Raw genomic sequence first — 137574 nt, 5'->3', positions numbered from 1 at the left:
CACGTTTGTTTTTTTTTTTCTCTTGGATTTCTTAAGCTTTCAGGGTCAATTTTGTCAAAGCACGACACACAATTATCCCGCCCACGCGCCCAAGCAACAAAACGTTCAGATGCAAAATGAGGCACTTCGAAAGTACACAACTGTTGATATAAAAGCAGCATTCTGTTGTTGTATTGCACAGACACACACACACGCACACGTGTCATATGATCTAACTCTTTGAATGGGTTCCAGTACACAGAGAAAGTAGAAGAATGAATTCACAAAACACCAAATGACATCAATTCGGCAGTCTGATGGAATTCTGATCATTTACTGCATTTCTTTCCATGTGTTCAAGACGGTCAGTACTTCATAGCACGCGTCTTTCTCCTTTTCTTCCTCCATGTATCGCCTTTCAAATCCTCACTCTACCTCTGATGCTTTCCTTATCAATCCAAATCAAACTGTTACACAATTTGCCCAACCTTTGCACCCAAAGAGCAAAACATCAGCCCATATTTGCACAACTACGAGCTCACTGTCGGCCTCGCACTTCTTGCAAAACACCAAACACACGTGTATACACTACACACAGAAATGTAGACGAGAAAAACACACAAAGTCGCTTCCTTGAAGGATAGTTTCTAGCATTCACAGAGCGATATGAAGTGTTTCATTCCATAAACTCAAGGAAGTTGTCACTAACTAATCAAGGCATGGATTACTGTATTCATTAAAGAAAAAGAGCTGGAGCAACAGCTATATGTTTATTGACAAAACAGCATGTTTAGAGCTTTCTGGAATGTTAAATTATCCCTGTGCAGATTCTGATCTGATCAGTGGCCTCCTCCATGGCTTGCATATTTGGACAAAGGTGCTGGAGATAGCGGAAGATACCGGACAGTAAATTGTGAATGTTGAGAAAAACCTGTGAAAAACACGAGAATGAGGGCAGCACTTAATGGACTCAAGTTGGCATAAGTTGGAACAATGTATATATATTAAGACCATGTCTGTTGTGAGTGATGTGGTTGTGGTGTATAAAGATCTTCAAGGATGTAAGTGAGGGATGCTGCTGTTGCAGAAGCTGGCGGCAGCTGAGAAACTATCGCTGCCAGAGGTGTTTAAATTACTAATGAGTAGTCATTAGAAGTTTATATCAGCCGGGTCCAAGTGTGACTGTTATCTGAGTGCTGCATGCCGTGCTCAGTCTCTCAGAAGGGGAAATAAAGACGCAATTCATTCTGATTTAAAGATTATAGAGGGATTTCTTCTTTGTGATCTGTATAGTGGCTGGGAAACAACGCCGTGTACGTCACCACGGTCAGCTAGGTTGGAGCGTGGATCAGAAATCTGCTTGTACATTCGCTTGCGTTAACAGCTCTAATTATTTGCTTTAGATATACAGACAATGCAGCTCAAAGAGCTTTGCAGCATGCAAAAACAAGGCACGATAAAAGCAATAAAAAAGGAGCATTGGAAACAGTAACCTCCCCATCCCCCAGCTCCAACTCTTATCCTAGCTCGAAGCTCCAAAGGATTTAGTTGTGAAATGGAAAAACAAAACAAGGGACTGAAGAACTGAGGAAACGCTGTCATGTTTACATCTGATGAATCTCATGGGTGTGCAGGGAGGAAACACTGGAGACTGATGAAAGAAAAGCAAAAATTGTTCACTTGTAAACTCCTAAACAGATACGAACGCAGTACAAACAAAAATTAAATCACATTATTGGAGATAGAATCAGTGAACCAGTTAATAAACCAATTCAATGGAAATTCATTTGTGAATAAGATACGATTAGAGACTAAAAGTACAGTAAGAAAAATGCATGTAAAACCAGCATAAATATACATAAATAACTTAAATGAATAGATAAAATCAATTCAAAGCAAGAGTGAAAAGGTGGATAAAAAACACTCCGCTGCCCTCAAGAGAAAGCTGTTCCACAGACATGGGCCATAATAAGAAAAAAAAATACCTTGCATTGCTTTTAATTCTTACTTTGGGGATCATTTAATGCTCCATCCAGAGAACCAGAGGACTCTGAAGGCATTGCAGGATCGAATAAAGGGGATAGATAGGCAGGACCATTGCAATTTTATAAACCGATAGACTCCATATGTCTGGCAAAAATATGGAAAAGCTTATTATGATTTCAAGAAATACCATCTTCCTATCCGTTGCTTACTTACCCATCTATTAATCTTTCCATAACAACACATATACAGTCACCGTAAACAGATAACAGATAATTACATTACTAGAACTATTCAGACCTATGAAGCATTAGCATTTGTTCTTCTCTGTTTTTTATTGTTATTTTGGTCTGTTTTGATCAATTATTCAATTTTTTTAAACCAATATATATACATACATATATATGTTAATGGGTAAAAATAGATAACATTTTATGTTTTTATGTGAATTATAGCACCTTCCACCAAGTGAAATTTTGATTTTTTTTCCAGGACTTCGATATGTAACGAATGTTGATATGTAAGGTATTCTAAATCGCTACAATGTTACTTTTACTCAAACGAAGGACCTAAATACTTCTTTCTCCGCTGATCAGGCGTTTGAAATTTGAAATGACTGCATCCGTGAACCAACTGATGAATCACAAGCACCAGTTCTGCATACAGGCCATGGCTTCGCTGTAGACCACTATGTGACTGTGGGCTGCAGTCTTTAAGGCTTAAAGCACTAAATGCTTCCAAACTAGTGGAAAGAAAATCAATTATAGAGCAAAAAAAGAATCAAATTCATGATGGGATTAATGGTTTTACAGCTTCATTAGTTGTGATTGTAATTCAGATTTTCATCGTTAAGCCGTTAGGGGCATTTTAACGCCTCTGTATTTTTATTTGTACACTCAAAGCTAACGACGTCTAATCTTTTAATTACAATTGCAACAGCAACAGTGAAGAGCCTCAGTTGAGTGACAATGACAGCAGCTTGTGTTTTCCATTAAAAATGTGGTATCAACCAATGGTGTTCACATCTGATGTGATGGATGATGTACTGCACATGCGATACAGAACGATATCACACAGACGCACTGTGGGAAGTCTTTAGCTGGAGGCAGATTCTGTGTAGAATCATGCTATCATCAGAGTGGGCCACAGCTTTTTTGCTTCAGAGCTGAAATTTTTACAAATATTGATTAAAGCAAATAAAGCGCCGGTGTCATTGAGCCTTTTTAGAAATGTAGCTGTCATGTGCTCGGTCCCTTACAAATTCCCAAACAAATATGTTGTCAATCATACTGAGCGTTGCCTGAGCCTCCAGAGTGCCTCAGATCTCTCATTTTGCTCTCTCGCACACAAACGCCGCTCAAAAAAGCAGTAAATACACAAAAATGAGCATCACCAAAGCAAACCTTTTTATTTTTGGGGTTTTAGAAGATGACAACAATCTCTGGAGTATAATTTGCATTTCCAATATTGTTCATTTCATGCACGTGAAACAGAAAGCACGGTCCTTTTCAGTCCCAAGGCATGATTAAAACTCATCTGCTCCTCATCAGGTCTTAGTACCCCACCTCATGAGTAAATAGCTTGTAGAACCACCTTATGCAGCCAACACTTGAAGAAAGTGATTCTCTTTATTAAATTATGTTATATTTGTAAATATATTTATGTATTCTGTCTCTCAGATTGCTTAAGAGGAATTTTGGCCCCTTCCAAATTTTGGCTTCTTGTGGTTTGCAGCATTCATTTCTGCACAGCTGAATTAAGGACTTTGATTGAGCCATTGCAGCACCTTGATTCTTTTCTTCTTCTGTCATTCTGTTGTAGGTTTGCCGCTGTGTTTGGGATCGTCGTTCAGTTTCAGTCTAGCTTTAGCTGTCAGACAGATGGCTTCTCATTTGACTTAGAATAAAGAATACTTTGGTACACAGAGAAGTTCTTCTGCAAGGTGTTGAGGTCCTGTGGCTTCAAAACAAGCCCGAATCATCAGCCCTCCATCATAGTGCTTGACAGTTGGTTTGAGGTGTTTGTGCTGATATGCTGTGTTTGGAGAAAAGAGTCTTTTTCTAATTGTACTGTCATGAACTTTAACCATTAACATGCTAAGTGCGGCCCGAAGAGTCTGAGATGTAGCTTCTGGATTATTTGCAGTTTCTACACATTGCACTGTCTGACCTTGGGGTGAACTCTCTTTGACGTCCACTTCTCGGAAGATTGTCAACCGTCTTCAGTGTTTTCTACTTGTGAATAATCTGAAAATAGTTTGGAAATGGCCTTATAACCCTTCTCAGGTTGATGGGCAGCAACAATTGCTTCTCGAAGATCATTGCTGATGTTTTTCCTCCTTGGTGTAGTGTTAAAACACACCTGAATGCTCCAGACCAGCCAACTGACAAAACTTCTGCTGCTCTCTTTTTTTCACATCACGCCATTTCCTGTTTTGGCAGTAGTTACACAGTCTGTCCATACTGGATTGAGACCTGAGAAACGTACTCCTCAGACTAGAATGTCGAACTTGGAAACAAAACAGATCTGAAAAAGGTAGTAGTCACTCCATTTTTTCCTTTGTATGTTTTCGACTTTGCCTCAGTGTGAATTCCTCTAAGACTGTTTATCACATTTCAAAACCAAAAGTTTAAATTGCAAAGTGTGTTCTTGGTGTATTTTTAGCTTTTCCTGTGCTTATTCAGTGAGAATTTCCACGTGGGCAGGCTGCATAGCCAACTACTAATTATGCATGTCTTTATCTCTCTTTTTAAATTCTCTCCCTCCCACGGCACTCCAACACACTTCACCACCCCCCACCCCCACCGGTCGCGTTGTGTCCCTCTCCTCTGCTGCCCTCGTTCAAAGCAGCAGTTTATTTCCATTTTTATCATTTCATCAACTCCCACAATGATAACATCAATGAATGCATTACCTTTTCAAAGAGACATGAAGGGAGCAAAAAGAAGTGAATTTTAACCCTCCCTCTGCTTCCCCATTCAGTGTCTCTCCACATATCAGATGTATGTCTCGCCTGGTTGAGCCAGGCATATGGAAATGGAGCCAAAGCAGATGGGAGGGAGTCCCACGGGCAGCCCAGTTGACTAATGAATAATGAACAATAGAGAGGAAACTGCTCTGTCGGATAAACAGAGGTGTGATGTTCAAGATAGGCCACTGTTCGGTCCTCGCTAAACATTAATCAATACTGATCCTGTGTCTGCCTCTGAATCGCCTAAACGCAGCATCAATTTGTTCCCACTCAGTCATCTATTAGCTTATCAAAAGCTCAGGGAGCGCATAATTTATGAGACATGCCTTGCTGGATTCAGATTGGGATCTGCCGATGCAGGAGATGCATGCGTCTGTCATTGCAATTCATTGAAAGAAGAGATGTATTATTCCCAGAGGCGACAATATACTCAAATTTGGATCCTGTCTGCGGTAATGGAAGCTACATATTCAAGAATTCACTGTTGCTGCTGATGGACTTTGAAGTTCTCTTCAGTATCTCTTTTTCTTGAATTTGTTTTGTAGTGGACATCCTGGTAAAAATGTGTTATTGCACACCCAGATAATGTAGTTTGGGTTCGAATAGTGCTCCTCTCTAGACCCTAATGCACCGAGGCGCTCTGCACTAGCTTCAAAGTTCCATCTTTCTGCATCTATTTGTAAAGGCAGTTGAAGTGTGAGTGTGTATTAGACTGAATTCCCAATAAAACTGAGCTCGAATCTGTTGAGGTGTCTAAACCTTTGGACGACACTCCTTTCTTTTACACACTCCAAGACAGCACATCAATCTTTACTGAAATGTTCACAGGATGTATTATCTTCAGATGAGCTTCAGATGAGGTCACGTTATTTTCTGCTTAACTTAGCGGCAAAAAATCTGACCACACTTTGACTTGCCACTGCACGTCACACATCTGCAGATACGCTCATTTGAAGAAGTGAGGAAAGACTTTGATCCTGAGCTGTGGCAAAGACTTCACTCGACTATTTCTTTACCAAGTTCCACCCAAAAACCAAAGTAGAACAGATCATGTTTGTCCCAAATGTCCAAAATGTATTAGTTTTACAGCAAGGGCCCAGAAATGTTTTAAAGACCAGTTTTCATGTGACGTGTTGCCAGGGACGTAGCACAAAATTCTGGGCCCTATATGTATAAACCACTTCGGTGGGGCCCCCATGCTGACTTGATCAATAGTTCTTGTGCATATTTTTCCCATGGTATAAGGCAAAGATACTAAATCCGATCTTAGTTTAACCTATAAGCGTAACAAAAAAGCATAATAAAAGTCAAATGGCCTGACTTCACCCATATGATAATTAGACTTATTCATCATTCATTATGGCCTTGAAGCTGGAAAATTCTCCTTCTCTCTTTCATTTGATTAATGTTTAACATGAAATGGAAAGGAATCCGTTGATGCTGAATATGATCGATCACTGGGGAAAGGGCAAAAATATCGATGCAAAGTTGTCCCTAAATGAAGCCTAACGTGTGCTGCCTTCACTCGGAGACAACTGCTGCTGACATCACGTCAATCTGTGTGTAAGTGTTAGCTCGGCTGTGCTGCTCACCTCTCTTCTCAAAGAAATGAGTTAAGAAGCTGTTCTGCTCCCTCATACACAATCTGCCTCATGCTCCACATACCACTTATAACACACCCCCCTCTCATCCAGCTGATCCGTTTAATGCTCGTGCTTGTTGCCACTGGCAGCATCCACCTGTAGGCTCCAAGGCCGACTGTACTTGTGACATGAAGGGTAATGAGAAGTGATTGAAAACTCTTAAAAGCGGGGGACTTGCTCTATGATGTGAGAATGAATACCTCTATGGAAATGCATGAAGTGTAATTTAAGTGAATTTAATAGCATAAATGCTTTAAGAGGACATGAGTGGATGCTTGTAACAGCGGAGGCCAGCATAACAGGAATTCAAGCTGTAGATTTGTCTGCAACAGTAATAGAACTTTTAATGGCAAATTAATGGCATTTCCATTCGATTTTTAGCGCAGAAAACTGAACAAGCTCGAGTTATATATTTTGCTTTAAAGAAACTTTGGGATTGAAAGGGTTCAAGTCGAACCAATACGCTGTCGTTCTCACATTGCAGGTCCAAAACTGTTTCTTCGTCATGATGGTTATGAATACACACCCCTCAACCACCACCACCACCAACTTGACACATTAACTGCCTTTTTCCTCAACTGGAAAAAGCGGCTCACTGCAGCAAATTCACACATTTACCTTTACCTTGTCACAAGGCATCGGGTCACAGCAGAGACAGAAACTGGCACCCACAGAAGAGAAAGGCTCGGTGGGCACACTGACTTGCCTCAGTTTGAGTGGAGTGGATGATATTGCTGCTGTTTTAGACGAACGTTTGGAAAAGTTTAAGTGTAGCCAAGAGAAGTGTGGCAGAAAATCGTCAGATATCGCCCCGTATGGGTCGGGGTGTTGGTTTTTGTAGCAACAAAAGGCACGAGTAGCAAGAGGCACGAGTTCAGCGGTGAGCCGGCAGATCAGGACTCGTCTTCATCACATCTGATTGTTCTTCCTCTCTGCCGAGCCTTTAAACACTGTGTCTGTTGGCTTGACCTAGATTTCAAGCCTGCAGTGCAATGCAAGTAATGGTTTGTGTGTGAAAGAGACTGAGAGAGCTCAGTGTATGGTTAACCATACACCTCTCCTTCCCCCCACATTCACACACGCAAACACACCTCTGTGTTTGTTTCAACTGCCTTTTCTCGAGCTGCGGAAAAAGGCAGCCGTATACATGAATGTCACGTCATGTTAATGAGTTTTATTGTGAATCAAAGTCATGTGCACAGTAGCAATCCTCATTATAGGGCCGGGTTTTGCATCTGCAGTGATCGACAACATTTCGACAACTTTCCTAAATATATTTCCAAGGCTGAAACGAATCTGTGTGTTTTTGTTCTTCATCATCAGTCATGATTTGATTACAGCCTAATGATTGATAATCGGGTAGTTGTAAGTCCTATGGACTGGTTGGGCTGGCTGTTATTGCACTTGGTGGAGGACCTGTATCATACTTAAAAAGGGGACAAAAACGATAGTTTCTATGGCGGTAGGGAATTGGTTCATTTTCACTGTCTGACACTGGAGCTTTGGCAGACTTCTAATCACTCCAACTTGAGCTTCCTGTGACGGGTTTTTTATTAAATTCTGAAAGTCTCCAGAAGCTGATTTTTAAAGGAGCTGCAGTACGCAATCAGGAAAAAGTCATTGAAATTCAGGTGGAATTCCCTCGACTTGGTTCGTTCTGCAAACATTGTCAACGCTGCAACTAAGTGTTATTTTCACTGATTAACTTGCTCGCAGTTCCTCGATTAATGCACCAGTTTTCATTATGATGTGCTCGAAATGAATATTTTCCCACCTTCAGTGCATGGCATTCGTGGGGGATGGTTAATGTGACGGATTTAAATTCAAATGAATGAATTGATTAGCAGATAACTTATTTGCCCCCACACTTGTTGCTAGTTGCTTGGCTTTTCAAACACATATTGAAACATCCTACAAATTTGTCCCTTTGCTTTCCCACAATGCATTATTACTGGTGCATTTTCTTCTACCCCCGTATGTGCAGCATCTGTAGCATGTTGTCTCTTCTCTCTAGCGTTTTCTTTCTTCACAAGTTTTTTTGCGGCCATGTCAAACGTGGCAAGACGTAGCGAGACGTTAAATGTCTTCGTCATTATTCAGTTTCTTGGAAAAAACGGAGCGGTTACATGTACCACTTTGTGAGACTTAGTTGGTTAGCGTGTGTGTAACTGAATGTGGCTTCATAACAGACCTTTGCAAATTAAATGAACAAAAATGGGACGTAGATTTATGTTGCAAAGCAGATTATACAGCACCGGGACATTCTCCTCTCAAATTTTAGGCTTCTGGTTTTGTTTACTGTTTTTTTGAGCGCGTCGGTCCGTCACTGATGGTCCAAATCCGCGGCAAAGCCGCCAAACGGTTCAACGGGTCAGCAGCACGTGTCGCTTTAATTCTGCAAAAAAACAAAAAACATATTCTGAGGAAGCTGCACCAGTTTTGTATCGTTTGACTTTTAGAGGTCGCTGCCGTAAGGACCATTTTGCAGAACGATTCTGCTTGATTGCCTACATTATATATGAAGACTCTGCTGCTAAGGTGGAGACACTCGGCCCCTTTTCTCACAGGATCTTTCCACTTTTACGTCTTCGTCATCATTCCCATGATTAGAGAGAAAAGTCTGCTGGCTATTGTATTAAAAACAAGCCAAATATACCCAGAAATAACAGTTTACTTTACAGTCACACTCAAATATTCTGGACATACTGCAGTCTGTATCTTATGAAGAACTTTTAACCACCTATAATTTGAATGTTTTTTTCCGAGTCTAGTCCAGTTTCTACAAACTGATCCACCTGTCGAAACACATAGCATCATTCTCTTTTCCAACCACCAGACTTCACGGCCCGCGATTTCCCTCCCCCTCACTCCTCCTCCACTTCTCGACCCCCCACCTCCCACCTCCCACCTCTTTCTCTCCGACACACCTACGGCACACTCTGGGTTAGAGTTTTACTGAGTTTTTGTGACCTGAAAGCAGACGAGGAGTCCCGCAGGGCGCAACCTTGGTTTATGTCGAGAGAGAAAACTTTGGCAGTTTTTGCGCGATCGCTCCACAGTAGTTTAGGTACATACTGTGATTTCCTACTTAACCAGAGTGACTGACAGCCCGCAGAGAAAGGGGGCGCAAATTTGTTCCATTCAGCTGTGGGTTTGAGATGTAGGAGGGTGGGGTGGGCGGTAGCCACACTTTTCCAGTAAAAACCAACGACATCATGTGATGAAGACCACATTACAGACCTCACTGCTCGCCGGTCATTGCTCTTTGCTTGTTGTGTCTTGTGTGTTTTTTGACTGACATTTTTACAGAAATGCCAGAAATTTGCTGACATCTTTCATGTTTAGTCTTCTGATGGATGTAGGATACGTGGAAGCACGTTAAACACAGCCTTAAACACAACCTCAAACCTATACCGAGGACGGGTTGTTAACCTGTTCAAGCTCGGGTAAAAATCAACTTTTTACACAACAGTTTACGCTCGTGAAATACACCGACTGCCTGACACTTGAGGGCGAGCAGGTTGCACGACTGGAGAAGTGTTAACATGATAAAAATCAGTGCGACAAAAGTAGACTGTAATTAAAAAGCCTTTAATTAGGAAACTGTTGTGCAAAGTAGTAAGTTGATATGTTGCTGCACAAAAGCTCTTCAACTTTTAACTTCATATGTAAGGAATTCATTTAGCCCTGACATAGAAATGTTGACACAGTTCCACAGAAAGTCTTGGACCTAATCGGTTTGTTTACAATTGATTCACTGTTTCTGCTTGACAGCATTTAAATGTTGCCTTGGTTTGCTTCTGTCGGGATGAAAGGATGGTAGATTTTTTTTCTACAGATGATTTAATGTGAAACTCACAACTTGAGCTGCTCCGGTGCAGATTAAACCAAACCAAACGTTTGGCTTTGCAGTAAACACAGTGAAGTGTTTATTGTTTGGTTTTCTCTTCTTTTTTTAAAAATAATTGTTTGTTGCTTTCTCCGACACTTCTTTTTCGGTGTTTTTCTAAAATTTTGGGGTGTTTTTGTTCTTTGATCTTTGTTTTCCTTGTATAGTCTGAAACGTTCGTTGTCTTTTGTGTTCTCTCTTTTGTTGGTGCATCTCCGAAGCTTTCATCTGTTTTCTTTTGTTTGTTTTGCAACGTTTTCTCAGATGTTTTCCACCCGTTTTCAGTTTTTGTTGTTGCCGATTTTTGCTTCTTTGTATTTTCTCGAATCTGGTTTGTTGATCTGTTTTTCTGTTCCCTTTTTTTTGTGTGTGTGTGGTTTTGTTGAAGAGTTTCGCGCCTCTGGGCCAAATTGCAAATCCTCAATCTATTGGATTCAGATTGACAGATTTTATGTGTATCTAAAGCAGGGATGAGCTTTGTTCTGCTATTCAGGCAACATGACTGACAGGAGATTTGATTTCCTATCAAGACTGTTGAAATGCACCATCTGCCAGCACCTTTAACTGAAACCATTAAAACCACAGAAGCTGAACATGAAACATAAACTCTCTGTCTGCTCTCATTCACAGCTTCCCTGTAACTCAAACGTCTCTTCACTCCTCGGCTGTCAGGAGTTAGTTTGTATTCACATACAACGGGGAGGGAGGAAGGGGGGGGGGGGGGGGGGATCATGCACAGCGGACGTTTGATACGAGGTTGCCTGGCAACAGTATAAGGCAGCAGCTTTTTCAGAATGACTCAATACAAAGTGTCGGAGTTGGGGGAGCGCTGTGTGCAGGAGAAAAGCTGTTAAATGATTTCAGCTGCAACACGCTCTTAATGTGAATTTTATGAAATTCTGCTGGTTGATGTTACACAGTAAACAGTCTTGTGCTGCATGCATGACTAACGGAGCATTAACCCCCCCCCCCCCCCCCCCCCAAAAAAAAGTGCCGCTACATGAAACAGCCATCATCAGCACATACTGCAGGGAGTAATTGCTTTCATTTTGCCTCGATGGACTGCTCTACCGAGAAAACACTTTACTAACAGCCCCTGCAGCTCAAATAGAGTTTTGACGGTGTTGTTTTATTAAACTAGATGACTTTTGCTCTTTAAAAAAGGATGGCTATGGTGTCATCAAAGTGTACTAAAATCTAACGGTATGCAGGAAATGTGCAAATTGTTTAGACCCTGTAGTGCCAAATTCTTCAAGCAGCCAGACTTTCTTGTTATCTTTCAGATTAGTCTCGAGCAACAGTCCTCCAGGCTTTGTGAAGGCCTTTCTAAGTTTTTATTATAACATTGGCTGCTTTTTCTGCTCATTATCAGTCTTTATCAGTCTGGGCCTCGTGTACCTGACCATCTTCAGTGGATTTTTTTCTTGGTTTGTTAAGCCACTTAACACTGACCTACGAATCATTCAAGAATAAAAAAACAGTGATGCGTCTGCACATGTCAGACAACTTCAAAGAACCAGTTTTCACAAAATCACGACGACACTTTTTAACGTTTGCTCTTTAGCTGGATCTATGAAAAATACGAAAGAACGACATAAAATGGTACTTTCGCACCAACAAGTCGGTTCCCTAAGAGCCATTAGCCGAGAACTTGAAATATCACGTATGGTGCCATGAGCACGGGTCTGGAACTGAGGAGACCAGCTGCTGTAGCCGTGAAAGTAAAATGAATTCCTGTGTCTTGCTGAAAGAAGCAGGACCCTCCCTGAAAAAGAGGTTGTCTGGCTGGCTCCAGAACTTATGTACATCAGTCATTCATTTGTTAATGGTGTCCTTCACATATGTGCACGTTATTCATGCCTTGTCCACTAATATACCTCCATACTCTTTCAGATGCTGGCCGTTGGGCCGGTTGGATAGCTGAAATGTCACATTTTCCCCATTCTTTTTTCAACATCTTTTTTTAATAGTTCTTTATTTAGAGGTGTGTGGTTGACACAAGCGGCCTTTCGTAGGAGAAGAATATAAAATTCCCATTATGTGATCTCTCAATAAACAGAACAGTTCCATCGTAAACTGAATATTTGATACTTTTTGGATTGGAAGCACACCGCACAGCCTTGTGACTTCCAGAATATACGACCGACTCGGTGACATTTTACAACCATTTTGGATCTGCGGTGTCACTTGCTCAATTCGGTTCCAGGAACCTTTCTGCACATCATCTTCTGTTCTTAAGAAAATTATGATGTAAATGATGCATACGTAAAGCCATGAACAGGGACCTAATACTGACTTGGTGTTGACTCAGGGATCTAATCCTATTTGTGGTCCTGTCTGAAATGTGAGACAGTGACACAGTTTTCCCCCAGCTGCTTATTTTTGCCAAAACCATCTCAGATGGATTTAGTGTAGCTATTATTAGAACTCTGTCAGTATAGAATCATCTGTGATGTGTCTGTAGCTTCAGAACTCTCACTGATCACTCCGTACCTGTCTGTGAGTGAACAAGCTTTTCTTTTTCCTTTCTTTTTTTTAAAAAATCGTGCTCCGTTTGCGTCTAATCTTGTTACATCGTTTACTTAACGGCCCATCTGCTCCGTCTCGAACTGGCTTTTGAGTGATGGGTTTAAACTTTAATTAGTTGAGGAATTGGACAGCTATCTGAGAACTTCTGTTGACATCTTCGGTATAAAAAGACCTCCGATTTCAAGGAAAAAAATAGAGTTAAATGCCAGTGTTCATTTACACATGTGTAGTTGTAACTCTTGGTGGGATTTTTGTTTTTTAAAAACTGTCTCATTTGGTGTTCGGTCGGCCCAAAGAAAGCTGAGACACAGACCCAGAGCATTGCCTCAATAATACAATCCCTACAGTCAAACACGGGGGTGGCAGTATCATTCCGGAAGTATGATTGTGAGACAAGTCAGGGCAGTGCCATCCCGACAGTCAATATGTTGAGCGACTCAGTGTAGCCCGACTACTGGGTCAGCTGACTTCTAATGGGAGTTTTTACCCCTGCCCCCCCAGATGGAAATGACCAACTACCAGTTTATCATTGAATGCGCCACACTGCACCATTACATAAGCAAACTTCAGGTAAGAGCAGCCCGTATAGGCAACAGTTTCGTGGATTGACGGGGTTTATTCGTGATGGTGGAATTGCCACCTGATAATTTTAAGATGTTGTAATAATCTGCCAGCTGACCGGTATATGGCAACACAAAGATTTCAATTGAATCTACTATGAAAGTTTGTGGATGATCTGCTGATACGTTTATTTCCTGTTTGACTGCGTAACCTTCACTCACAACGCCCTTCAACACATAACTTATCATGACACCGACACAGTGGTCAAACTGTAGATGAGGGGAAATATACGCACTAGAGAATAAATGTTCCTGTCAAAGTATTTTACGGACAGTTCGGTGTGCCGTAGTTTGAGACCGGCTTACCCACTGTGCTCGCGTGAGCTCTCAACTTTGATGCTGGATACTCTGCCGTATATTTAACTTAAAGGAGCAGTGTGTAATAATTTTGGGGATTTATTAACAGAAATGGAATGTAATACATCAAACTATGTCGTTAGTGCTATATAGTCACCCTATGAAACTAGTTGTTACGTTTTTATTACTTTAGATTTCGCCTTTTTTCATTTACATATACCAAGGGTGATCAGATGTCCTGCATTTTCATTACTTTTCACACATTCCGCATATTGTGTCGTTGTCCCGCATTGTTATTGACAGACTCCATTTTTGAAATGCGTTTTTTATAATCTGGCAAGTGAGGGCTGTCATCAGTGGGCGGGGCGGGTTGTCTGATCATGACAATCAAACGGGAACGTGGACGCAGGTTAAGGGCGTGCCCACCAACAAAAAACAATACAAATCAGACATGGTTGGATAGGGAGGAAAGCATGACTCGTACAGCTAAGAAAAGAAAATGCGACTACAACAAAGACTGGGAAACTATCTACCCCTGGGTGAAACCAGTGCAAGGTGGGTCTGGTAAAGTTAGAGAAAATACAGGAAAGCCATACCCTTATTAAAGTACTATAATTGAAAGAACAATTGTAGTCCTGTCTATTCTATTTAATTGTACACAGTCAGGTGTGTTAACTTTGGAGGCACTGTGAAATAGTATGAAAGCTCTATGCTTATTACGTTTTCTTACATAGAACTTGGGAAAGTTGCATTAGATATACGTTGTTATGTTTTTATTTGCAGTCTGTTATGTACTACTGAATCAACCAGATGGCAAAGCATGGTAATGTTACAAGGTAAGGGACAGAATAAAGAGGTTTATTGTTTTAAAGTTATTTTAGACCACCTCCATGCACTGGTATCCCACATTGTCCCACACAAACATAGTCTTTGTCCTACATCTGGTAAATTGGTAGGGTATATGGTCACCCTACATATACCGCGATCTGCTCAACACAAACGCTTACCCAGAAGGACACCACTTGCGTCGCCTAGAAGGGTGGCGCAAGCGTGATTCTCCACAACTTTGCAGACGATCAGCTGATCTGATTAAACAAACGTAACGTTTTCTCCGTGTCCCTGTTGAAAACTGTTGATTCACGTGAGTTTATGCACCAAAACTACTCAGTAGAGCTTTGTTAGCTGGACAGAAATTACTCAGCATTGTGTTAAGGAGATCAGCTGATTTCAATCAAAGTGTAATGTGATATTAAGAGGCTTTGAAGATAATGTCAGTCAGATACAATGCCTGCTAATGCTATCCCTCTATCAAACTAAATACAAATAGCCTTTAGCCTTACGTAGCTAATATTAGCTGTTATTACCACGCAGGTAGCCACCTGGGGTCCACAAAACACTAATATGATGCAGAACAACTAACAGTAACATTCACTGTAAGTTATCTTTTCACAGAATATCTAACCAAATGTAATCTATTTATAATTTATATCTCCAAAAGTAACCTCAGAACTTGAGAAGGTGGTTTCACTCGATGGAGAAGACATCGTGACACATTTGAGTGATGGATGTGTTGGGTAGTGTGCTGCACGCAGCGTCAGGCCACGTAGTTTTTCCGAAGCATGGAGTGTTGCATTCATCACAATCGGAAATGACAGAATCTAGCGAACAGCAGATAATTAGACAATGCTCCTTTCAACAAAAAAAAAGTACATTTGCATCGTAGCTCAGAGCTGTGGGAGTGGACTCGCTCAGGTAACCTCCAAAAACTAGTTGCCGTGAAAAGAGCTGTAAATTCCCAGTTTTGAAGGAAAGTCTTGTACCGTGTCTCTGAGTTATTTTTGACCAAAGCATATCAAAAAGATTTTGTTGTGACCTCAATAAAACTGTGTCGACTTTTGAAAAGAGGGCATGATATGCCTCCTCGAAAACCGAGTTTCCCCATTGTTAATGGTTTACATTTAATTATTTTTATTGGCGTGTGCCGTCACTGGCACGTTATCAGATTACAAAGAAAACTTAATCATACGTGACCCGTCAAACAACTTCCCAGGGCGTCTGGCAATGTTTCTGTCAAACAGGTTTTGGCACAACAACGGGTGTGACAAGATCTTCCCCGAACTGTACCAAGTAGAGCAGAAGAAGGCCCCGGAAATTAAACCCAACGTCCACCCAACGCACTGTAGATGCCAGGGCAGACTCACCACCAGGATGTTCTGGAAACATCCAAAAGAGAAATTAAGACAAAACTAAATAAAATAAATAAAAGTAAAATCATCAGTAAAAATCCAAATAAAATAAACTTTATCTTAAGTTTGTTTTATTGTCATTATTATATCAAAAATATTTGATCGACATTTCTAAGTCTTATTATTCATACATAAATTGAACAAATGAATGAATCCGAGTAAAAATATTTATAGAAATAAACTATATTGTTATTCATACTGTTCTTGTTTTACTTTCGTCTTTCTTGTCTCGGCTTTTCAGTTCGGGTCTTGTCCTGCTAATGTGCACTTTTCATGAATGCAGCCGATCCCATTTTTGTAGAAATCGTCTACGTCTACTAGTATACGCGGATGACAGATTCAGCTCGTCAGAGCAGAGTTTGATGATGAATTCTTTCATGGTCAGCATGTCCAAGGCTTTGTGGCACATGACCGAGGATGCATTCAATTACCCAGAGCATGGCATATCCCTATAAATAACCAGCATTGCCCACCTTCGTCAGAAACTGTGATGGTATCTTTGTGCTTATTTCCTTAATAACTGGGAGGATTTCTTCAGGGAGAATCTTCTGATGAAGCTTCCCAACACTCTCTGAGCTCGTTCTGCACTTCCATAAGGCACAGGTTCAGAATGCATTGCATCATGGCATTCATAAAGCTGTTATTGAATCTGTTGGAAAAACTCGCTGAAGAATGCAGCGCCAGTACCTTCTGCGTTGGGAATGCTTGAATGGTGGCTGCCCTGCTCCGGTGTCGTATGATCCAGGTATCCACAGGGGTTTCTTCTTCCCCATTATCGTGTAGAGGAAAAAATTTGTTCACATCAGGTCATTAGGTGGGTGGAGGGACTCCCCCTTAAAAAGAGATGACACAAACGCCACAGTAACGCAATTTCCTAAAATCCAGGTTTTCTGTTTGATTGTAGAGCATCGACTGTTGTGAAAGCCGGTGATTGTAAAATCTTTTGTGTTGTAATGCTGCATAGGCCATTTGTGTTCTCAGTATTTGCAGTTAGTAGTTGCGGCTGTGTCAGTTTGCCGTTTCACAGCTTAATAAAGCATGCGATTATTTGTTTGACAAAATAACTCCTGAAACTCTCAATAGCTCGGTATTCTCAATGCCTGAATGCTCTTTTTTGTTTAGTGTTGTATGGAAGGAACATTAGAGAGCAGCTTTTCCCCATCTGATGCCGTATAACAGATGATATGGTTGGGAATGGACCTCGAGAAAACATGCCTTGACACCAATCTTTTTAACACTAACACAATCATGTCAATTTTTTTTTCTTTCCCAGTGCTTTTAGATGAAGATTTTAAAATATATATTTTTAACTTCAAGCTTATGTTTTCAACAACTTCTTTATTCATTTTGACTGACCTAAATATTTTCCATTTCTCTTTTTTTTAAGCAGTTTATCAGGTAGCGCTCGCATCCTACATCTGTCTCAGTGTATGGATGCAAATATTAGTCGAGCTCCTTCAGCCTTTGTGGCATCTGCAGAAGTAGTTCCTTGAGTGCATTTACACTGGGGTTGTAAATCAATGAGGCATCGCTTTAACTGCAGCCGCTAGGATAGAAATACTTGTCTTTGGTGCGTTGCGTATGCAGAGATTGAAATTAATGAATCGAGCTAACCCAGGCGTTTAGGCTTTCATTTCTAAGTGAAGGCGGTAAAAGCACCAACGGAGTGTTTGATTGTTCTAAAAGAGCAGCAGACAGGAGGAGGAGGAGGAGGGGTGCGATTCCTCTTTAAGCTGACTTTTTGCAACACTGTGTTAACCACAGTGAAGTCTGACTTCCTACATCTCACCGTGCACGAGGGAGCATCTGTTAACCCCTTTACCCGAAGCTTCAGGGAGAAAATGAACACCTATTGTTGCGCGTGAGTGAGCGGGTCAGGGAATAAGTTGCAAAACATAATTCAAATCCAAATTAAAATTATTTCTCAAAATTGAGGGGGGAAAAAAATCCAGTAATCCAGCCAGTTATATCCCCAAAAACGTGACTGCTGGACATAAACGTGTTGCGAGTTCATCATTTGCTGTCGATATCCCAAGTTTTCAGTAATAGCTCAAAGAAGATCACCCACTTGGCGTTGATATACTATCTTATATACGTCATCTGTGATATATTTGAAGCATTTGTAGCAGGCCGCTGGGGATAAAGAGCCCAAAGGTGCAATTTAAGACACCACTGGTTCATCCCTTGAGTTGGGGGCCTTTTCCCTCCCTAAATACCTCTGTTAATGAGTGAAAATGATGTAGACGCCGATGTCTTCAGAGAGTCATATCCAAATGCTGCAAGTCCGCTGATGAAAATACAGGCGGAAAACTAGATAAAGATAAATAAAAAATATTAATAATAAAAAAAAAAATCAATAGAAATTTATTTTTTTCTTCACTTTATCAAAAATATCTGCAACACAATTGCATAGATGGACACACACACACACAAAAAAGCTTAGGTGATTGTTTCACGTGACAGTAACAATGAGAAGAGACCACTATTTTTTTTCTCTTATATACCCATGAAAGAAAGAAAAGAGGTGGAAATTGATGGTTCCCGTTTTCATTTCATTAGAAAAAGACTTTAAATTGACACTTAGAGTCCCCCCCCCCCCCACATCCAAATAAAGGGCAGCAATAAATACTCCAAATATATTAATTCTTGGTTTGTTAAATACTTTTTGAATATGTTTTCAGAACCAATTGTGTCACACGAAAAGGGGGGGAAACCTTCTCACGATTAATAGTTGCCCAATTTGAACTGCGATGTCCCTCGATGGCGAAAATTTAAAAAGTAGGAAAATAACAACTGTCTCTTCTCAAAAGAACATCTTCACAGATGAGTAAAGCAAAGCACACAGATCCGCTGAGGCAGACAGCGGGGTCATCTGGTAGTTTTTTTTGTCGAGGGGGGGAGTTACTGCATAAGATCTTCATACGGAGAGTATCCCAGAAATGTATCCTTCAAATTGTCAAAGGGAAAAAAAATACCCTCCTGTTGTCACCCCGGTTTTGTGCTTTTTCCAGTACGGCTGTTCTGAAAAACATCAGTCCTTGTTCGAGTTTGGAAATCCACAAAATAGTTTTTCCACGAGGAGGCGGCTAATCCATCTTCTTCCACTTGTGCGCGAACACAACATTCCTTCTGACTTGGGGGGGTGGGGTTTGCCGGACGACTTGCTGTAGAGGCTTTTTTTTTCCTCAGTTGGCGTACTGTTTATAAAAGGCAACCTTGACGCGCTCGATCTGGTGACACAGTTTGATGGCGGGTCCGAGCTTCAGGTCCATGCACTCCTGGACTGTGGGCAGAGTCAGCAGCAGCAGGGCCTGACCGTCGATGTCCTGCACAGCAACAACAAACACACACACATTGAAAGAGCTGCACAAATTCTGTTACATTCAGCCTGGAGGAGGCTGTTGGTCGCGAGAACTTTTTGTGTTAAAACTTCATTTTCCAACCCAACATTCACTTATATTTGTTAGTTTTATATCGCAACAAAGCCGAAAAATAGGTGTGACCATAACTATCGAGGATGGAATTTATTTCTTCAGAACAGTTGAGGTGATATTAGCTGAAGACTCCCAAATGACTTGTGGGAGAGAATTGTTTTTATTTTATTTTTTTTAGTTTGGGAGTGAAATTAAGGCGTTTCAGAGCCAGTGGCGGCGTCGCACTGTGAGGCACAAACTGCCTTATTTTCATGTGAGGGGAGTGAATAGTTTCTATTTCTATTCTGCTCAGGAATAAAGGACAGAAGTCTCTGCACAGCAAGCAAAGACAGGAGCTGTTCAAATTCTCCAGATGCTAAGGAACAGAGCTTGAGTGCTTCCTGAATGACACCCTTTAGGACAGGAGACGATTCTCTGTGAAAGAAGAAGAGATGCATCTGTCCCATACCTGCTCCCGGAAGATGTTGGCCAGTGACGCGCAATCAGTCGAGTTGATAAACTGGACGACTTCGTCGACGCTCCATTCCAACGGGTTTCTGTCCAAAACCAGCTGACCCTCCTCCTCCTCCACCTGAACACACACGTTAAAGGCACACCAACAATGAATAAAAACAGATCCACAAAATTATCTTTAGTTAATCGCTGGGCTATTGTAATATTAAGTTGGATTTGTGCCTCATCTCTGATCTGTTTCTAGGAGAAGAAGCTCAAGATGGAACGCTACAAATCACTACCACCAACAAGATGCTAAAGCTGAACAGCTGCCATTTATCAGTCCATTGATCTATTCTCTCAGGTCAGCAGACGGGGCACATGCAGCGAGTGAGGACCAAGGCCTCTCAGTTTCACCTGCACGTCTTGTCCTTTGGGTGGCTGGTACTTATTGTTGTTCTGGCTGTAGACCGACAGCGAGCGGGTCGACCTTCTGCGGCCCCCCGGAGCCTCCTGGGTGTCCATGGAGTGCCCGGCGCTGACGGCCCGGCGCAGCGTCGCGGCTCTGCGAGGACGGCTGCTGCTGGTCACCTCCACCGACGAGGTGTCTGTGTGGTCCTCGCGAGGTTCCGAACTGGTGCCCTCGCTGCCCGACTGCAACGCCATGTCTTCATCGTCCTCTCCCTCGTCGCTGTTCTGCAGAAAGGGAAAAACACTTAGATTCTGCTCACCTGTTCAAATCTGTAACTAGTAGTCCACTTTTCTTTTTTTCTTGTATTCACGTTAATTCCATCAGCAACCAGTTTAAAAGGAGCTTTTATGAATGTTCATGTGATAAACTGTAAAACGCTTATGTGCGTTAGATTTGTATTTGTGTGTTTAGGGTTAAAGATCACCTCTGTGAAGCTGTTTTTTTTTTATTTGGTCGACAGAAAATGAATTACAATAGTTTAATAGTTGATCGATGATGGTTTTTCAGCTAAAATCCTCACATATTTCCTTGTGTCAGCCTCCACAATTGCTGTTTTTTTTTTATCTGAAAAATGTCTGAAAATCATTGTGGACATCAAAAGAAACATTTTTACTGTATCTATTTGACACTGTAAATTATATCACCCTACTATCGGTGCTCTCTGAGATGGCACATCTCCTGTTTGACTCACACTTTACTCTGTGCTCTTTCCAGTTCTCACAGCAAGGACAAACATCCATCTGCATTGGAGTGCCCCACAGCTTGTTACTGGGACCCCGCACATTCTTGGGGCCCCTAATCCCGCTCGTACAGCTTCTCAAAACTGACCCCACTGTTTATGTCTCTCTGACATATCCACATGGAGGGAGGCCATATCTGACTCAGTATGTCACCCAGCTCTTGCCTCAAGCCATGGTTATCTACCGCCATATCTTCCGCAGAGCCCCCAACGAATGGTCCAGAATGTGATTTGATGTGATGCCGTGTTTGGCGTACGATCAGCTACTCACTGACATCCCCTGGCTACTAATGGCTACATAATCACATTAAAGTCATTAATGCTGTCTGCAAAGTGCCTTCAGTGCCTCAGCCCACTCATCTTTTCCAAGAAAACCTCCTGTTCCGACACCTCTAACACACCTAACTCAAACTTCTCCATCTGCACTCAGACCAGGGTTTATTAGTGCAATGATGCTTGAATGTATGCCTTATCTGGATAAAAGCATCTGCTAAATGACTCAATGTAAATGTAATGTCAACAGGGAAAATAACTATCAGTTAAGTTGATTATAAAGTTGAATTCTAATTGACAAATTAGGTGATCAAAACCAGCCGTTTGACTGTGCCGGCATCTGAGTAAACTAATCAGAGCCTTTCCGACCAAGTACAAATTTACCCCCCCCATCATGAAAATCAAAGGTAAAGACAAGCAAACATTCTGTAACATCAACTGTGACCGGACTCAGCCGGATGCAAGACTATTTTTAGGTGTGGCTGCGTCTCATGTCTCCGTATATGCATCGCTACACCTCTGCAATTCCTTCCTGAGAAGCTCCAGTTCCTCCTGCTGTTGTCATATTTGGGGTCGAGCTTGTTTACATTCAAACACTCGGTTATGACTACACACGGTCACAAGAGCAGCAGTGTGGAGGACACCCGTTATGAAAGAAGTGTTATCTAACCTGCGGGGAGCCAGCAGGAGTGTAGTCGACCGCTGACGAGCGCCTTTTCTTCTGCACAAAGATAGCTTTCCTTTTCTTCCTGCGGCGCGTCGGCTTGGCCAGCTCCCCCTCTGCTGTCTCCTCGCCTCCTGGAGACTTGAGTAGCTTCCTCCTCTTCCCATAGTAATAGGCTGCGGACGCACAGCAGATGTTAAAAAAAACAACAATGCACCAAAAACAAAACTTAGCCACTTATCAGAGGCAATTATACACTGTGCATCATCACAGGGTTTGATTTGAGTTGTCTTCATAGCTGTGGTGTAGGGAGGGATACGTATAATTACAGAGACTCACTGTATTTGGTTTTTGTTTGTACGGAGCAGTTCTTTGGGCACTTGTCGGTGACGAGGACAGGGCTTAAGAGGTTCTGGCAGCACTGCAGCTTCGCACACACCTTACGGCAGAAATCTGGGATTTGGTCAGCCAGACGGACTATCCTGATGGTGGAGCGATAGGTTTTCCCTTTATATCTGAGGAGAAAGGAATGACAGAGAGAGAAGGGAGGGGTGTCATGACATTGTCAGTCAGTGATTACACTTTCATTTATGAGGACAATGGGTAATTAGATTATCTGTAATCCATGAAAGCACCGGGCAATGAATGATGATTGCCTGCGCAGTAACGACACAAAGTGGGCTGCTTTACACGAGCAGGCACGATTTCACACCGTCTAGTTGATGAAAGCGATCCTGGAGAGTGGAGCGAGGCACAGGGTCATCCCTGCAATAACCCACCTAATAGCTAAGGTTGTTTGCGAGTTGTACCTGCCCCGTCTGCCGAACCCCTCCATGAGCTTCAATCTAATCAAGAGGAGCAGACAGAGATGCTCTTGGCTACCCAACAGCGTGTGGAGTGACTGATGGCAGATGTGTCAGGATTCAAGCACTCGCACAAGCCTGAAGAAGAATTAATTTTCCAGGAGGAAATCAACACTTCGTTAGTTTGTAATCATGAACGGAATGTGATCCATTTGGTCTTCTTTTTTTTTGAAAAACGCATTTTGAAAAACGCACCCGTGTTGCTTGTGTGAGGTGATAACGGCTGAAGCAATAACAGTTATGAAAAAGCGTCAGTCTACATGGAAACTAACTCGACTAACGACGCCCTTCTAAGCCCTTTGCATTCTGGTAAAACCGTCACAGGACACCTCCTCATAGTATACCCAAATTAAATTGATCTATTCTCAGAAATCTCATTCTAAATGCCTGAATATGGTCTTCTTTTGGAAAGCAAACGCTCTAAATTTTGCTTTTTCCTCTCAGTCAGAACCATCAGAGAATCTTTATTCGCCAGCTTGTTTGACCTTTAGATTTAAGCGATCGAAACGCACTACGAGAAAATTTATGGCACTTTCAAGGGAGCCGTCTGGGGGTTGGTTTGGTGTCTTGCCGAAGGGCACCTCGACCATATCTGAGAATGGAGATGTCTGCAAACACTAAAAGAAAATAATAATTTGTAAACAGACGCACAGTCCGATGCATCAGCGGTAATCATAGTTTAACCTCAGAAACTTGATGACTAACAATCCCCAAAAACACTAGAACTGGATTGTCGGGACCGTTGCCAGTGGGGGAAAAAAAGACTGACTCAGTGAATTACGAGGAGGACTTAAAGGTGAGATGCCTCAGTTTTTTTTAGTTTGACTTGCAGTCGCTGTGTAGAAGACACAAGGTTGTTGGAAAAGCCAGCGCCGTAATATTCTGGAGCACAACCTGAGTTAGGGAGCAGAAAGTCTTGGCACTGGCCAGCATCGGACCCTCTGTCAGGTAAGGGGTCCAGACCTGAATCCCATCAAGAATCTCTGGAGAGAACTAAAGACAAGAGTGATGGCATGGAAGCCTTCAAACCTCAGAGAGCTGGAGGTACCTGCGGAAAAGCCTTCCAAAATTCCAGTGGAAACACACAGAAACGTGTTGGAGATCATATCGGTAGCTGTACATGTGCATAGATGCTTTGCCACTGAAAACGAATAATTCCATATTGTCACTGAAATAAGTGGGGGAGGGAGAGAGAATTTGTTGAAATATTTGCCTTTATAGTCAGGCACAGCATGTTGGTCACATGTTAATGTCATTTGCAGCCAGAATAAGCCAAATGATCACATAAAAATTCACAATAAATTTAAATGTTGTATTTTGGGCTTAACTGTACATACCTGCTAAGTCCATATGTAGCTTTAAATCTTACTGCTGACTGTATTAATAATTCTTTCAAAGGCCTCTTCCAAATATATTCAAGGATAAAGTGAAAAAACATGAAACTCAAACCGAATGTAACAGTTTAATAAAACCAACTGGCTCCATCAGTTATGGAGCAGCTAACGTGGATTTAATCAGTTTTTAAATGCAAGTTTTTTTCACCAACGAATCAATCCAATAACATCAGCCGCGTCAAGTTCACACCATCCAGGTGAAACATCTCATTTTGTTCGAACATCAGTGCGAAACTCAGATATTTATATTAAGTTTGGAACGATTTACAACAGAAAAGCAGCAAAATCGCTGCACGCAAGGAGCCGCAAGTACGCTGGAGACAGAAGTAGACCGACAGGAGTTAAGCCAACTACAATGACAATGAGGGTGTGTTAGCGTAGATGGGTGAATGCTGCACTTTGGGTAGTGGATGGCCCAAAAAAAAATCAAACACTCAGATGTGATCACCACCCACAGGTGAGTGACTCGTACATCCGACTGCCCGATTCTTTTTCTTTTCTGCCAGACAAAAAAAAAGGGGGGCCGGTTTATGATTTATGATTAAAACATGCAGCCTGGAGCTGTGGAATAATTTGGCTCCGTGCAGCCAAGCAGCGGATGGAAATGCAGACCGTACACAAACCTCAGTGAACGTGTTGTTCACCTAAGGTTATATGTTATCATAAAATAACACAAAAATAATTCTGTGGAGGGCAGCGGAACATGAAGGGGAGGAAAAAACATTAGTATCATCTAAGAGGCCGACTGAAGGGAAAGATGAGAGTTTGTGATTCTACAGTTCGGAGTTTTTATTCTTTTTTTTTTAGAAAAATAAGCAAAAAATACTTGTGGACTGTGTGAAAATGAGAGAAAATGTGCCCATGTGTTGCTCCTACTTGGCTTTGAGGGTCTCCTCTTGGCAGTCCCAGCTCTGATCCTCCAGCTCCTGCAGCTCCTTCAGGACTCGCCCAGGCTTGTAGGCGGCATTGATCAGCATGCTGAGGAGCTGGAGGCAGAACAAAATATCTTTTAAAAACAAAACAAAAAAAACCTTCCGGATCAAGTCTGAAGGAAAGAATCGCAGTTTGTGTGCGCAGCCACAGAGGCACAAAGATCACAAACTGTGGACAAAAGTGTGTGCATGCACAAATGCCGTCTCTGGAGAAATTAAGCATCTGTTTTGCTGAGCAGCAGTGAAGGTGTATCTGTGTAAACACATTTGACTGACAGCTCCTCACATTAAAATGAAGGCACTGCTGAGAAACTGCAGGTGGTTAACAAGACATTGCTGTCTCACCCTCTGTCTTTCACCTCCCCTCTCTCTCTTTGAAAGTGTGTAACTCTCTGATTAACTCTGCTCCCCCCCTCCTCCGTTGACATCAGCCCACCTCTTTGAGGACCAGCGTGCATTTGCCAGGCCCGACGGACTGCGGCAGCTCTGCGATGCGTCCCTTGTTGAGGTAGGGACCCGAGAAACAGCGGTGGTTGACAAAAATCTTGGAGCAGCAGTATCTTCCATTGACAGAGGAAAGGACAGCACCTGGAAAGTTAAGCCGCACAGAATTGATTATTTTACATGTGAAATTGGCATCCGTCAGTCACCTTCAAAAATGTAGACATACAAAACAATTAGAAGAAAAAGCAAGCCCTGGGTACTTAGTTTTCTCTTTAAGAATAAAGTCAAATGTTTTGGCTCTTTAGGATCAAGTAAAAATACCAGAATAATGAGAACGTATGCCAAATTTCTGGCCTAAAATGGTATGGATTATCTCTGTTTTATAACTGAGGCTCCTTCTCTTTTGATCCAAAGCAAGTTCAGGATCAATGCCCCCCCCACAAACAAACACTCATGAAAATGATAACAGGTCACTACAGACACCACTTTCACCATTTAAGAATTCACCAGAACTGCGCAGTTGGTGGTTTCGTCAGCTTTACTGGAAGTTTAGGCAACTAACCCACTCATTTCCAAACCAGTTGAACCGGCTGGATATTTCCCATGTGACATGACCGCTCTAACTTTATCAGACTATGGTGCAGGCATGCGAGACATCAGCTTTTCTCTGAGTGCGCATTAATGTCTAGAATTTCACATTTTTATATTGGGGTCAAGCTTGTTTACATTCAAACACTCGGTATTTAGTATATCTTTCATTCTCATGTTCCATTATGTGAGCAGCCGTTTCACCACAGAGGCGAATGCAGAGTCAAACTGGGCCGCGAGCGCATCCTGTCCATGTGACGCCCCCCCCTGGACTGAGCGTTGCTGCTCTCCGCCCTTCCTGCAGCCCCCCCAAGAGGAACCACCAGCACCTGGAACTTCACTGCCAGGGGTGAATAGTAATTAGGTAAGGCGATGAATATACATGAGCGAGTGGGTGGTTTTTAAACAGGGAGTTTGGAAAAGAGGACAAGGGTCTCCTGGAAACAACCCCCCACCCCCCACCTCTATTTTTGTGCTGAAACATGCGCGTTGTTTACATACTGATCTGCCCCAAACTAAACACTGCATGTGGGATTTTGGTCTGATTTAATCTTCTCTGCTCACCAAAAAAGGTAAGAGTTTGGCAGCTGGCCGCACCTTACATTCCTTAATATTTCTCCATTCTTTGGATAAACCATTAAGCGTCATCATCCAGCTTAGTTTCCTTTATTTCGCCTTTAATGTCACACTTGAGGACTGGGCAGCAGCGGAACCAGAAAGTCTGACAAAACATCACCCAAGCCATTATTTAACCAGTTATTCACGTTTAGAAAGTGAGAATGACAGTATATCTAAAATCTGTTGGCTGCGTTGTAAAAACGGCACCAGAAGAAAGCTAAAGTACCTGCTTAGGGCAGTTAGAGACTGCAGCGGTTGCTCCAGCATGTAATTACAGGATACTGCCAAAACTTTCTGTTTAACATTGTTGAAAAAAAAAAAAGAAAAGAAAAAAAAAAGCAACGTATTTGTTTCCTTTATAGCTCCATTCAGAAAAAAATGAAAGAAAACAAGCGTGGAAGCGGGGCTGGTAGAGCCCGGCGGCAATTAACTTTTACAACAAGGAAACGTTTAATCCATTAGTGACGGTGCGGATAACAATTTCCAGTGCGACAGCATTCAAGAAGCACACGACAAAGAAACGTCTCATATGAAGTGTAACAATACAAGTATATAACAATATACTTATATTGTTCGGTTGAATGTTGTCTGCACAATCTAAAAGATTCTACTTTGATTCACAGAAAAAAAAAGGGAAGTACAGGGACCTTTAGTTGTTGGTGAGAATCTTCTCACAACAAAATGCTTGTACAGCTACAGTAATGACTTAACTCTGAATGTTACTTCTTATCCTGGTAATTAGTTCAGATTGTTTTTCCAACTCACAACTCTCTCTCTCAGATTCTAACGGACGCATCATGTTTGCCAATCAACGACTCATTAATAATAAAAAAAAAAGAGTAAACCCTGAACATGAATGGTTTCATATAAACATGTCTGCCAAGACTTAGAGTGTGTGTATAGAAAGAAAATTGCTGTTATTTGGACTGACTGACTGATTTGACCCTTAAATGTTGTATTATTTATATAATTCATGATAAATAATCCACCTTTTTGAATTCCATACATGTAGAATTTAGTAGGAAACATAATGTAGCATTCAGAATCACATCGTTATTTGTGCTAAATTATGTCCAAATAAAAACTGCTGCATTTTTTTTTTACTTTTAATTTGAGTTCTCCCTACAAATGAGACGCCGGGGGTCTTCTTCCTTGGAGTGCACAAAGTCTGGAAATAGTCAAAGCTGCACTGGGACTCATCACGATGCTTAATCACAGTTCATGCTGCAGGCTGGCATGCTCTGACTATTAGCCTGCAGACACAAATCTGTGCTCAACACCCGTTTTCGGGATGTTTACTCCCCCCCATTTGCACATTTGTTTTCCAGCTCTTTTGTTTTTTAAAATTCCATTTCCTGCTTTCAAATAAGGGAGACGGGGTTATCTGAATGCATGAGACAAAGGCATCAGCACTGCTTTAAAGTTTGAATATGCGAATTGGGAATAAAATTAAAAAACACTCAAGTCCCCTGATATGAATAAAGTGCTATATTTCATAGGTCTATCAATTTGTTTACTGGCATATTTCCTCATTTCAAGACATATCTATTTGTTCAAGTATCCATTTATCTAATGCTGACATGCAGTGGCATTCTATATTAATACCAGTGAGGGTCAGCCCACCCAGGAAATTGCCAGCTTGCACCTCATACTACAAGTATTATTTCTAGATTAGCACGTCCTGACAAAAGGCTCTACATTCAGCACATGGGCACATAGAGCTCAAGAAAAACAAAAGAAAAAAACGGGAATTTATGAGGGACATGCCCAGACAATTAATTAAACACTCAGCTCTGCAACGCAAAGCTTTGTGGTTTCCTTTATGGGGCTTATGCACAGGCCTCTGCAGTGGATGAGGAACTTGAAGCACCAACTATTAACAGACCATCACAAAGTCATGATGTGGTGTGTGAGCGAAGGAGTATCTGAAGAACGGGGTTTCCCCCCCTCAACTCTCATTACAGCAGCTCATTAACATTAATAACTAGGCGTTTGATTACCTGGATCCATGGCGACGGGCTGGCAGTGGCTCACAGGGGTCGTCTCCAGCGGCTGGGACGGAGCCAACCTGCAGGAAAGCACCATCAATCCAGTCAGAATAATCAGGAAAATTATCCGACTGATCTAATCAAACAGGAAACAATAGAGGAACCAGAGTAACCAAATGTTGGCTCAGGCAGTCGATCAGTCTACACAATAGCTACCGCAGCTTCAGAAAGATTTAGAAGCAGGTGTGTTAGAGAGCGACAGGGGGACAAAGTGGAAGAGGGGAGGGGGGGAATGTGGGTGTATTGATGAGAAGGAATTAGTGGTTAGATGAGAGAGGAGACAAAGTGCTGCTGAAGACCTCATATTTCTCCTGCTCTCTGACCGACATTCACCCTCATACTCTTGAGGCTTCCCTTGCCAGCAAACAGCGCATCGGGTCATTTATCAGCAAAAATCAATCAGTGCCTCGGGAATGTAATTTCTGCCCTAAAAAGCCACAGTTTCAATTAATGGCTTTGAGTGACAGAGAGGTAAGTGTGTGTGTGTGTGTTTACTCAAAGGTAAACAGGCTGAAAACAAAAAGACGGGAAAAAAAACTGACTCTGACTACACTGAAATGAAACGGGTGAAAGCTGGAGATGACAAATGCTGCCATTTTTTTTTTCCACCTTCAGTCTCCGTTCAAGTTTGATTTTCCAAGACTTTTTAATTTTGTCGCATCTTGGAGTTTACCCATCAGAAGTCTTGACTTTCAAACGCCAAACTCAAGTTTTTGTGCCCCATAAGGAACATCTACAATAAAAGCAAAGCTCTGAAATGATGGTTTTAACGTTCGTTTATGCCGTTTATTTCCATTTAAAAATATAAATGAATAAATATTCACCTTCATCAAGGTCAGGTTTTAAAGTTGATGCAATTATGAAGTAATTTTTTATAGATTTAGATCCTCTTGTCATCCATTTCTAAGGACAAGTGCTCAGTTTTAATCTACTTGCTTTATACGACACGAACACTGCCATAAAGCTGGTTTATGGTTTAAAAAGCTCTGAACTCTTGATTATTTCGCAACTGGTTATCTCCATTTTTTAAAATCTTTTTAATTAATTTAGTTGCTAAAAGAGCGACACTTGAGGTCTACACGGACAAAGGTGCAAACGGAAATATTCTTACAGTTCTAGTAACACTTTACTGACTTGTTGAACATTTTTTATTGACTTGGTTATTCACGAGAGAAGCTTAAGCTCGTAGTATTGTATTGAAAAGTCAGTTTTCCTGAGTAGAAATGTTAAGACCTGGTTTTGTCAGCACCCATTACAACAAAAGTCATTAATTGAGTCTTAAATTTGATATATATCCACTATCCAAACCAAATGTCTTCCTCTTTCAATGAAGTGGCTGATAAAAGTGTTGTCAGTGTAACCGAGATGACAAATTAACTTCCTTCTCACTGTTCTCTGAAAATGTTTTAATATAAATTTGGAAACGTTATGAGTCAATCATCTACAATCATTTATAGCCCATTTGTTCTGTTTTTGTATTTTATACAGTTATGTGAAGAAAAAAAAGAGCATCCTCTTTCAGTTCTGAGGTTTTCCGTAACAGCACATAAAATATTCTTGAACATTCTTCTTAAATGAGCTAAATGCAACTTCAGATGAACACCACATTACACATTATCTATACTGTGTTATAACTGGGGAAAAACTACAACAAAATGTAGAAGCAGTCCGTTAAAAATAGCCTAAGTAAACTTCATGATTCTGCAGCTTGTGGAACCACTTTTAGCAGCAATAATGTGAAGTAATCATTTGAGTGTCTCAGCTGTACTTGCTCACTTCTTTTTCTAATTGTGCTGTCACAAACTTTAACGTTTAACAAGCTAACTGAGGCCTGAAGAGTCTGAGGGTTAGTTCTTTAGGCTCTTTTATGCTTTTTGAAGTTTCTCTGAGCGTTGCACGGTCTGGCCTTGGGGTGAACGTTCTGAGACGTCCACACCTGGGAAGATTGTCACCTGTCTTGAATCTTTCCCACTTGTGGAGAATCTTCCTCACTGTAAAATGATGGACTCCAAATAGTTTGGAAATGGTTTTATAATCCTTCACCAGATTGATGGGCAGCAACCAGGCCATGGAGCCTGGAGCCTGGAGCCCGGTTCTCTTATATATTTTCTTCTAAGTGTTTAAACCATTGCTTCTTTAAGATCAGTGTTGACCTCTTTTCCCTCTTGGCATTGCTTCGACGCACCTGAATACTCCGGAAAACACTAAAACCTCTGCTTTTATAGAGGTGCTCACACTTGCTGATGATCAGTTAATCAAGTGTGTTTGCTTAGCAGCACCTGGCTGCTATTTAGCCTCTTAAGTCCTCTAGATATGTACTTAACTTTTGCAGTTTTTTGCTCAATAAATAACGACACAATGTGATAAATCACATGTTGTTCACCTAAGGTTATATTTACTTAATTTTAAGACCAGGTAAGGACCAGAGGATTTTTTGACACTTGAGAACTTAATTTGGACACACTGTTCAATATCCACATACATTTCTATCAGTTTAAGTCGCACCAGTCAAACTCCACCTGCTGAAAGGTTTTTCGTTTGTTTCTCTTACTGTTTTTCTGGCTGGACAACTGCTATCTTCTTCTGCTTCTGGCCTGCAGATGTAAAAATTAAAGAGTTGCTGCATTAGGTGGGTATTCCCTGGGATATAATGTGCAGGTTTGTTCGTGTTTTTGTGAGCGTACGTACAGACGGGCTTCAGTGGAGGGGTGAGAGGGTAAGAGTTGGCCTCACACCAGCCGACAGGGAAGATGTCCATGGATTCAACGTCCACGATGAACTCCGACAGGGGCTTCGCCACACCTGGAGACAGGCAGAGAGGGGAGGAGAAGAGACTTTTTTTGTTTTCACATTCAGTCTGAGACCAAGCAGGAGCTCAGTGACACTTAATCCACACACATACATACACACAAAAGCCTGTACCTTCCAGTCGGAGCCACAGCAGGCGTCCTCTGACCTGTGTGATCTGAGCCACACACACCTCCGCCGGCCGGTGAGGATTCACCGCCTCCAACCACATGTCCTTGGCAAAGGTTCGACACTGCCATGTCTGAACACACAGAATAAAAAGAACAGGAGAGAGAATGAGTCAGAGTTTACTTTAAATTCAGGACAGTGATCCAACCTGAGATGACCTAAAGTCGGGCTCAGTTTACAACACAGCAAAACTGTTTTAACCCTTATTTTCCCATTAACAGGAAAGAGAAATAATATCTTGGCGGGCGGCACAACATCCGTTTGAAACTGAAAAAAACAACCCAACATTTCAGAAGATACAAGCTTAGTTTTATCAGTGTTGCTGGTGTTCTCCCTAAATTGTATCAATATGACAACATGCACTGACTGACATTAAACTATGTCAGAAAATGGACATTTGATTGTGATTTAGATAAAAAGAATAAGCAAGTGGAGACACGTGCTGTTGCATGGCTTTCTGCTGCCACGGAAAGTATAGTCTTTGATGGCATTGACCTTTTCAGCAGGATAATGTGCCCTGCCACACTGCAAAAAGGATTTAAGAACACAGAGTTTGAGGCGTTGACTTTCAAATTTTCCAGCTCTCAGTCCAAGCGAGCATCTGTGGGTCTAATGAAAGCTCCACTTCGCAATCTGCAGGTTTTAAAAAAAGTCTTCTGCTGACCGCTTGGTGCCAGATACCACAGGATACCATCGGAGGTCTGGCGGACTTCACCCCTCAATGGGTTCAGGGCTGTTTCGGCAACAAAAAGGGGACCCAACTCAATATAAGGATGGTGGCTATTAATGTTCAGGCTGATTGGTGCATATAATTACACCACAACTTACCTTTGGGATTAATAAAGTATTATTCTAGTCTAGTCTATTTATGTCTAGTCTATTCATGTTGCTGCAGAGCTGTTGACTCACTTTGATCCTATGTCTGTCTTTCTGTTCTCTGTTTCACGAGTTGGCGTAAGCATTGCCCTAATAATAAACATGTATATATCAAAGAATACAAAATTTAAAAAAATAAAAATAAAAAGAATATGTAGTCAATCCATTCTTACATCAGGAAAGCAGGCGTCAGGAGCTGCTTCAGTCCCGCTCTGCTTCAGGTAGTCGGCCCAGTCAAAGTCCTGACCCTCATAGCCCGGAGGCCTCTCCAGAGTCGCGCCGTTTTTCAGACACCACTGGACGGGCAGGATGCCGGGCGAGTTGGCGTGACACACTACGGACCGTGGCTTGGCATCGACGGAGAGATCGTCTAACTTTACCTGGAAGTAGACCTCATTGTAAACCTGGAGGGGGAACAGAAGTGTAACGTTATTCTAATGCGACACTATAAACAACCTCAAACCTAAGCGCCTGAATCTGAATCTATTTTCTTATTATTGAAGAGGCACCTGTTTGGGCCTGGAGAGAACAAACGTAGCTTTGGAGGTGCATCATGTGACATCAGCAACATTAATACTTAAGTTCACTCCTTAAAGATTAGTACAGAAGTAAACATGGGCCAAATGTTTTTATTTTTCCATTTCTTCCCTGTTTTTCCGAAATGTCACATCTTTTGAAACACTAATCAGCTGGAATGGAATATCAATAACTTTGATTCTTTGTTTTGAACTGGAAGCTAAATCATTAACACTAAATATTGACTTTTGGCAGCTTTATCTTTATGTAGGATCTTTATGTCACATGGTGACTTGTTTGTCTTTTCATTAACTCAGATGACCTTTACAAATAATCAAAAGTCAATAACAGTTTACAGGCATGAGGCACAGTCATTAAACAACAACAAAAGACATTTATGTCAGGAAATAGGAAATTACAGACAAAATAAAAGTCGCCTTTGATGATGGTTCGTGGACTGAATGAATAATTTAATTGTTCCCAAGACCTGAATTAACCTGTAAATGATTGTTTTACTGTTTGTTTTTTGTTAATAGAAGCTGAAAAGGTTCAAGAAGTTATCATATTTGACAGTCATTAAACTTATTAAGATGCTGCCAGGAAGTGGTGGTAAGAAAGTACTCAACGAGAGACATCTGACGCGTTTGGTTAGGCTTGTGGAAAAAAAAAAAACACCACACATGACAGTGGAAGAGCGTTGGGCTGACCTGCAGTGGTGGTTCAGACTTTACTGTTTGCACACAAACCCAAAGTCTCATGTTTGCAAAAAACCTTTAAGAGATGAGTGACATTTGCCCGGGGATAACGCTTCATGGACTGAGGAAACCAAAGTAGAGCTCTGATGCACTGCACTTCCACAGTTTGTTTAGAGTTGACACAATGGAGCCCAAAAGAAAAAAAAAAAAAGTACACCATGCTTAAAAATGGAGGCCCTTGTTGCCTCTGGTACTGTCGGCACTGAATGCGTCGGAGGAATAATAAAAATCAGAAGATTACAAAGTCATTTTAGTGCTGCCCAGAATCAGAGAGCGAGCGTTTAAGGTGAAAGTCTTGGGTCTCGGCATGACAATGGCGCCCAGCACACATCTGACACGACGAAAGAATGATTGAAAAGAAGAAAACGGACTGCATTCAGACTGGCCAGACAGAAATGCAGATGAAAGAGCTGAAATCTGCCCTGGCTAAAGAAAGGACTCATGCAAGAGCTCCAAAATGTAGCAACAGAGCAATGCCAGACACGATCAACACCCTTCTAGATGTTTACAATGAACTAGAAGTATAAATACTCTGCAACTAAACGTTAGTGAGGGGTGCCAGGTCTTCTTATTTTACTATATGAAAGCCTTTTGTTGTCGTTTAGCTGCTCAGAAGTGGCCAACTTGATCTTTTTATTCAAACAAGATAATAAGATATTCAAAATTCTCCCCTTAAAATTCAGGGATGTTAATAATTATGAGCAGCATCTCATCTCAACCTATTATTCATTGCTGGGACACACGTGATACAATACCACAAAAACTTCCCTGAAACGTTGCAAGTGAATTCCATTTACTGAAGGCCATTTAAAGAAGGCCACCTTCCTTGACAAAAAACACGTTAAGAATCCAGTGCCGCTGTATCAACGGCACTGGACTGAAGAATGCTCGGGGGAGGGGCCTGCTCAATGCTTATTCATTTTACTGTTTATCAGACTTGTGTGACTCACCTTGGTGACAGAAACGGGGCAGATCTGAAGCCGCTCCCATTGAGAAACCATCTCCAGCTTCATTCCCGTCTTGAAGGAGTGCTTAGGTAGGTCCACGTGGTCCTGACACAGTAAAGTCAAGAGTTTTAGACAAATGTGCTCCACTTTTTAATCATGCACATGCCTGCAAGACCATGTAGGTCACTGCAAACCCTGCTGTTGACAGCATAACAAAAGAAGCAATCAGTGCTCATAAGGTCAAATTAAATGTTCTTCATATACATAGAAATGTTTTTATTAATGAAGGTTGGAGCTGGGAGATTCACATGTTTGCATGTAGTGCAAGAGACATCTTTTACGTTTACAAGTTTGTGCAGTCGCTTTGTTTTGCCTGCTTCGCATGCCGAAGGTCCAATTCAGGTCAAACTGACTGGAAAGATTTATCTTCCTTTAGGACACGGGTGTTTGATTAGTTTCACTTCACCAGCGAGTACATAATCAGTTTATTTGGTTTTACTCTGAATTAGAATAAACTTTCTCTTTTGGCCTGTTTTTTTCCTGTCATGGATGATCTTGTGTTGCATCCATAAATCTTTACAGAACTCGTCTAACTTGCTGCTGTTTACCTTGCTGTTCCAGTGCTTTTGTTGACGGGACATTTATGGGTCGCTTCTTTTGTGATTTTGATTAACACTCATGTTTTAGTTTATGCTCCTTCTACTTGTGCAGAGCCCCATGAAAACACACAATTATCAGATCAACGGCGTCTCCAGTTGCTTAGTTTCTGTCTAGACGTAAGGAAGCTCGACCCAGAGTAGAAATCAGTCAAGTTTTGGACACATTTAGCTACACTGTAGCTGTAGTTAGAATCATAAAACAGGAAGGATAAGAATTTCAGTCGGGTCCTGGCTATGTGTTGATGTGAAGGATCAGAAGGCAGAATTCTCAAACAGGAATGAAAATAACAGATCTGTACAGATAAATACATCAACTAATCTCTTCCAAGTCAGAGATAATTGGCAGAAATGTTTGACATGCCGGGACTCACCTTGAACACCTCAAGCGGCAGTGGACTGCTCTGTCCGTCGAGTTGAGTGTCCTCCAGAGCCTGCTGCCAGTCAGCGGCGCCCTTCAGAGACCTGAGATCTGAACGGAGACATCGTGATGTGGGAAATGATCTTTCCATCGTTCCATAATAATTTTTTGTGACTCGTACATTTGAAATAAACTGTAATCAGCCTGTAAATTCCAGGCGACACCTTAATTCTATTTAAATGTGCAAAATAAACACAAACTACATGTTGTTGAATATCATAAGATACTTAATCCTGGTATGATGCAGTGGAAACAGACAAAGAAGCAACATCATTTCACATCTGATCTTTTTCTCTGATAATGCGTCTCGTTTTTTTTTTGTTGTTGTTGTTATTCGACTGTGGTGCTACGAATGAATGCAGCCGTGCGTGACTGTTGTGCACAAGGAAGGCTACTCTGACATTATTGGAGGACCTCGCTAATGCAACTTTAAAAAAAAAAAAAAAAGCATCTGTATACTGATTGTTCTGATTGTCTGGCACGAGATGACTCATGCGCTGCTTTAGGTTTCTAAAGGCTGTTTAAGAAACCATCCAACATACCATCTGTGTCTCCCTCCTAAACATCTCCAAGCACGGCTGTGTACTGTAAAGACCACTCTTCAGCTCACCGCTGCCCTTTACAAGCTGATGCACATTTTTCCTCTTATATGTCATCCAATTATTCTTTTTTTTTAACCTCTGTGTGGTTCTTCTTTGCCGTTTTGCTTTTGTTGTTGTGTGTTTTTAGCTGTGGTGCAAACAATGCAAATCACTAAGAGGAGAAGTGGTCTCATTTCTCACAGATTTGCCCTTTAGAACATTTCATAGATAATGACTAATTTGTTTTCTCAGTCTTCCATGACTTCCAGTGTACATATTTTGGGAGAATCATAGTCCTTCCTTCTCATTACGGCAGTATCTGACCAGCAGCAAATGAAAAGATGTGAATGTGAGTTGATTCTCACCTGTTGGTGGCTCTAAGGCAAGGCGGTTTTCCAGGGCCCAGCCGAGGGGCCGGAGCCTGACATTCAGGTAGAATAGCCAGCTGTCCTGGGCCTGGTGGTCCTCAGAGAGGCCAGCATAACGCAAACGGAGTCTCCCTCCAACGTTCTGGATGACTCGGACAGGCCAGTAAAGGAAAGGGTCCGAAACATCCTGGAGCTCCAAGATCGAGCCCTCAACAATCAGATCCACCGTGTTCTTACCTCTCAGAGGCTGAGGAGCAGACAGAAGGAGCTTTTAGGTATTCTGAAATCTCTTGGGACACAGCAGAGATGTTAAGAAAGATTATCTTAATGGGTTATAGATTTAGACTTGTTTGCATTACAGTTCTAATTAGAGCAAGCTGCTATACAGTCTGAAAACAGCTGTTTCTATTTGTTTAGTTCGAGGTTGTTCAAAGAGAAACACAAGCAGGATAGTGAGACCGTTCAAAGGAATGCCGTGATATGAAATTAGACTCAGCTTAGACTCAGTTTGTTTTCAGTGCTAATCGAGACATTTCTCAAACAAAGCCAATTATCACCACAATACTTCGTTCACACTCACAGAGTGGCTTATTTTGCTTGCACTTGGTGTCCTCTGACTCTTTCGTAGCCATTGCTTTATGTTCTTTTTGTTATCCGTTTTTGCACTTGAAAACAAATTCCTTTTTTAAATTCTGGAAAATGCACGCCGCCGCTCTCATATCTTTGTTGTTTCCAGCACAAGGCTACAGACGGCGGCTGTCTCCAGCTAACTTTGACCTTCGTACGCAAATCCCTGTTGCAGAAAGGTTTAAGCGGCAGCCGTGAACCTCTTTGTGAATCCCAAAATGTATCCATCAGACAGTGACTTCAACTTATTGGTGTATTGGCATCTTACTGTGTTCCAAAAGGACATATTACACATCGGGCTTCTTTTCAAACAGGAAGAGAAACAAAACGGCCAAAATGAGATTTTTTAAAAAGTCATGTAAATGATTACACATAAAATGATCTCAGAGAGACACTGAAAGGTCATATGGGAAGACAAAAGAAAAAAAAGGGGAAAAAACCAACCCTGAAGAGATTTTTTTCATTAAAAAAATGACCCTGAAAAGAAAGTAACATTTTTGAGACAAAACAGCCAAAATAAGATGCAATATATCAGATCATAACCAAACCATAATCATACAAAAATGACTAAAATAAGACAAAAAAACGCTACGAGACTAAATATTACAGCAAACAGGCGCAGGATGCTGCAGATGGGTTTAAAACAACCAAAAGGGCTTAAAAATGTGACACAAAAACAACCACTGAGGGACATTCGATGATCAGAAATGTGACACACAAACGAATGGCGTCTGCAGGGTTCGTCTTTGCCTCTCTTTCAGTGTGGGTGTCTTGGAGGCCTTTTCCCCACATCTCTACCCAGGGGCCCTTTGTGTCATAATCCGTCCACGCTCCAAACATGTGCCACCATTGAAAATCAGGCAACTCTTTGTACTCTGCGGCATCATACCAGGCAGCTGCAGCTAAACTGTGATTTTGCAGCCAGCAGATCTTTTTTATTTGCCTGAAAATGTAACAACAACAACAAATAAGTGCAGTGAAATGCCCCTCACCCCCTCTAGCAGGTTGGCTGGTGCTGTTCTGGAGCCCGTCAGGTCCTGAATGAGGAACTCCGTCCAGTCGCTGTATTTCTCTTTGATGGCTTTAAAGAGAAAAAAAAAAGAAAAAAGAAAAGCAAAACAAGGGTGAAAAACATGCAGACAAGAGGCAGCATTATTTTACAGAGTTAGATGTGGCCCTCTTTTTGGTGAAAACTGGGAAAGCAGATAAAGCTCCAATGGCTCCGACTGACCTTGACAAAAAATGGTCTGATTTAGATGTGAGATCAGACTGTTTTAGGTTTTCACAGGCAAGGACAAAGTAGGAAAATGCCTATCTGACAGGCTTTTGCAGAGGTAACCACCTTAAAATTAACAGTGTAAAAATACGTGAAACGGCTGCTAAATTTAGCCGACCACGCAACGTTTTTGTGTTGTGTCTTTTTTTTTTTTGGGAGTCGAGTTGACCACTGCTCTGCAGGAAACAAATCTCACCCAGAAATTCAGCCATCAGAGGTTACTCACAAGTTCACCAGTTGAAAATGACTGCCGAGGCTGAGGTCACCTGAGGTCGTGTGTATCCCCTGCATGAAAGCTACCGTCTCCAGTAGGGGTCTTGCCTAAAGAACCCCCACCCTATCTGCTTACCTGTAAGTCGCTTTGGATAAAAGCGTCTGCTAAATGCATAAACATAAACATAACATAAAAACCAACCAAGTGGCGCAAAAGGCAGGAAAAAAATTAAACAACTGTAGACGGTGCTTAAGAATATTTATGGAAATCACCCTGACAGAGAGAGAGCTGCAGGAACTGAACTGAAACTTTTCCCCCGGATAGCGAGCGTAGCATTAAGGGCGCTCTTTAGTTTCAGTTTCTGTGGATCAAATGAAAACCAGATGTAATAAACATTGATTCAGCGACCTGAGATAACGGGAAACTGTGTAACTCGGGGAAGTAGTAAACTCCTAAAACAAAAGCAGTGGAGCACAATACTTTGAACCCATGGAAGCCAAATGAAGCTTATCAGCTTATTTTACAAGATAACACTGCTCTCTAGACATCTTTTAAATAGCGCAGCAATCTACAGTAAAAGAGTGAGAGTTTGAGGTTTCAGATGTTTCAGTTTAGTTAGACGAATAAAGGTTTGACAGCTCTGACCAAAAAAAAAAAAAAAAAGTTTTGTTTTTTTAAAGGCGGTCTTAGGAGGTTTATGAGGAGTGGGTTTCCTCTGCTCGATGACTTTGGAGGCTGCATCACACAGACAAATGGGTCCACCACAAAAATATCCTCAAGGGACGAGCCAAAGAACAGAAACGCATCTTTGCACAATGCGGGTCGTTTGGAGAAATAGAACGAAAACTGGGGCTGTGTTTCGTTGAACTAGGTGTACCCACTAAACAGGATCCGTGTCTGAGACGGTGTTCTCACATGTTCCTGAACACAGATCTTTTGGGGAAACCCCTTACAGGCTGAAGATGTATGTAGACAAGAAAAAAACTAAATTGAGAAACGTGCAAACGATGACACCTGACATCTGTACGCGTTATCAGTTACTCTACGTCCCTCTGATTTCTGATTGGTCACCCCTGACCAACCAACCCTCTGCTTCCTGATTACGCAGACATGTGGATGCAAAGTGTGACAAATTCACACAGGTTTAAAAAAGAAAAAGAAAAAGATAAACAACCCACATGGGTGTGGTCTAATCAGTTAATACCTGTAAGTTTACGATGGGCATGCACTCTGCAACCCTTGCATTTCCTTCTCCCTCGCTGTCTGTTACGGAAGAATTATTTTAAGCAGTCCTCGCCACAGATGGCCTTGTTTCAGCAAACCGCGTGCTTCTCTTGCTTTTTCTTACAGAGACAAATGATGTTTTTGGGTTGAATGGGATCTAAAAAAAATCTTTCAGTCTGCTCCAAAGCGAGAAAAAGTGGAGATTAAATATCATGAGAAAATAAACAGAACTGTGACACATTCATATCCATGATGCCAAACTAGAAACAATGACGATCTTAGGTCAGATTTACACATGGTGATTGTTAGCATGTCATCTGTCGAGCAAAGACGTTGACTCGTGTCAAACCTAAGTGACGCAAATAAGCATTTAAGCCTTGGAATCTTCCTCATGAACAGCTTGACCCATCTAGACACTTGAAAGCATGCATACAGCCTTAGTTTTGACCTTGAAAATCTTTAAAAACAGCATTTCACAGCCACACGCCAAACTTTTGAACGAGCAGAAGTGGGTTATTGTCGTCACACAATACTTGCGCTTTGCTATGCAGAGACACAGCTCTGCGCTCTACAAACTCAACCTGCATGCCGAGCTTATGTGCAACAAATATTCTGCTATGGTTAACCTTGCAGGGACCAACATTTTGTCCCCACATGAGAGGTGAATCCCCTCATTTTTACCACATATACAGATTAATTTCTTTACTGCATGCACATAGAGACACACAGAAATACCAGTTGGACCAGAACTCATAGCCATGTAAAAAACACCAAAAAGAAAACAAGTTCCAGCTATTTTACAGTGGGACGTCTGGTTTTCTATGCTTCCTGTTTCTGAATGTGCAGCAGCGTTACGTAACATTTGCTTTATTTGATTTTAACTCCTGACTATCTGCTTCCTTTTCCATCCTTCTCCCTTGTTCCTCAAAATCCAGAGCTGACCTCCAAAGGAATTTGAGGAAAACCCTCGTGTTTTACCTATCGGTGGTGATGGCACAGACAGACACTCGGAGTCACTGAAAGTTTTACAAATGAGTCACAGTTGCAGAATGACTACAAGGCTCAGTGAGAACTGATATTCCCTGCATTACTGATTAGCATCAAGCTGAAGTGAAAGAGAAATACAGCCTATGCCCTGAGGCACTGCTGATAATGAAAACAAGTCCCGAATTCAGGTTGTGTGGTGTCGAGAAACAATACAGCACAACAAAAACATTTTGTAGCTTTATCTGGTTTGCTAATGAAGAGGGGGTGTGGATTTACATGGTGAAGAGGGCTCAGCAATCTTTGAGCATGGATGATGTGTTTATCGGGCTCTTAGTTGTGTTGTTTGCATTAGCAACAACAGACTTGAATGGAATAAATCAGGTGGGTGGTTTATGCAAAAAGAAGTCTTCAAATGAACAGTTTATACAGTATTTATACAGGTTATTCAACCTCAGGAAAAAAAGTGGAGTTTCAGTTTCAGAGTATTTGAACACACAAGATATTGTCCATCAACAGAGAAATGTTCTATTCTGCAGCAAATCTACTTACAGTTTGCCGTTTTGAGTGAATTCCTGTTCACTTTAAGTGCTCCAGTTCATGTGTATGTTTGGCAACACCAACCTACGCACAAATCAACATACTTCAAAACAGATTGCTTGAATATAGTTTATTTCCAACCCGATGCCAAACATGGGGCCTCCCCCTTTAACAGTAGTTGGCTAATAGGTTTCCATTTTTCCTTAGGAATGCTCGTAAGGAGAAGTCGTATCTACCACTGACTGCATGGAAAAGATGAACATAACACAGGTCTAACATGTGAAGTAGATGTCGAACACTTTGAGCGTTCTTATGCAAGCTCTTTGTGTTGTTAAAGCATGTTACAGCGTTTTGCTTCCACTTAGGGGCCTCAACAATCTGTGCCCGGGGCTGCTCCTGCATGTGCCGACACTGTTGTTGGTCCTTTAGCTTTGCTCTGCTGTGGAAAAGACAGAAGTAGATAAAGATCTGCTTTGTGATTTAGTGAAACTAAGAGTTAAGATAACGAGGATTGTCCACTTTGGCACTTCATCTTTTTTATAATGAATGTTGACGGCTCCTTCTGGCTCAAGCTAACTTTCAGTTAATCAGCTGAGAGCAACGCAGACAAATACGTCCACGCAAGAATAAATGGGCCCGAAGTGACTTAAACCTGCAGCTCCTCTGGGTGCAAAAAGAAACCTGATCATAACAAAGACTATCAGATAAAAACTATTTCTCAATTGATCTGTGACCTCAGTAAACCTCAGTAGTTTCCTTAAGGGTTTATGGTCTCCATCTCTAGTTTTCACACTTTTAGCACAGCATGATGATTTGTCTTAATGCTTTAAAGTAAAGTAGAAGCAGGGTAAACTGTAGGGACCTTGTAATGGACACGTTTCAGCCATAAGGGTGTAAAAGTAGATTTAAAGGAGTTCTTTGTCAGATGCAGCCTTGACCAGGAAGTACATTAGATACATTAGTTTTGGTAGAATTTTACTGCTCGAGTCCTTTTTTATGTATTTATACAGAATTGATGGTAAACAATATCTACTATCTTGGCTCACTTGCTAAAAGGAAATAAAATAATCATGAACCCGAAAGCAGTGGTTTTTAGGAGTGGATGTCTTTTTGTATAATCTGAGGGGAGCTCAGTGGCCTTAAAATCTCCCCAAATGAATAATAGCCTTGAACTGTTTGTCCTTTTCGGTTAGTTTCAGACAGGATTTGTGTAGTGTTGGTGCAGAACCAGAAAACCGCAGCGTTAAGAGTTGAAATCAACCTGTGGTGTTTGGCTCTGCAACTAAATCCATAACGGCGAGGTCAGGAGACGCTTATCGAATAGCTGTCAGTTCAGCTTTAACGGTTGCAAGTTGGTGCCATTGAATCATGTCAGAAGAAGTGGCACAATAGGGCGTAAAATGACGTGCGAATAGAGCAGAAAACATGACGTTTCCGTCGGTTTCATTCTGCTGTTTTTAGACGAAACTTTATTGTCATTGCACCTGCCACGCATGCAGGAGAGTGTAAGCAGTAACTGTAGAATAAATCTATTATACTGCGTCATGGTAAATATTCTAAAGATTACGCAGGATTATCGCAGTCAGCTCAAATATGTTTACATTTGAAAATCTTCAGTGTGCAGGCGGTTGCGACACTTGCTCTCTGACACAAAGAACTGTATCTCCCTGAAGAAGTGCACTTTTTCATATATCCGTCTTAGTTTGTTTTTTTTTCACAGATATTTATCTTAGTGTAGTTTCTTCTCATTTTTCTCTTTTCGTCTTTGCTGTGGTCAATGCGTACTGGAAGGGTAGCGTCGTGATGTTATCATCACAGCGAGAGGCTGTGTCTGTTGAGATGAAGAAAAAGAAAACAAACGTCACCGTTCGCACAGACGTTCAAATATTCTCACAAGCATCCTCTGTAAAAAGGGAAGACGGAACCTAATAGAATCTCATGTATGGCTTTGTAATCCTTCCCAGTTTGGGATGAATAAAATACTTCTATTATTATCTATTTATGGCTTCACCAGTCTGAATAAACTTTCAAACTTCCATTTTAAATGAGCCCTCGAAACTCTCCGACCTTTAAATGAGAGCCGTGTTGTACGCCGTGCATTTACAGACGCCGAAAGCTGAATCTCCCCTCAGTTTTTCCTCATTAAACAGTGTTGTTCTGCAGAAAAAAAGTTGCGTTTCATTGACAAAGTGCTTCCAGTCACAGTTTCCAGGTTTTTTTTTGGTTGCATGTACAAGTGTGTTACTGGAGAATCCTTTTTAAATGAAAGACTACAGTAAATAAGATCAACAACATAACTGACAGTTAGCTCTACAGAGGCTCAGGATTTTAAATACATAATTGACTAAGGAAGCCAAATCAATATATCCTCTCGTGGCTCAGGACTCCAGAGATTCTGCTTGAATCATATCAACAACGGTGTCATTTTCTGGCAAATAAATCAATGTGTCAGTACCAGGGGAGCAGTTTTCCTATGACAGTAACATGAACAGTGGGCACAGATATGCGTGGCCAGACATTCCCTTTATGCAGGTTTGATAACAGCATTTTTTTCCCCCGAGCCATCACCTCCACCATTTTTACAGAACCTGCCCAGATTAGCCACGAAGATGAAGCTACAGAAGCTAAAACATGCAAACTTACACCTCCTTCACCCCTCTCTCACCTCCTCCCTCCTTCTCCCTCCCCCATCGTTCACTTTCACTCTACTGTAGTGGTCTATGTTTTAAATAATTATTCATTTTCCTTCATTTACATCCCGAAGGCGGCAGACATGCAGAGGTGAAAGCTTGACTTTCACAGAACAATAAGAGCATAATTAACCTTGACAGGGGAGATCCTCAAAAACACACTTCTCCTCCCCCAAACCAGCACATTATCCCACAACCAACCCCCCTTCCAGAGGCCCAGGTGCCTGAAGTCTCCAAGCAACTAACTAGTATGAAAAATAAATATGAATGCATACAGTATGTATGAAGCATGATATTTGCATCTCCTCTGTAAACAAACTCGTCTCAGCGCACAAGGCATTATTTAAAGGCTTTACTTTAGATAATCAGTCCTATAATTAATGAAGAAAAATCAACCCAGTGTTTTAAGCTGCGATCACAGCAGTGCAACAGATTTTAATCAGACTTAATGGGAGCAAATTATGCTCAATTCTCCCTCTGTCCCATCCAGTCATTATTCGCTGGCATGGAGACGAGCAGCCCTGAATGCACAGCGAGCCAAGCCAATTCAGACGTACTTCCATTTCAATTGACGGGCTTCCAAATAGGCCACGAGCATAATGATTGCAGCGTGCGGGCACATGTAAAAAGCCACACGGAGCAATTTGTGCTTTTATTGAGAGATATATTGCTGTTATGTTTGGCTGGAAAGTTTCAGACGCTATACTGTTAACATTTTTAATGCACCGTTCATGACAGGGCAAGGGATATTAAACCAATTTGTGTAAAAATGAATTACTCCAGCTATGCGTTAGCGGCAAGTGCTGAAGAGGCCCACACGAGGAGGGCACCTACAGCAGAGATCTGCGTGTGCGTTTTTCCTGCTTTCCAATCGTGAAAAACTCCTCTAATTGCTTATGAAAACTACAGTTTAAAAAAGGCAAAACAAACACATCTTTAATAGAGAGTCGTAACCTTTGTGAGGCTATGCAAATGTGGAGGGAACCTGCTGTTTCCAGGCTCGGTGAAATGTGAGCCGTCTGCCTTTGTTTTACATGATATTTGTGTGTCTGCTGGGCTGTAATATAAGGTTAAAGACCCTTTCAGATTCAAGATGGGTAATTTTGTCCTCCTATTGACCAGTTTCCTCTTTTTTTTTTTCTTTTTTAAAAGGACACACTGCACATCATGCTGAGATATGTCACATTTTCAGCCAGTGACTCGCAGACTTCTTTAAGGGAATCACCATGTTGACGCAAATATATTTCTGTCTATCAAACTGTGTTATCTTTGGCATTTCTCATAGATGCAACTAAAGAAATTGGAACAAAAGCAGTGCCTTTGTGACAGGCTGCCAGTAACAAAGTGCCCAAGGACACAATTTAAATGTATTCTTTGTTCAGTTATGTGTGGATGCAACACTGGTTCATCCCTTGAGTTATGCGTCTTTTCTATGTTCGAATGATTCATGGGTCGGTGTTAAGTGGCTTAACAAACAATCCTTTGAAAATGGTCAAGTACAAGGGCAGGGCTGAAAATGAGTGTAACAGCAACCCATTGTCCAAAGGAAAACTTGGAAAGACCTTCGGAAAGCCTCTGGAACTGTTGCTCAAGATCGCTTCTTTTTTTGGAAGCAAAATATAAAGAAATGAGGGATGACTCAACACTTTTGCACAGTGCTGCACATGAGAAGATGAATTTGATTGGAGGAGATTGACTGCAGGGAACAATGCTGGGAAGCCAGTGACGCAGCCCTCCAGTTGTCTGCTTCTAGAGAAGGCAACTGACACGACTCGCATCCAAGCAGCTTTCCACACTTCTAACTAACTGTTGGGGGGTTATTTAGACTCCACCGGGGTCATTCACTCTTCAAACCGGAAAATAAAACCCCCGAAAAAACCCTGAAACTAAGTTTCTTGTCATAAGATTCGTGTTAAGTAGGAAGAAGCATTAATTTATCGAGTCCTACCCATAGTTACCCTAACATGAACCAATGGGTACAACTCTCAGAGATCCTCTCTTTTAACTTATTTCAAAGGACAAAATTTAAACCAAATCCATATCGAGTGCACCTTGTGTTTTGATGATTAATCAGTTGTTTTTTTCCCTCTCGTTCTAGAAGATTCACAGCCCTACATTTGTCTGATCATTTTGGGGTTTTGCAATTATACATATATTATATATATGCAAAATATACAAATTTATATACAAAGTATACATATTTTTGACCATTATCTTTCTAAATTGCTGGTGAGCATTTGTTACCAGTTTCAGACACTTGATTTGTCTAATAATGAACCAGGTTGCAAAAAACGACTCCAGGGTAATACTACAACTGACTCCTCCGGTAAATCATCTACTAAACTCAAAGGAAAATTCTTGCTGCCAAAGCATACATTTTCCTTCAGGCGTAATATTGTTAAAGCGACACAAACAAACCAACTGAGACCCCTGCATTTCTTTTATTTCTTGTTGCCACGATGCAATCCTCTACCTGAACGCAGCCGAACACACGCAGGCACACACAAACAAGGAGCCAGAGAAGTCTGTCTCGGGGTGTAATCTCCAGCAGGCTCTGGCAGGAAGCAGTGTGGTGAATTCACTATGCAAATGATCTCTGTCAGGAGTTGTTCAGCGAGAAGCTACCTCACCACATGACCAAACTTGTGATTGTAGCCTGAAAACGCTCCTTGCAAGCGTGGATCAGTGTACCCTAAATACATGCGAGACACGAAAACATGCACATGCACACATGCTCATGAGCAACATGGGGCATCGCAGTCAGCTCCACCTCACCTGCAGAGACCTGATTTCTCTTCAAAACTCTGTTTTCCCTTGAAACTGCTTTTTAATAAAAGCAGTTTTCAACCAAAACCTGTACATTTGTCATTTAGGACGACATAGCACACAACTTATCCCCTGCTGATATTCGCATTGCAGCAGAGGGAATGGGTCATTACAGGCGAGGTGTGGGGGGGGAGATAAGTCTACCCAGCTTTTAAACCTTCTTTCAGATTACTTTTTAATTCTAAAAATCATGCAAGAGAACCGCTTGCAGGCGTGCAGACCTTTGTGCTGCTTTTGCACACAGGCACACCGATTGATTCAGCTGCCGACTTGAGCACAAAAGCTTCGCTGAACGTCAGCGGGGGAGCGTCTGAATTGGAGGAGAGGTGTGCGTGTGGGTGAGTTTCACGAGTGCGTGAGAGCAAGTGTGACGAGGGATTTAGGTGTGTTTGTTGTATTATATGCTCTGTCCAATGGAAACAATCAAATCTACCAATCTGCGTTCAGTTTTTTTAAGCAAAACCGTTTGCAGAGTGATTTACGACAGCGAGGGGAAAATTTGAAAACCCCTGCGTCATGTGGAACAGCGTGAAAAAGCAGACAATCAGGAGGAGTCATTATGAAACACTGAAGATGGGACAATGGGGAAAAAAATAAAAATCACAGCTCACTTTTGAATCTGCTCCGATAGCTCGAGTTGAAAGTAAAAAGGTAATTTATTCTTTAGCAACGACGCTTTTAAATGGTCTCTGAAAACACGCTAATCACTTCTAATAAAACTATGCAACAGTTGCTGGTTTAGATTTCTCAAGTGTGAAAAGGTGGGTATTATTTGTGTGCATGCCTAATTCAACAAAATATCTGCTTCCATCTGAATCACTGAATATGTCTACAAAGCACAGCTGTAGGGGTCCAATGGATCGAGGGGGGCAGAAAGGGAAAATAGTGATTGTTACCATTAAATGGAAGTTCTATTACATAAACACAAACAACACAAAATATTAAAAAGACAAGCGATCAAGAGAGACCAAAAAAAATCTAGAAAAAGAGAGGAAAAATATCTACAAGAAGACCCCAAAATGGCATAAAAAAAAATGACAAAAAGGGAAAAAGAACCAAAGATATGCAACTATAAAGAGATAAAAAATGTTCACAAAGGAGACACAAAATGAACAAATCCACACGGTGCGCTAAGCCAACCAAGTAAAAAGATTTTAAGAAGCTGCAAAAGACCACAGAAGAGATTCAAAAGTGATTTGAAAGATAAGAAATCGACTAAAACCAGTTGCAACCCAACCAGTTGTTGTCATTTTGATAGTTGGAACCTGGGGGCAATCTGCTCTTTTAATGGTAACCGAGGGGCCCGCTTCATGACTGAGTGAGAAGAAAAAAAAATCTGAAGTTCATATTAGCAGCCATACACCAGCCTTAATCTGACAGAAACTGCTACCACGGCAACCGATACGGTTGTTGTCCGACCAAACCAGCGATCTAAATATGGAAGCCCACACGTCGAGATAATGAGATTCCCATCCAGATCAATCAATCAATCACATACTCGAGATCAGACTGTTAATACAAAGTACTTCCAAAGGTGTTCATAAAGAACTAAGATGCTTTAAAACAACAGATAGAGACCTAACATTTGACCTTCTATACAAACTTTCCTTTTGATTTCCAGCTATATCACAAACCAGAAAGACACACCAACAGCCTCACGTGCATATAAACAAAACTGTACACGTCACAAAAAGTAGCTTTAAAGGAAAATCTAACAGATTTTCAACCTCGGCCTTATTTTTCAATCTTTCAGGGTTCTTAAGTCCAATATCAAGCAGGTTCTGCAGCAGAACAATGGCTCAGCATCCGATGAGAGTCGGTAATGTCGCAGGCGTTTAAAGCCTCGCAATCCTTTTTGGTCGTGTTCTTATTGATATTTGAAAGTATCACATATTTTCTTCAGCTGCAGAGTTAGAAAGCTTTCATTTACACAAATCGTTTTTCCATCTCAAAAAAAAAAAAAGAGACTATACGAGGGCAGTTAATTGATAAGCTAAGAAATTTAGCGCAGAAAAATGAAGAAACGACTTGTTGCTAAAGCCTTCCTTTGATGAAACCGACTCGCGATAAGAGAGTGTAGACACCAAGGAACTGATCTAACACCAGCAGTTAGCACCGCCTCAAAAAGTTCAGACTGGTGACACATATTGAGTGTATCTCCCAAAACACATCTTTTAACCACACGTGGACTAATGACCTTTTAATGACGAAACTTTGCCTGTTACACATGAGAGGATGCCTCTTTATCAGAGCATTGCGTTTCTCTCTCCGAGTTGCCTCATTTTGCACCGGTTATCGTAAGAGCACAGCTTGGTCTCAGCAGGCACTAACAGCAGTGTGTGTGTGTGTGCGTGCGTGTGTGTTATCGCTCCGCTAAGACACACTCACTCAGCTAGAAAGGAGCCACATGCAAGAAAGAGGCAAGGCATGTCAACTGAGCTGTGAGGTCACTCCCCGCGGGGAGGTGAAAAGAGGAAGAGGAGGAGGAAGCACACTGTACATGCAGCTCTGAGGCCTAACAGTCGAAACAGTGTTGATTTCATGTTAGCCACTAGTGAGCTGGGCAGGCGAGTTAGTCAGAGGCACTATTAGAGCAGCTTACCTTTTCTTAGGTAAATGTTATCTGAGAAATGAAGAAAAACAAAAAGGAAACAAATAAAACAGGTTACTGAAACACAGGTGTAAGCAGTTATGAACACACACACACACAGACACTCATTTCGCTCCGATATTTCAGCTACGCACACACATTTACACACCCGAATGTGTACACTCTGATGCAAATCCTTGAAATGAATCCACAAAGAACACAAATTGACAGTTTATAGCAGAGGCCCTCTTTGGAGACGTCTCCATTACACGATTTCTGCCTCGGGTTGCATCATTAAACACGCAGCGATGTCAGCTGTCCATCACTTTTTTTTGGTGGTGGTGGGGTGTTCTGAAATCTAAACCTCCCAAGAGTCAGACACCGCTAACTGCAGCTGATATCAGTGGGCGGATTTGTGTATTTTTACAGACTTTAAGACATTTTTAAGAAAGTTTTTCCTCTTAATCAACTTCAGCTTCTGTTAGTTTGCTCACTTTATGCCGAGATGCACACGTGATGGAGGGATAAAACATGGCTTCGCCATCAAGTGGTTTCTCAAGTGAAAAATGCATCGATTCCCTGATTTGTCTCCACAGACGGCAGCGGCTCCTCAGAATTTTTGAGGGAAAAAAAAAGAAAAGAAAAGTTCTTTATGACGAAAACACGGCATTGTGCTGCTCCATACCGAGTTTTTTTGCTCAGGTTATCAGCAGCTCGCACAGCCGATAATCAGAACTAATTTACTGCTTTTGGACAGAAATTTGGTTCATTTTCTGTCATCACAGAAAAAAGCCTCCTCTTCCTTTTTGACCAGTCAAACTAACTCGACTCTGTAAGCAGTCCTCATGTCTGACTTCCTCTCGGCCTCATCTGCTCTGTGTGGATTGAGAAACTTCTGTCATACAACTGAATATAAACAGTTTTAGTCCTGAAACCATAAAAGGAAGACAGATGCATAAGCATTCTTTTCCTCAAACTGCATATGAATGGAAAACCTCAGTGATCTCAAACTATACGCATGTACACTAACCTGATTTCCACTCCCATTTTTAGCCGGGAAAGGGTACGAAACTAATTAGTCAATTCTCCTCAAAAAGGAAGTTTTACCGGGCGTGAAACAGAGCCAGTCAGTACAGTAGAATAAAGTTGAATCCGTTTTATTTGGTGATCTCGGTTCTTTTATCGCGAACGGGACAAAAGCTTCAGGATGAAGTTATCTGATGTAAAATTCTGACACCTTTTCTTCAAATGCTCTTAAAAAAAAATGCATATGCTCGGTGTGATGACGAGGTTAAGGTGTACACATTCTTCCCTAAGGAAAGATGTTCGCATCGATTATGCACCTGAGCCCGCCGGCGTGTATTTTTTTTAAAGAGGCTTTAGAGACTCTTCTGAAGTGATTTCACGGAAGCTGGAACAGGTCAGGTGGATGAAGGTCTTATCCTGCTCAGCAGGGGCCGCGGTTGAGTTTCTCTCAGCTTCATTCAGAGTTTTAGAGGTCTAAAGACTGTGTTTCTTTGGTCAAATATTGAATAATGTTTGGACAAAACAGTTGTGAGCTGCTTAAATACAGCTATGACTAATCTATAACGCCGTAGTTAGTGCAAACTGATATTTCAGGGGGAAACATTTTAATGTTTTTAAGACATCCTATTCTTCCGATTAGTTGATTTAGATATTTGATTAATAACAAAAACACTTCAAAATGTTATCCTTTGCTAGATATCCTGAGGGTGGGACTGCTGCTGTCAGCCACGATGAGCATTTTTTCTTAGTGTGCTCTGTCAAATGAACAAAAACTGGGACAACAGCCGACATTGATTGATAATGAAATAATTGCTAATCGCAACCTTTTTCAGTCATTTTGGTTTGGTGAAAAACACCAAATGAAAAGCATTTTCACTGCAGTATGGAGACCAGATTCAATCTTTTGTTGTCTTTTCGACAGATATTAACTGCAGAGATGTGAATAAAGATGAAAAACAAAGCGGCCTACAAAAGACAAAGGAGGAAGCTGTTAAAAAAAAAGGCTGGTGCTGAGTGAAAAGGACAAATGGAGCTGGCGTGAGGGCGAGGACACCCGAGTCAGGCAGAAACGTATCCAGGTCGTCTCCACAACGACGGAGGCGCGAGCTATCCATCAGCGGGGAAGGGTCGCGGAAAAAAATAAATGGTCGGAACGAGCCTGGGAGGGCGTGTTGCAGGTGGAAATATCTGCTGTGAAAGGATGTGCTGAGAAGCTGAAGCTGAGGCTGTGTTTTCGGAGTGGCTGCGGGGAGAAGTGAAAGATGCTCTCAGAGATCACCAATGAACATTTTAGAAAATAGGTGACCTCGTTTAGCCTCCACGGTGTGATCGTGAGGCTGTATTCGACTGACATTTTCAAAAGAACGACCCGAATGAGCCAGAAGCGCAACAATCACTCATCTAAAAGTCTCTGTAAGGGTTAACTTTCCCAGCAGATATTTCTGTGCTTCAGTTAGATTTTCAGCCTCATCTTTATGTATTTTTTCCACCGATTTAAAGCCAGTTCCCAGAGCCTTAAATCAAGGATGTTTGAGTTGTTCATCACCCATTGTGACCCAAAATACTTTAATATACATCTTGAAAATTGCTGCGGGGTGGGTCTTGCTTTAGGCTCGATGACTGAAAGCTTCATCAGGTTAGAACCATTCAAGTAGCTTTCAAATCGAAGTATTGAATTTTCTACATTTTTGCATAAATAGGATAAATCAGATTTCTTACAATCATGATGAAAAACAAATCAAAAGAGCCTGATTAATCAGAGGAGATCAAATAAAAGTGCTTGGTCACATATTTATGGAGGAAAACGATCCAAATTACACATCTTTGAGGAGAAATAGTATCGCTCAGCCATGTACTGTAGTGGATGCTGATTTTGAAATGATTTAATCATTATACTAATATTTCTGGGATACTTCTGTCTCACATCAGGCAGATTTGTTACGTGTAGTTTCTGGCTTAAGTTTGACATTGCCTGCACTTGGTAATCGATATGTGCCGGCCGAGCGTTCGAATCTGGCTGAATTTAACTTATTTGCTAGAGTTTTAGCTGCCTTCCAAAGAGGCTGAATTCTCTCGAGTCACGAGATTCTAATCACGAGCAAATTCATTGGCAGCTCCAAGCTAAAACACAAAAGTCCAGACCGATCTGCAGGAGCAGTTTTAGTTAGTCGATAATGTGAGCTCCAGAGCCGCTGAAGTTTGGCCATTACTTCAGGGGATGCCAAATGGCAGCCGCACCCTCACTGTCAGGGCTGTAACCAACTGGCAAAAAGTTAAACGGACTGCTCAAGTAGTCTGTACAGCATATGTGTTTGTTGAAAAGTTTAAACAGACCCATTGTCATTTATTTATTTATTTTTTGAATAATTTAGCTTCAGTTTTAGATCACTGCTGTGTGTTTCCGTGTTGCCAGTCTGATGTAAGCATTAAATGCAGAGCATGTGATGAAGCTAGGCGTGAAGGATCACAGAGTTCAGCAATAGCGGGTTTATTGGGGTTTACAGCTTTGGCGTTCTACCATCTGTGGAAGGCAAATATTCCTTTCATGTTACCTGCCATGGTGCAGGCTCACTTTGCTTTCGTTTATGATATTTATATTAATATATATTTATTTATATGTGCCACAGTGTATGCTGAGAGCGCATAATCAATGAATATTAAACTTGCTCTGTCTCACCGGTTACAGACAGTATAAGTGGACGTATAATTTAGTAAGTTATGTCACTTTGAATGAGAGCAACTGGTCGCCTGTCTATATGAGGACTTTTCTGGAGTGTGCTCTTCAAAGAAATCTCCTTTCGTAAAGCAGCACCTCAGCTCCGTCAGAGTTATTGAGAGCAACGTGGGTCCATCTGCATGTTTAACAAGTTCCAACGCCTGTTTTTCCCAGTTGCAATTGAACTTTTCTGGACAGTAAAAAGCTCTTTCGTCATGAAGCATCTGTGTGTGTGTGTGTGTGTGAGATCCACTGAGGTGTTACTTCCTACCTTCGGGGGGCATGAGCGTCTTGCTGTTCTGGGCACACCAGCCCACCGGATGCAACTCTGCTGTCATGACATCACACCAGAAGTCGGCCTTGCGGTCATCGCCGTAGCCGCTGTAGCGCAGCAAAAGCAGCTGGCCACATGTGGTGATGATGGTGGCCACCCAGTATGTGTCAGGGCTGTTCCTATTGGCTACCTCCAGCTTCATGCCTGGCTGGAAGCTGCTCTGGAGGCTGATTTCCACCTATCAGGGACAACAACAGGGATATTTTAACCAGGGTCTGGTGCTATTTTCAAATAGGATTTGAAAACATTGAGATCACGGGAATCAAAAACAGCAGAAACACGAGGAGATCAAATCAGTTGTGAACAAACCTTTAGTTTCTTATCAAAACTACTATATTTGATGGGGAAACTGGAAGTGAGAGCACTCAGTTTGACATTTATAAACTCAAAATCGAGAGAGATAAAAAACAAAGCAGTGACGATCAAATATGAATCATGGTTCAGTCTGTAAATGCGCAGTGATGTGTTATCTGAAACTGACGCCAAGTTTCCTAAAACACACTGGATGATATAAAACTGCAGTATGTTGATGGAATTTGACAGTGTTTTCGTGACGACTACTCTGGCTTACATTGACGAACAAGGAAAGCGCTTCAGGGGAACTCCGCTAATTTTACACATAAAATGTCAGTTTAGGGGAAGTATTACCCAGCCTGTGAAATGATTGTTTAGTGTCTTTTGCTGCAAGAAACTAACCTTTGATGATTCAGTTGTAAACATAACAGAAAGCCAGTGCAACTGACTGACTCAGCAATGCAGAATCTTATGGTTTTGGAATTTAACCCACACAAAAAAATTAAAGGTCAGGATATTTCTGCTTCATCTGATTAAGTTTTCAACTTTTTTTTCCTTTTTTTAAATTTTTTTTTTTTTGAAGCTCACTTCCAAAAGAGTAAAGTAATTGAATTAGCTGATTCTGGCAACTCAAATGTGAGGTGTGTTTTTTTATGCTTTTCACTGATTAAATTTGGACAGTTAGCTGTATAAAAAAAGAAGTTCAGAGATTTCCTCTCTCTGAGTTCTGAGAGACTCAAGGGGAATTTTGCAATTATAACTTGATGTTACCCTTAAAAAGTAGTTTAAAATAGCCACAAGTTAATGTTTTGGCTGAACACATCATTCTTGGTACAAGGAGAAACGAGAGATCCAGATTAACATAAAAAGTTAATCACTTCTAAATCGGGCCGTGCCCCGAATCAAGTCAAATATTCATGCAAATCATCAATGGTGCCCCTGCAAAATAGGGCCAAAAGGGGAAATAGTTGTGCTGCAGGAGGTGGGGGGAAAACAAATGCAAGAATGTTGTCGTAAATGTTAAGCGACATATTTTAGCAGACATTTACTGAAAGAGCCAGTTAGTCAGCCAACAGTGGGGCGACATGGACGTTTGTCAGTTAAGGAAATAGTCAAGTGGTTCGCTCGAAGCACAATGAAAAAAATAGCTGGAGAAAATTCACTTGTTTAAAAAGCTGCTAGCTTAGCTCCCCCTTCAGAATTCTTCCCTGATTCTCTACATTGGGAGCACTGACTGCAGTCCACTGCAGGTAAGACACTGACCCCTCCTAAGTACTTCACACACACAAAAAAACTTGAAATATCCCTTTAATTTGTTGGTTGCCGCTAAAAGAATGTTTTTTTTCCTTTTCCGATGCTAATTTTGGAAAAAGCTAGGGAGTCAGAAGTGGATGAGAATGCTGCTTGGAATATGGAGTAAGTTGGCAGGCTCGTCCAACTGTGCCACTCTCAGCAGGTGTGGAAATCACAGGTGAGATTTAGGCAACCGCTGAACGAAGCCGGGCACTTTCAGTAACATCCTCGAACCAATCCGGTGTTCGTAACCACAGAAAAAGCCGCGCACGACTCTGTGCATGAACGCAGCACAACATATTCATGTTTCCACCCCGGCGACAGACTGCATTCATTTCTCGAGCACATTACAAACCCAACAGGATGTTCACATTCAACACTCACGCAAACACGCACACTCTTTCGTGAATAGAAAAGCCAACATCTTAGAAATAAACACAATACAAAACAGCCCTGTGACTTCCTGCTGCAACAATGCAAACGTGCTGTATCACTCTGGCTGGTTTATGTAAGAGGGCAGCCTCAGCAGCAAAGTCTGACTGAGTATGTGTGTGTGTGTGTGTGTGTGTGCGTGTGTGTGCGTGTGTGTGTTTATACAGGCCCAAGAGAAATCACTGTTTCAATTTGTCCGGGCAGAGAGATGGAGAGAGACTAGGACAGCACTTCACTGAATCACATTTTTCTGGGGAATTCATGGTCTGTTTCCCAGTGACTCAATCCACTTACCAACAAGGCAATTTAGCTTCCCAGGAGACCTCAGCTGCTCAAATCACCACTCAGATGGTTTGTCCAACATCAGGGCACTCTCACATAAAACCCATGTATTATAATCCCGTCCTCATTACAATCATCGCTCCGAGTGATGAAAGACACCCGAAAATACCGGCACACTTTTTATTTAAAATCTCGAATCGCTGACGGACGCGTCTCCACCTTTCCAAGCTGGCGCTGCCATCAGCCATCACCTCATCGGACATCTGCTCTGACGGCCAAACACACAAGTCATCTGATGGATAAAGACCTCACACCCTGGATCAGCTGCATCTGGCCCTCTTCTGTGATGCGCCGTGGTAATGTAGGTAAAGCTTTGGAATTATTTGGTTAAAGACTGATCTATTGGGGGAGGAACGACACATCACACCAGAAATGATGTCAAATTATGTCACCTATAAACTAAAAAAAGCACGATTCAAGGCTGAAATACCACAAACAAAGACACTGTGCCAGGATAGTGCTATTGGATAATTATTTACTCAATAGTCAGTCACCAGAAAGATCAAATTAACACAGATTAATGTCATTTGAAAGGGTTCACAGGTCACTCCAAGATGATGATGTAACAAAACGTCTGTTGAAAATTAAACCTTTAATCCATAAATAAACAACACACCCAAACTAAGAAAAACAAGTTCTTATACAATGCAGCTACAACCCAGACCAGAGTTTAAGCACCAGGAAAACTCTTTATTTCGCTTCTCAGCCGTCTCAGTTTAAATGTTTTTCCACACACAAACGTCTTATATCTGTAATGCTTCAGTGAGTCCGAGGGTCGAGTGTAATTGTTAAAAAAAAGAAAAAAGAAAAAAAAAAGGGCTTCCTCCAGTCTTTCCGAGCGCTTTTCCTTGACCTCATTGGAAAACGTCATGTGTAAAGACGGATGACAAGAGAAATTTGTGAGGACTTAGCGGAAAAAAGACAAACTGCTGCAATGAGAAACCAGGCAATTTTTTTTTTTTTTAAACTTGGTTACAATGAGCCTGCAGCTCTGAAATTACAGCTGTTCAGAAACTATGCCACAAAAAGTGCTTTTGATACTTACTATACACACTAAAAAAAATGTTGTCACAGGCAGCTCACTTTCCAAATACTTATTGATGTGACTCCCTGTAAGACTGTGAAAATGATGTGGCGTCACTTTGCAAGTCGCAGCTGCAAAGAATTGTAACGGTGTTATCTCCTTTCCTTTCATCAAGGACAGTCTGGTGTTTGCCAAAAGAAATAAAGGAAGCACTAAAGCTTTCTTCTTTAAGATTGGCAGAATTCAACCGCGTCTTATTGTGGCTGCCACTTAGAAACTTCCAGGCCGTTTTGCTCAGTCAGGAATCCTCCTAAGAACTATTCCGCCACTTCCCCCGGCGCCCGTGTAGTGCCTGTTTTCAAACCGTTTCTGGTGAGGAGAGTGTGTGTTGCTGCCAAAAAAACAGGTGACACACCCTGGCGTTGGCACTTCAAATAGTTTTGCCGTCTTTGTGCTGCAGCTCCGAATGCTTTTTTTTTTTCCTCCTTCAATTTTTGCCATCATCGCCGTTGCTCCTGCTGGCAGAAACGGTCGCCTTAGTAACCACAACAATGGAGAAGGAGCAGTTCTCACCCTGTATGTCAGTCCCAAGTTTTGCTCGCATAACATAATCAAACAGAAACGACTCCAAAAACAGAAGTTGTAGGAGCAGAGTGAATGTTAGAGGCACAAGCTTTTTTGTGAGCTGTGCAGTTAAATCACGTGAGTATTTTTCGCACTGATTTTGACAAATATTAAGCAGTCTGTAGCAAGCGGCTTTTTTTTTTTCAATTGAGTTTAAAGAAGTTTGATAAAGTGCCACAGGAAGTAAAGCCCATGAAACAAAGATGAAGTAGCCACAAGCAAAAAAAAAAAGCTAAAGAATCTGAGCGTCATTAGTACAAACCTGTGGAACTTTGACAAGTCCCAAAAGAAAAACGACCTTCCTATTAGTTTTCTGCACCATTACATGTGCAGAAGTGTCTTCAAAATCCTCTCTGTGTGAGAAAACTGAATTGAAAGGCTGTCAGGAGGATTCCAAATGAAAAGATACCCTTTCCTTCTTTTCTCCTTTGTGTGTGTCAGTAGATTACAATGCAAATTATGCTGCATACCTCTACCCACAATCACAAAAGGAACCTCCACGAGGAGGCCGAAAGTCTGCCTGTGTAGAAAACGCGACGACCGGGTTTCACACTACATACAAAAAGCTCAAACTCTAAAAACAAAATAGTCCCTAAATCACATCTGGTGTATTCATTCATTAGCATTTCGCCACCACAGCAGTTCAGCAGCACTGAGTGGGAAACTAATTAGCTGAATCAGTGCTGTCTCTTGGAAAAACCCATAAATCGGTTAGTTTACGCCCACTTGTCTTGTTAACATACGGCAGCTGTCAGTTCAGACATAGGAAGAAGTGGACCTGGACATCATACCACTAAAAAAAATAAATAAATAAATAAATCGCGTTATAGGTTTTCCTTTGTCCACCTTCTTGGTGTGTGAGAGATGAACGCTCGGCAGCAGTGCCAGCAGAGATTAAGCAGGTGAGTGTGACACGTTAAGCAGGCCACGCAGTTGGCGATGGCAACATGCAGCTCAGCTGACCTAGAGTACGACTGTCCAACTGAAAGAACTCCAAATATGAGGGTTAACCCAGCAACGCAGAGCAGAGCGGGCCAGTAGGATCACTGCCAAAAATAACAAAAATGTATAAAAAAACCCCACTCCTCTGTTTTCCAGTCTAACAAAACGAAGATTGTGTTGCTTAAGACTTGATGATGTCAAATCTTCTTTTGAGAAAAAGGTTCGTACATCTGAGAACAACATCAGACTTCCAGTGGAACCGACATGTTGCCAGTTTAAAAACACAGGCTTCTGTGCTTTAAGAAAATGCAGATTTTGGACACTGAACTGTTTTTACTGTCGATCAACTTTCGGCAAAACTGCATTATGCTGCTCTTCCAAAAGCTTCCGGGTGTCTTATTAGAAGCTGAAGTGAGGGTTGTTTCAAAATGTGCAAAAATAGAACAACTTTTCAGATGACATCACATGTTTGTTTGTTTTTTTAAATATACAAACAGCAATGCAAGCCACAAAACTAGAAAATAAACCTCCTTAATTCCTTGATAGAAAATATGAAGAGGATTCCAGAGGGTGTGAAAGGAAGAGGGACGCTGAAATGTCTACATCTCTATCTCAGCGACAAATCTGAGCACTAAATAAGAGGTTGATGGAAAAATTCCATAAAAAGCTGTTAGTCCATCTCTCATTATGAATCCTAACAGATCGGTTTCTGTAACTTTATGAGCTACAAATATGGAACTTCAATTTTTTTTTTTTTATACATTGTATTTGTTTGCAAATCCTACTAATAAGCCACTGTGTGTATATCAAAAGCCTGACATACACATCCTTTGCCACAGAGATCTACTTTGTGTCCAAAACAATGCAAAACTCTTTATTGAGCTCCAATGTTGCACAAACTAATTAGTTTATTCATTACTAGCCTCACCCTGTCTTGTATAGTTTAATGTTTACCAAAGAGCATCAAAGACAGCTGGAAATAGTCCCGACCAAATGCAGAATTTTTTTCTTTATGAGCATTGTTTGCTAAAAACTATCATAGCAGTTTTTAAGACAACTGCTGCGACTTTAAACCCAATTTGACCTTTTGCAAGGCCGTGTGTCAAATATATGGGGAGCCAAAAAGCACAAAAAACATTAGAAAAGTAGATGACTAGGACCTCGTTTACCTTTCGTCCACCCAGTTTCATACAAATAATCCAAAATAACCATCAAAAGCAAAGAAAAATGTAAGCACAGTGTTTGTATGCTTTTGTGCTTCTGTTACATTCAAGAGTGTTGACAAAAAACAGCAAAGATCGTCCAACAAGTTGCATCATGAGGAAACAAAAGCACCGAGTGCATTAAGAGCATAAACAGAGCGCTGTCCGGGCTTTCCTCCCTCTTATATGTTGTTAAAGGATCTCTGCATATGGCACTTATCTGTGAGGCTGTATTTAAAAGGATCATCAAAGAAGATGATACGCACATGTTTGAAGGTGGTGTGAGGGGCGGCGTCGGCTCCCGTCTCCTCCATGTATTCCTCCCAGTTGAACTCCGCCTCTTCCTCCATGGAGTCTGCATCTGAATGAACAAAGTCACTCTTTTAATCAGCGCTAATAAAAATCAGGCTTTAAAAAAAAAAACCTTATGTGTAGTATCGCTCCCAAGAAGCTGTTAAATATAGAGATGTGCTGTCGTGTAAACCCAGCCGATAAGCACAGAATTCACAAGGAATTACTTGGAGCACACGTTTGAGTTCACAGCAGGCTACACAAAAATCACCGATGTTTCTCCTGGAGGTGAGAATAGCTCGCTTTGCCTTGTGGGAGACATTTATGGCGTTGCGGGTAATGTTTTTCCTCTGTGGCGTTTCTGTGTGTGCTGCATCTCTGGAGACCCCGGTGTGAACCTGCTCTGTAATGAGAGGAGACGGCGGGAAGATGATTTTTTTTCTCTGTCTGCTCGCTTTTTCTCATGAATGCACTCGCACCAGCTGTTCCCTTGGTAATATCACTTTCAGTTTTGTGTAAAAGTTGGCACGTAAAAAAACAAAAAACTAATTAAGGCTTTTACTTTGGAATCAAAAGTAATCCATGATTGTTTTTTATAGTGTACATGGAGACCGTTGGTGTGTGCTCTTCACTAATCAGCATCACATATCTGAGTGTGAAATGATTCGGATGAGCGGGGCTCTTGGATATTTGTTTAAAAGATACTTTCTGTTATGTTCTTCAGGGTCAACTTCAGGTTCAATGAATTTTCGTTGTCACAGAGCAGGTTCGCTTCTTACCAGGGAATGTTGCCGTGGCAACTTATACTGGAAACACAGGTTAGGTTCAAGATAAGATATCAACACATGCGAAAATCCTGGCCACCGACCAAACAACTCTCTAATTGAAACCGTACTGTTTACTGAGCGGCAGCAAATGCAAATCTAAAACTGACTGATTTGCTCTAATGATGGTGTCTGTTCCCTTGTTGAAGCTGCAATGAAACATTTGCTTGCTGTTGTTGTACGAGTACAACTGGTGTATTAACTAAAATGCCTCAACATATGACTGAATGCTCAGATTCAGGTATGACTCTTCAAAAAATGTATCACAAACTAATTGAAATCATTCCCCAATTGAAAGAGTTTCTGTTAAGCTTTTTAGAGCCCGGATGACAGAAAATGGGCTATCAATAATAATCCCACTGACTTGATTAGATCCCTTGTTTTTGATTCAGCAGAAAGGGCATTTAAAAACAACCAGTGTTACAACCGACTGAATTAAGACTTTCTTGCATGCTCAAAAGTACAATCTACACACTCCTTTGATGAAATCATAAATCATGAGATCAACTTGGCAGTGATTTTGATGAGTTTATCTTTTTTTTGCAATCTTTCCCTCCTGCTTTGGCTGCAGCAAGTGTATTGCTTTCAGTCCGCAAAGAACATTAAAGAATTGTTCTTTTAGTTGGAAATGCGCAGCTCCAGATCGAACTTGTTTGTGATCGAACAACTGATGCCTGCTCCACCGGCACATATCCAGAGACAGAAAACCTGGGTTCACTTAACGAGTTCATGGCTCGTGTTCATGTGACCCTGCTTAGTTATACCTTCGTTGTCAGAGCTGATTTAGTCAGATACCCAGAAGAAAAGAAAAAAATAAAGATACCCAGAAGACTCCCTGCATATGTTGAGCCTGCTTGGTGGTACAGAGATTGAAAATGACAGGATTTCAAGTTCCAACTTTAATCATGAGTTATATCAAATATGGCACAACACAAGGCAAGTTCCCTCTCTGTTGTGAACTGCCTCAGTTATGACTAGTCGGGCTCCCCTGGTTCACTTCATTGTTTACAAGCCCTGGCACATACGCCATTTGAGGGTTATATCCTCAAAGACATCCCCTTTTAAAGGCTCTGACATTATGCATGTGTATTTCCTTCTCTTTGACAACAATGGATGGTTTTTATGCGTTTCCTTAGGCGTTCAGGGACATTTTAGCTTCAGAAGCTAACCGTGGCTACAATCCTCTTGAAAGGGCACTCGACAATAGCTTTAAAGCTAACTTTTTTTTCCCCACATTGTTTTGCGAAAAAAAAAAAAAAAAAAAAAAAGAACAAACATGTCAGAAAACTGGGTTTGTAAACAGCAGAAAGCAGCATGGAGCACTATCACACCAAGTCGATATTTTCGCTCCAATCTCCTCCGAATCAATGTAGAACTGAACAATGCCGCTTGAAGAGAGACGGTCGGAGCAGCCGAGAGCTGAAGAAGTTACGAGCCTAAATGACCTTCATAATAGCAAAGGGAAACAAAAAAATGGCAGCATATAATATACTGTCTATGTGCAATATATTGCTTAATACTCAAAAGGCCACTTTCCCTCTGAAGACAAAGGCAAGACTGTTAGTGGTTTTTTTGTTAGTTTGTTTTTTTCTCCGTGAGAGGCTTTGGTACACAAAAAAATAAATAATCGACATATTATACCAAAACACATAAACCAAGCTGTGACTCGGAAATAAACAAACGGTTGGAATCACCTGGAATGTGACTGGAATTGAGTTACAGATGAAAAAAAATGACTTGAGTGAATTACTGTCATAAACAGATAGATGGCTACAGCTGTAACCTATTAGTTAGAAACCACGCTCAGACCACAGCCTGATGTCTTACCAAGTCACAGTCCAAATTTGGTAACAAAAGCACAAAATATCATTACTTATTTTGTTACACAACTTTTTTTGCCGCCTATTGAGACGACGGAGAAGCTCCCAGGTGCGGCTTCGATTAAAAAGCTGAAAAAAATTGGCTATATTTCGACATTTTATTTTGGAAATCATTGATCGACGGATTGCCAGGAGCCTTTTGGAGAGGAATTACTTAAATGGCCTAACATTTGCTGGCTGTTGTTTCTGCTGATTATACCCGCTGTGGTCACTGCTTCGCAACAATGAAATCCCAGAGGATCTTCGCTTTTTAAGAGGTGCGTTGCATGTCCACACAGTTACACCGAGTTGTGCCGAAAACAGCCCGCTGTCGGCTTTTTAAGAGGTTCACTTCTTTAGGCTGTGAACATCCCTTCGATTACTTAATATATTGCATCATGAGGAAAAGAGTCCATCTTATTAACAAAGGATTTTCAGGATGCTTACAGCATAAATGCCCCTTTTTTTCCTCATTTTAATCTATCAGGACATGTATGAATGGAACATGGGCTAAAAGTGGTAGCTCTATCACAGAAGCACTGTTTTGTAAAATATACTAATACTGTCACATGGCATCAATCAATGCCTGGAACACAAACTGGATGTGTCCTATAGACCGACAACGCTGTGCAGCAACCATGTTTTAGGAAGTGGCTGGGATGTAGGCCAGCAACAAAACATGCGGCGTGCCAGATAGTACACAGGCTTAAACAGAAAACTATTCAAGCGTGTGGGTGTTCTTAATGTTGTCTCATCCATTTCTAAACACACGGTTGCTCTGTTTTCTAACAATTCTAAATATAGCTGGATAGAAAAAAAAATTGTTTTCATGAAGAAGCACTCCAGTATCCAACCAACCTTCTGCAGAATGGAATCAAACAAAGGCAAAAACAGATAAAGGACAAATTCCTCATGCAATCTTAAAATATGTCATTTACTAATCTGTTGAGATCTGATGAGGACAGCTTCATATTTAAGGTAAAGGAAAAGCTACAAACTGGTACCTGTGTTCACCTCCTCTTCTTTCCCATTAGTAGGATAATGGGACTTCACAGCCGTGAGGACCAGTGGCTGCTCCTGAGTGCCAGACTGCATCCTGCGGCTTCCACTTTTCGGAAGGCGTTAAACCTTTGAGCTGGTGCGTTTCAACTCGTCCTCACTGCATCTCTCCCCTTGCCCGACAAGCCCTTCAACAGAAAAGATAAACTCAATTAACGCCGGGATTCGTCCGAGACATGCCTGGGGAAAAGAAAGCGATATTTTTACAGGAAAACTCAAAGCCTTGCTGCTCTTCCCAGCGATACAACGATTTAAGCGAGATGGATGGCAACAGCTCGGGTGTTTTTGCTTACATGAAATGATGCAGTTTGCATATCCAGTTTCTTTAGAATGGAAAAAAAAAAAAGAAGTGAGGGTTTATTATGAAAAGCAGAAGCTACCATAACAATTTCAAGTTGAAATCTGCTGATCTTCCAGAGGAAAAAACCTTGCAAAAGGAATTTTTTCAGGAAAACCTAAGCCAAGGGAAAAACCTCTAATTGTTGACCATCCTCCGCCTCTTCAGTCCGTGTTCTGTAATTCTCTGAATGCATATTGTCTACCGGCTGCATGTATTTGCATACCACAGCAAAACTCCGGTCCGACAAAGTGGACAAACTGGAATGACGCGAGCAGGGGAGACGGCTATATGCGACGATGTGCATTAAGGCAAACATGGAGGGAAAATACAGAAGTGCAGAAGAACATGAGGGTAGCTTAAAATAGAAGATAAAAGAGGAAATATGATTGTAAACACGTATATGTGGCGTGTAGAGGAACAACTTGAGTTGACTGACGTTGGACTGCATTAGCATGCAAATGCACCATTTAACTAATGATTTCATTTGTTGAGCTACAGTTTCATCTGTTAATATGAAGTTAATATTTTTTTCTTCACTTCTCACTGCAGACATCATCCTTTGCTTTCTTTCAAGCTCATTCTTTCGCTTTATGTTTTCATTGAATTCGTCTTAAGGGTGTCTGACCTACGGAGCAAAGGTGAATTCTTCCCTCTCACGACGGTCTGGGTTTGTCTGTCTTTACTTTTCCAAACAACACGGTCCTCGGCGTGGTCCACGTCATTTTTGACAGTCAGTAACAGATTTAGCTGAACCAAACAGATTTGGCAACATCTCATCCCGTTGTGGATTAAGTTACAAAATGACTTCGTAAACAGTCGCACCGCGGCTTGTTTTTCCCGCAGCTTAAGCATACATCCCTCCTCCTCTCTTTCATTCCAGAGAGATGTGGGACCCTGATATAGTCATGACCATTTACAGTCAGGACAACCTCCATGTATCAGAGCATAACAAAGAAAAATAAATAACTCATCTGCTCTTTGCCAAATCTTAGAATCGGGTGAATCCAACACATGACATATTGAACCATGACATTATTTCTTCCACCCTTACAGCCTCCATAGGAATTAAAAGGATAAGTAGCAATCAGGTGAATGTGAGCACCTCTTAAAAAGGCAAAAGTGTTGCAATGCCAAGGAGGAAAGACATCAGCAATGATCCTAAAGCCATCACTCAAGTTTTAGAAGGCCATTTCCAAACTATTTGGACCCTGTCATTCTACGGTGAGAACGATTATTCACAAGTGGAAAACATCCAAGACAGTTGCCAATCTTCGTTCCAGCGGGTTCACCCCAAGGTCAGGCCGCATCTCGGAGCCCACAGGCCTCAGTTAGCATGTTTAATGCTAAAGTTTGTGACGGTACGATTAGAAAAAAAACTGAACAAGGATGAACATGTGAGGCGGGGTCAGAACAAGCCACAAGACTTCTGGAACAATGTCCTTTGGACGGATGAGACTAAAGTGGAGATGTTTGTTATAAGGCACAGCAGCATCTTTGGAGAAAAACCAAACACAGCATATCAGCACAAACACTTCATACCAGCTGTCAAGCACGGTGGAGGAGGGCTGATGATTTGGGCTTGTTTCTCAGCTGCAGGACCTGGGCACCTTGCAGTAGAACTTCTCTCTGTATGTCAAAGTATTCTAGAGTCAAATGTGAGACCATCTGTCTGAAACTGGGTCATGAAACAGGACAACGATCCCAAACACGGAGGCAAATCTAAAAAACAGAATGACAGAAGAAGAAAAGAATCAAGGTGTTGCAACGGCTCAATTAAAGTCCTCACACCTCGACCGAGCTGTGCGTAAACGAATGCTGCAACCCTCGCTGAAATGAAGTGGCGTAAAAGAAGAGAAGAGAGGGCAAAAATCCCTCCACAGCAATGAGACAAACTGAAACCATCACGCAGACAACAATTACCTCAAGTCACTGCTGCTAAAGGTGGGTCTGCAAGCTGTTGAGTCACACAGTAAACTTAGTTACTCACTCAGTGACACTGTGGTCCATTTTTCCATAATGACACAGTGTAATATGTCACCTGTTGTTGTTCATCTGAGCTCGTATTTACCTCATTTTAAAAGACCAGATGATTTTTTTTCCCCATAATGTCCTTGCACGTAAAACCTTAGATTAAAGAGAGGATGTGCTGTCCACATGACTGTGAATTCACTTCACATCAATCATCAATTCTCTCATGTTTATCTGGAAAACCAGGTCAAGATTAGCTCATCTAGGAGCCCTTGTGCATAAAACCTATTTGATTGAGCTATAGAATTAATATATTGTGTAACAAGCAACGTCTTTTCCCCTTCCTGATAGTTTTTGTCACTTCTGCGTCCCCACGACATCACAACTTTTCTTCTCTGACACTTTTTCAAGGCAATCAGTCTGTTGTTTAAAACTCACTTTCGTGCAGCACCCGCTAATCTTTGCCCCATCCGTTCAGTTGGAGTTCTTATTAAAGTAAAGGCAAAGTGGTGAAATACGTTCACCCCATTATACCGCGGTTGTTATTGAAGTCAATAAATAGGTTTTCATTTTACAGCGACATAAAACAAAGAAAACAAGCGGGTCTTTCAACAAGAGGGAGCTGTGAACAGAGGCTTCCTGCTTCTCAGACTGCGTGATTCAAGAAATCGTCTTCACAACAACGGACCCCGTTTGTCACTTGCCTTGTGGTCGTCTTGAGTCACGCAGTCCCATCAACGGTGACTCACCAACCCACTTTAACCCACTTCCATCAACCTGGCAATTAGAGCAGAGGTGTGCTGCTATCACACAGCGAGCCTCAATCAATCCCAAAACAACTCGTGACACAGCCCGTCACTCTTGAGTTAAAAAAATAAATAAAATAAATAAAAAATCAGTCTCCGAAAGAGCTGAAAACACTGCTGCTCCCTGATTAGATGAGCCACCTGACCTGACGTGCCCCCGAGCAGGAAAAGGGAAAAGAAAAACAACAGATCCACCTTCAAGAACGGGCTTAAGTCATTCTCCTGAAAAAAAAAAAAAAAAAAAAAAAAAGAGACTGGGAACACACTGCTTCTGTTTGAGCCCTGTGTGTGTTTGCAGAGCTGTGGAGGCTGCAGTACAAAGGCTGTGACAGTCTCCACGAGTGCGTGCGCGCCATCCCCCACCGCGCACACACACCCCCATGACGTCCCACAGTGGCTCCGGCATATATCCATTGCGTAAACAACAAGCTGAGCTAATTTGGCTCACATGACGCCGTTTCCCTACCCTTCTCCCTCCCTCCGCTGTCTAAAAGCACTGCAATCTTCGGCAGCGGCGATATGTCACAGTCATCAGCACACAGCCCTCTTTGGCACTCGTTAAAAATAATCAGAGCGCACTCAAACACTCGTATCAAACAGGAGGAGGAGTTCACAGCAGCTCTTGAACTTGGATCCCCCCCCCCCCTCCCCACCCCTAAGTGGCAGTTTTATCCCACACAGTATCATAAAGACATTCTACATATGCTTGTTCCAACACTTCAGCAAAGTGCTATGAGCCCAGAGTGGTATTAAAATCCAATATCGTTTTGCTCACATAACAAGATCAACATGACGCCGTCAACTCAGACTCCGAAAATCTGAAATTTTCTCCTCCATAAAACTTCCAGCCGATCTGGTGTTTTTTTTGTTTTGTTTTTGTTTTTGTACAGTCACACATCTAAGTGTTGTTTTGGTTCCATCTCCCAAGCAGCACTGGCTCTGAACTGAATATCAAGAGAGTTACGGGGCTTTAATTTGAGGGCTTCAACAACCGCACTGCAATGAGAAGTGCAGCCCTGTCATTGCCCACCTCCACTTCACAGAAATTAAGAGGAAGATATGTATTAAAAAAAAAAAAAGGAGGCCCCGCTCAGATTACGCAACACATTAAAAGCTGAAAGCTGGTTTATTTCCATCCAGTGTGCTGGATGTGAGAGCCAGAAAACAGGAAATGCATCACTGACCAAATACTTACTGCCTGCGTTGTTCATGTCCCTAAAAGTCAGCCTGACATATTTATTGTCTTTGCAAGCTTTGGATATCCTTCTAGAATTTTAGAGGTCAAGCGTCTGACTCATTTTAATTGAGTAAACACAGTTCCCAAAGGTAATAAAGAACGTTCTCATTTGGTGGACTTTTTTTTTTTTAACCCCCCCCCCCCCCCCCCCAAGATAGAGTCTTTAAAATAACTACACGAGTGCAACAAAACACTTCTTCAGCTAAATCCTCCTGAAAACAATAATATCAAGCTGTGTTGAATCACCTTTTCCACTACTGGGACCTTGCGAGGGTGTGCTTTCTTTTCTCAATCTCACTGAACAAGTTTTCTAACCCTGAGGGACAGAAAACCATCCGCAGTTTGTTTGTTTTGGTTTTTTTTTTTTTGTCTTCCCAGGCTTGTGGCTCTCTCAACATCTTCTATTCTACCGAGTCTTCATCCCATAAGAAACACGCTGACTTTCTGGACCAGTTTTTCAGAGTTGAGCGTTTCTACTCAGTGAAGCTTACTGGAGGAAACAGCCCAGATTGGTCACCAGGGGATTAAACAGGTCTGGTAGTGTTAATCTCAGACGCAGAACATTTGTTCCCCGTTGTCTAAGATTGAGGGTTTTTTTTTTTCTTTAATTGATTAGCCCCAGATGGGGTGCTGGGCATGCACGTGCTGCCCTTCTGCCTTTCTCTAAACCCATCCATGCCAAAGATTTAATGGCGGATTTAGGAGATTAACTACCACTGCATGGGCTTGGGTTTTATTGCATTACTCCCTATTAGGTTCTCCTCTTTTAGACCCATCCAAGAGTTGTTTCCTCTTGGCAACAGGGTGTCCCGACACAACAATTTGCCCTGTGTTTCTAAATGGTATGGATTCAGATGCGCTCACAATGCAGTCAGTGTGTTTTATGCCCAATTACAGCAGCCTGTGATGTTCCCTGGAATCAGATAAAAATGATGGAGCAAAAATAGCAACTGCCCCTGGAGGACCACAAAAAAACAAAAAAAAAACAAAAAAAAAAGCAGCCAGGGAGGTGAAACTCCCTCATCCCTGAGCTTTCTTTTTTCAACAACTTCCCTACAGTGCTGACGTTTGAACACGTCCTGCACAACCTGCACCTTGGAGGCGAAAGACAAGAGAAGTCTGACATTTGCCTGTTGTCCTCCCCACATTCAAATACGGGCAGAGAGTTGGTTTGTAAAAAGGAGGACAGGCTTAATCAGTATCTCCTTTAAAGTGACCCCTCTTGGCTCTTTTGCTTCTCTTGCGGACAGCATGAATGCCTCTCGAGGAAACATTAACACACAGTGACTTATCACAAAAGCAGCTAAATTATCATATCTTTTTTTAAAAAATGGCCGTTGGGTGGTTCTTGCTTAAAAACAACAAGAAAAAAAAGCCATCGGTCTAAACCATCATAAACGGGCAGCAGGACTCACATTGATCGCTCCCTGTGGAGAAAATGGATCATAATATATTTCACATTAATGTTTTTCAGCCCCCCAAACCCCACCCGAAAAGTACTCCTTCTTGGCATGTTCTCTATGTATCTACAACCCCTGCGCGCTCCCATCCCCACTCGCAGCTTAGTTGGAACAAATATATATTTATAGAGCGAGGAGAACTATAAAAGCGTGATTTATTCACACTGCACACAAACATCGTCTATCGTCGGCTGCTTGACGTTCAGTCTTTATGGCTTCGGCTCATGATGGTGACGAATTTGAGGAATCCTCAGGAATAAGGCAAAGCTATAAAAGAGATCGCCAGAAGAAGAAAAAAAAAGAAAGAAAAAAAAGGGGGAAATAATTGAGCAGATTCGCGAGGTTGAGCCCGATCGTTACAAATGTACCCCATAAAACAAACAACGAAGGCTGGAAAATAAAAAAAAAAATCTTCTCCGACAGCGCAATCGTCATTATATCCATTTCTGATTTCAGGGAAAAAAGGTTGGAATGAAACCATTCCGCTGACGGTTTGTTCTGGGAAATAAATAAAAAAATAAAAACCAATATTAATGTGACAGCATGTGTTCTACAAGTAGGCTCATCGCAACGAGAAACGGCATTTTTTTTTTGGATAAAAGTGAAAGAGGAAACGTTAAGTGCACATAAGGAAGATGAGGCTGTGAGGGGTGTAGCCGAGCAGCAGGCTGGCTGCCACTCCGGTCATGTACTTTGCACACTCAAAACTGCAGCGGAAAAAAACTCCCACGGAGTTGCCAAATGCACACTTCGGATCTAATTGATTAAACCTCGTGTATGTCCATCCAAAGAAACCGAACCGGACGCGTTATCTGCCGTCGTTCTATTTTTTCCTTGTTCAAAGATTTTAAGTCGCAGTTTTCCCCACACGAGCACCATAACCCGCCATGTTGAAAGTGCTTTGACATTTTGGCAGTGTCCGGTATTTTCCGGAGGCTTTCACGCACCTAAGGGTGACGTTGGGGGGTGGGGGGGAAGAGAGAAAAAAAAAATCCCACATGACTCATTTGCGACCGAAAGACGGCAATTACTTATTTGTGACGTTAATGTTTTAGAAGAAAAAAAACCCACCCAACTCCGCGTTCGTGTCAAACAGAAATTGCGCGGTGGTCATAAAATAATAAAAGCGTTGGAACGCGACAAAATAACACATTTTTCTTGCATTTTCCCCCTTCTCAATATTCCATTACGCTCTGTGAGTTGACAGAAGAAATGAGAAAACAAGGCAATAAACGATATTACCAGGAGTGCCACGAGACGCCGTCCTCTCCACCGGTGAAAGCTGTTAATTACGGCGCGTGAGAGGACACTTTAAAACAACTTGAGCTCGCGAGCGAACGTTCGCGACTATTTTCCTCGTTTCTACAGAAACCGCCTCGGGAGCACTTCAGGGGTGGTGGTAATGGGGTGTTAAGAGCAGAGGAGGAGAACGAAATAACTCCCCGTGTGTTTATTTCGTCGACACAAGGAAAATAACGAAACCAGAAAAAAACCTCACGAGACCGCCGGGGCCGTCACCTGTCTTACCTGTCCAAGTTTTTCCTCCCTGTCTCTCTCTCTCCCTCTCTCTCTCGCTGTCGCCTCTCCTTCTCGAGACCCCCCTCTGTTTTTTTCTTCCTCTCCTCTCCTCGTTCGCTTGAGCCCGAGCAAAGCAACGCGAGCGACGTCTTTCAGCTGCTGCTGCCCCCGTTCCAATATGGCATCTCCCATCTGCGCATGTCCAAAAACATCTACAGATATTCTCTAGCCAACTCCTTCGTTGACCTTTCAGTGCAGAAGCAAAAAAAGATTAATAAATAAAGCGAAAAATAAACTTTTTTTTTCCTTCTTCGTCCTCGGCCTGTTATAAACGGGGAGCCGAGGTTCGGCGGGCTCGTGCCAAATGGATCACACCTCAGTCCCCTCAACAGGACATTCGTTTTACCCACATTAAAGCTCATTCAGGTGGAATGGCTTGAATGGATCCGCAAATACCTGCCTCAGTATTCGCTAATTAATCACTGCTCGGTGATCAGTTTAAATCGAGGTCTTTGGACTTTTCGGGGAGGACGTCGTTTGATCGTGTTCTCAGATTAAGTGTTTCCCTTTGGGTTCCAGTTTATCATTTACAGGAAGACCCCGACCACCACAATCACCTATCAAAAAAAAAAAAACCAAAATAATTAACTTGATAGTACTTTTAAGGAAGTATAAAGAATCACCAACTGACACAGAAGCACAACTGTCTGATTATAATCAGCTGCGTGTGTGTTTGATAAGGCTGGAAAGTCAATAATTCACGATATCTTGGCACGTTTGCTCTCCTGACTGCTTTCTTTTGTTCCATTGGACTTTCCCCCCCCCCCCGTTTGTCACTTTTCTCCAAACATACATGGAGAAACACCACCCCTCGACCCCCATTTTTTTATTCTTTTTTTTTTTCTATTTTTAAAATTCAACAAAAAAAACAACAACTCAGGACTCTTTTATCGTAGTCAACAGTATCCTCTAGCGGTAGGAGCGCATTGCATCCTCCTTTTGATAGACACGTAGCTCAAAGGTTGGCATGCATTTCCATAAATACCTCCGAAACGGTCAGATATTAACACCGCCAACTGAAACTGCGGCAGAAAGACCGGTGCGTGCGGTTTTAATGGCTCCGAGGCGAACGGAACTGTCAGCTCCGATAGACCATGAACCCTCACCGGCTTCGTTGGGGGTGAATAAACGGGCTGCGACGGAATTAAAGCAAGTTCCTGTTTCAAGCGTGGAAGTTTACTCTTGACCTTTGGAAACAGCGAGCCTGTGGCTATTGTGCAAGAAAATAGTTGGTCAATGGGTCCATTTGACCTTCGACAACGGATCGAGTGTCAGAGACGTTTTTGGGAACCCCCCGTGACAAACGCACCGACCCTCCCTCAAATTTCACAAGTGCTCAATAAGTTCCAAATTCATGCACTGGTATTTCTGACCATCTTGTCTATTTAAATCTGTACACTGGTAAGCCTTAAACTCTCCATCTTTAGTTAATTCCTGAAAGCTGAAATTCACATCTTCCAAAAAAACAGAACACTTAATATTTAACTTATGTTGGTAAATGCAGAATCGTGACATCTAAGTGACCTAAAACACTTGGAAAACACTAACAACCCCCCATTTTTATCATATTTGGTCGATTTTCCCTCTTCTTTTCACGAGGAAATTGCTTATATTTGATCAAAATAGATGGATCAAAGTGCTCAAAGTCTTTTTTTTAACTTGTTTCTTTTTTTTAACTTGTGTTTGGGCCGATGGTGCTGATAAGCGAAGGCGCGTCACAGATGAGGTTTTTATTTTGAAGCGCGTATACGGGAAGTTCGGAGTTGTATTTACAACGGCCCATCTGATCGATAAAGAGGCAGAGGCGAGCCATAAGGACGGGAGATGCCGCTCGAGGAACAGATGGCCGGAGCGTGCGCGGTGCCCCATTAATCTGCCCGAGAAGAGGCTTTTCCGAGCGCGCGGGTGAAAAAGGATTAGCCCTTGTGCGCACACGCGCGCGGACACGTGCGACTCGTGCATGAGCCCGTAGCCTCTCTGCGGAAAGAAGGGGGTGTGTTTTTTTTAAGTGTTTTGGTTTTGGTCACATAGTTAATGATGTTGGTAACTGCGGCTCGCACGAGTTGTCCAACTCCCCACGTGACTGATGTTAAAGTTCCCCAGCACCCAGCATCCTGCCTGTGCTATAACTGTGAAGACTTTTGTCAGGCTGAAATTAAAAAACAAACCAAAAAAAACAATTATTTTTTTTATCTTTATGGATGCTTAACTCTCCTGGCCAAAATGAACGGTCACCATGGAGACAGGGCAGCTCGGCGTATTTCACTCTCTGTTTGAGAAGTTTACAGACACTGTTATTCTCATAATAGACCACATTTTATGTACAAACGTGGATTTTTTAAAACAAATAAGTCTAGTTGAAATAGACAGTTATTCTGGTTGTTGCGTGCTTTGTGTCGCTTTATGTCCCCAAACTATCTTTCCATTACTTTTTGTGTCTCACTTTGGTCATTTTGGCTCATATTTTGGTGATTTAGTATATCCTGTATACTTTAGTGCCACAGTTGACGGTTTTGTTGGCACGTTCACATGTTGTTAGGTCTCATTTTGGCATCTCTTTGTGTCATCTGGTGGCCCAAAGTCTCATTCTGTGTGTGTGTGTCTGTGTTTTCTGTGGCAAGCTGTTTTTTTTCCAATTTGTGTCACACTTTGTCTTTCAGCTTCTACTTTTTTGCATCCTTTTTTTTTTTACCTGTTTGGTCTCATCTTGTCTCACTCTCATCATTTCACATCTCTCTCTGGGTTGTTTTGTGACGTAGCGTCTTATTTCTATTAATCTTTGTTTTACACGTCATTTTTAGTTCAAATCTTAGTAATTTTTACATCTTACTGTATGCATTCTGTCTCTCATAGGTTAACCTGTCTCATTCTTGTCTCATTCTGGTCATTTCACATCTTTTTCAGTTTTGGCACATTTTGTTGTTCTTTTTCATTTCTTTTCCAGCTCTAAATGTCCCCCCCCCTGACATTTTAAGTGCTTTTACATTTGTTTGGATCCATTCTGTCTCTTTTAGCTCATCTTATGCCAAATTAAGGTTGTATTCTTATTTTCTTCAGTGGTTTGGCATCTCTTTGTGATGTTTTATGAACCACATTCTCTATACTTCAGTGTATGCTTGCTTTGCATCACATTTCATGTCTTGCTTTGGTCATTATTGTTTTATATTTTGATGCCGTTCAGGTTTTTAAGGTCTTGTACTGTACTTTGTGTCTGGATATTTTAACAGCCCATTCTGGTAGTAAGTTTTGTGATCCAAACTGATTACTTCATGCTTGTTTTGAGTTGTATTTTTCATTTTCAGGCATCTGGTGTCATATTTCTGGTCACGCGTCATCTCTTTGTGTCCATTCTGTTTCTTTCGGGACATCTTTTGTCATATTTGGATTATTTCTTTTGTCTCGTTTGGCATCCCTTTGTGTAATTTTGTTGCCCATGTGTCCATGCTCGTTTCGGCCAGTTTCTGTCACATTCGGGGATTTGGCATGTTTTTGTATCCACGTCTTTGTGAGCCAAGTTAGTTCTCTGTTTGTTTTTCACAACACGTCTTGCCTCATTAAGGTCAGCTCTTACATCATCAGATTATCATTTTGGTTATTTGGCATGTTTTGGCGAGCATGGCACATGTCTTCATTTCACATATTTTCCCATTACATCCCATTTTGGTCGTTTTGTGGGTTTTTTTGAGATATAAGACCCCAGAGCCAGTGTCCTGAGAGCCTGTTCAGTAACAGAGCAGGTGATTCTTATTCACAGCTTGTTTACTCTAAATCTACTCAGGTAGGTTATGGGTGCTTTCAGCCCCATGTTCACTCACATTCTGGTTCAAGCTTTAGGCTGTGTTTGATGTGAATTCTAAAATAAATATACATTTTTTGACCCCTGACATCCAGGCCCGTGTACATTGGCTTGTTTAAGTCTCCATATTAACTTTTGGAATCCCATATATGTTTAATAATATATCACTGCAGTCTTTCATTTTTTCCTCACTGAGTTTTACAAGAAGCACTGTGACAGACCATGTAAAAAAAAAGGCTCATTTTGGCTCATATTTTGGTGATTTAGTATATCCTGTATACTTTTGTGCCACAGTTGACGGTTTTGTTGGCACGTTTACATGTTGTTTGGTCTCATTTTGGCATCTCTTTGTGTCATCTGTTAGCCCAAACTCTCATTCTGTGCGTTTTCTGTGACATGCTGTTTTTTTTTTTCATTTTGTGTCACACTTTGTATTTCTCCTTATGGTTTTTTGCATCGTTTGTTTGTACCCGTTTGGTCTCTCTTAGGTCATATTGTGTCCCGTTATTATTTCGGTCTCAGTCTCGTCATTTCACATCTCTCTGTGTTGTTTTGTGACGTAGCGTCTCATTTCTATCCGTATTTGTTTGTTTTACACGTCATTTTAAGTTCAAATCTTAGTCATTTTTACATCTTACTGTATGCATTCTGTCTCTTATTGGTTATCCTGTCTCATGCTTGTCTTATTCTGGTTGTTTCACATCTTTTTCTCATAGTTTTCCCGTAGTTATCACCGCAGTATTTCATTTTTTGTCATTGAGTTTTACAAGAAGAACCGTGAACGTAGACATTTCGGCCGTTTCATCCTCACGTGATGTAGCGAATTTGCCTCGCGAGCCAGTCGCGCGCATCACCTACCGACTCGAACAACCCTCTGGTGCAGCCCCTGGGCGGCCTCGCGCACTTTCAGGGAATTCTTCAGCTGGAAGAGCCACTCAGGTTTGCGTCAATGTCATAAAACGCAAACAGGAAGTTCAACGGGCTGCCCTTCAAAATAATGTGGCGGTGGACGTCACGCAAGGAACAGCACTTGTGCAGGCAGGGTTCGGTTCCAAAACCATAGCCTACTTTTGGAAATGATTTTAAAAGAAGAGGGTTTCACAAAAATACCGTATTGTACAGTTAGGCTAGGCTATAACAGCTAGGCTATTTGCGTATGAATAGCTTAAGTTAAAAAAAGGAATACTACCACACATTCAGATGGGTTTATTTTGGGATTTTCTGTTCATGTTGGTCCAAAAACATTTGAATTGAAGCTACATGTAAATAAAGTGTACCATAAAGGTTTTCACTCGGGTGTAAAGTCTGATCTAAAATAACAAGAAGTGGTGCTTTGCCTTTATGCGTCAAATGTTGAGCCTTGAGATTGTTGCCGTGCAGATTGAAATGTAGTCGATGTTACAGACTTTAGAGATTAGATAGCATGCAGTCTTTTGCCCCTTTTCAGCTAATCATACAATAACACATTTCTTACGAAGAAGACTAGACCCGATTCTCTTAGCATTCACTGGCTTACTAAGAGAAAAAGTGTGATTTTCTTTGATCGAAAACATTTTGACTGATCATTTTCTACCTGCTTAGGTAGTTAGAATAATTTCTTTCTTTTTTAAAATTATTTTCTGACCCTTAACTAGTCTCATTTTATTTCACAGCTCTTTAAAAAGTCTTCAAATAATATTTAAAAAAAATTTACTCATCTTTATAAAGATAAGTGAAGATTTCCCTCCAGTGAATCTTTAATGTTACCTAAGCCCACTTACTTGTGGTAAAAATCACTTATTAGGTCACGTTAAACATACCTGGCAGGTTGTAAAAAAAAGGTTAGGAGCTTACTTTTGTGCTTTTTGCCGAGTCAAACTTTTATCTTTTAACGAAGTGTACTTACCGGAAGTAAGGCTTTTGTTTCAACTCGGCTACTTCATGGACCCAGTTTTCCTTATTGTGAGCATGGATGCGAGTCAGATAATCGATTCTCTTGTTTGCTTTAACATCACGAGATGTAGCCACTGGAAACTCTGAAGAAAAACTTTGCCTTAAATCGACACCGGAAATTCTCTTCTTTTCCTTTTTTTTAAACCGCCGTTTGTTTTCCTCGAGAACAAAGAGGCGACCCCCTCCTCCTTTTTCTTCCTCCCACCGTGGAAGTTCTCTTTTTGTCTTAAACGGTTGTTTGTTTGTTTTTATCGTGGCAGTATGGACATGTACGGGTACGGTGGGGTGTTCTTGGTGAAACGCTTCTTGGACACCGCTCCCTTGGAAGTCATTAACATGTCTGACATTAACAAAGCGAGTCCTCACGGCTGTGATAACGGAGCTCTGACGGACAGGTTCGGTGTTTTGATACAGGGACTTCTGGCTATCGTCGCCTTCAGTACGCTGATGTGTGAGTATCACCTCTGTCACCGCCTCTGGGAACATCTTCCATATACCGTCTGTTTATTCTTCTTTTCCTTTAAAAAAAAATAGAGCGAACCTGGTTTTAAATGGCTCCACGTGGCGTTCTGTTGACGTTTGTTTTCACACAGCCTCATTAGCGTTGCACCAGCTTTTTCTCGTAAACGGAAAATTCGAAGGAATTTCCAGCTTTTCACCTCCTCTCCCACACGGTTCAGGCGTGCATACGTTTAACCGCTTTTTCTTTTTTTCTAATAACTGATATTTAACAGAATTAAATGCGAACCATGCCAAATTGACCACAAACACCCAAACATTTAAATTCAACTGGCTGCTTGGCCAAACGTGGCCTCGTTGGTCGGTTCTGTTGTGGCACTCATTTGGCCCTCCAGACATCGTTGACTCTCTGAGGGGGGGGCTGCCTAACTCGGCCACAGATGCACCATTCATGGCTATAACAAACATCTTACAGCGCTTCTCATAACTCGTCATGCCGGCCAGTTAACCTTTGGACCCACACCACACTTGTCTGAACCCAAATTGGGCCCATGCGCGTGCTCTTAGGAGTCGCGCGTGGCCCCCTCAGAACTTAACAGTGCTGTAACTAAGTGCCTAAACTTGCCCAAAGTATGGATTAAAATGTGTTCACATCCTGGGAAGTTTTTTATTTTGGCAGGTATCAACCCTGCAGATTAGTTAGTTTTTAGGTTTAGAACTAAAATTTTGTTGCTCAGCAACAGCCCAAATGCCTGCCATTGGCTGTTGATATAATGCTAGTTGAAACCCAATATTCAGTATTATTTGTCTGTTGTTCAGGGACATGGGCCCATACCCAGTCCCTCCCTTGTTTCTTTTTGGGGACGAAGGAATGGTAATAAACTCATCTTTCAACCATCGAGTTGGGGGGGCCCATTCAGATCACCAGATGATTATTACTCCCTGACCCCCAAACTAACTTTGGGTCTGCTTTAACACCTTAACATGATCCTCCCAGTGAACCATGATGTGGTTAACTCGGCCCAGACAATAGCTACTTGTGATTCTGTGGCAGCTGACATGGAGAATGATGAGCATCTCACTGCTCTGGCACCACAGGCAGTGTTTTATATTTCAGCAGCTGAAAGTCGGGATGTAACACTCTTAATAAATAGTTTTTAAACTTTGGGTCATTTAGGAACTCATTAGGAATTGGTTGTTTTAATGAATGATCAGTTTGCCCCGTTTGCGTGACTAAATAGCTTATTTTTTTGTTTATTTTCCAACTCTCCCTTTGTTTTCCCAATCAGCCACGCAGACGGCACAAATGGGTCATGTGTGAATTGAACTTCGCTCGCAAAGAAGCACAGGTTGGATAACCAGTTGGATAAAGTCATTACCTTATCAGTGCACAGTTTAGAAGGTCAATGAAGTGATGATGATTTCATCGTCTAATCAAGCAGCCAGACTCATTGCAGATGAATCCTCGGAGCAGTGAAGTGCTGCAAAATTAGGCCAGACTTCTAAAAGGGGGGTGAGATCAATGAGCTTTAACCTCCACTCTGTTACTTATTAGAGGAGGAATCAATACCCTCACACCCCCTCTTTCTTTTTTCCTCCCCCACACTGGTAGTGTCGTTCCTGGTCAAAGCGCAGGTATCTGATAATATATCCACACTGCATCATTTATGTTCACTGGAGCATTAAGAGCTCTTTAACGGTTACCACGGCGGTGTTATGCCAAGTCACATCTGACCTCCGCTTATCTGTCTTCCTCAAAGCTATTTTGGGGAGTTTCCTTCCTCCGACTTGCCATTAAGCCTGTCCTCACATAATTTGGAGGAAGGCCGCATCTTTCCATTCTGTTGCAAGAAAACATTTGAAATGTTTCACATAGTTGTGGACAAACTAACTGTCTAAATCCTGATAACCTTCACAATACTGAAGAAGCCTAATGCAGAGGTGTGCAAGGCTGTTCAATGCCTACAAATTAATTGCTGGAGTATTTATTCATGTAGCATGAACAGGACATCCGAGCTTTGAAGACCGCATATATTGTTGCAAAAGTCAGAGGAAAGATGAAAAAGGCACTTTCCATCAACGCCACAACGAAATCATAGCTCTGAAGCACGGTGGAGGGGGACTCGTGGTTTGTGGCTGCTCTTGTACTTCAGGACGGTTTTTATTGGCTCCTTTTGAATCATTGATGCAATGATGAATTCATATAAACAATTTCAGGTGAATTTAAATTGTTTCAAGACATTTTTAAAGGAGGATTCTGGTGAAGCGTTCCATGGCCTGAAGCTGAGGAGAGGCTGGAGGGGGAAATGAACAAGTCCTGAACATGCTGTTGCATGACCTAAGGAGGGCTGTTCAATCAAGCTTTTGAGAGAAGAAATAGTTAAAAACTTCTAGTTATTGTTCTTACAAATGTCTGAAGAAAATGTGGGATGGAACTTCAGGTTCTTCCAAGTCAGTAAACTCGGGCGTTATTTCACAATGGAAGTCGAGGTGCCGTTTCAAGAGAAATGGTTAATTTAGGCCAACTTCTCTGATATGGACCGTGTCAGTTTTCAGTCCTGTTAAATGAGAAATGTGACACCTTACTGTTCCACTTCTTCTCTTGCGTATCCAACATCCTTACAACTCAGTTTTTACGTTTTTTTTTGTTTTTTTTTCAGTAGTCTAGGCTCGCATCTGCTGATCATCTCCGTTATTGATTTGATTATCTATCTTTTACAGTTGGAAAAGGTAACTGTAACTCAAATGTTTCAGGAAACGTTGAATGTTGCTCATCAAACTCGCACAACCCCACAAAACAAGAGATGGGAGGAATGTGTAATGTACGTGCTCATAACACATCTGCAGGAGGTCTCATCCTGTTTTCACATGCCGAGTCACATTCTCTGACCTTGTGAGATGGCAAGATAGAGGAACAGTGGGCTCCTGTTCATGTTGAGTCTGGCGGGAAGAAGCGAAATGTGGCAGAATGAAACCAGGATGATGCCTCTGCATTGCATTGACCTCTGTCTGCTGTTGCTGTGCAGAAAGCTTACACGTAGAGGTCAAAAGAAACTGTTGCTTGGCATTGTTTTGGCTCTGCGAAGCGCTGTCCTCGATTGATTGCTCCAACTTTTTCTTTTTTTCGTTTGCAGTGAAGCGGTTCCGGGAGCCCGCGGGAGTCAGGCGACCGTGGAGGATCTGGTGAGACAACGTTCTTTAGCTTTCCAACTCGCCTATCCTGTCCAACACCCGAACATTCCCGCAGCCAAGTGTATTTAAAAGAAAAAAACAATCGGCTCAGACTGGGATTTCTTGACACAAACTCGTGCAGAAAGACATTTTTCAGACATGCAACACAACCGAGTCAAACAGTCAATTGCAGAAAATGTGTTTCTAACAAATTGTGTCTTTCATAGGTTTTTTGACACATCCAAACAGGCCATCGGTGCTCTGTTCATCCATTTTGCCAACGTCTTCCTATCCACACTCACCAAAGAGGACCCATGCTCTCTGTGAGTTGCTCATCAGCATATATGTGTCATGATGGGATGAGATGCATCCAACAGGGATGTCTTAAGAATGATCCAATTTCCTGCTTTGCCGAAGGTATCTGATGAATTTCCTACTGGATGCCACACTGGGGATGCTTGTCATCTGGCTTGCTGTGAAGTTGGTGTCCAAACTGGTGGAGTACAAGCAGTGGATCCTGCTCATGTTTGGAGAATACGGTGGGCGAAGATCACTTGCTTTTTTTCTGTCCCTGATATAATATAAGTATATAAACATTAAATCCCTGACGAGCTGCATTCCTGACTGTGTAGTTCTGGTTTCTACCACCAGAGGGTGGTATAGATCCTCCAGTGTTAGACAGGGAGGAGAGCCAGCGTCTCCAGCTGCAACAGTCTGGAAACCATCCCCAGTGGCCTCACTTTAACTCCTCATCAACGATTACACTTCATTCTCTCTGTATTAAAACATGTTGTACTGTTTTTTTTTTCATAATCCCATTGCAATCTTTCCTTTAGTAGAAAAGGCACTTCAGTTTCTGTCTTTAAACATTTACGTACTAAGAGGAAATGTGTCAGGTGGACTCGCATCCAGGTGTAGCTTAAAATGATGATCAGTGGCTTGTTTGTTCCTTTGTTTACCCCCCTCCCTCCCCTCCCTATTTCTCTCAGACTAGCTGCTAATCTTGTTTCCTTCTTCCTGTCTTAATGACAGACCTGCCCTCTGGTGTGTCTCTTGTGGTGAGACACCTGTGCGACAGACGCTTTTGGAGACGCTATGAGCACCTGAAGCAATGTTTTATCCTGTACACGAAGCTCCAACACACCGAACATGGACTTTTCTAATCTTGTATTTTGAAAGAAGTTTTTTAAAAAAAAAAGAAGAAATTGAATGTACAATGCTTCTCTTTTACAATGGAAGTATGTTTAAAAAAAGTTTTGAAGTGAAACACGAATAAGCTTGTTGATCAGCCCTATTTCTCCATCTCCTCACTCCGCCAGGTGACCCTCCCCAGGCTGCAGCGTGGCTGGGTCAGTGTGGCATCTACCTGCTCATCATGGTGCTGGAAAAAGGTGTGATCAGCCTGGTGCTGCTTGTTCCCGGATGGTCCAATGTAAGAAGCCTTTACAGCTTGTTGTGCGCTAATCGTATGATACTGCAAAAATGGAACGGAACGGCTGAAGGCTTGAGCTCTCAAATTAGTTTAGCAGCCTTTAAAAGCGCAAACAGGCGGACGTTTCAATGCCAGTGACCCTAATCCATGAGTTCCAGACCTGCTTTCTTCTCTGGGAGCTTGTTGTCAGCCGCATACTGTTAGAATATTTGCAGAAAGCCCTGCCTTTATTTCTTTAAAAAGGAAAAAGCAAAATTTGCTTTGTTAAGTTTGGCCAAGTGCTGAAATTCAAGTAAAACCTGAATTTTTGTCCACGTTTTTCATCCGAAAACAACCACATCTCAATTCAGTTCAACTGGGAACTGAAACTGAAGTTTGCCATATTTGTACTGGGGAAAATCTGAAATGTTATTGGCCAAGATTTGAACCCTGATCTTAGTCAGTTGAGGTACTCTGGTCAATGCAGAGTGATATCCTGATAATCCTGTTGTATATCTGCACATTTATAGTATTTATAGAATTCAACTTGCAGTACAGCTCCTTATTTTTTTGAGATTCACGTTTGTGTCTGCCTTGTTTTCTGATGTCGGCTTTCTTCTTCTGTTCCAGCTGCAGGAAGTGTTGCTCGGTTACATCGCCAACCCTCAGCTGGAGCTGGCGCTGGTCATGCTCATCGTGCCCTTCATAGTGAACGTAAGTGTCACTTTTTAACGGTGAAGCGTTTTGTCCGAGCCCCTGCTGTGAATTGCCCCAGACCGTTTTTTAAAATTTTTTTTCCCCCACAGTCCGTCATGTTCTGGGTGGTGGACAGCCTGACGATGAGGAAGTACAAGACGATGAAGAGCCTGGACGACTCGTGTGACGGCACGGTAAAGAAGGCCGACTCTCTGCTGGAGGGGGACAGCGAGGAATCACGGGTGAGAACAGCTGAGCTTGTTTTGCAGTTGTCGGGTTTGAAATATTAGTCTTTTTCAAGACCTTCACTCGAGTCTCTGTCTGCAGACATGGCAACGCTGGGTGTCAGCAGCACAGATGTTTTAGGGGAAGAGCACAGTGCTCACACACACACACACACACACACACACTTTATAGAGATTTTCTTCCTCTACACTTCTTGAGTCATACCGCCACTCCCGTTACTCTTATGTTGGGAGATTTTTGTCATTCTTTCTGAGTTCAGTTTTCTTTCTTTTTCCGTTGGATAGTGGTTTTTTTTTTCCATTGTTGGCAGGGCTGCATTGCTATGTTCTGAGAAGTGTGCGTTCTCACATGGAACTGGAAACAACACTAACATTGTGCTCTCAGCAGACATAACTTGAAAAACAGTTCAAATAGTCTCCATCCAAATAGAAAATGTGTTTTGGGTTGGATTCTGATGGGGCCTGCTCTTTATAAAAGGCCTCTTATAGTAATTAAAAAAAGGAAAAAAAAATCTGTATATTAGCTGCTTCCACACAAAAGCTGATGTCATTCCATTTCTTTGTCTCACAGAAAAAACTGAACTCTGAATTTTCTCCGAATGACAGCCCATTGCGTGCAATTAGATTAGCCTCTGCGCCTCCCTCCTCTTTTCTTCCTTCTGGTCATCTGCCAGGCAGTCATAAATCAAGCCTTCATCCCAGGAATAAAAGTGACATTTAGGATTTGTTTCCATGCACTGATGTTATGGAAAGAGGAGCGGAGAGCGGAGGAGGACTGCAGATAGAGGACCATTGACTTGGATGAGGCCTTAGCGGGGGTGGTGGCCACAGCTACAGCCTCTAGGCTGTTGTTGTGGTCACTGCTATTTTCTCTGTCACTACCATCACGAGGGGTGGGGGGCTAATGATCAGGTTCTTGTTTAACATTATAATCTTCTGGGAATCCTGAACTGCAAAGGTTCAGTAGTATTGGGCTACTGCTGGATTGAATGACCTTAATCCTTTTTCCTTGTGATATGCTGACCGTCGCACTAGTAAAACGTGGATATTCAACTTGGATAGTTGAGTATTTCTCTTTGTGGGTATTTAAAACATAATCTGGTAGCTTTGAGACAAAGATGAACTTGGTTTGTAAAATCTAAAGAACAGCGCGTGATGTCATCCAAGATGTTGCCGCCCTCGAGTGGCTAATGGACACCTGACCTGACGGCTGCGGACTGTTTCGACAGGTCTAAAAACAGCTGCTGTGCTGTCAAGTGTCCCAACAGATTCAGCCCAACACTTCGTGTCAGGCATGTTAGATTTTAGTTTTTTTAAGAAAAAGAGGAAAAAATTGACAAACAGTCTTTGGTAGGTCGCTAAGATTTCAACAAAAGTCTAGCAACCTTTCTAATTTAATATATCTGCTTATACTCGCTATTCCCTGCAACTGGCAGCGGCAGCCATGTTGAATGTTTTTGCCACTCTGGATGTATTTAGATGGAACTGTGAGGCAGGTGCGTCCCCCTCTGCTCAACTCATAGGTCCCTCCTGCTCCCTCTCTGCTGTGCTATGAACAAACTAGTTACATTTTTTTTTTTATTATATTACTGGTTCACGGTGATGTTTCGAGCCTCAGCTCTACTCATCAGAATGACCATGACACAATAACCAAAACATTTTTTCTCTAAATGGCCACATTCTGCTTTAAATTTGTCCGTTTTGGCTCATGTCTTAAACGTAGAGACCCATATGGAAGGTTTATGATGCCGTAAATGTGAAATAGTTGTGAAAGTTAGTTAGCCGTTGTAGTCAGTTGTGCGTTACTTCATCTAAAATACTGATTTACTAACAAAGCCTCCTCTCTCAGGTCCTGTTGGCGGTCGAGACGGATACAGAGGAGGCCTCGGAGGGGGAGGAGGAGCCGGATGATGTTGGACCGGTTCATGTGCAGTATTCAGGTGGTCCGCTGAGGCCGAGCTGGGTGGTGGTGTGAACCCAGGTGACACGACCTTCAACTCGTCCAGTAAAGGTCTCAGTTAGTTAGATCTGGTATGTGCTGCGATCTGGGAGTTTATCTTCTTCTCTCACTGCATCCAACCACAAATGAACATGCTGTCTATGTTGAGAGCGATCATTAAGGAGCGCAACGCCTGCAAATCTGCGGGGGGAGGGGGTGACGACAAAGACTGCGATGGATCTGCCTTCTCCACTCTGAGGGTGTTGCTCTAAGGAAAGTCATTTATGATGTAACATATTCCCAAAAAGGAGCAAGAGAGGATAAAGTATTTAGTATATACATATATGTAAGAGAGCTCTTCGAGGTTTTACTCTGTTTAATATGATGTCAATGTCACTTTTTTTATTTGAGGTGTAATTTCAGTTAGAGGAATGATCAGTAATGTATAAATTTTAATTTTATTTGTAGCCACATGTGGGCGTTCTATATCCAGCTGCTTTACAGTCGAAATGTGGCGACGGCGGGGTTAATTACGAAAGTCTGAGTTCTCTGCGATTGGCCGCTTTTAAGAGAAGTCCTAATATATTCAGGTCCGGTTACAGTAGGATTGGAAAGTGTAAATGGGACGCTGAAGTTGTATCATCATGGTATTTAGGAAAATGGTTTGAAATATCCAAAAGGCCGTCTCGCCAAGAGTTAAATGAGACAACAGCTTAGAAAAGAGAGACACGTGCAGAAGGAGGGGGTTGATGTTCTCAGGAAAAACACAATATTCAAGGTTGAAGTTTCATTTGAGCGGAAAAAGTAGAAAACGAATGTAATATTTTTAGTTTAAAGAAAAAAAGCATTGATGTGAAACCTCAGCGTCGGCCCACAACGAGCGTTGGGCTGTCAGGTGACGTCAGACTTTTCCTGCTTGTGCCTGATCACTTTTCTCAGGCAGCGCATCATCAAAGCTTGTTAAAACGCCTTTGATTTAGACTCTGAAATGCATTGATATGTTTTTCCTCTTCGTTTCCACTTTAACAAATGTTGATCACTTTAATCTTCTTTTTTTGTATAACCCCCTTCTAATATATATATATATATATATCTTTTACAATCTACACTGTTGTTGAATACTGTTGCTAGCATTTCTGCTTGTGTGTTGAAAAATACTGATGTAAGGGTTATTGAAAAGTCAAGTGTGTAGGATGTCAAGGCATCTAGCTGCACCAATTGGTAGCTATGAAAAGGCTGCTCTGTAGTCAGTGTTTGTCTCCTCTTGGTTGCTGTAGTAACACGGGGGAGGAAATGGAAGTCACAGCAAAAATGACACATTCCAGGGTAATGAAAACTCAACAAATCCTAATTTCATGTGATTGTACACTAATGAAAATGTCGCTGTGCAACCTAAATGTTGCATATTAACACTTAAGGTGTAAAAAGGACACTTTTTCAGATTTTTTTTTTTTTCAACATGAAATTTAAAAAAAATTTGCCAAAGAATGTATGGAATGATATGAATACCAACTTTAAAAATAAGTTAAAGAAAAAAAATCTATATAAATAAAGATGAAATCTATAGACATTTTAGCATAATTTGAAGTATAAATACAAATGACAAAACCTAAAAAAAAAAGTGGTTAAAAGGTATTTGATTTAATTTAAAGTAGTATTTGGAGCTTTTTTCTTTTATTTAATTTCTTTGCTGTAACCTGTAGATTTTACTTTTAGTCACTCAGTTTTTAACATGAATGATCTGCTTCTTGACATAGGAAAATGATAAAAATAATTTAAAAAAGACAAAGTAATTAATGTGCAATATCTTGAAATGCAAATGAATTTAAACATGTAAAAAAATTCCACTTTTTCAAAATGATATTTATATTTCCACATTTATTGCTGTCTATATTTCCTCGCTTGCTTTCTCCTTCTTTTAGATGTGTATTATTTTTTCTGGCGCTTGTGTCATTCCATATTAAGGCCTTATAATCCTTATTGTGATCCTCTGTGATTTAACTCTTGAGTCTTATTCAATTTGTTATTTATTTTGTTTATGATTTGTATTTATTCTTGCCTTTTTATATTTTCTGGTCCGATCTGTGGTTAATTACTTGGAATGGGAGGTTTAGTCAGCGTAGATGATTTGAGGATTTTAAGAGATTCAGTTTCCAAACTTTCAGGTGAAACGGGTGATTTATAGACTTAAATATATTATATATAATATATTATATAATCAGATGTGTTTTATGAAAGCATTCCCATGTAACTGTTTATTCTTGATTTTATTTGTATTTGTATGTAACTTGCGTATTTTTTTTTTAATAAATCAAAATCTGACGATGTGGATGATGCAGCACATCCTGAAGTTCCATCAGCAGGCCGTAAACTGCCACAGTGCTTCTCTTTCCGACTATATCTCTTTGCTTCTTACTTGAATAAAGGTGATTGACACATGAAACTATGTTTGGTGTTGAATTCCTGCACCGGCTAGGGCAAGGCAGTGTGATGACAGATGACCTGAATGGGACCCAGCCAGAGCACACCTGTGTGGGCGTGGCCTGCAGCCTTGTGACCTCCACCTGATGACAGGGGAGAATATGGAGCTGTGCATTTGGTGTGCAGTTATGAGTTAGGCGTTCATCCAGTCATTGACACAGGGACGAGGCCTTAGTTACTAGGGATGCTCTCTGTGGTAACCAGGTGTGATCCATGTTATTTGAGGGGAAAAATATGCAAAATTTACGTTTTTATGTCTCATAAATCAGCCTAGAAATGTGTTTTTAAATGTTTTATTTACATTAGTAAATGTGTAAATATAAGAGCACGTCATAAAGATTTGAATTAGAAATAGTAGAAAAATATATTCAAAAACAAACTGTTGGAAAGGAACTCGAAATGTGAAAATTTTGCGTTTTTCAGCTGTTTCAGTCTATTGGGATGTGATAACTAAAGTCAAATAACTGGAGTTCACAGCTGCCTCACACTGTTTGTGCCTTGTGGCCAGTCTCCTGTGTCGAACATGTGCGACATCAAATAGTCCTCATACTGTCCGTCTATCAGCTTGGCGGCATTGTTTCTGGCGAACCAGCAGTCCACGCTCTGCGTCCCGCTGTAGATCCTCCTGCTTTTGTGAACCACCGGCACCGAGCGGTTCTTCACCTTCAGGACCGGGGAGGGCGTCGTGTCTCCCTGTGTAGGACGCTCTGCCAATCCCACTTCCTCGTACAGGAACTGACCTAAAAGTACAGCAAATGTTCGTGATGTAGAAGAATGCATTGCCTCTTGGGGAATTTTGCCATTTTTTTTACATATCAGTCTGGAAAAAGTAAGTGTGGTGACTTTATCTGGGGGGGGCTTACTGTCTCAGACTTTGAAAATGCCTGGCCTAAGCCATTAGGATATTGACCATCACATGATCTTTTGTTTAGCACCAACTAGCATGTAACCATAGTTGATGATGAATCAAAAGCAGGAATTTGCTTGAGCAAATTAACCTTAACCTGCTGCCTCTGATGGTGGACAGCAAAGCTTGAAGACTTTTTAGATTTTCCCAGGAGATCATGGATGGTAGATCAGCACTTCTTTAACACCCACCTAGCAAGCCGTGGCAGTTGTGCGACAGCCCCTTGCTATTGCCGATGTAGAACCCCAAATGGTCTCTCTGGTAGGGAGCTGGGTTCTTGTACTGATGCAGCAAGATGACAAAGCTGATGTTCCCTCCGACCGTCACCGTCACATTCAAGTTTCCCACAATAGCCACAGACAGCATGCCACTGTCCACGGTCACGGTGGAGTGGCAGGGCAGGATCATGCGGTCCCGTCCATCCAGGATGACTTTCTTAGGAGTCACTTCAATGTAGGCGCGTTTGGGGTGATCTGCCACAATAGTGATGGTGCTGAAGTATGTGCGCTGCTGCTTGTGGCTGCCTGGTGGAGCTGGTGCACCGATCAGCTTACCGTTAACTGTCACACCTGAAGATACATAACAAATGTTTTGTTGTAAGGCAACTCTGATGGTAGAAAAAAACACTGGCAACTTACATCTGCACAAGTCTCATCAATCCATTTTCTATACCCGCTTAATCCAATTTAGGGTTGCGAGGGTGGGGCTGAAGCCTATTCCAGCTGCCATTGGATAAACCCTGGATAGGTCGCCAGTCCATTTCACGGCCACACAAAGACACACAACCATGCAGAACCCTTTTGTCTCACACTCACTCCTAGGGACAGTTTAGAGACACCAATTAACCTAATATGCATGTTTTTGGGTGGTGGGAGGAAGCCGGAGTATCCGGAGAGAACCCACACATACTCTACACAGAAAGGCCCCAGCAACTTACAAGTCTCAGTGTCTCTGAAACTAAAGGAGATTTGTATCAATTATTAACTTGCCACAGCAAGTTTGTTGGTACTGAACCAGGTTGTGAAAGGCTGTAATTTTTAAGCCAAATCATTGCTTTCTTTTTTGTTAACCAAACAACAAACACAAGATCATACACATCCATGGGTTGCAACGTTTTACTCTTGGCACAAATGAAGAAATGATTAAAATCTTTGATCTAAAATTCAAACCAAATGTCCAGAAACATTTCTAAAACCAAACAAAAACTTAAATTTGCCTACAACAAACTGAAATCTTGTATCCAACAAGTATGAACAACAGATTTCTCTTGAAAGCCAACGTAATCGAACGTGGAATTAAAACGAAGGACGATGTAACATAGTAGTTAAACCTATCTATCCCTGCCTCTATCCCAACCTATTTTTGTGTGTCGCTGGCGTACAATTATTGTATTTTCCAAATACGATGAGGTTGGACAGTGAAAAAACAGAGAATAATTTCTTTGGGCTGGTGCCTGTTAAACGGGGTTTGTTAAGAGCTGTGGTGCCTTCGAGCAGCATCATGAGCCTTACCAGAGTGTTTGTGGTCAGAGACCAGGCGAAGGACGTGCCCCGGCTCACCGTTGATGTTAAAGCACACGGTTAGTTTACTGAGGGGGAACTCCACCACAAAGTGGGGGTCACCGTCAGCTACAAGGGAGACAGAGACAAAAACAGTTATTTTACAAAGACAAAGACACTGCAAACATAACAAGTGTACATTTATAGTCATTTTATTGGATAAAATTAAGCTGTATTAGCTTGGTTGATTTTTTTTGTCTTTGAGACATTCTAAATTCCCTTAGACCTATGAGAACCTGCAAAGACTGAGAGATTAGAGAGTAACCCTAATGACAGGGTCATTAGCCTCCACTAGCGGCTTCTGATGGCTTCCCTCTCTTTACAATAACACATGCACACACATCCACTTCTTCACACTGCTCCCGACTCTGTCCCATCAGCATTTGCTCTCGTACTCGCACGCTCTAAGTGCCACTCAGTGCCTGCATTGGTATTTCAATTAGACCCTGTTCTTGTTCAGAGGAGTCCCCGAGCCTCGCTGTCCGTGTGATCCCCGCAGACAGCCTGACGAATATCTAAATTACAGGTCGCCCACTCAGAGAGAGAGTCTTCTGTACATCCTCCTCCTCTGCTCTTTCAAGTCTTACCACGGGGTCTCATAACTGCAACATGCAAGTTAGCAGCGAATAGGACTTGGAGACTATCAGATGAAACGGGGATGAAAAAATGTCCCAACTGTTTATATACAGGAAAGACTGTGTGGAGTCACCTGATGTTTTGGAGATGGTGATGGATTTCTTGACTGGTCTTCTTCCAACTTTACCTGCAAGGAAGATAATATTTATCTCCAGAGATATGCTTACAATATACTGAATACACATTGTCCTTTATGAAAATATTTAACCTCTTGTTGTCTCCAATATTGTGAGGATCATCTGCGTGTGAGTGTGTGTATGTCTGATGGGAAAAAGTGCTCAATGTATAGTTTAAATGAGTGTGTGAATGGGCCCCTGCAGAATTTACTGTAAAGCACTGAGAGAAAAAAGGAAAAAAAACAAGAAAAACTAAATATATATGAATGCAGCCCGTTGATTATTTACACATCCTGTGCAACCAGGCCTTCAGGGCACAGTCTTACCTATTTTGTTGCTCTGAGATGAAGTTTGACTACCAAGCTTCCTGTCTAGTTTCTCAGTCTTTTCATCGTCTGTGTCACCTGGCAGATCATTAGCAGGTGAGGCAGCCTCAGCAGCTGCTGGTGTAATGGTGGGTGCCGGCGCCAAGGTGCCATCAGCCAGGACTTCGGGCTTCTCCACCACCATGTTGGTGAGTGGAGTAAGGAAGTTATATGTCAAAGACAGGTTACTGGCCTGTTGGGTGTGATCGTCTCTCTCCTTGCTGGTTTGGCTGCGCAGCCGTGACCGTAGCTCTTCCTTAACGCTTAGGAAGCCCCAGACACGTTCCACAAAGTCTTCCGCAATGGATCCCAGAGCGATCCCCAATCCCTGTACTGCCCCTGATCCTGGAGTCTTAGCTCCAGCTGTCATTGCAGCAGTAGCGGCCTTCACATGCTTCTCTGTCTCAATCTGCCGGTGCCGCAGTGGCACATCACTCTCGAGGATGATGCTCCTGTCATTGTTGCTGGCAGTAACCTGGACACGGAGGGACTCTGTACTTTGGTTTGTGAGCTTGCCAGCGATGACGATCTCAGAGCCGTTGAAGTAGTTGGAGAATAGATTCTGAGTGACGTAACTGACCGAGTCCTCTGTGTAGTTGACCCTTATGTCAGACAGCAGAGGAGTTCCTATCTCGTCATAGAATCTACAACGGAACACAAAGGCATCTCAGATTGCATATGAATGATCGCAAAAGGATTACAAATCATGATAATTGGTCAAATCTACTGAAAGTGTCTTCAGAATGAGCATTCAGTCAAAAATTAGAACTCTGAAGAAGCTAACTGAGAGACAAAAGTTGTTCACTTTCGCTGTAATGGGCCCAGCATTAAGTAATAAAAAAATGTACGATTGCATGTTGAACCACAACCATTGTTTATCAGAAACTCCTATAGTAATCTCCATATAAGAAAAACATTTTATTATGGATATGAAGTTTTATGGTATTGCAGTCAAAGTAGTATTGACCCGTCATGTTTAACCGGGCTTTGGTCGTATGCACATCAGTGAGCAACGGATACAAATCACATTTGTCGTTATGTGATTGTCCTCTTGCTACACCATACGTACATCAATATTGGCAGTTCCTCACAGAGGCATTATCATCAGTTTACTGGCAATGGATTCCCAGACTGATCTTAAACTGACCCGTTTTCCCCTGGAAAGTAGAACACTGCTCAAACAACTAACAGATTTGTTCCTCTGACGAAGCTAGGGTCCAACTGTAGCATTTTGCTAATTTTGCCATCTATTTATTCATCCATCTTCTGCCACCTATCAGAGATTTATCCCCAGACCTCCCTCTCGTCTTGGGGTGAGGGACACCAGTTTTTCTCAAACTAGCAGGTGCTGGGCCCCTGTGGCCTCCTGCCTGTGGGACATGTTCACAGCACCTTCCCTTGAAGGTATCTAGGTTCAAACTAACCCGTCTGGTTCTTTAGGTGTGGAGAAGCAACAACTCTACTGTGAGCTGCTCCTGGATGACTGAACTTCTAACCCTTTCCCAAAGGGTGAGCCTAGCAGCCCTTCAGGGGAAACACATTTCAGTTGTTTGTAGTCACAATCTCATTCATTTGTTCACAGCCCACAGCTCAACCAAAGGTGAGGGTTGGAATAGAGCTAGATTTGTTCATTGGTAGGACAAATTCCTCAGAACCCTTTCGTATCTTTGTGTGGGTAAAGAGATAGTCTGGTGTCCACAACCAGAATGGACACCTCAGTGTTTGATGACTTTTGGAGGCTGAGAAGAGTTGGAACATACCTTTTATATTCTTATTTTCTATTTATTTTACCATTCATCCAGCAAGAATTGAGTGTGCATAACAAACTGTTATCAGGAATTAATTTTGTAGTTTCAAAATCCCATCCCAAATGATTGGACTATACATTTTTTAGCAACTCAAAAGCAGTACAATTTCTCCGCCTGCATTATAATCTACAATATATTGCCCCGCTTCTCGTAGTTGTAATAAAAATGGTGTGGTGTGTGTGTGTGTGTGTCCTGTCCGTATTGTCACAGCGTCGTAAACCTTCTCACCTCTTAACCAGCATGTTTGTTCAAGCGGGACAAGGGCTATTATCACAGTCTAACTGTTAACCCCACACGCATACTCAGACGCAGGTTTCGCAACACACACACACACACACACACACATTCCTGTGCAACTGAACAAACACCTTGTGTGTCAGAGTGCGGAAGAACGAAAGAGGAGGCCTGTGTGTAAAGGACTGAAAAAAAGAGGCCTAAGAGAGAAAAAAGGGAGGCTGTCCTCGTGTTTAAGTTGATTAAAGAGGTCTGTTTTCAGCACCGTCACATTTGCGGTCTACGGTCCCTCTCAGGTTGATGAAAGATGGACAGACGTGTCAGAGGGAGACGAGGGAGAAATTAAGGGCAACTAATAAACTCATAAAAGGCAGATTATACATGTCGGCATGGGAAAGGTATTTGGCAGTTCTTGCTTGTTAAAAGTTTTAGTCTCATATAAATTATCCTTTTTTTAAAGGCATAAATATACAGGGTTTGAAAAATACTTAACAGGTGATTGGATAAAGCTTGTGTAACTACCACACATGAACTTCTTTTAATCAGATTAATGCGTTGCTAACTGACCCTGTGATCGGTGATAAGAGCCGCCATTATTGACTCTTGTCAAACTTAAAACCTCCTTATTGTTGCCAGCGTCATATTCTTTTTTTTTTTTCTCGGAACTATTGTGCCTTGGCTATAAGCGCGATAGCTTTGAGCCTTGCAATGTGAACTGCAATCACAGTTTCACATATTTTGCTGGAGTCCAGCTGCCAGCTGCAAGATCATTTTGGACGTTATGTAGACCATGTTTTTAAACCAGTTTCGGTCCAGTGTCAGACTGCTTTTCAGACAGTCTACCACCAGTTTTATTCCAGTTTCTTATTAAGTTATCATGACTTTCAAGCCAGTTTATTCTTCTGAATTACATATTCAAACTTTTATTAGATCCCTTTCATGTCAGTTTTATAAAACTGTTAAGAAACTTTGTCAGACTTACCGGAGGCCACTTTAAATGTTTCCCCTTTACTGTCAAACCGGTTTGAAACCACTTTTACACCAGTTCCAGATTAAAGTAAAGTCAAGCCAGTCTTAGACTCTTTTCAGGCGACTAAAGGATGAAAAAGAAGCTGCCTTTATTTCTCTAAATGCAGCAACCAAAATTTTGAGTGAAGATCATCTAAATATAGGTTTCAAACCCCATTTTGTTGTTATTATTTTTTTTTTACCAGTGCAAGATGACTGTTATATTTACAACAGGAAAATATGAAATAAGAAATCCCTGCTCATAACAAACAAAAGCTTGAAAGCTAAAGCAGTACGAAGTACAACACAGCCTGTGACTTAAGAAATATTTCATCAACACATGACCAGACTGAAAAACACAGAACTGAAACAAAGATATACCCTTTAAGCATAGCGCTGGCGTCAGCGTCCTCGTGGATGCGCCTCATCATCCCGCAGTTATCCAGAGCCATACGCTCCAGCAGCCGGTAGTCCACGTCATTACCAATCCCAATTGTGAAGATGCAGAACTTCTCCTGCACAGCTGAGCGAGTGTTCCCAAGGATGGAAGTGGACTGGATCTCTCCGACGGTGGGCCGTCCGTCCGTCAGGAAAATAATGAGAGAGACACTGTTAGGGCTGCTGTCAGGGCCTGAGAGGTAATCACGAAGCAGAGAAGAGCCAGTCTGGATGGCGTCATCGATGTTTGTGCCTGCAGTGAAGGACAAAAGTGTCAAGGATACGGAAATACATGAACCAAGTCTCACTTTAGAAGTTTTTATTGCCCTGAGGGAAAGCTCATTAAACAACTGGTTTTCCACTCAAACATCCAGTAAGCTGTATGATTTATGAGACATTTTTTAAACCAGAAACTCTAAATCTTGCGGCATTAAGATAAAAAATAGATTAAATCTCTCACCTCCAGTCGGCATCAGCAGGTAAATAAATTTCTTGGCATCTCTTATAGTCAGTGGGGTCACCGGCACGAGACGATTCGGCTGCCAAACTTTGATCTTATTGGAGAAGCTGATGAAGTTGAAATGGTCGCCGGGTCGCAGATCCCTCACGATGGTGAACAGAGCGTCTTTCGTCTAAGGGGAGAGTCACAGATAAAAGGAATAAAAGGAAAATAGCTCTTTCCTCCATGAACATTCTATTCAAACTGCACTGCTCATAAAAATCTGTTGGAGAACCCCAATTCCAAAAAAGTCAGGATGCTGTGTAAAATGCAAATAGAGACAGGCCGCAATGAACTTATAAACTAATATTTAATTCGGAGTAGAAAAACGTTGAGAGTGAGACATTTGACACATTTTATGTGAAATTTTAGCTCATCTTGAATTTCATGGCAGCAACACATCTAAAATACTTATGACGGGGCCATGTTTACCACTGTATAGCATCCCATCTGCTTTTAACAACAGTCTGTAAACATCTGGTAACTGAGGAGACCAGTTATTGGCGATTTAGGAGAGGAATGTTGTCCCACTCTTACCTTGATATACGATTCTAGCTGCTCAACAGTTCTGGTTCTTTTTTGTTTTTGTTTTTTGAAGGACGCAGCATCCATGATTTCCAAAAAGAAATATAAATGTTAATTTCTCTGACCACAGAATATTTTTCCACTTTACCTATATTTTAAATCAGCTTTGGTCCAGAGAAGACGGCAGTGTTTCTGAATCATGTTCACGTTTTTTTTTTCTCTGCATGACAGAGCTTTAACCTGCGGATGCCAAGGTGAACTGTGTTCACAGACTTCTGGAAGTGTTCCCGAGTCCATGCAGTGATTTCCAGGATATAATCATACAATCTGTTTTTAAATCAGTGCTGCCTGAGGGCCTGAAGATCACAGATCTTCAGCGTTGTCCTTGTGCACAGTTATGTCCCCAGATTCTCTGAATCTTTTGCTGATATTACGTACTGCAGATAATGGAACATTCAAAGTTTTCACAACTTTACATTGAGGGATAATATTCTGATATTGCTTCAGAATTTGAAGACAGTTGTTTTTGCTCATTGCTGAACATCTGTCCATCTTTACTCCTGAGAGACTCTGCCTCTCAAATGTGCTCTTTTATAACCTGCTGCTAACTAACCTAATTAGCTACGACATGTCCCTCCAACTGTGTCTTTTAGTCCCGGTTACTGTACTTTTCCAGCCTTTTTTAAGCCTCATCCTGTCCTTCTCTGAAACATGTTGCTGCCATCAAATTCAAGATGAGCTCATAATTTCCATGAAATAGTAAAACAAGTCTAAACTTTTTCAAGCTGCTGTTGTATCAACTGTCAGATTAAGTTGAGAATGAGAGGTACCGGTGAAGCTTTGTGCGTGTATACACATTTGAATAGGAAAAGCTACCTCCTTCCACTTTTCCGCCTTCACAATCTCAGCAGCTCCAGATGTGAGGAATACATCTGGCCAAGTTTTGAGATATATAACTAGGTGCTGCAAGGATCTCTAGATGTCTGTATTTACTGTATACACCAGGGATCAGAACCACATAATGGACAACACTGAAACCCTCTATTGTAAAGCCACATCAGAACACACTTGTTCTTTTCCTGCGACTTGCTGGGGTCTGGTGATGAGAGGGAGGGCAGCTCAAGGGGTCGAGGGTGCTGTTGTCTAGAAAGTTCCATGACCACATAGACGGCGACCTTCCTCCCTCACAGCTTGACCTTGTGCTGTATATTTCCAATTTTCTTACTTGCTGCAAATCTGCTTTCCAGTTTCTCTGCTCCTCTGGTTCTGTACTCTTTCCTGATGGCAGCTGCAGAGAACAGCTCTGAGTCTAGCTGAGAGTATCATCGTGCTATTGCAGACGGAAAAAAGGGTCCGATATTGATATTCCAGTGGGAGAGGGAGGGAGGAGGTGGGTGGTCACGTTTTTTCAGCTTTTCCAGTGAAGCTATCAAAGTACAATTTGAAAAGAGGGGAGGACATTATTTGTAAAGGAAACAGGACTGTCAGAAAGTTCATCAAATTTCCTCACATTTGCTTGGGAAAAAGAGTTGAGAATAATTTTTTATATTGCTCCTGCTCCGAGGTTAATGTGAAAATACTGTTGGTATTCAGTGCATTTTCCAACATGTTTCTATATGTTGTCTTCTTTAAAGCTGCTACTGTTATGTTACTGTTGTACAACTTTATTATTCATTGAATTTTATCAAAATTATTTAAAAGCTTCAGCCTCAACTTCATTGTGATCTTTCCTAGGGCCAAGGGTCTGTTTCTAATCTGAGGGATCATTTTTGCTGTTGTACTTCCATGCTTTAATGTGGACTGATACCAGGTTTTAAGGAATGTTTCCTTGTAAAATTACCACCACTCTGTCTGCAGAACGTCTCTCTGCTCTCGGACCAGTAGGTTGATTAGGAAAAGTGCTTTGGTGGGTTTCCTCTTCTATATCATTCGTTCTAGTAAAATGTTCACTGCAAACTTGCTGGTCTGCAGTACGAAATGTAGCAGTAATGTAGAAGGAGCATTTATATCCACTTGTAGCACAACAAGCCATGGCTTCATGGTCCCAGTTCCTCAAAGGTAGCATGTGGACACACTTTCACTTATATTTCCGTGAACATTTGCCCCTTGGATTATGTTTTCGTAAGTCTGCAGTCACCAGTTGGAGCATTTTGCTCAATATTGTACTGATTCTAATCTTTTCTGTCCCTTTTTATGATTTAGTCCGTTAAAGAAGAATAAAGAGGACCATGATTTAAAAAAAAAAAGTAAAGTTCAATTATCCTGAAGTAACTGTGTAACAATTACTGACATCTAGTGGTCAAGTTTTAGATTACAATCATCTCAAATGATGTCCACCCACTGTCAGCAAATGACATATGTCTCAGCTGGCCAAATGTCACAGTCAAGAAGAAAACAAGCAACCTAAACATGACTCCTAAAATCTTTCCTCTTCTTCAGCAATTTCCATACGGGGCAAACCACAACAATGTTTGTCTTTGTTTTCCACCTTCGCCTTGTTGAAAATTTGCTTCACCTCTTCATGTTTTTGCTTTCATTTGATTTAATTTTGCTTTTCACACAACACTCAAAAGTGTATCCTGAAATTTCTCACAAAACAGCATCCACAACTTCCAATTCCCTAATTTTCTTCTTCTTTGCCCCCTTCTAAACAATACTCTTCTTCTATGTGACAGTAATATGGCCTTCCTCTGTCAAAAGACCAGTCTACCAGTCTAAGGTAAGAAAAACATATTTAATTTAACTCAGCAATCAGATACGTAGATATCATTGTTACACAAAGCAACTCTTTAGAGGTCAAGCGCTAAATCTGAGGTCACCATATAAGCAACTTAATGCACCCTTATAGGACTTTTCCAAATCAACGTCATCTCTGTAATCATGCTGTAATAATGACTATAACAGTAAACAATGTGAACAGAATATTTACCGTTATTCACTATTTAAAAACATTTTGGTGTATCTGATGTAATTGAACAAAAGGAGTTGGGATAAAGGTAAAGTGTTACTTTTACCTGTCTGATCTTCGTCCCCAACATGGAGGCGCTGGTGTCGATCACAAACACCACATTCTTGGGCACAGCAGGCAGGTCTTTGGGGGCGAAGTAGTGGACGAAATGTCCATTTAAAACCTTGGGGAGACAGTAACGCAGCAGGCAGTGAGATTGGTTGCATTTGCAGGTCTGTGCTGAGGACAGACAGAAGAGTTTGGCAGCACAGCGAGGCTGCTGGCAGGAAGATAGAGAAATTAATGACTAACAGGTGGGTGGAGGAGGGTGTAGTTCAGAGTGTGATTAGATGAGAAATGTGTCTGCATGCACAAGAAATATTGCAACTGTTTTTTTACACATTTGTTCTCTTTGTTTGGAACTGTCTTCCCAGAGTTTGCCAGTTATCTAACTGTAGGGTCATTATGACATGAAATGTGCTCTCACCTGGATGTCTCCAATCCCCATGTCTCTCTGGACATCATAGCGGATCACAAAGTCTCCCAGGATGCCACTGGTGGTGATCTTGGCTTGTTGGACGATGTTTGGGCTAAAGGTGATCTTCCATACGTTCTTTTCGTTTTTGATCACAGTGGTGATGGGAAGCTCGGACTTGGCTAAAGCACGAAGACAGGATGGGTGTCATGTCAAAACCATGAAATAAATAAACTGTCCATGAACTCATAAGGGATGGATGAAAGGCATGAGAGAAATAAAATTTTGACATTTTCATTTGATTAAGTACTAAACCAAAACTTGAATATAAAAGCTTAAGTTTGTGCTCAATATCTACAAACCTGGAATCTTGGATGCTTTAAGACCAGTTGCTGTGTTGGCAGAACTCTTGCCTTTGCGGAGAGGCAGCACCTCCAGGTCTGTGATGGCCGAATGGTCAACAATAGTCACGTCAAGGCTGAGACGGCTAACCAGCTGCAGGGGTCTCAGGCTGGTGACGTGTTCGTAGCGTCCCAGCCGGCGCTGCAGAAGCTCTTCATACATCAGCAGGAAGACGGCCCGGTTCCTACCAGGTATGTTAACTGCCATTCTGAACACTTCCACCTCAGGCTCTGGACTGGAGAGGAGACAGTGAGAGAAGCTGGTGATGCAGGGCGACAATTGTCATTCTTAAGGCTTTTTCTTAATTCTCCAGATGTTCTTTGTTGCTTTTATTTTTCACTTTCTTCTTCTTCTGAAATTCCTGTGCCTTGGGATAGCTATCATGCTGGATCAGTCCACCTCTGGTGAGCGTCTGAAGAGTAGGAGTAATTTAGTCCGCTAGTGATTAGGGATACAGTATCCATTTGTGCTGCTTCTATAAAGCTATACATTTTTTTTCATCCATGCAATCCCATCATCACACTCCTACCTCCATGCTCCACTCTCAGAACTTTGCACTCAATGTGGTAGTTCCTGACCAGGTTAACACCAAACACACATGGCTCCAAACCTTTTTTTTAGGTTTTGGGCACCAGTAGCCTTGATTTGACAGTGGGTAGACAGGAAAGAAACATGCAGCAAAACTCAAGGAACTTCAACCAGTTGAGCTATACGGCACCCCAAGAACTCCAAACTTTAATCTTGCAGTTATGTGCTAAATAATTAGTAATTAGAAAACCAGCTAAGCTCTTTCAATAACCCAGATTTCTGTTAATAGTGGCTTTGACATGTCTGAAGCAATTTCCTGTCTATTTTTTAGAGATAGATTTAGTTGTAGGATGACAACAGCGGCTAATGATTGATATTCCTCCTCCATTTCACTTCTGCTTCAATGTTTTCACAAAGTTTTAATTGTTTGCTAATGTTCCCGTACACACAGTTTGTCTGAGAGCTCTTTCCCATGTGGAGCTATGACACAGACATACAGTCGTGTGAAGAAGAAAGTACACATTCTCTGAATGTCAAGGTCAAAGAACTGTAAAACAATATGAAAAAGAAAAAAAAACCTTTGGCCCTCAGCAGGTCTTAATATTAGGTGAGCACGACATGAAGATGAGTAACAACACAAGACATATTACACAGTCATGATTTGGTGAACAGAAAATAAGCCAGATGGAGGAAACAGTGTGTGAAAAAAAGTTAGTACACACCATGATTCCATTGCTTCCAAAGAACTGCTGTTCAAGAACCATCTTGAACAGCAATAACCTTTGGTCATCTCCACTTTGGCCTGTTCTGCACAAAGGACATTGTTCCAGAAGTCTTGTGGTTTGTTCAAATGCAGCTTTACGGACTTAAGCCGCACTGTCATGCTCTTTTTAGAGAGAAGAGGCTTTCTTCTGCAACTCTTCCAAACAAGCCATCCTTGTTCAGTCTTTTTCTAATTGTCCTGTCGTGAACTTTAACTTGAGAAATTGAGAAAGTTCTGGTGTTAAAGAAGGATTTTGTAACCATGTTCATGTTATGAGGCTAACTTTAAATCACATTCTAAGCATTTTCTCTAAAAGATTTCACCTTTATCTGGAACTTTATCTTAACTGGGAGCTTTAATGCTTGTGTGACCAGACATACTGAAATCTGAGGGTTGCTCAATTCAAATTACAACTCAGGGACATTGCAACAAATTGTAGAGGTGGGAGGAACTACTGCATAGCTGCTACATGTGGTGATATCATCACTGTATCCCACATGTTTCACTTCAATCTGGATCCTCGCCCTCCGGTCTGTTTACAGTGGAGTTACTGAATCACTAAATCTCTTTTAATGAAATGCCACTTTTTGCATGACAGCTGGACAGGCTATGAAGTCACTTCTTCCACATGTCACGTCTTGGGTCATGGATTTATGTGACAATTCTCATCTGCAGATACATGACTGCACAATCTGTCCGCTCACAAAAATATACAGTCCCTCTCTGTGGCTGCTATTGTGGTCAAAGAGGTTCCTGATGGGATACTTATCAGCCTGTGTTTGCTAAGCAGAAACACTGCAGAAAGCAATACTGTGTAATTGCCGGATTGCAGGCGCGGTCACACACAAACTCAATCTTGGGATTTTCATACCTTGTGTCACTTGATTCTTTGTTTTTCGGTTTGCCGTTCTTCTGTTTGACCCTCTTTTCCTTTGGCCTGACCTTGCTCTGGTAGACACGCCCTCCAATGATCCTGGTTCAGGGGGGGTCAGAGGTCAGGGTTTAGAGCCGAGCACATATTCAGGACCACTATTGTCACAGTTCAACTAGATTTTCTCGGACAAAGGACACAGAAAATCCTGTCATTACCTATTTACGGGAACCCTTCCTGCACATGAGTGAACTAATATGTGCGTGTGTGTTAACGGTGTTATAAAAATTTTAATCTCTTCTTCTGTCCTTGCTATCATCCCCATAGCAACTGAACCATCATAAATAATTTCAGCCACTGAATCTTGTGCGTCTCGCTCTTGAGCTGAAAACCACAGGGAGTTTTTGTAGTTTTAAAGTTAAATCTCATAGAAACTTTATTATATATTTGAGTTTACTTGTCACTAAAACTCTGCTTGCCATTGTAATGAGAGTCTACTTCTAAATATTACTCGACACTGGCTACAAATTGCCCAAAAAATTAAAATGTCTCACTAAAACCTTCTAAAACCCGCTGATAACCATGGTTATTGGTTACACCCATAGAAATGTCAATAAGCATTTCAATGGAGAGCTCTTTAGAGCTCAATGGATTTTACTTTTAGATTTGCTTCATCTTCAAGATCAGGAAAAGTTGGTCTAAGTTCCAAATTTTCTAGCTATGGTGTCAAATCCAAGCATTATCGTAAGTGTGATCATCCATGCTTTTAGGCCCACTATCTGCGAGTTGCTGTTCAAAGGACCTGCTTGGTTCTTACATGGTGAAGTTGGAGACGTATGCTTCAGCGGGGATATGAAACTGGAAGACGCCCTCAGAGGCGGCGGAGTGCCGGTTGAGCATGGCGCAGTGCACCGCAGTGAAGGCGTAGCGGGAGATGATGGTGGTCTTGATGGAGAGCTCCTGTATGAGAGGTTTGGTCTCCTGAAAGAGAAAACCATCAACACTCCAAAAATTATCCGCTGAGGAATACAATCTGGAGCGGAGTTGCTAGTGCAACATTTGGCACGATATGCATAGTTTTTGCGGGCATGAAAACTCAAAACTCATCTGCTGAATAAATAACAATAAATTCCTCATTTTTATTTTTGCCCATCACACCAAATAACGCATCCTGATGGCAGCTGTACTCACACACGGTTACAATTACTAGTGCAGCTGAATTGCGATGAGCTAAGATCCAGATCATTACAGATACTCTGGCACATCATTGCTTTTGGCGGATCTCCTGCGCGTACGCCCAAAGCGCACAAGTTCGAAGTGACACAACCCACTTCTAAATAACTTTAACTAGGTCATCCATTCCATACTAGAATATTGAGTCCATTACAATCTAATCAAAGGACCTCGATACTTATCCCCTGCCTACACAACTCAAGTTTGATGAACAGAATGTAGCCTAAAAAGATGCTTATCTTACCTTGGCCAGTATTGTTTTCACCTGCCGAGGGACTCTGCGCGGCGCCTGTATACAAACATGGTCATTATCGGACAAAATCTAAACACTTGTATGGACATCAGCGTGATGTGGAAAATGTCTTACAATGTCTAAGTCAAAGTCTGACAGGTCCATATCATCCTCAAACTGTGGCTCCTCAAGTTGTCCCTGTGCACTGAGCAGGCTGAAGCGCAGCAGTAGAGCCAACAGCAGCATCTCGCAGCTCCTCTTTAAAAGTCTTCACAAAGATGAATGAGACATCATGCCTCTGAATCTGCGTCTGAGAGAGTGTGAGACGATGCAGAGGAGAACAAAATACGCCCACCTCCTGGAGGGTGAAAGATGCAGTGTTTCAGTCCCGTCGGAAAAGGAGGAGGCGCAAAGTTGGAATGAGCAGGTAGAGATTACATTAAGAAATAAACGGCCCACAGTGCAGAACCAAAAGAGATGTGACGATTGAGCTTGAGTCGTTTTTATTCAAATACTGTTTGAAAACAAAAATATTCAGAACTTCTTAGCTCCACTAGGTGGCGGATTAATAAAATCCAGCATGAATAAGAAACATGTGACACAGGTAAATGTAGTGTACATTGAACCAATAATAAACGAGTGCTTTAGAGCTATTGTTCTTGTGTCATTTGGCATACCTCAGCCTTTTCTCGCTGTTTTCCTGCATCAAAAATGACTTCTTGAACTCCTTGCATGGAGACAATTTCTGATGAGGCTTCGGTGAAGAGTAGATGGATCAACTGAAGGTCCAGGTGCATCTCTCAGGTCCGGATTCAGGCTTTTTTCCTATCTCTTCAGGGCATGACTTTCAGATAATACTCATCTGCTGTAAATATATATAAATATTTATTACGCCTATCACCTTTGTCCTCCATTCGTCCAGTTTCCTCAAATTCTTTGATTACACATTGCACACGATGCTCAGATAGGGCAGGTTTTCAGTTAATTGCTCTTTAGGAATGCCCTTGCTGGTGCAAAAATACTATTTTATGTCTGTCGTCCTGTTGTATTTGGCATTTTTCGTAGATGCAACTAAAAAAGTGGAAACAAATGATGTGTGTGTGTGACAGGCTGCTTGCAACAAGGCGCAAAAAGACATATTTCAGAATTGGTTCTTAGTTTCCTGTCGTATATGTATAGACATAGCACTTGTTCAACCGGTTTCCTCTTCTTTCCTCTTAAATGATTCATCGTTCGGAGTTGAGTGGCTTAACAAACATAGGGAAAAAAAAGAAACGCTTTCTTTTTAAACTCAAGTACTGGACAGGTAAGGACTGCACAGAAAATGAGTGAAATAACAGCCATCATCCAAAGGAAGAAAAACCTTTGACGGACCTTCAGGAACCCTGGAGAATTATTGCTTAAGACCACTATAAACCATTACAAGAAAGTTTGGCTGCTTGCAAGCAAAATATGAAAAAAAAAGAAAACGAGGGATGAGGGACTTTTCTGCAACACTGTATCAACATCTCTATCATTGTGTACACTTGTAGTCATCATCCACATGTTGTTGTTGTCAGATGGACCAGCTTAGCTGCAGATGCAGCAGCTAATAAGTGGACTCCATCCACAATAAGGCCAAGATAAGCTCATAAAAACATTCTGGTTTTGGGTCAGTTTTAGCTACTCAACAGCCTGGGTTCACACAGCCTTTTTGGTGCTCTGCTCAGTTTGGCTTTATTTACAATCACATTTATTTAAAAAAAAATATCCAAAGGACAACACGAACAGGCCAGTTAAGGGGCTCATGATTTATGTCAATAAGTTTTTCTTTTTTTTTTTTTAAACAACTTTTCAACAACTTGTAGAACAATTCTATTGAAGAGCTTGTGTTCAGAATGAAATTTACCTCAATTCACTTATATTTCAAAAGTGCCAAATCACAACTAATGTTATTTCAAGTCTCTTCAAAGATGCAGCCCATTTCAAGCCACTTACTATCCAATTAACTTTATTAAATCATAATTCCAGTTCATTCACTGAATTACATTCCAAATTAGGAGGACACGTCATCTTGAAACTAACCGGATAATTATTATCTGTCGGCAAAGTCGCACCTTCCGCTTTAACTGATATTTGAACCTCTACAGGACACAACCTAATGACTGAATTACTTCCCTAAAAGTCGTGCATCGTCAAAATCAGGTTAATACAAATTCACTTTTTGGTATCATAACGAGAGAGCTCAGCTTTGGTGCCACCTTGTGGACAAAGTGCAGCATTACAGCATCTGTTCATAAAAATGCAGATTTGTGTCAGGCCTCATCAGGCCCTTATTGTTTTTGTAAAGATACAGAACCAGGGAGGACATTTCGTGAAGCTGCAACTTTTCAAATCGGACAGATACCAGTGGGATGTTTGGCCTCTCGTTCGCCACAATGTTTAGCTCTACATCCCATCTGTAGCACTGAGTGAACCCTCTGTTGGATCCTCAATGACTCTAATCTGTTCTATTTATCCTGCCCACGATGCAGGTCAAGTTTCAAAGTTTCCTCCTCCTTTCGGGGTTACATGAAACATAACAAATATTGACTGGGGCCTCGAGTCGATCAGTTCAGTGGATTTTAACCTTCGGTTTTCAGCTCAGCTGTGCTTCCACAGGTCTCCCTGCTGATAGACAATCTCACTGTCAGTTCTTTTTTTTTCTAATGTGTGTGTGAGAACATGAGTGTGTGAATCCACAGGCCTGGAAACATGAGGCGTCTACTGTTGTTGCTTCAGGGGCTCTTGATCCTCCATCAGGGCCTCTGCTTTGAGTTTGTGATAGACGGAGAATGGGAGGACGAGGTGGTGAGTTTGAGTTTTTAAAAAAAATTGTTTTTTTAAAAAGGTCAAATCTAAAGAAAAAGCAAATTTATGTGAATAGTGTAAAGTTAGAATAAGATCAGTTCTCCTTTATGGCTTGCAAGAGAGCCAATACATTGATTAATGTCCAGATGTTTATTGATTTGGGATCTTATAGTGTCATTAGTTCTTTTGAAGACTTCATAACTTCATGTTTTTGTATTTTGGGGTTTTATTGACTATCGTGGAAACTGAAATGAGCTAAAATTGAGAGAAATTCAGAGAGAAATGCTGTTTTGTAAATTGTGCATAATGAAAAACTCTGACTTGTCTAAAAAATTTATGAAAGTTTAAGTTTAAGTTTATGAAACTTTATGAATAAAGATGATCTTCAACATCTTTTTGTGGTTTTTAGCGCTTAAGTTTATCCATGAAGTGCAAATCCCATCAAAAGTCATGGAAGGTTCATAATAAATTTCTTTCTTCCATCAGTCACACGTACGGGACCATCGAGAGAGGCACAAGGTGAGTCTGAGGTTTATTTCATGTGTCTGATCGTCAACAAATAGCACCGCTGTCATCCTGATTGCAGTTTGAAATCATCTCTCATCATATTTTTTCATACATAAGCTCCATTCAGAAGGTTTATGAGAACAGTTTGAGGCTGATGACTTTGGCGTGTCTGTGCGTGTTTTCTAGAGAGCGATTCTGACCAGCGAAGAGCAGGAAGACTTTGAGGTACGACCGTCCGCTTGTTGTTGAAGCCCTCTTCACTGTGACAGAGTTGAACTTATCTCATAATCAATACACTGCTGTTTGAAGAGATGCTCGTGACTGACCGGTTATTGACTTGACTGACAGCAGATCCTGCTTTGCTTCCCTTTTTTTCTTCATCTCTCTCTAATTTGGAAATCAGCTTGCTGTGTTGAGGTTTTCGCTTTTTTCTGCCCGTATGTAAAACAAAGGCCATTATTTCAGTTGTGCTTTTTTTTTTTTTTTTTTTTTTTTTTTTTTTTACTGAGTAAGCGGTGGATTCTGCGGAAAACTTCAACTGAACATAGTTCGTGTACATGTTGAGTCATGACTCAGGAAATCAGGTCCAAATGACTCTAAAGGCTGTGAACAAGCTAAACCTAACTCATTAACCATGACTAAAATTGTATGTACACACCTCATTTCCAGAAAACCTGTCACTGACCAGCTTAATATCTGGTCAGTGTTTCGAAAATCTAAACAAATTTGCAAATTTGATGCAGCAAGTGACTCAAAAACGTCGGGATAGAGTCATTGAGTACCTTCACGCAAATGAAGCATCCATGTTATGGACCCTGAAGGTATATAAACTCCTTTCATACCCAATCCTGACACTCTTGCGTGTCAAGAGTTCATCTTCTGATTGTAGGATCTTCTAGAACTTTTCTGTCCCTTTTTTGCCTGAGTGTATTGCTGCATCAAATTCCAGATTTTATTTATATTTCCCAAATACAACAAAGTCGGCCAGTGAAGACACTGCATGCAGATTCTCAGCCTCTTAAAATCACTTCTCTTGCATCATCCTTCCTTGTCTGCACAGGCCATCCGCGGGGATGACATCACCGTCAAGAGCTACAAGGTGGAGAGCCGCATCACCTCGAGGTTTGCTCACACAACTGTCCGGAGCTCGGTGGTTAACTCAGGATCCAAAGCTCAAAGCATCGCCTTCAACGTTCAGGTCCCCAAACGGGCTTTCATTTCCAACTTCACCATGTGAGCCAAGATTCATACAGTCACAACTTTCTGGTAAGCGGAGTCGATATAATTCTAATTTCCTCTTTTTCTGCGGCAGGAATGTGAACGGCATCACATTTGTGGGCTCAGTGAAGGAGAAGACGGTAGCCAGGAACCTGTATGCCCAGGCCAGAGCCAAAAACAAGGCAGCGGGCATCGTCAGGTGCTGGATCAGCCTCAAGGATTGATCTCCTTTACACAGCTTAACAAATATATACAAATGAAATTTGTTTCTGCCTCACAGGACTAATTCACAGGACTTGGAGACCTTTAAAACAGAGGTCCACGTTCCTCCTGGGAGTAACATTGAGTTTGAGCTCCACTACCAGGAGATGATGCTGAGGAGACTGGGCTCCTATGAGCATACGCTGTTCCTGCAGCCTGGAAGGCTGGTGCCACAGTTCCAGGTGACAATATCATGGTTGATACTTGCTGAGGTGCCTGCTTGTCCTCTAGCAATGCCCCTAATCCGCAGTCTTTTTTAGGTGGATGTGTACATCTTTGAGCCAAAGGGAATTTCCATGGTGGAAACACCAAACACACTTGGAGAGCAGTTTGCTGAGCTGATTCAAGTAACAACTACCAAAGACAAGGTAACACTGACAGATGCGGTAATTCCAGCAAGGCAGCAGAATGAATCAAATCTGTGGTAGAGAACATGTCATACAGTTTTTGATTATATGGCTAATTCAAAAACATGCACACTGTGGGCCAATCAAAGCCAAAGCAGGGCAGGCTTGCTTTCTTTCCAACAGCAACCCCAAAAATTAGCTTCTGAAGGTCATCTTGAGGCATTTTCTGTTTGTGTCTGCCCCACTTCCACCTTTTTTCCTTTTCAACCCTTCTTTTGTGCTGTCGGACATGTGCTTTGGGGTTCTTGCTTGGCTGAAGGAAACCAAGACGATAGCCTCAAACTTGGTCTTCTCACACCAGCTTACTCATTTAGCTCTAAAATGCCTTTGGAATCTTCTGATCTCATTATTCGGTGTCTTTACCATCAGGACCAGCAAAGCGGGCCCACAGCATGATCGTAACACAGCCATGTTTTACAATTGGAGCAGTTTTTTCTTCTTCATGTGCTTTATTTTGTTGCCTAAAACAAAAGTGAGGCACCACATTCTCAAAGAGCTCCACTTTCAACATTTTTCTGTTCACAGAACATTACTTCAGAAGGTGCAGTGTATAGTGCAGGTGGAAACCACCGCTCCAGATTACTCCAATTCAGCCTGAAGCTCTTAAAATGTTGGGTGCTGTTCTGACCTCAAACAGCACCAACCTTCACAAACGTCTCTCTTTTAGTTTATCCTCAAAGAAGCTACATTTCAAACAAGGATTTGGAACGATTCACAAGAAAAATAAATGGACACAATCTGGCTTATTTTATGCCATGGGTGTGTCAACATGGTTTATATTCGTGTAGGAACTGATTTTTTGCATCTGTAACTATAAGAAAGTATTTTTCGGGTTGCTGTTCACAAACATTTTTGTCTTTAATCTTTTGATATTGTCACAACACATAGACTAGTGTTGATATTCTAAGCTGTTTCTAATAGATAATACTTTGAGGAGGTTTAAAAGAAGTGTTATCTTTATTCAAAGACTAATTTTATAATCTTGATTTATTGCATTTTATGCTGAAGTTTTTTCCTTTTTCCTTACCCTCAGTCTCATATAGTTTTCAAGCCAAGCTTACAGCAGCAGAAAAAGTGTGACAACTGCACAGGCAGCGCTATAGATGGCGTCTTTACTGTCAAATATGATGTGACCAGAGACAGCAATGCTGGAGAACTGCAGGTATCACACACACATTCATTCAGTATCCCGTCAAAATCTTTTTGAATATCAATGGAAATTCTTCCGATGCGACTGCTACATAAGCTTCCAATGTTTTCCCCAGGTCTCCGACGGTCACTTTGTTCACTTCTTCGCGCCTTCCAAACTCTCCCCTCTTCCTAAAAACATTGTGTTCGTCATTGATGTCAGCGGGTCCATGTGGGGGGTCAAGATGAAGCAAGTGAGTGACAGCTGTTTACATTTGAATGGAGTTTGTCCTCGTCGATAATCCTCATTCTCCTGACTTCTAACTTATCCACCTTTTCTAAAACACTGCCACCGTGCGGTCATTTTCCAGAATGCACTTAATTACATTCTTCTCTTACAGACAGTGGAGGCCATGAAGGCTATAGTGGATGACCTGACCATTGATGATCACTTCAGCATCATCGACTTCAATCACAACGTGCGCTGCTGGAGTGAGGAGCTGGTCCCCGCCAGTTCTATTCAGATTGCAGATGCAAAGAAATACATCCAGAGCATCAAACCCAGTGGCGGTATGACAGAGTATTCCCCCATAAGCAAATAGAGCTGTCATTATAAACTGAGTGACAACAATTTTACTGACATCCAGGCACCAACATCAACGAAGCACTGATGAGAGCGGTACAGATGTTGGTGAGGGCGGCCAATCAGGGGCTCATCGACCCTCGCTCCGTTTCCATGATCATTCTGGTGTCTGATGGAGACCCCACTGTTGGTAAGACTGATTCAGGTCCACTGGAGAGGCAGACACATTTTGGTCCCCAGTCTTTAATGTCAATAAATATGTTCAAATGAATTCAGCTGATCCATCACCAACTCTCTCTGCAGGAGAGATCAAGCTCAGCACCATCCAGAAGAACGTGAAGCGAGTGATGAGAGAAGAGTTTTCTCTCTTCTCGCTGGGCATCGGCTTTGACGTGGACTATGACTTCCTGGAGCGTATCGCAATGGAGAACAGAGGCATGGCTCAGAGGATCTATGCCAACCACGACGCTGCAGAGCAGCTGCGGGTACAACAACTGCAGGGAAAACCTTCCAGTCTGACATCTTTCAGCTTCTTCTCTCATTCCCTTTCAATCAAAAAGTCTGAAATATCCCCTTATGAAGGAACTGTTTCATATGCAATGATTTATAGCCATGGCATTTTCTGTATTTGAATTTTGAATTTAAAGTTTGGTTTGACTTGGTGGGGTGGTCATTGGCAGTCAAAGCTTATTTACTATTTTAAACAATTTACCTTATCAAAATAGAGAAATCGGTCTTGTAGCTTAAGCCGAATTCCTCCAAATCCATCAGTTCAAATTTTGTGTCAATTCGCCCGAAGTTTTCCCCATCTCAAAGTTTTGCTCCTTTTTTTTTCTGGTAAAAATACAAATATAAGAGCCACGAGAAGCATTTATCACCTTACAGCTGTTTTTATTGAGGGCAGGTGAGATCAGTGAAAATCCACAGCGAAGTGATTCTTTGCAAGCTTAAAAAAACTGCTACTTCATAAGAAACTACTGAAGATATCTACTCAGTTTAGAGTGGAATATGGAAATGTCCTAATATCAAGAAAAAGAAACAGAGATGAATAGCAAAATATCACAAAATAGATTCTATAAAACATGGTGTAAAAATTCTCTTGACTGAATATATTGAGAGTTGCTGGTTTATACTTTTCTTTGTCCGCCATAAAGACTCATCTTTCACTAGAAGAACCAAGAGCAAAACTAATAATATGAGGTGGGAACTCCTGGAGGCGATGATATAAAATGAATTAAGGTGTCATAAATTCTGACCCGTCTCTCAGTACAACCTCAACTTTCTTTCTTTCTTTCTTTGCAGGCATTTTACAGTCAGGTTTCCTCTCCCCTGTTGACGAGGGTCACTGTCCAGTTCCCGGAGGCCTCGGTCACAGATGTCACCCAAAACCGCTTTGATAAGTACTTTGAAGGCTCAGAGCTGGTGGTGGCCGGAAGAGTGCTGCCGTCAGTGAGCGACACGCTGACCAGCTTCACCACTGCATCGGCTGTGAGTCTAACACACACAGTCTAACACACACAGTCAACACACACAGTCTAACACACACACTCCAACAAGTTGCGAGCACTTTCTCTGTGAGACCCATTCGCTATTTTAATCCCCAACTGTCTCTTACACAGGGGTTATTTTCCCGTGTGTCAGTCAGGGTTATTAATGTTAGTTTAACCTCTTAAAGTATCCAATAATTGTTCAAATTGAAATGTAATTTTCATTTTAAATGCTTACAAACCACATGGCCTGATTCTCCAGATGTCATTTCCCTGCCCTTGCCCCTTTTTTTGTATCAGTGTTTAAAAAGCTTAAAACCTGTGTGTAGAAATTTTAAACATCATCGAACAGTGAGGCAGGCCTGCCTTGATCATTTGGTGAATGCTTGTAAAAAATTACAGATAAAAAGGCAACGCAGAGTCCGAGTTGGTTCATATGGCTCTAACATGTCAGAGATGTACCTTGGCGCTAGACCTTGAAGAGACTAGTACACGAGCAGAGCTTTTTTAAAATCTATTTAAGGCTATTTTATTCTCTGAGTGACAGGAAGCCAGTGCAGAGTCCTGAGCACTGGACTAATATGGTCGTATTTCCTGGTTCTAGTCAGGACTCGAGCATTCTGGATGTACTGCAGCTGTCTTACAGCCCGTTTAGAGCCGTTACAGTAGTTTAACCTGCTGGAGACAAACACATGAATTAGTCTTTATAAGTCTGGTTTAGACACTGTTCCTATGATTCTGGCAATGTTTTTTAGATGGTAAAAAGCTGCTGATGTTATTAATTTAATGTGGCTGTTAAAGTTCAGGTCCAATATTATCCCTAGATTTCTAATTTGATTATTAGGTTTTAGAGAGAGAGTCTTAAGGTGACTGATAACACTTTCTCTTTGTTTCTGTGGGCCACAGACAATTATTTCAGTTTTGTCTAAGTTTAGCTGGAGAATATTGTTTTGCATCCACACACTGATCTGTTCAGTGCAGTTACACAATGTATCTACAAGCCCATGTAAAAAGTATTTACAGAAATTTCTGTCTGTCCGCATTTTTGCCGAACAGTTCCACCAGAACTGCTTTTTCTCATTTTTTGCCCCCACTATACCGACCAGTGCAGTCCCAGTTGCTCTTAATGTCAACTTCACGATGAAATGAACCCAATCCAAACACGTCAACGCACACTAGATTTTTCCTCTTTCAACCAAGGCCAGAGCGAAAGAAAGTGACAGAAAATTTCGTCCTGCAGGCCCGTCTGGACATCACCTTGGAGACAGAGACGGACATGACAGAGCTGGACGCTGAGCTGGCCAAACAGCAGCACTCGTTTACTGGCTTTGCCAAACAGATGTGGGCTTACCTTACAATCAAACAGCTGATCAGCGAAAGGTGAGACGCAGGAGAGCATGGGTGATAAATCCATTATGTTTATTACATTATACATGGCCTGTACACTTGTATCTGGCATAGCAATGTGGTAACAGTCCTTTTTTAAATTTGATCATTTCCTGATGATTAAATTTGAGTCAGTTCGTGGTGTTGTCAGTGTTTGACAGCCGTAGTGTGGCACCCTTCCTCGTAGATCTCTGGCTCCAACGGCTGCCAAAAAGAGGAAGATCACGCAGCGGATTATGACTCTGTCTTTGGAGCATCAGTTTGTCACTCCGCTCACTGCTCTACTAGTGGAGAGCGATGACGCCACGGAGAGGCTGCTGGCTGATTCCCCGAAGGATCCCAAACAAGGATGCTGCTCAGGTGCCTGACCAAAAGCAGCACGATTATGTTACATTTTACAAAATGGGCACTGTACGGTAAAGGAAAGAATGCTCAACATGAAATACTACTTATAAAACTAAAAAAGGAGACTTTTGAAAAGAAAATACATGGCATGTTTTATACTTGCTAACATGTAGGAATAGGAATGAGTGGAGGAGCGTCATTTACTGGCCCTTCACCATCAACGATTGTCTACGAGCCTCCTCCATGGGTCCACGTAACTACTCCGTCCCCCCCACGCTCCATCTTGAAGGGCCCATTGGAGTTTTCTGTGTCTGATAAGGTTCATTTAGGTAAACCACACATACACTTTCATAGCATCACGGGCACTCTTCTAGGTGCGATGCTGTGTGCAAATGGTGCTCAATATGTAACCAACTCGGTGTTTCTCATTCAGTTGACAACGACCCTCACTTCATCATCCGCCTGCCTGGGAGCAACGTGGACGTCTGCTTCAACATCGACTCCAAACCTGGTCACATTCTCAACTTGATGTCAGATAACGGAACAGGTGCCACACCTACTAGAAATAGTTAAAAAAAAGTCTCTTACCGCGTCTTCTGGTGTGTTTCGCCCAGCTTTTTCTTCAGTGCTGCACATTTTAAGTTTCACATCTTAAATCAGTGTCTGCAAACCTAAAGTCAAATCAGTTTAGGTTATGAATGCTACTTTTATTTTTCAGTGTTTTTAAGAAGATGGTTAAATATCTTCACGGAGAAGATCATTGGCCCAGGCCCAACTGGCCCTTTGACCTTACTGTTTTACCTTTATAGAAATAAGGTTCACTTTTCTTTTAGGATTAAGGAAAAGTGGTCATCCAGCCTTTCATCTGAGGTGCTAGGGGACAATTGGGTTGGCTTGATGACCATTTGTTGGTTGCCCAAAGAAAAATGCCGCCTTATTCCTGCAAAAACCAAGAGCTGGGGCTTAGAGGAGGAACTAGGGCCGGGCCGGTATGCACATGCATTACAGGCCTGTTGCTTAGAAAGGGTGGGACACTGTGAAATGTAGATACAACCAGCATGAAGTGGTTTTCAAATCCCTTAAATTAGGTTTAAATGACAGAGAACAAACACCAAATCTGGGAAACTAGTGTTCTTTTCTTAAATATGTACTCATTTTGAATTTCATGCCAGCTATCTGTTTCAAAAGAGTTGGAACAAGAGCATTTCTTCTTCTGCTGTGCTGCGTCACCTCTTCTTTTAACAACACTTTTGGGTTTTTCATTTAATATGACTCCAAACATTTTCGTGGTGACAGGTCTAAACTGCAGACAAGTCCATTTATTGGCAAGAAGTATTTAATTACTGTTACTGTATTTAGTTACTGGGCTCTGTGTAGCCATCATGCACGCTGCGTCCTCCATTCTAAAGAAGAATGGGGCCATTCAGCTTGTTGGTGGCGCTCAGTTAAAAAGCCTGCATCTCTGATGATGTTAGTGCCTGTGGATCTGGCTACTTGCCATCAATGCTGTAAGGTATATACAGGTTTTAAAGCAACACATGCTCCAGTCCAGACAAGGGAAGACGTTGCATCCTTCAGCAAGACATTGCTAAACCTCATGCTGCATCTATTACAACAGCACAGGCTTCATAGTAGAAGAGTCCTGGTACAGGACTGACCTGCTTGCAAACCAGACCAACTTTCACCACCTGAAAACATTTTGAGCATCACAAAATGCAAAATACAACAAAGAAGATACGGGACTGTTGAGTTCCCACACATTTACTGTTGTTAAAAGAAGGGGAGATGCTCCACAGTGGTAAACATGACCGTAACTAATATCTAACAAGTGTAGTTTGATGCTGATTCAACTTTAAAATATAGCATGACGTAATCTTTCTTCTTCTTTAACCCTCTGCCCTGTCCCGAAAGGTGTTGTTGTGAACGGTCAGTTAATCGGCTCCAAACAGGTGCACAAGAGCAAACTCAGGACCTACTTTGGCATCATCTCAGTCTACTATCAGCCAGATGGAGTCAGTGTGACAGTCGGCACTGACTACATCAGGGTGACTGATGGCAGAAACAACCACTCCTTCACCTGGGGGGCCACAGCTGAAATCACACAGGATGGGTAACCTAAGCACCGTTCGTCACACTGTCCGCTTTGCTGCCTTTGCAACACTTTGGCATGACATCGCTGTGTTTCTGTTTTAGGGTGAGGATTTCAATTCGGAAGAACTCTGTTGCCACCATCACAATAAATGATAATATCCAGGTGATGGTGCTGCTTCACCGCGTCTGGAAGAAACATCCCTTCAATGTTGACTTCTTGGGGGTTTACATTCCCACTGAAAACTATTATTCGCCATTGGTACACGGACTTATAGGTAAGCCTGCAAAATACAGCGACAACACAAACTTCACAGTAGTACTCTACAAAATACTCTAAAAATGCCGAGCTCATCAGTTAAGACAGTAGATGTTCAAGCTATAATATGTGATCAGCGTAGGGAAAAATCATAAACAATTAGCACAATTATAACTATCAGATGAGATTAATACTCATATTAGAAAATGAGAAGCATCCTCTGTTGGGGAGAGTAACTCCCCCTCATGTGAAAGAGTTAAGAAAGCATGTTTTCTAGCCATAGGGTTGGAAAAGCTTCTGAATCAGATCTGAAAATCTGTACAAATCAGATAAATCCAGTATATTAATGTAGTCCCAGATTGTGTTATTTCAGCCATCGTCTAAGCGTAATTCAACAAATAAATGTGATCCGACAGGCCAGTTTAACAGAGAGCCTGAGGTGAGCGTGTACGACATCCACGAAGGAGCCGATCCCCTGAAGAAGGAGGCCACCATGGAGGTGAAGGGCAATAAGCTGCTCGTCACGAGGTACTTCATCACGCACATAAAGAGCAAACTGAAAAACCTTTAAAAGTTTTGGTCAGAATCCTCAATTCTCGTGTTTGTATGTGCGTCAGAGGCTGGCAGAAGGACTACAGACAGGACAAGAAGCGGGGCTCCAACGTCTACTGCTGGTTCATTCATAACAGCGGGAAGGGCTTCATCGACGGCCATTACACCAACTACATTGTGCCAGACCTGACCAGCTTCCCCCAGATGCTCTAAGCAGCCTCATCCACATTCAACTACCTGTGCTGCTATTCAGCAATGTAACGAGGAAAATAACAAGTAGTAAAAGTAGATGAAAGCAGAAGATGACAACGTGTAACTTTGTGTGTAACTGATGTCACAACAAAAAAAAAAAAAAACAACTGCATTTTCCACAAAAGAGATTTATTTGGACAAACTTTACATTTGCAATGTTAGGATCAACCTGAATATTGTCAAAAAAGACTAAATAAAAAAAAAAAAAGAAAAAAAGACATTGCTCTAAGTTTCCCTGATTTCTCAAGCAGGTGAGTTGTGGGATGCATATATGTACAGGTGAACATCTGGAAATTAACTCTGACACAGTAGAGTCCCTCAGCCCTAAGACTGCCTGAGGCTTAGACAGAATGGTTGCTCGGTTAAGCCAGTTTCGAGAAGTCCTCGTAGGCGACGTCCACTCTCTTCCCTTTGTGATGACCCTGCGGACGAAAAAAGAAAAATCAACTTAAAGCACGGCTGCAACAAAGCCTCAGAGATGAAGCTATGCGTACTTTATACCCCGATTCATTCAGAGTTACACAGAACCAAGGCTGAAGCTGCTTGGCCAACAATAACATTAATACAAGCAGATGTAGCTCAGATTGTTAGTTATTTTTAAGCCTGCCCCCTGGTGGCAGCAATCCACAGCCAACGCAGAACCACGCTCCGACAGTGACGCATGAAGTAAGAGATTTTTCGACAGGCGTCACTGGGTTAAGGCGATGAAAGAACAGCGGAAATACTTACAGAGTCGAGTGCGAGCGTGGCGCTGAAGTTTTTCTCATCAATCCCCTCCAGCACGGCCTCGGCGTCTCTGTAGGGACCGTTCAGGATCAAAACCCGTTTGCCTGCAGGAGGTTTCACAACAAGATTGACGCCAACTATATCCAAACGACCTTCAGAAAGTTCCTTTGGGTTCCAAAAGGCGGCGTACCTGGTGCAGGTATGACGGTTTCCAAGTGATTCTGGTCCAGTTTCAGTTTGTCTCCGGAGTCGATCATTTTCACCACCGCCGCATATCTGTCTCGCGTCTCCTACAGCCAGAAGTGATCCACAGTTATTAACAACAAAGATCTTCTTCCTATATTATCAATTAAAACCAATTACAACAGCGTTACCATGATAACAGCCTTCTTCTTGTGGTACTTCTCTCCCAGCCTCTTGGTGACAACTTTGACTACAATGTTGGGCTGCAGCCAGTAGTCAGTTCTGACAGACTGCTGCTTCTTCTTCTTCTTCTCCTCCATCTGAACAAAAAGCCATCACAGGACGGATCAGAACGCTTGCCAGCAACCGCAGTCGACCAAACACAAATACACGCAATCGCAACCTCAATGATCTCCTCCAGAGCCGACTTCTTCTTCTTCTCGCGTCTGGAGTCTGAACCGGAGGACGCATCTTTCCTTTTCACCGAGGATGATGACGATGTTGCTGCTGCTGCTTTCAGAGCGCTGGCACCCAGGAGAGAACTAAAGGGAGACACAAAGGCCCAGTTAGACACCGAAGGCCTCAGTTACACTTATTCAACCCGCACAGAGACACCTGTACCTTGATTTAGAGGGGCCAGCTACACAGGAAGAGGCACCCAGGTTGAAAGCAACTGTAAGAGAAAACGAAAAAACACATAAAGGCGAGTGCAAAGAAAGCTGTCTCGCAAAAGCTTTCGTCACACAAGAAAAACAAGACTGACCTTTTTCCTCCTCACTCTCACGCTTGAGCTCTGTGTAAACTGGATTGTCCTACAGAAAAGAAAAAGAAAAAAGCACAAGGTTTCATTGCAAAATTTCAGATTTATTTTGGCCAAACCAACAAAAGGACGCTGGTGCTCACTTCCGTCTCCTTGGTGTCCCGGCCTCTTCGGACCTGCTCCTCGATGAACTTGGCGCTCCTCTCCTCGTCGTCCAGGTCTTGCTTCTTCTTCCTCGCCTGCTCCTCCTGGCGGCGGATTGTCTCCGGGTCGCGGTCAATGTACTGGATGTACCAGCCTTTTGGGGTCTCGTCGACTTTGCACAAACCTGGTAGTCATATTTAACAAGTTGGGAACAAATTCAGAGATATCAAGACTTCTCCCCGTGAAGATGGCAGGGAGGAGTGAATGCAAGCCCCTCCGGGCCATCTGTGAGCAGTCTGTTCTCAGACACCATAGAATGTCCCCTAACATATCCGCCACACAGGCTAAAAATACAGCATTCTCCATCATAAGCTCAATCATTTAAAAACCTTTAGAGTTCCTATTTCTATTAGCTCAACCGACTTTTAAGCAAATCTGTGTCAGGGTGAAAAGACTGTGGATCGTGTGCAGTATGTGTTTGTTTGTAATAACATATCAAGTGATGGTAAGAGACGGAGTTTTTCTTTTCAAATTTTGAAAACAAAAAAAGACAAGAGAAGCAGTAAAGCAGACACCTCCACCAAGTGTATGGGTAAGTCATCTCCCTGTTGCATGCCGCTCTCTCCCATACTGGGGTGTTGAGTAAAAAGACAATAAACAGACTCTTATGAGTTGCAAATCATTCCACACTGGCGTATAACTGAGAACAGAACAAAGGCGACCTGTGAAACAACAGAAACCGTATTCCCTTTTTGAAACATGCCGGTAACCTCACAAAATGCCCCTGAAACCCACCAGCAGTAAACACCTAATAATGAAAATGAACCAGAAACGCCACCTTTTCTGAACCAAAGCTCTTTTAACAACACCAAGGCGAAGTGGAAATTGAAACACGAAGTCACAGACGCTGCCTCTTTTAACGCCGCAGAGGGACGGGATCATCCAGCTTATTCAGCACACAGTTAGAGAGCCACCATTTGTGATGGTTACAGATGTGAATGCACATCTGTAAAGGCACCGTTAACGCTGAACAGTATATGCTGGTACTGGATGCAACAAATGAGAAAAAAACCGCAGCTGAAATTGAGCAAAAACTGGAAAATGTTTCCATTTTCTAAATAAATAAAAAAAACTACAGCAGCAATGTCTCATTTTGACATGTGAAAGTTATGCTGGAGCCATTTTTGTAGTCCTTTGAACGGCTTCTGCAAGACTGAGGCAGTCTTTGTCAATCTTTGACTTAATGGTAAGATCTTTAGAGACAACTTAACCTGCAACCTGTGCAACTCTGAGCTACAGAGTCCGTATACGATGGACATCTTGATGAGGATCCCAACCAACCTTAAACAGAGTGCATTCCCACAGTCTTACCCTCTCTGCCCAGCCACTTGGTGAAGTCAGTGAGAGTCTCCCACTGCGTGGAGTTCATGTGGACGTGCTCTCGGTGACTGATGTACTCGTTGTAGACGATGTTGTTGTGCACGCGCTTGGTCCCTGTGGATCAGAAAATAATAATAAAAAGACTTTCCCAGAGCTGTTTCAGGACATCCAATTGAACACCCTTCTCACCAAAACGTCGTCTGATCAGCTCCAAAAAGTCGCTTTTAAACTCGCTGTAATAAAAAAAAAGAAAAAAGAAGCGTTCTTGTAATTAAAGTACCACTCACGCGTGTTTGTTTCTCTAATATATCATGAAACGGCTACACACAACATCGTCGTAAACTCACTCTGAGAAGTAGTCCATGAACTTTGTTGGGTTTTCTGAGGCCAGCAGCAGCTGCCTCTGGTGGGACTCGGACATGCAGTGACACTTGAAGCCATTCTGTCAACAAAAGAAACAAAAACGGTACGCAAACATGTATTTAAACACCATCAACCTCTAACAGTCCTCAATAAGACATCTTACCTCGTCTCGGCATTGTTTTTGACACATCTGGCAATACCACCTCAATTTCTGTAGACCTTTGGATTTTATGCGGTTGCTAATCGCTTTAGGGGAGAGAAAATCCGCCTTCCCCATTGCGACCAGTTACGGCAAACAAACAAAACGCGGTAAAACACTAAAATTAAGACAACAGTTGCTGATTTTCTTTCCAAAATTCGTGGTTAATACACGAACATGAGACCACTACCAACGTAAAACCGTTTCCGCCTGCCTGTCGTCATAATCTCGTGAATAAGCTTTACAACTCGCGATAGCATGTGCTGCATTTACGACCTACTCGTTAGCTCCGGATTTCTTACCAAATATCTTATTTTGACACATCTGACCTTTTGACAGGAAGCGTTTTAGGTCAATGTTTTGCTTATGTGAATTTTAAGACCAGCACGAGCCAAGCTCTGTTGAAAACTTTAATGGAATGACGCCTAAATAAAACAAACAAAAAAAGGGATTTTACTATTAAACGTAAAGGCAGACATTGTCTATTCCTCAACTAATCTTTTTGTAAATATTTTAAATCCTACAATGTGACATATAAAATGCAAGGAGATTGTTCACATCCGCTTGCCAATGTGGAAAAGTCACTTGATTGCAGGATGTTTTCCACTGAGTCACACGAGAAAATGCAATAAACGTGGATGAAGGAGCTTTAAAACACACTGTCAACCACGGTAAGTGTCAACAAGTGACTTATGGTTTCAAAGTTGTGATTGTATACATTTCTGAAAAAAACTCAAATTTAGGAAACAGGTGTGTGCCTGATTTACTCACCTCTTTCTTGTACGGTTAATTTTAACAAATATTCTATCAGTCCCTGAATGCAGCGTCCATCCATTTTGACTTTACTTTGCGCCTGCGCAGTCCTGCTTGTCTGACCTTCATAGCAGTAACCATGTTCGCCAGGACCAGCGCGTTGGTGTTCTCCCCACAATGGTAAAGCCATAATATTCCGAAATACCTCTCTAACTGTTTGCATTTTTTGTCTTTTGTGTATGACTGTCACAAAGGCACGTGTTCTAAATAAATGTGTAGCTTTTACTTGCGGTAACGCACGCAGTTCTTGAATGCAAGGACGTGCTAACGTACAGGCCGCAGCTAATGAATGACAGCGGTGAGCTTAGTTGAGAAGGCACAACTTCAGCCGGCTAAGTGCTAATGCTTGACATTGTCAGAGAGGATGGAGACAAAACTGCAAAACCTTATCAACGGCTTTTTCTGAACATATTATCTTTTGCACTACTAAACACTTATTACTCAGCCGGGGTCAGCAAACTGTCGGAAGCTTTTTATGTGCACTGATGTTAGCTTCTTGGCTAAAGGGTGTTAGCGTACTTCTAACGTTAGCACGAAGCTAAATCTCTGTTATAAAAGCTTAATATTCTACTTTGTTGCGAGCACAGCAGCTAGAGGCTGGTGTCATCTATAAGACCGTTACTTCTGTTGCACGTTGAAAATGGCAGCAGTTGCTCACATGCAGTGTTTCTGTTCACAGTGGGCAGGTCAGGAACATGGCTACCTTGAAGGACAGTAAGTACTGTTGAATGCTGTTTGCTTACTTGAAATGGAAAAAAAAACCCTAATGATATAGAACCGATTATCATCTCACTCTTATATAACTGTAGACAAAAATACTCTTGTGGGAAATGTCATTCAGCTCATTAGGTTTGCAAATGCAGGAATTCACGTGCTGGCTGTCATGACTGGAGATACAAAACAATTTTAATGCATTTCTGATGGAGTTGTTGTGCCTTTGAAACATCTTCTTTTAGTTTACATGTAACATCTCGGCTCGACCTTGCATTAAGACTTTTGAGTAATCTGTGACTGAGCACGTCTTCATTACACATGCTAATTTGAGTCAAAATGTTTGGATGCATCATCATTTGCAGATATTAAATTCAATGGAATATTGCAAATTTTTGCTCTAAAAATCAGACATTGACATAATTTTTCAAGGTGTTTCATTTGAAATAAATTCCACTAAAATGATGTCATTGTTATTTTGGTCTTGGGACTTTCGCACTGAAGGCTGCAGATGTTTGCGAAGCGTCGGGGTAGGAACTGCGATGTGAATATTCTCTTTCTCTCTAGTCACCATTCGGCTGAAGTCCATCAAGAACATCCAGAAGATTACAAAATCCATGAAGATGGTGGCCGCTGCCAAGTATGCTCGCGCTGAGAGGCAGCTGAAGCCTGCCCGTGTCTATGGCACCGGTGCTCTGGGTATGCTCTTATTGAGTTGGATTTTACTTGTTTTATTCTATTAAATGTGTGCGACACTTGCCTAAAATTTCCTCCTTTCCTTCCTCGCCTCAGCCCTGTACGAGAAGGCCGAAATCAAGGCGCCTGAGGACAAGGCCGCCAAGCATTTGATTGTCGGCGTGTCCTCTGATCGTGGACTCTGTGGTGCCATCCACTCCGGTGTAGCCAAGGCCATCAAGAGTGAGATCGCCAACCTGACTGGCGCTGGCAAGGAGGTGATGGTGATAAATGTGGGAGACAAACTGAGAGGCATCCTGCATAGGTATGAAAAGACATGGCGCCCCATATTGCGCCTCCTTATAGCACTGATGGGAGGACATGAGTGGTTAGTGTTTGGGTTTTATTGTTACAGCTGCTGTCAAGCGTTGTTGTAGAAGCATCTGTCTAAATTATGGGGAGACATTGGAGTGAAAATGAACACATTGAGTCGTTTACTGCAACAATGTCCTTTTGAACTCATCAGAACTCATGGAAGCCACATCATGTTGAACTGCAAAGAAATCGGCCGCAAGCCGCCCAGCTTCAGTGACGCCTCCATCATCGCCACCGAGCTGCTCAACTCTGGATACGAGTTTGACCAGGGTTCTGTCATCTTTAATAGATTCAGGTATGATGCTTGAACTTGTGAGGGTTTTGCTTGGATTAGTGCTTTGTGATAAAAGCTTGTATGCTTTAAATCAAAGTTATTTTTGTCATCATGCAGGTCTGTTATCTCGTACAAGACGGACAAGAAGCCATTGTTTTCCACAGACACCGTTGCCAACTCAGGTAATACCCGTTGTTTTACTCAGACATGAAGTGTTGAAGTTCACCGCCAGAGCTGCTGTTCAAAAGCTTCTTCTTCTGCAACAGAAAACATGGGTGTCTATGATGACATTGATGCTGATGTGCTGAGGAACTACCAGGAGTTTGCTATAGTCAACATCATCTACCTGGCCCTCAGGGAGTCCTCCACCGCCGAGCAGAGCGCCAGGATGACTGCTATGGACAGCGCCAGCAAGAATGCCTGTAAGATTCTGGCTTTCCTGGCTAACACACAGGATGTGTTTGTAGAAGTGATGAAGCTACCTGTGGACAGGATGTACAGATATGTAGGGTCCATGTAATGCTTATTGGATTGCATTCAGTGGCAATCGGGAATTCTGACGTGGGTTTAGGCCTCTCAACTCCCAACTTCCAGCATTTTACTCAATCCCCCTCCAAAAAAATGCACCGTCCACCATAAACATTTAGAGCATTTTTAGCTATTTTTTCTCGGGTTAATTGTTAACCAAAGTTACCCATGAGGCCGCTGCTTTTCCCTGCATTATGTGGGACTCCAGCTGCTTTGCATCAGCTGTGAAAACAAATCTAATGTGGCTTACATGAACTTGGCACCGGAGACGGTCTAAAACAGGATTTAGCATATACTTTCAGACGAGAATAAAGTGGGTTGATGTTAATCTTTACTTCCTTTACTGAACTTTCTTGTGGTCAAGCTGATCTGACTGAGGGGTGTAAAGTAACTTTGGCACTCCAGCTTGGTGTTTCCCAAGTTCCTGAAGGTTTGGAGTGTCTTTAGAAGAGTGTGTTAAGTGTCTGTCGTAATTTTTAGAGAATTAAAAGGTATTTGCAGCCTTTTGCTGTTCAGGCCGCCTTTTTTGAGTCAAAGACCGTAAAATTAATGGATGCGCTCCGGTCTTACTTGATTCTCTTTGTTGTTGCTTTTATTGTGTAGTTTTACAATTGCAATATTTTTTTAAATATCATTTTGCTTCTTGGAGGTGAAACTTTACTAACATTTGATGTGGTGACAACCTGCCTCAGTTAGAGAGTAAGCTGCACACAGGTGGAGAATTGATTTAGTTTTTGTCTTTTGGAGCTCATCTCGAACTTTATTTGGGTGCTTTATTACCCCGTTGTTGTTGTTCCCCGTCCCTGCGGCCAGGATTTGCATTTGACATAAACACATTTCTCTCTGCTCTCCTCAGCCGAGATGATTGACAAGCTGACCCTCACCTTCAACCGTACCAGACAGGCAGTCATCACCAAGGAGCTCATTGAGATCATCTCTGGAGCCGCCGCTCTGTAAGTTTTCTATCCTGTCGTCAATCTTGCCCAATCTGGCTCTCTTTCTGACCTTTTGAGACCAGTTTTTTACCATTTTTTTTCCTCCCTCATGATTAATTATTGGCTTTGACTGTAAGAGTTTTTTTTTTTTTTTAACACTGTCGCATTCTTTCATGACTAATTCTTTGCTCTGACCTAATCTACCCCCCCACCCATCCTCTGCTGAACTCAGGAACTGAGGCTTGTCTTAACAGAACAGAGGAGGTAACACGGTGGAATAGACTTTGTTTGGATCCCTCCTGGGCTAGTTTTAGCTGTAGGAATATATAACAGACTAGATGCCCTTTATTACTCAGTAGTTTGAACTCATTAGTCATTAGTTTTAACAGGGTCTGAAAGACAAAACTGATCTTTTTCTTCCCTCATTTCTGTCATGCTTGTGTTTTCTTTCTTTGCAGATAAATGACCAACGTCATCGTTTCCATTGCTGATAGCTCTTCAAAGTACTTCGGACACACCGTTGTCGAGTCTAATGAACATTTGTGCTTCTATTTGTAAAATATATGGAGAAAATAAACCTCTTACACAGAACTGTCACCTGTTCATCAGTCCCTGTATCTATTTTCCTCACAATAAATTCTGATGACTGACATGAATGTCGATTCTTCACTTTTATGAATAAGAGGCAGATGTTGGTTATTTGTAGCGCTGTTTTAATGTCCTAATAGAAATATGGCTGCTTTACAGCAACGAGGGTCTCAAGCTGTTAAACCATTTTGTGCTTTCTCAAATAAAAGAAAAAGGACACTTAATGTCTGGCAAGATTTGATAATGTGGCATCTAGTAAAGTTTTTAAGGATGCGTACACTCACTTTAGTCAAAGCACTGTGACACAGGCTGAAAATGGGTCAAAAACTTGACAATATGCATTTAAATGGGACAATTTGCATGTCACCATAACCTGTTTGCATTATAATGGGTTTTGGAGTGCAAAAAGCAGAAATTACTAGTGTAAGTGGCTGTTAACCTGATGACGGCGACTAGTTATCTGACAGCCGTGTCGGTTTTAAATACTTCAGTATAGTGTGTAATTGAAGGATGGGCATATCGCTGTGATCTAATCCCAACTGTGAGGACTGTTCCTTTGTGTTTCACTAATGCAAGTAAGACGTCTCTCGTGCCTGAAGTGGAGGCTTCCTGAAAGGACCCGCCCTGCCATGGAAGCATATACTGTTGGTAACTTTGAGAAGTTCAGTTGGAAATTATGAACAAACACAACTTACAGGTCCTGCTTCCTCTGCTGTGCTTCAGCTCTTCCAGTCTGGGCTGTAGTAACCATGGAAACTGAAGAAGAGGCAGTGACTTTAACAATGGTTGGAGTCCTGGTTCTGACTTACTGTTTCTACTAAGGGATAGATTCTTGCAAACTGTGAGAAGCATTAAGAGGATCAGAGGACTGTTGTTTTACCTTTTATTCAGATTATCTCTAGAATTTAGCCGTTGTTTTTTTTATACAACAAAAAAACATCTTGGTAAGTTGCATTTTTAGGGAAAATGATTTCTCTTCTAAAAGTTTCTTGGGTCAGTAGTAAAGCATCAGTCAAGATTTTACGACATAGGTTTCCTCAGTTGAGCAAATAGAAAACAACATGGTTACTGCTTCCCTGTCCAGGTTGTACCCTGCCTCTCGCCCAATGACAGCTGGAACAGGCTCCAGCTCCCTCTCAACCCTGAGTTGGATTTAGCATGTACATTTACAGAATATATTCTGTTTTTGATTTCAAATCTGTCTTGTTCATCTACCCACTGAAGGCAGAAAAGTAACTCCTCACAATGTTCCATCTGTCTTCAGCCATGATTGATATTCAGTAGAGTTTTTCTCAGAATGTTCCCAATGTGATGCTGCGTTGCTACAGACACTGCAGGGCACTGATCTGTCAGTGGAAGAAAGAAAGATAAATAGTCTTGAATTCTACCTCTGCAATCCAGACTTGCACTAGAAAAGTCATTTTCAGAGTTTATTATTTTAAACTGAAGTTTCAAGTTTACGTCACACAGAATTAATTTCAGGACAATATAAAAAAATCTTTCTTCTGACATATTCCAACTGTAGGTGTAAAAATTAGCTAAAAAGTCTAAGTCATTTTCAAACATACATTTTCCCATTCAACCTTTCAGTGTGTAGCTGAACAGCTCAGGCTGAGAATGTGGAAACTATGATCACAAGTCTTTTAAAGTTCAACAAAGATACTCGGAAAGAGCTCAGGCTGATGAGATGCTTCCGAGGGTTGGACTGATTATGGTTTGAATTCCCTCAGATGGTCTGTGAACTTCCAGGTTTCATTCTTTTAAGGAATCATCATTTCTTTCAGGGATAGAGACTAACAATCAAAGTAAGGTTTGTGTAGAAGTGTTAAAGCAATGGGCAGATAGCTCAGACAGAACACACTGTGTTAGTGGCAGTGGAAGAACAGCTCTGGCTGTTAGATGTCAGCTTGGGAAGGCAAAGGGACTGAGTTTGAGCTTTTTCCAGGTTCCTCTCAATTTTTCTCACTCTTCAAATTTAGAAACCAACAACTCAGAGACTTTATTTGGATACAGAGCATCAGACAGAACAGTCCCAACCCAACACCAAGCAGCTCAACAAACCAGAGAGTTGATGAGCGAAGCTGCTTCACAGGAAACATGTTGGAAGACTAAAAGATAGTGGCTGTGGTCATCAGCCTCAGGTAAAAAGTGACAAAAAAGCAGCACAAATCAGCAGAGTCGTAGCTCAAAGGCTCAATAAACTGCTTTGGGACTTGGAGCTCATGTGTTCAAATCCTGTGAGCGCTGTTTAAATGTCTTTGGCTTTTAGAGGCCAAAGTAAAGAGTGAAAAGCTTTAAGTTGCAAAGTTTGAGTCTCTGGTTTAATGGCTCAAACTGTTGCTGAGCAGCTTTTAGTTTGTGAAGATGAGGGATTAAAGCTCTTAAAAAAATAAACTCTGCAGTTCAGCATCTGAAAAGAAGAATGTAACCAGCTCAGAAAGGAGGCTGAAGCTGTGATTTGGTGGTTCAGGCAGATACAGAACAGCTTCTGGAAGCAGAGGGAGGGGGTTCAACTCCTGTAGATGCTGATGGCTTTTATAAAAGGAAAGCCAGGTTGTTCAGCTAAGAGTAGTTTGGGGTTTTTGAAGCCAAAATTAAAAAGAGAAACTTTAGGATTCAACCTTTCAGTGTGTAGCTGAACAGCTCAGGCTGTTGGGTGAAGTCTTTTGAGCCTCTGAGAATGTGGAAACTATGATCACAGGACCTTTAAAGTTCAACAAAGACACTCAGAAAGAGTAGCTCAGGATGATGGGGTGCTGCCTGGGGTTGGACTGATTGTGAGTTCAATGTCTGGGTGCTGTTAGGTGAATCATTTCAAATTTGGAATCTCCAGGACAGAATGAATTTTACAGTCCGACACCTAGATTGAAGACTTAAAAGCGCTCCCAGAACATCTCTAAACACCGAGAGGACTCGGTGGTGTGATGGTGTTGTCGGTAGACCATGAGCTGCTTGTAGAGATAGACCCTGGTTCAAGTCCAGTCTGATATCAGCACCCATAAAGCAGAGAGCAAGAGAATAGAATAAGAAGAGCAAGTAATAGCAGAGGAAGAGAGTAGAGCAGATTAGACAATAGAATAAGAAGAGCAGGTAATAGAAGAGAGCAGCAGAAGGGAGTAGAGCCGATTAGAGAATAGAAAATAAGTGAAGAAAATAATAGAATAAGATGATAGAGCAGAAGGAGACTAAGGGTAAGGAGAATAGAAGGGGGCCCCCCTGAGAAACTGCGAGGTTAAAGAAGGGTGTTATGCTTCAGACAACCTACTTTTATATTTATTACAAAATGAATGATGATTTTCTTCTTTCTTACCCTCTTGGCTGTCTTCTTCTGCAGCTTTTTATGCAGCTCTACTCTATCCTGTCCATTTTCTTCTTTATTACCCTTTTCTACTCTGTCTATGACTTGTTCTACCCTATTATTTTCTTTGCTAATTCTACTCTCTTCTATCTTACTCTTGTCTGCTCTACTCTAGCCTGTCCCTATTATCTTCTTTGCCTACTCCATTCTCTTCTATGCTGCTCTACTCTATCCTGTCCATTTTCCATGCTTTGCCTATTCTATTCTTTACTTGTTCTATCCTTGCCTATTCTGCTCTACTCTATCCTGTTCTATCCTGACTGTATTCTGCTGCTAATCACCTATTCTGCTTTTCCCTTCTTCTATACTATTCTATTCTCTGCTCTGCTCCACTCCTTGGTCATCTGCATGCTGTCATCAGGGCTTGAACCAGGGTCTTCTCCACAGGCAGCTCAGGTCTTTGTCACCTCCATCACTGTCTGCGACGTCTCCACTTCACTGAGTCCTCTCGGTGTTTGAAGACGTTCTGGGAGCGCTTTTAAGTCTTCATTCTAGGTGTGAGACTGTAAAATTCATTCAGTCTGAGATTCCAAATTTAAAATCATTCACCTAACAGATCCCACACCCAGTAGCTTTGCAGCTATGGGCTTCGATCCCCAACTCTTCCAAACACCAACTGACTGTTTTATCAGTCTGAGCTATCTACCCACTGCTTCACCTCTTTCAAACAAACCTTATATAAAAAAAGCTGTTCGGCTATACACTGAAAGGTTGAATCCTAAAGTTTCTCTTTTTATTTTGGCTTCAAAGAAAACCAATATACTCTGAGCTGAAAAACCTGGCTTTCCTTTTATAAACACCATCAGCATCCACAGGAGTTGAACCCCCTCCCTCTGCTTTCAGAAGCTGTTCTGTAGCTGCCTGAACCACCAAATCACAGTTTCAGCCTCCTTTCTGAGCTGGTTACATTCTTCTGTTCGGATGCTGAATGCTTTAATCCCTCATTTTCACAAACTAAAAGCTGCTCAGTAACAGTTTGAGCCATTAAATCAGAGACTCAAACTTTGCAACTTAAAGCTTTTCACTCTTTGCTTTGACCTCTGAAAGCTGAAGACATTTAAACTCTTGTAGCAGTACTCACAGCGTTTGAACATATGAGCGCTGAGTCCCAAAGCAGTTTATTGAGCCTTCAAGCTACGACTCTGCTTGTTTGTGCTGCTTTTTTGGCATTTTTTACCTGAGACTGATGATCACAGACTCCATATTTCAGTTTTCCAACATGTTTCCTGTGCAGCAGCTTCGCTCATCAACTCTCTTTGGTTTGTTCAGCTGCTTGGTGTTGGGTTGAGACTGTTCTGTCTGATGCTCTGCATCCAAATAATGGGCCTAATGCTAGAACCGTTCGTACGAACAGATTTGTTCTTAAGTCGTGCGTACAAGTTATTTAAGAGACTTTGCGCAGTCAACAATGTTTTCGTATTTTAGGTTTTCTTTCAGGTACGAATAAAATTTACGAGTGATCCAGACCTGTTGTAGAAGTTTTGTAGTACTTCGCTGTTATTCGAATGAAGTTTCAAATCAAGATGAATGGATTGACTCCTCTATAGCAGGCATGCTGCGTTTTGCACAATATTGCCATGAGTGAGGGTCTCCCACTTCCTGAACCAGTCCAGGTAGACCAGAAGGTGTGGTGCCAGAAGACCCCCATGGACCGCCCCATCAAAGTGCGCCATCATGATGAGACAACAAGTGCCATCATGATGAGACAACAAGTGCCATCATGATGAGGCAACAAGTGATTGCACGACTTTAGTTGCAGTCATCGAACGCCTGCCCATGGCAAGACTTTTTTAAAAATTTTTTAAGCCATCTTCATATGAAACCATTTCTTCTTTATTTCAGTGATAGAGTAGAGTAGACATTATGAGCTACAAGTGACACGGAATTAACAGCACTCGTAATTACTGTCTTCGCTTTACCAGTTCCTGCAATTCCTCTGCTAAAAATGACAGATCTGTTGGATCTCTGAAAGCAGAACTTCAATCTCAGAGCCCATAAAGTTGTTCTTTTTTGCGCCTTGATGCCATTCTCATGACTCAACACTTCCTGGCACAGGAGAGAGGAAGCAGAGCCTTATATGGTATTACTTTGGGCGTGGACTATGCAAATTTACTATCCTTGTGCACATGCACTTAAATACTTAATAGGTGGCATTCATCAACATTTATGCAGGTTGTTTGCACACTTTTTCCAAAGTTAAGAGCGTTTGTTGAATCTGACGTGGCGTGTTTGTACGAGACCTTCTTATGAAAAAAGTGAGTGAAATTTAGAATAAAAACACGAAGATGTTCCTGGAACGGGCTTGAACTCAGTCCTTCTGCCTTCCTTAACTGATATTTAACAGCCAGAGCTGGTCTTCCTGACAGTAATTTTGTCTTGAAGCTTTTCACTCTTTACTTTGGTCTCTAAAAGCCAAAGACATTTAAACTCTTGTAGCAGTACTCACAGGATTTGAACACATGAGCTCAAAAGCCCAAAGCAGTTTATTGAGCCGCTGAGCTACAACTGTTTATTTGTGCTGCTTTTTTGGCCCTTTTTACTTGAGGCTGATGACCACAGACACCATATTTTCAGTCTTCCAACATGTTTCCTGTGAAGCAGCTTCGCTCATCAACTCTCTTTGGTTTGTTCAGCTGCTTGGTGTTGGGTTGAGACTGTTCTGTTTGATGCTCTGTTTCCAAATAAAGTCTCTGAGTTGTTGGTTTGAAAATTTGAAGAGTGAGAAAAATTGACCCTGAAAATGGCTTGAACTGAGTCCCTCTGCCTTCCCAAGCTGATATCTAACAGCCAGAGCTGTTCTTCCTGACTGTAGTATGGTCTTTTTTGAAGTTTTTGGCCTTCAAAAATTAAACCTGGTAAAGACTTGAACTAAGTCCCTGAAACTTCCCAAACTGATCTCCAACAGCTTGTGCTATATGACCACACAGCTGAGATGCTTCTTGAGCACACTTCAGCCTTTAGAAAATCCCTTTCAGACTTAGAGCCTTCTGCTAACAGCCTGAGCTGTTGAAGCATCTTTCTTAGAGCATTTCACTCTTTCTTAGAGCATTTAACTCTTTCTTTCATTCTTGGTGGCTTTGACAAAATTACAGGTGGGCTCTCAGTCATAACAACTCTGGCTCTCTTTTCCTAAAATATCTGCACCTTGTGAAGATTTGAACACATAAACGCTGCAACACCAAGCTTCTTTCTCACATCCTGAACTATCTGGTATGAGAGGAATTCATTCTTTACTTTGAGAGTTAAGCATGAAAATGTTTCAGTCAGGAGCTTTGACACCAAATCTTCAAATAGCTGACAGCTCCAACAACCTGAGCAAACACTCTTTCTTAAAAACCTGTGTCTGTGTCTGCCGTTGAACTTCAGTTAAATGATATTTGTTGCAAACATCAGAGAACAATACAGAAACAACTGTGAGTTTAATACGAGTTCAACATTTGTGAAGTTAATATAAGCAGAGGCAGGTCTGCAGACCAAATAAACCAAAACTAACGGGAACTGATTCATATGAAACATCAGCAGCTCCTTTTGAGATGGACCAAACAGAAGGACCAAACGGTCAGATCCGAGAAGGACAGTTCACCTTTTCCGAAGACATTTTTTTAATCTGACAGTTCAGTTCATGGACAACATCTAAGCAGTATTTATTTACATTTCAGTCACTCGGAAGTAAAATAAGTCTCTGCTCTGTTATCAGATCAAATAGCTTTATATGAGTCTGTTAATAGCGTTTTGTTTTGAAAGGTACCAAACAAAGTGCTAGTCATTTATAATATATAGAGCTTTATCTTTTCTGTTGAAGCCATTTGTGGCCACTAGAGGGCAGGTACGTCCTTCTCATAGTATAAAGACTGAATCTGTGGACTGCAGCTGGTTGCCTTCATCATATTAACAAAATGACTTTGAAACAGATTTAATCCATTTCAGACAATGGGGACAACAACGTCAGTAAATCATTCAAACTGACAAAGTCCAACAATCTTTACGAGTTTAATCCTTAGAGGTTTTTACCAGTTATTGTGCAGGTTTGAAACAGGTCCAACTTTTCATCTTTTCATTGTAGTCAACTCTGTTTCCTCTCTGACAGAAAGCTCATACTCTTATCTATCTATCTATCTATCTATCTATCTATCTATCTATCTATCTATCTATCTATCTATCTTCACTGAGTAATGATAAGAAATGTAAGATAGATATGATAGTATACTTAGATATGAAAGTATACTTATATGGCTGCTCTCTTCCATCATAAAACCTAATTTTATAAAGATTTCCCACATTTCAATGTTCATACTGACTTTGAGGGTGTAGCTACAGCTGATGGCCACCAGAGGGAAGTATAGAGACAGATGCAAAGAGGTTGTCAAGCGAGCAGCTACGCAAATATGTATATATTTCCAGGTGAGGACATAGAAAATAAAAGCCTCCAAAATAATTGTAAGCGTGTTTTTAATTCTATATCTATGTATGTAATAACGTACTTTTCTTAAGAAAGGTTATATTTTTTGTATATAAGACATTACCAGTTCATATATTTGTTGTTGGTTGTTTTGTTTTTACTTGGAGTTATGATTTAGAAGACATGAATCTTGAATCTAGTTTTCCTTTTGCTGCCTCAGCTCATGTCCCACAGTCCAGATACACTCAGATCCACAAGGACAGCTCGCCTTCCCCGCAAGACATTTTTTAATCTGACAGTTCAGTTCATGGACAACATCTAAGCAGTTGCTGTTGGGTCTCTGAGAGAAACGTGATGTTGAGGCGCACTCAGCCACCCCAGCAGCAGAACATCTGTCTTTCATGAAGGTGGCGTCACTAAACTGAAGAAACGTATAACAAGGACAAAATAAAAACAGGGAAAAGTAGTTAAAACATGGCCTTATTTCGGTATAAGATGTGAATAAGCCCAGTAACAGAAGGATGTACATTGTTAACATTCATATAAGAAACAAAAGGCATCTGATTCTGAGAGACTTTATTTATTCCAAATCCCAGTTCCTCTCCTTAGCTGACTCGTCTTTATCCTTCTGTTTTTCGGGGTTAAAGTGCACCATGAGAGACGATCAAACAGGCTTTAAACAGACAGTGGAAACGATTTGGGTGACTACACACAAATGACCACAAAAAAGGGCAAGTTGTGCCTGGAAAAACCACAGGGCAGGGTGCTGGCCTTCCCTCTCAGCCCAGTCCTTGTTCCTTCTTTTGGCTCCATCTCTCTGATCTGCAGAGGTAAGTTGCACCTTTTAGGCTGATTGAATGAAAACAACACAAAGGTAAAACTTTAAAACTACAGACACGCAACAAACACCAGCCATAAATGTGACGCGTCCATATCGTTACTATGGTTACTGCCAATCATCGATCTTCTTTCTTCGTCGTTCTTAATCTGAGCCATAGATACATCAGTGAACAACAGCGCCATCTACTGGATGGTGCTTTGTGGACCACGAGCTATTTGTATGTTGATCCGTGCGGATTTGCGGAAACAATGTCTCAAAAATACTAATCCACAAATGCTGAGTCACGATTCACAAACAGAATTTTCAGTTTCACAAATGGAAAATGATATACTTTCAGATACACATATATTTGTAAAAACCAACACACAAGTTACAAATTGGAAATTTGTATTTGTGGACAGCAAAACACGCGCAACTCAAGGCGAATTTGTGGATCACCTTCTGTGCATTTGCAGTTATTTTTTAAACAAATTTAAACCCATAGCTGTGCTGTCTAATAAGAAATGTGACGCGACACAACTTGAATCCTCTTTGAATTTAAAAGTGGCCCTTTTAAGCTTATAAAAGAGAAATAAGGCTGTGTGTGTCAATCAATTTACTTACTATGTCAGATCTGATACCTGATCTGAGTCTGATCATTTTGGTTCAATCGTGTGGTTTCTCATGTTGATGCTGACTGAAATGAGATGTTTTGGTCCATGGAAACGGAAGATTCTTGGGGTTTTCATTTATTATTGTGTATGCTTTTGTGTGTTCTCATATCTATGTATGTGTGTGTGTGTGCATACATGTCCTGCAGACCTTGTTTGTCTATTGTATTTGAGCTTGTTATTGTTTACTCCTGAGGGGAGTTGGGAGCGATTGCATCTGAACACTGAAATTACAGTGATGCCAGACTCTGATAAACGCAGTCAGAGAGCAGCAGCCTTCTCATCTCCCCCTCGGTGGTGAGGACCGGCAATCCAACGTCACATGGAGGTGGGTGAGGGAACAGGCAGAGCTGGGTGAGAGGGGTTTGGGTGTCACATGGAAATCTTGAAGAGTTCTAGTGGAAAATTTTGGAATTTTCCAAGATTCAGGGCTCTGGATGATGGGGCAGTTTGTTTATACTCAGTTTTTAAAGCAGTTCTTTTAAGTACTTTCTGGTGAAAGGAGGTATGGAAACCAGGAAGTCCGTAGGCTTACTGACTCAGAAATGCAGTTCAGTGTGGTTTATTCCCCTCCTTTGTGACAGGGCAGCATGCAGTCTGAAAAGTTATCTCAACACCAATAACTTTCCCATCTATGTCTTGATGATTACAGCTTCAATGTAAGTCTTTCAGGTCTTGAAGCCGTTAAAATGAGGGAGGAAGGACTTTCTTGAAATAACCGGGTTTAAAGGTTTATTAATTCTTGGAGCAACAGCTTAACTAAAGATTCTGGGCACAGCTTATCAACTTAATATGCAGCAGTGACTTACTGATGCTATCTTTATACAAATAGAATGATAGAAAAGTTGAGCAAAGTCTTTAGTTCTTGCAATGGGTCAAATCTCACAGCAGACAGTGCCAACTTGTCCTCACTTTTTTCATCAGTGCTCTTGGACACCGAAACAACAGAGACAACGCAATATTAACGTTTTAATCATGTTCAGTTGAGTTTTTATCTAACTGCAACATCTGACGAAGAGCAATTAAACAAATGTTCAGGCTCCAGAAACGACAATTCTTCAAATTAAATCTTGTTGATCCCCATGTTAAAATCCTCACGTTCACCACTGCAGTAAAGAGGTTTGATTTCTATAACTGTAGCTTAAGTATTTGTAAATTAGTTTTTGTTGCAAAACAGCTCTTCCATCTGGAAATGCAAGGAACTGGGTGCGGGGGAACAGGTGTCAAGAGCACTGAAGAGGAAGCACAAAGTACGCTGTGGAAATCTCTGTTTTCACTGCAAGGCGTTTAGAATGGCAGGTTAAGCTCCTTTTTGTTTTGATATAAGTACTGCGCATATCTGTGCATGTCCACAACAGATGGGAGTGTGTGGAAATCAGAATGCAGTTAGCAGAAAGGACGAACTCTCACCAGGCTCACTGACACAGAGGCGACAAATGCTCCGGAATATTTGCTAATATGTTCGGTTAGGGTTAGAGATTCTGCTCGGGGGCTGGGTGTAAAATCTCCATAAGAAGTCCAGATTGATAGTTGCAGAAATATTTGTTGTCAAATGCTACTGCTCCATGATATCTCTGAACATTTGAAGAGTGCAGTGCATGTGTGACAGAGGCTTAAAAAAACAGAAATCCATAAACTAGTAAGTGACGTCCCAGTGGTTAAATTCTCCTCTATCTCAGTATATACACTTTAAAGTTGTAGTTTCTAACCTGCTGCAATGTTAAAAATATATATCGTTATTACCTAACAATGTCTACATCCTGGACCCTGCTATTTTACATATTTCCAACACATGTTCCCACGTCTCTACATATTTAATGTGCCTATTTTACTATTCTTTTATTATTGGGACACATGCACTAACAAATGGGGCCGTATTTGCACATGCTGACAGACCAGTGTGCAGCTCCAGTTTTACTTGCAGTGACACTGTTTATACCTGTAACTCCTGCCACCGGTCTCCCTCCCCTCTTTTCTACAAAGCTACTTTGTTAAGTTTAGAAAATGAAATATAAGGTTAAGGTAAGGACATAAAGCATACAATGAATACACTGTCATTGCTGTTCCAAAACCTTGGATATATCTCCTGTATATATCCCAAGTACACACATTGCATGTATACTGCCTGGCTTAAAAAAAGAAATCTACAAATATTTTGATAGACAACGTTTAGCTTTGAGGAGGAGTTGCCAAGGCATCATTTGAATAGGTTTTAGGAATATTGCATACTATATAATCAACATTTAATTACTTCAAGAGTTGCTGTGATATCCCCCCCCCCCCAACATCTTGAATTGATGATAGTTGAGTCAAAGACTGTGAAGTCTCTTGCTTCTTAAACCACTTTATACTTAATGCATTGTATATTGGAAAGAGGACAGAAACACAGAATGGGTTAGAAAGTACAGGCGTCCAAGTCCACACTGAAGAGAGAAATATCAATTCATTAATCAGTTTAGGGAGCAAGCAAAAATCAAAATCCAGGTCCAGTCCAAGTCCAGGTCCAAAGTTTCCAGAATAATCACAACAATCCAAGAGGTATAATCCAAGAGGCAGAAAAAGGTCAAGACAGGTCAAAAACTTACGGAGCCGATCAGGGGTTCAGGCAGAGATCAGGGTCAAAAACAGGTCCAGGATCCAGTACAACAAAGGTTAACGCTGGAGAGTGAACTTGCAATAACTTGGCACAATCTGGCAACAGGCAAGAGATGTAGATATGTATATGAAGGGGTGAGAATGATTAGAGTTGATTGCCAGAAAGGAGGTCGGCAACAGGAAGTGAGCTGGAAACCATGACAAAATGGACTGAATGAAGTAATGTTTTTTTTTTTTTATAGCTCACCTTCAAAAAAAAAAAAAAAAAAAAAATCCATAAGAAAATAGTAGCTACAGACAGACCATCTTTGCACTGTGGTTAT

General features: G+C 41.6%; 6 protein-coding genes across 9 annotated transcripts; 3 read left to right on the top strand and 3 right to left on the bottom strand.

Annotated features, from left to right (window-relative positions):
- Positions 1 to 18503: 18503 nt before the first annotated feature.
- On the bottom strand, positions 18504 to 71992 carry sfmbt2 (Scm like with four mbt domains 2). Of its 2 annotated transcripts, XM_072377634.1 has the most exons (21): positions 71726 to 71992; positions 64333 to 64515; positions 60621 to 60715; positions 54139 to 54379; positions 50138 to 50158; positions 38774 to 38862; positions 37152 to 37401; positions 36159 to 36256; positions 35132 to 35233; positions 33084 to 33314; positions 31981 to 32107; positions 31747 to 31860; positions 31610 to 31652; positions 29011 to 29078; positions 25797 to 25948; positions 25305 to 25414; positions 22511 to 22686; positions 22178 to 22347; positions 20441 to 20719; positions 20040 to 20162; positions 18504 to 19483 (listed from the first exon to the last, which is right to left on the bottom strand). In XM_072377634.1, exons 2-21 carry the CDS (start codon positions 64421 to 64423, stop codon positions 19343 to 19345), a joined length of 2721 nt encoding a protein of 906 aa, XP_072233735.1. In that variant the 5' UTR covers positions 64424 to 64515; positions 71726 to 71992; the 3' UTR covers positions 18504 to 19342. The 2 variants fall into 2 exon arrangements, with proteins under 2 accessions (XP_072233735.1, XP_072233736.1); XM_072377635.1 differs by lacking the exon at positions 50138 to 50158 and having other exon boundaries at positions 71726 to 71991.
- A 5496-nt stretch (positions 71993 to 77488) lies between these two features.
- On the top strand, positions 77489 to 87868 carry tmem110l (transmembrane protein 110, like). Its single transcript, XM_072377441.1, has 8 exons — positions 77489 to 77955; positions 81098 to 81146; positions 81362 to 81457; positions 81552 to 81673; positions 82454 to 82566; positions 83176 to 83259; positions 83352 to 83483; positions 85336 to 87868. The coding sequence occupies exons 1-8, from the start codon at positions 77766 to 77768 to the stop codon at positions 85459 to 85461; spliced, it is 912 nt and encodes a 303-aa protein (XP_072233542.1). The 5' UTR covers positions 77489 to 77765; the 3' UTR covers positions 85462 to 87868.
- Positions 87869 to 88237: 369 nt separating this feature from the next.
- Positions 88238 to 103821, bottom strand: itih5 (inter-alpha-trypsin inhibitor heavy chain 5). The gene is made up of 14 exons (XM_072377740.1): positions 103588 to 103821; positions 103465 to 103509; positions 102805 to 102968; positions 101988 to 102089; positions 99786 to 100060; positions 99436 to 99605; positions 99016 to 99132; positions 95438 to 95609; positions 94921 to 95230; positions 91451 to 92133; positions 91082 to 91135; positions 90325 to 90441; positions 89005 to 89382; positions 88238 to 88646 (listed from the first exon to the last, which is right to left on the bottom strand). Exons 1-14 carry the CDS (start codon positions 103696 to 103698, stop codon positions 88378 to 88380), a joined length of 2967 nt encoding a protein of 988 aa, XP_072233841.1. The 5' UTR covers positions 103699 to 103821; the 3' UTR covers positions 88238 to 88377.
- Positions 103822 to 106053: 2232 nt separating this feature from the next.
- On the top strand, positions 106054 to 116887 carry itih2 (inter-alpha-trypsin inhibitor heavy chain 2). Of its 2 annotated transcripts, none has more exons than XM_072377438.1 (21): positions 106054 to 106281; positions 106768 to 106800; positions 106975 to 107013; positions 107849 to 108021; positions 108101 to 108205; positions 108287 to 108449; positions 108528 to 108635; positions 109708 to 109836; positions 109940 to 110056; positions 110204 to 110372; positions 110450 to 110575; positions 110689 to 110870; positions 111688 to 111873; positions 113113 to 113252; positions 113446 to 113618; positions 113777 to 113932; positions 114037 to 114150; positions 115515 to 115713; positions 115797 to 115969; positions 116367 to 116478; positions 116568 to 116887. In XM_072377438.1, exons 1-21 carry the CDS (start codon positions 106186 to 106188, stop codon positions 116713 to 116715), a joined length of 2841 nt encoding a protein of 946 aa, XP_072233539.1. In that variant the 5' UTR covers positions 106054 to 106185; the 3' UTR covers positions 116716 to 116887. The 2 variants fall into 2 exon arrangements, with proteins under 2 accessions (XP_072233539.1, XP_072233540.1); XM_072377439.1 differs by having other exon boundaries at positions 106055 to 106281; positions 113783 to 113932.
- On the bottom strand, positions 116639 to 120741 carry kin (Kin17 DNA and RNA binding protein). Its single transcript, XM_072377440.1, has 12 exons — positions 120474 to 120741; positions 120295 to 120389; positions 120137 to 120180; positions 119939 to 120061; positions 118567 to 118751; positions 118427 to 118475; positions 118285 to 118336; positions 118067 to 118205; positions 117855 to 117983; positions 117671 to 117770; positions 117484 to 117584; positions 116639 to 117176 (listed from the first exon to the last, which is right to left on the bottom strand). Exons 1-12 carry the CDS (start codon positions 120585 to 120587, stop codon positions 117117 to 117119), a joined length of 1191 nt encoding a protein of 396 aa, XP_072233541.1. The 5' UTR covers positions 120588 to 120741; the 3' UTR covers positions 116639 to 117116.
- A 603-nt stretch (positions 120742 to 121344) lies between these two features.
- Positions 121345 to 125470, top strand: atp5f1c (ATP synthase F1 subunit gamma). 2 transcript variants are annotated; one of them, XM_072377477.1, is made up of 9 exons: positions 121345 to 121442; positions 122002 to 122036; positions 122601 to 122732; positions 122826 to 123033; positions 123235 to 123378; positions 123475 to 123539; positions 123624 to 123779; positions 124742 to 124838; positions 125279 to 125470. In XM_072377477.1, exons 1-9 carry the CDS (start codon positions 121402 to 121404, stop codon positions 125280 to 125282), a joined length of 882 nt encoding a protein of 293 aa, XP_072233578.1. In that variant the 5' UTR covers positions 121345 to 121401; the 3' UTR covers positions 125283 to 125470. The 2 variants fall into 2 exon arrangements, with proteins under 2 accessions (XP_072233578.1, XP_072233579.1); XM_072377478.1 differs by lacking the exon at positions 125279 to 125470 and having other exon boundaries at positions 124742 to 124842.
- Positions 125471 to 137574: the final 12104 nt, after the last annotated feature.

This window comes from Leuresthes tenuis, unplaced genomic scaffold (assembly GCF_036924035.1).
Source record: "Leuresthes tenuis unplaced genomic scaffold, fLeuTen1.0.hap1 SCAF_23, whole genome shotgun sequence".
NCBI lineage: Eukaryota > Metazoa > Chordata > Actinopteri > Atheriniformes > Atherinopsidae > Leuresthes > Leuresthes tenuis.
The sequence above is the reverse complement of the archived record's forward strand: the minus strand, read 5'-3'. Positions and strand labels throughout refer to the sequence as shown.

Bases quoted from the DNA above. Each gene is read 5' to 3' on its own strand.
- sfmbt2 (XM_072377634.1), bottom strand. From the start codon at position 64,423: ATGCAGTCTGGCACTCAGGAGCAGCCACTGGTCCTCACGGCTGTGAAG. The intron at 31,861-31,980 runs GTACAGGCTTTT...GCCTGTCTCCAG, and splicing joins GCTGTGGCTCCGACTGGAAG to GTGTGGCGAAGCCCCTGTCG. The intron at 29,079-31,609 runs GTAAGAGAAACA...GCTTTCCTGCAG, and splicing joins GTTGTCCAGCCAGAAAAACA to GTTGGCTCCGTCCCAGCCGC.
- tmem110l (XM_072377441.1), top strand. From the start codon at position 77,766: ATGGACATGTACGGGTACGGTGGGGTGTTCTTGGTGAAACGCTTCTTG. The intron at 81,458-81,551 runs GTGAGTTGCTCA...GCTTTGCCGAAG, and splicing joins AAAGAGGACCCATGCTCTCT to GTATCTGATGAATTTCCTAC. The intron at 81,674-82,453 runs GTGGGCGAAGAT...TCACTCCGCCAG, and splicing joins GCTCATGTTTGGAGAATACG to GTGACCCTCCCCAGGCTGCA.
- itih5 (XM_072377740.1), bottom strand. From the start codon at position 103,698: ATGCTGCTGTTGGCTCTACTGCTGCGCTTCAGCCTGCTCAGTGCACAG. The intron at 92,134-94,920 runs GTATATCTTTGT...GTTCCGTTGTAG, and splicing joins GCCAGCGCTATGCTTAAAGG to ATTCTATGACGAGATAGGAA. The intron at 90,442-91,081 runs GTGACTCCACAC...TCTCCCTTGTAG, and splicing joins CACCATCTCCAAAACATCAG to CTGACGGTGACCCCCACTTT.
- itih2 (XM_072377438.1), top strand. From the start codon at position 106,186: ATGAGGCGTCTACTGTTGTTGCTTCAGGGGCTCTTGATCCTCCATCAG. The intron at 110,057-110,203 runs GTGAGTGACAGC...CTTCTCTTACAG, and splicing joins GGGGGGTCAAGATGAAGCAA to ACAGTGGAGGCCATGAAGGC. The intron at 113,933-114,036 runs GTAAACCACACA...TTTCTCATTCAG, and splicing joins GTCTGATAAGGTTCATTTAG to TTGACAACGACCCTCACTTC.
- kin (XM_072377440.1), bottom strand. From the start codon at position 120,587: ATGGGGAAGGCGGATTTTCTCTCCCCTAAAGCGATTAGCAACCGCATA. The intron at 120,181-120,294 runs GTGAGTTTACGA...TTTTTATTACAG, and splicing joins TTCATGGACTACTTCTCAGA to CGAGTTTAAAAGCGACTTTT. The intron at 117,984-118,066 runs GTTGCGATTGCG...CTTTTTGTTCAG, and splicing joins CTCTGGAGGAGATCATTGAG to ATGGAGGAGAAGAAGAAGAA.
- atp5f1c (XM_072377477.1), top strand. From the start codon at position 121,402: ATGTTCGCCAGGACCAGCGCGTTGGTGTTCTCCCCACAATG. The intron at 123,034-123,234 runs GTATGAAAAGAC...TGAACTCATCAG, and splicing joins CTGAGAGGCATCCTGCATAG to AACTCATGGAAGCCACATCA. The intron at 123,540-123,623 runs GTAATACCCGTT...CTTCTGCAACAG, and splicing joins AGACACCGTTGCCAACTCAG to AAAACATGGGTGTCTATGAT.